Source organism: Perissodus microlepis, chromosome 1 (genome assembly GCF_051167445.1).
Source record: "Perissodus microlepis isolate ML-2025 ecotype Zambia chromosome 1, ASM5116744v1, whole genome shotgun sequence".
NCBI lineage: Eukaryota > Metazoa > Chordata > Actinopteri > Cichliformes > Cichlidae > Perissodus > Perissodus microlepis.
The window spans coordinates 28,909,933-29,028,603 of record NC_140461.1 but is presented as its reverse complement, the minus strand read 5'-3'; the positions used below and the strand labels follow the sequence as shown (position 1 = coordinate 29,028,603).

Here is a 118,671-nt window from a genome sequence, read left to right as displayed (position 1 = left end):
GAGAATCTTGGCACACTTTTGGCCCCTTTAGTCTCAATTGAGCAACATTTAAACCACACAGCCTATTTGAGTATTGTTTCTGAGCATGTCAATCTCACTGATGGCTACTTTCAGAGGAAAATTCACCACATCACATATGTCATATATTCCCAAACTGGTTTCTTGAGCATGACAGTGAGTTGTGGCCATCACAGTAATCAGATCTCAATCTAATAGAGCATGTAAGGGAACGGGAGATTCACATCATGAATGCACAGCTGAAAAATCTGTAGAAACTGTGTGACGCCGTCATATAAATATGGAGCAAAATCTCTGAGGAATGTTTCCGGCATCTCGTTGAATCAATGCCACAACTAATTAACACAGTTCTGTAGGCAAAAGAGGGTCCCAGAGTCACTAGGTGTTCCCAATGAAGTGTCTGGTGAGTGTGTGTTATTAATACTTAGTGAAATCAACTAAATTAAGACACAATAGCAGAAATAATTCTCAAAAATTATCTTGAATAACACTTACACCTAATGAACATTAAATGCTAAGTATTCCCTATGAATGACATTTTCAAAATCTGGTCAAAATTCACCAATGGTCATACGGTGCTGCAGTAGTGTGGAACAACGCAGCTGGTAAACAAACAAACAAACAAGCAAAAGTAATGGTATCTTGTGCTGAAAATAGTTGTGACTAAAAACCTTGATAGATTTTGAATGACTGATTATTAATGATGATGTGGAAGGAGCATTTTAGTGCTGTTTTACCCAAAATAAAAATGGTTTAAGAGTTTTTAATGGTGGTTTCCAGAATGTACAACAACAGACAATGTTCAAGGCCAGTTTTCCAGAGATCAGGTCAGCATTCAGGTGAGTATTTCCATTTATCCAACACAGGGTTAATGCATCTAGTTTTTCCAAGAGCGGTAAATCTCTGAAAGAGACAGAACAAGACTGGCTCAGGCAGGCACATCAACAGGTTTTCTGCAAGGAGGAAAAAGACAAACACATAAGTATAAAGCACGTGGGCATCAGGATAATGGGTGAATTTAAGCAGAGTAGAACCTAATATTGTTTATCTCTGTATGCTTGTTCCAGCAGAGATATCCTGCTGGAGTTTCTCCATTCCCCTGGCTGATGGACACAAGATGTTTTACATCTTGGTCAACTTACCAGAAAAATCACAACATGATATCAATGACAGCTCTCTTCATCAAGTTATCAAGCATAAGAGATTATAAGGACACATATTAAAGTACCCTGGCTTCAACTAAATGCTGTAATAATTGCAGAAACATTAGAAATACTCTTTGCTTTCACTTTATTACTCCTGAGTATCTGATATTGGTTTATTTGTAATATCAGCTTGCTCACCAGCATCAGTGGTGTTTCAGAAATTACATTTGTGAAGTCATTTCTAAAATGTTTTTTCTAAGGCTGAGGCTTTTCAGTTCTTTTTTAGATTGTTAATAAAAATGTATGGCTCATCCAAGTAATACCAAATGTAGTTAAATCTATAATTTTCTGTCTATAATCAAATTTTAGTGCTTGAACAATCTAACAGCTTCAACTGCACTAAAGAGTAAAACAGTAACATGTGGATTATTAAACATTTGTCTCTCTCTTCTAACTCGCTGTTAGTAAACAATTTAATTCAACAAATTAATTTACTCTGCCTAACAGAAAAATGGTTACAGCAGGATAATTATATTAATTTAAATGAATCAACACCCTCGAGTTGTACTAGGCGTCAGAATCCTTGAAGCACAGGTCAAGGAGGAGGAGTAGCAGCAATCTTCTCCTCCACCTTATTAATCAACCATAGATCCAGACAGAGGTTTAACTAATTTGAAGGCCTGACTCTTAGCCTTTTCCACCCTATTTGGAAAACTCAAAAACCTGTTTAATTTGTTGATATCTATTGTCCACCCGGCCCTTACTAAAAGTTTCTATTTCAGGCTTTTTTATCTGATTTAGTGCTCAGTTCAGATAAAATAATTATAGGGGGAGATTTTAACAGCCATGTAGATGCTGAAAATGACAGCCTCAACACAGCATTTAATCTATTATTTGATTCAATTTCTTCTCTTAAAATGTAAAAGAGCCCACCCACCTCTTGAATCACACTCTGAATCTTGTTCTGACATATGGGATAGAAAGTGAACAGCATTCTCTGAATGTTGCGTTTGTCTGATCGTTTCTTAATAAGATGTATATTTACAATAATGGATGACACATTAGTGAGGAACACATTTCACTACAGTAAATATCTTTTTGAAAGTGCTGTAACTCATTTTTAGGATATAATTCATTCACTGTTATCGTCAATGCCATGTGCCAACACGGTGCAGAGCAGCTACTTGAACTTTACTCCCACAGAGGTCGATTATCTTGTTAATAGTTTTACATCTTCACTCTGTACGACTCTGTATACTGTAGCTCTTCTGGAATAGAAAACCTCAAATCAGAAGTACTTGACTTGATAGTTTCAAGTCTCAAATGTGCACCTTAAAGTAGATCATTCGTAAGCTGGAGAGGAAAATGTCATATCACTGATTTACAAAATGATCATTTAACCTGGAAAAAAAGTTTGTTGCTCTATAAAAAAAAGCCCTCCATAATTAATCACTGATTGAAGAAAACTGTAGCCAGGCTGACAAAGAGTCAATGTTCTGTAGAGCCAAGCATGTCTTTAACCTTAACTAGTAATGGCTTCAGCAGTTTCTTCACAAATAAAATTTTAACCTCTACAGAGAAAAATACTCGAAACCACCTCACAGACGTAACATCACGTACAGCTACATTCAATAACATTGATATTTATTTACAGTTTCTCGCTGATTCATTTTTTGGAGTTAACTTCAATAGTTACTTCTGCCAGACCATCAACATGTCTTTTAGATAATAATAATAATACATTAGATTTCTATAGCACCTTTCAAGAAACCCAACATCCCATTCCTACAAGATTGCTCCACAAAGTCCTACCATCAACTAACATTTTCAACCTTAAATATGATCAATCTATTAATAGGGTACCACACGCCTTTAAGGTTGCAGTAATTAAAACATTACTTAAAATGCCTTCATTTGACACATAACTATCTAGCATTTAGCTAATTGAAGTAATTTTTACCCGGGATATGTCCTTCAATGTGCAAATAAACAAATACAGGACTGTTCTTGCATATACACAATATCACTAAAGTTACAAAGATCCTGTCTCAGAGTGATACTAAAAACTAGTTTAAGCATTTATTATGTGTTGGACTATTGTAATTCATTATTATGAGGTTGTCCTAAAAGCTCCCTGAAAAGTTTTCAGTTGATCCAGTGCTGACAGGGACTAAAGACAGAATATATTTCTCTTGGCTTGGCTTCTCTTCATTGGCTCCCTCTTAAATCCAGAATCAGTGGAACCAGCTCCCAAATTAGATTTGGGAGACAGACATCCTTTCTCACCTCTTTTCACTCGCCATGCATTTATACACCACTCTGCATTTAATCATATTATTATTATGCCCTGTCTAAATATATTATTAATCTCCGGCTCTCTTCCACACTGTGTCTTTTGTCCTGTCATCCTCCCCTTACTGTGAAGATGGCCGCCCCTCTCTGAGCCTGGTTTTGCCAGAGATTTCTTTCTGTTAAAGGGGAGATTTTCCTTCCCACTGTCGCCAAATGCTTCCTCATAGGTAGTTGTCTGATTGTTGGGTTCTTTTCTATATTATCGTAGGGTCTTACCATAAAGTATAAAGCACCTTGAGGAACCTGTTGGATTTAGTCTTTAGTGCACAAAACTGATCCATCACAGAAACAAGAGAAAAAAAGACAGTATGTGACTGTTTGTATGTGAATAACTTTATGCATTAACATGTAGTTTTTTTAAGTATGTATTTGTAAGTTTATATAAACATATATAGTATGTGGACAGTAAATGCATGTTTGCATATCTTTTGTCATTTAGCAGTCCATTTCACTTTTACATTAATACCTTTAGTTTCTCGTTGTTTCCAGTTCAGATGGCAAAAACAATGCATACTCATAGAGAGAATGAAGCCATGCGACTGATAAGTGTGAATTTGATAATCCATGAAAATAATATGCATGCGTGGACTGTATCTTTACAAAAACTGTGACTTTGCATGTCTTTCATACACTCCACAGTCATGACACACTCCCAGCAGATGTTTTTAACTTTATTTTCAGAATGAGACCTTGTTACAGGCCTGTGTGGGTCTACACAGACTGGGACCTAAACTAAATTTCGACGGAGCCAGAAAATCAAAGGTGTTAAAAAGCAACGAATTGTTTCAGGGTCCTGTTGTTGCCCACACTCCATCAAGCTATCAGGACTTCAGAGTGATGCCTTGTTGTCTTTAAACTGTATGTACTTATCTTTGTATGCGCAAGCACCTTTATTTGGTTTTGTTTCATGTTTTAGCTTTTTCATTCATTCCCTTTACAAAAGATGTCGATTCAGTGAGGCTAATTGATTAAATAGAGATCATATGGCATACTGGCAGGATGATTATAACTAAAACACAGTCTGAGAAAATGTTTTTAATACATTGAAATGAAGATAAAAAATTATATTAGCAAAACTGATATGGAATAATCTTGAAATAGAAAAATCTTTATTGTGGTCAATACAAGTACAATAAAATTTAGACTGTTTTTGCAGGATTGTGTTAGTCTGCCTGATGACAAAAGGTCAAACAGAGAGTGTCCTGGGTGTGAAATGTCTGAAATAATGCTGACCTTCTTACTCAGACATCCTTTAAGTGTGGGAGTTCCAAGGCCACCACACATTGTACAGTCTTCATACTTTGTTGTTCCTTCAGCTGAGCAGCTGTGCAGTGTCTGCACCCCATCATGATGTTGTTTGTGCAGATGCTCTCAGTGGTGGTTCAGCAGAAGTTCAGCACAAGTTTCTGGGAGAGCTGCACTTACTTCAGCTTCAGCTCCTTAGGAGGAACTGTCTTTGTTGGGCTTTTTTGACCAGGTTTAAGATTTGGAGGTCCATATGAATGGACAAGTTGGGTCCAAGGAACTTTCGTTTCTTCACACTATCTACTACTTCTTTGTGTATGGAAAGGAGGAGGTGGGTTGTGCTTCCTGTTCTTCTGAAGTCTATGATTAACACTTTGGTCTTGTTGGTGTCAAGCACCAGGCTGCTCTTCCCAATCAGCCAAGTGCGTCTGCAAGCAGTTTATCATTGCCAGTCACCAGGGCCCTATTCCAGAAGGCAGGTTTAGCTAACAACTCTGTTTCAGAAAGAGAGTTAACTTAGACTCTGAGCTCGTTACTGAGGTAGCGAACTCTGTGAACCTTAGGTTGCTATCAAAGTGCACAGATGAGTGAATTAAAGTTGCAGAAGTTTACATTTTTAGAAAAACTGAAATCCCAAATTTATGCTATTTTGCTACTTTGAACAGTTTTGCAGTCATTCAGTTGAAATTCATGTTGAAATGTGCTCAGCCATATAACATCAGTCAACATTTTGAAATTTATGGTGCTGAAATTCAGGGTCTGAGGCTCCACATATTTTTTACTGAAAATCACCAAAATCAGTCTCAGTAGCTTGACCCAGAACCGGATCAACCGGAAAATATCATAGGCTCTGTAATGGGTCAGCAAACTGTGTCCAGTAACATGGCAGGATGGATCCAAAAGGGACAAGGATCACAGATTCAGGCCAGGTTTTCTGTATTTAAGCATTTTATTCTCACCCACAAATTTTATTATAGTCTTGAACAGATGGGAGAAGAGGGTGAACAGTAATGGGCAAAGAGGTGCACGTCCTCAGCTGACTTGCTGGTGGAAGTTTAAAACCTGTGACCATAATGAGGAAACCTCAGGCTTTGTAGTTCTGCAGAAAGGTTGCGCTGCCCAGGAATCGAACCCGGGTCGCAAGAATGGGAATCTTGCATGATGCCACTACACTAGCAGCGCCTGTACTAGTGGTCCATAGCTATATAAAATAGCATGCATGAGGTACACCTGGAAGTTAGTGTTTGTCAGTTTGGTCAAATATATGACCACAGAATAAACTTGAGGTAGACAAGTGAAAATACATTTACATTTATGAAGAATGTCTTGTCTACATGAGTCTAAAACATGTAGGCAACATGTGCTTGAACACCTGCTCTGACTTTCTTAAACATTTCTCCTCTTGAATACCCCGACATTTTAATAAAATCACTTTGAAACAAAAAAAAACTCTGAATTTTTACAACACAATAAAAATGGATAATTAAAAATACAAAAGGATCCTGATAATAATGATAATAATAACTGTCTATAGTTACTATTTGGGCCTCTGTAGAATTGAAAGCACCCCTCTTTCTATATTACACTAATTCAGACTCCATAGGCTACACCTCAGGCTTTAACCCTTGCTCTGGTTTCTGGTTTGCATTCCTGTATTTTTGCATTTAGCCATGTTATTTGTGGCTTATTAAATTATGATTTACAGTCAAGTGTGACAAATAATGTGGCCCAGAACGGTTTTAGATTCTGTTGTCCTACATACTGGTACGCCTTGTCAAATTTAAATAAATAAGAAATCCTGTTGGTGTTTTAGTGTTTTAGATGTGAGAGTGCATGATGAACTGAATTTTAATAACAGCTCAGTGGAAAATGTGATTGGTGAATGTTAGTGTTTTTCTTCGTCTGTCAAAGCCAGGTCTGTTCGACTAGAATAATGAAAACATATGTGCGACCCTGTACAGGGCCTTTAGTTATCTTACCTGCATGACTTTTCCAACTTCGGTTACTTGGTCATAATAATGCATGCATGCGAATTAAATGTAAATAATTTCCCCAACCAGGACAAACTTTTATAGATTATTTTTAAAACCAGAAAATTTTATTCAATTTTATTTATGCAGCACCAAATCACAACAACAGTCACCTCAAGGCACTTTATACTGTAAGGTAGACCCTACAATAAATAAATAAATAATATTTGAACAAATATAAATGTAATGGTGCACATAGTATGGGATTGGGATGCAATGTACAAGATAAAACTGAACAGAAGGAAATATGCGTTGTGTAGGAGTAGGTCTACCACAAGAGGGAGGCATTTGTTAAGGTAGCGAGCATCAAGAGTCAGTAAAGGGGACATTGAAATGTAATTGGCTAGTAGGCATTAACTTTCAAGATTGACAGGATTAAAGAGCAAAAACAGAATTAAAACCTCACAAACAGGCTCATGTCTAAAAATAAAGCGTCAATCATCCCTTTGAATTAGTCTGACTACAAAGAGCAACTTGCAACTTCTTCATCTGTCTTTAATTAATCACAAAACTCATCTTGTTTAATGACATGTGGTTTAAAGAGGTGAGGCTAATAGTATGTTGCTGTATTTATGGCAAACTGACGGCAGAGAGGAACAGCTGCTAAAGGAGCAATCCTGCTCTTCCACTTTTCTCCACATGGAAGCACTTTATGCCCACAGTAACCCCTAACTCAAAAGCTGGCTCATGGTAGCTGCTGCGTGAAGTCTTCTCCGTGATGTTTCTTCTTTGTCAGTTTTAATTACCTCCTCTCCCACCAGCAGCTGCCTGCAAATCCAACAGAATAAAACTGAACAGACCCGATTAGACTAAAAGTTTTCCTCTGTTGGAGTTTGGCAGCTTTCCTGTGCAGCAACCTGATGTTAAGATGTGGAACTCAGGCAGATGTGCTCAGATGGGTGAAGCCAGAACAGCTGCTGCCCTGTCTAAATATCACTTACAGTCTTTCTGCTGGTAAAATGACACTGAAGAAATTGGGAAAAATACATGAATCTTGAGAATAGTGCACTTCACAAACAGCAATATGCAGTATTGGTCATGTGATAACACTGCTCTTTCACACTATCAGTGTTGCTGTAGGTTTAGGTTAGCCCTGTCCATGGACACGTCCTTTAAAACTGTCCACTTTGGCATGTTGACTGTCACTTCCTGCTTTTTTTCCTTTCTCCCAAAAGGATTACATCTTTATGGTTACTGTGAGTCATGCAGCTGTTTTTTCACTTCAATATTTAAATAATTTCTGGTTAAACTGGTGAGAAACTCAGTGCACACTGATCATACACCCAGCCTGAGTTTACACAGTAAACACAGCACAGATATTTAATTTGCTATGCAAAGCTAACAGAGCTTCAATAAAAGGGATTAATTTTGAAATGCTAATCGCTGGACTATTTCCAATTTGAAGCAAAAAACTAATTTTTTGTTTAATCACTTACTAAAGCTTTGTCAGTAATGGATTATATAAACATTTTCTCTGTTACTGGTCTCACTGCGCAGGATCATTTTGAAGCACGCTATAAAGAGCAAAGTGTCTTCTGGAGCTTGGTGGCCACTGCTCAGTGCCTGCTGACTGGGTAATATGTGTAAGCCCTACAGCTGAGGGTGATGCAGTGGGTAAAGTGATATTAGTGGGGCAACTAATGCCATCAGTGTTTCTTGATGTAGTGGATTACATTCCTTCTCCATGTGAAATAGATCCCTTTTAAGAGCCACATTTAGCTGTTGTGGTGAAGGAGAGTGCAGAGGTTTTTTTTTTTTTTTTTGTGGTTTGAAGCTTTTTAGGAGCATGTGGTACCTTTAAAAAAATCTTAGGACCTACTTCATATCTATAAAAAAATTTCGCTTCTTGTACCTGCTGCAAAATTAAACTGTTCTCCTGCACGTGCTGGAACAATGGGAGCTGGAACAAAATGAACACTCAAGACCAACCGCGTCAGAAGACATTCATTATTCATGTTAATTGATTCTGGCAGTTTGGAGACAGTACCTTGTAATGCAACACCCATCCAGGACAGGAAGACGATAAACACACGCAAATCTCATCTAGCATGAATACAGAGTAGCCAGCTTCCTTCTCATGTGACTCGTTCTTCTCACATCAACCTGGAACTGCGAGGAACCGTGTGAGCCGGAGTATATGTTAACATTGGAGTGTGATTTGCATCGTCACTGTGCGTATGCATTAATGTTTATCAGCGAATTGGAAGGCAATCCTTATTTTCTGAGAAACTGAACAGAGTTTTTTCTTTTGATTTGAATTTGGAAAAAAAAGGACTAAACTATTAAAATGAACGAGAACGTTTTTCATGTGAGATCATTTCAAATAATCAGACCCTGCTAAATTGACAGGAGTACAGATGAGATGCATGTACTCATTTGCTGGAAATGAGAAATGTGAAAAAAGAAGGTCACATGCATCTTGATGTAGATGGCAATGCACTCAACATCGTGCCGCAATTAAATTTTAATGAGGCCTCTCCATTCTACTCAACTGGAGATGCTACTGTGCAGACTCTCTCCTCTTCAGCCTCTCCCTCCTTCCATGACTTCGCAGCACCCAGTAGCTTATTTCCACTGGTGTGCAGTGTCAAAACAGACCATATGTGAGGCCCATTGAAGAAGAATTCATGCTCAGATAGATCAGACTAATGTAGGATGAGATTTCTTTTGTATTGTCAATGTGAGATCCAGTACAGGTAATGGAAGATTTTCAGCCTATTTCTCAGTCACTGAGAAAATGTGGAATACAAATGAAGGCAAAAAATATTCACATTCACCTGCGTCATGATTTTCAAATCCACTCCTGCTATCTTCTGTTTCCTGTAGCTCGCTTTCATGACATTGTTTCAGTCTACAGTGTTTCGCCTTACACTAATACATAGGAATACATTAAATCTCTGCCTCGCATATAGATCATCAAATATCTCCGCCTGTGGCCAATTGTATTTAAACATGGTAAGTGATGCATAATTACATATTTGCCTTGTGCTAATGTGCAGCAGTGTCCTCGTGCTAATTATGTGTCAGAGGAGCATTTGACACAGATCTTATCATCTGTGCAGGTTGTGGGAAGGACTCTCAGAGGCTCACAATGTGGGTCAGTGGATGACAGTTTCTACTGCAGATGAATTAAACTCACCTTAAGACAGATAAAACCTTTTGTAGCACTTGCACAGATTACAGATTTCCTCTTTTCTCTCTTGTTTCTTCTTTTCATCCATTGTCCTTTCGCTGTTTTCAGTCTTAGACTGTGAAGCAGTTTGTGATGGAAGTTTTATGAGACCAGGTTTCTCTCTGAAGTTTATAATTCAACAGTTTTATTTATTCCCTTCCTGTGCCTGCTCTCATCTCCTGATAAGAAACCCAGTGAGGTTGTGCACTATAAATCCCAGCACAGACAGCAAGTAACCAGGCTGTCCTTGAGACCTTGATGGAGGCAAAACAGAAGGTTTTGACGAGCCTGACCCTTTGAGGCACAAATTGTAAGGCTTCACTACACAGAGGGGTCAGTACCAACACAAACACACACAAACTCCACTGCACTCTGAACATACATTCAAGTCTCTGTTTGGTGACTTTGGTGGTCACCCTGAACTTTCCTTTAGCAAACTAGCTGGCTGGATTCCATCAAGCTTAGGTACAGTCGATGTGTTCATGTTTACCTCAGGATAATAATAATACCTCTAGCTTTACTATCACCGATAATACAACACACTGCTTTTCATTCATGAATAAGCAACAGAAAATAGGATAGCAGTCCTATTAGCCTCAGCTTTACTTTGTATTTTAAACTAATTAGCAACTGCTGCCATGCTGCCAAGTAATAGTTTTTTGGTTTTTATCTGTATGCAAGCAGTAACAGCACAGGCATTTAGTCTTCTCATCCCTGAAACAAATCAACACTTGTAGTTGCAAGTCTCCCAGTGCTCTAACTGTTGGGGTTTTCTATATAATGTTGTGGTTTGAGGGGTGATGTTAAACATTTGCACGCCCCAAAAGTTGGATGTCAAGTACAAGAGAAAAAGGAATTCTGGAGTAAGCTGGATGAAGTGGCAGAGAGTCCTCCCAGGGGCAAAGAGTGATGATTGGAATAAGGGTGATGAGGAGGTGTTGGGTGGGTGTGGTGTTAAGGAGAGAAATGCAGAGGTTCTTTGCAATCTGAAAGAGATACAAAACTGAAAGGTGGTGTCAGGAGAGAAGGTGGCAAGGTGGCATTGGATGGTTGGCTGTAGGATTGTTTTGGAAATCAAGAAGAGGAAGCAAGTTAAGGTGGAGGTAAGGACCAAATGCTGGAAGTTTGTTGTGTGGATTTCTGGTTCTTGGTGGTGTTGAAGAGTAGCCTGATGACTGGGAAACTGCCAAGAATGTGATTGGTATATCCGCTGGACACTTGGAGAATTGGTGGTGGAAGGAGGAAGTACAGGTTGTTAGGATGCCTGGGTCGTTGACCCAGGGTTTTTGAGTTTATTATTATTTATAAATTCTAGTCTTTGGTTTCTTTGTTAGAGTTCTGTCTTTTGGTTTATGTCTCTGTCTTCTCTAGTCGCTCTGTCTCCCCTGTCAGTTATATCCCCTTGTCTAGTTCGCGTCTCTGTGTATCCTTAGTTGCTATATCCCCGTGTCCAGTCAGTGTCTGTGTTTGCCCTGGTCCCACGTCTCTGTTCCCTCTGTAGTGCCTGCATGTGAGTCTTTGTCTTTTGTTCAGTCTGTGTTTTGTGTTTCCTGTTTTACTTTGAAGGTCTCTGTCTCATCTCAGTGTGTTCAGTTTACGCTTCCTTGTCTCGTCAGTTCTGATTTGCCCCAGCTGTGTTTCCCTCCTGTTACCCATTCCCTGATTGCTCCCTCTGTGTATTTAAGCCCTGTGTTTCTTTGTGTCTGTGTCGTGATCTACTGTTTACCTAGCTGTGTGTTCTGTCAGTCCTCTGGTTTAAGTTTATTTTGATTTTTTCCAGTTATGTTATATTTTGAGTTTTACATTAAAGCTGTTTTGAGTTCACGACTGTCTCCGGAGTCTGCACCTTGGGTCCTATTCCTGTCTGCACACAGCCACACATAACACAGGTAAGTATTAAAAGGAAGTGATTAGCAAAGAAAGAGTGGGATAGTCTGGAGATGAAGAAATTAGACATGAGGAGGCTAGGCATATGGCAAAAAGAGAAGTGGCAAAGGTGCGCCAAAAGGTTTATAGTGAATTGCTTCAGAGGGTGGACACTAAAGAAGGAGAAAAGGGACTTGTATCGAGCGGGTAAGCAAAGAAATGGAGCTGGAGAGAAGAAGTATAAAAGTTGGTGGGAAGCAAGACAGAGTACATAATGTGTGAATGAGAGACAGGTGCAAGGACAGGATGAGCTGCAAGGAGCAGAGATAGTGAACGTAGGGGAGTTTAAATACCAGGGGTCAGCCATCAAAAGTAACGAACGGTGCAGAAGGGTAGTGAAGAGGAGAGTGCAGGCAGGGTTGAGCGGGTGGAAACGAGTGTCTGGGGTAATCTGTGACAGGAGCATAGCAGCGAGAGTGAAAGGGAACATTTGCAACATGGTAGTGAGACCTGCTATGATGTAGCAGATGTGGACTGGAGATGGTGGCACTGACAAAAAGACAGGAGGCCGATACTGGAGGTGGCAGAGCTGGAGATGTTATGATTTTCACCGGGAGTGACCAGGATGGACGAGATTAGAAATGAATATATCAGAGGGACAGCTCAGGTGGAGTGGTTTGGGAAGAAAGTTAGAGAGGCAAGGCTGAGATGGTTTGGACATGTGCAGAGGAGGAATAGTGGGTAACGAAGGGTGTTGAAGATGGAGCTGCCAGGCAGGAGGAAAAGAAGATTCATGGATGCAGTGAAGGAGGACATGCAGAGGGTTGTAGTGACAGAAGAAGAAGCCAGAGATAGGGTGATGATCTGCTGTGGTGACACCTGAAGGGACCAGCTGAAAGCAAAAAGAAAACCAAAAAGAAGCACATTTGCACTAATTAGATATATAACTGAAGTAAAAAAGCTACGCTGGACTCGTGTCAGCTGCGATTGACAGTTTGTTGCTTCCTAATTAAAGTACATTTTGTAATACGACAAAAGCATAATCACAACCATATAACTCAGTCGTAGATAACAAGCTCCTACCCTGGTGTACCGTGCTTTGACAATCTAGCTTTGCTACTTTCAGTGTACTGCAGCTGGTAATGTCAAAATTATTTCCATCTCTGACAGCAGTGTCTGTGTTTTGGTCCAATTTAATGTCCGTGTATGAAAACGGAACTCTGTCAACCACAGCTGTGAAACAAAGCATCTTAAAGCAACATAATAAATCATTACGTATCTTGCACACAGATGTTTCACCAGTTTGTCTCACAGACGCTCTTTACTTTTACTTTTTTGCAGAGATGTGATAATCTTGCACTGAAGCACCCTTTGTGATATGATTGACATTTAAAGACAGCCACTTGTTCCTGTCATACAGCCTGTATGACAGGAACAGGAAGGCATCGTGCACAATTTCTTTAGTGTGCCGAGAAAGAAAAAAAATAAAACTGTTTCCGCTAAACTACTCCTTAAAAATCAGTGCAGAGCGATTAGTCAGTTATAATTTTTCCGGTATCAAGAACTTTTGTAATTTGCATGACTTCTTAATGTTTTTTCAAAGTTTAGTCCTCATTTGCATAATTTTCATTATCCCATAAGAAGAGGCCCCAGCTTCATAAAGCTACTCTCAATTCCTGCTTGTACCAGTTAGTTCTAGCTGTGTTGTAGAAAATTTGTCAGCTTGGCTAATTTTACAAGAAAAATCAGCATTGTAGTTTTTATGAGGGAAAAATTCCATATCAAGAAAGTCTTACCAATGCATCTGTAGTTATTTGTGCAGCATGTTTTTATCTTTTATACCCCTCACTTGTGGATATCCCTCATCGTTCTTCAGTGAACGTGACACGAACATGAATTTTACTTTAAAAACTGCAGTGGATTTTCTCTGAATCATGACCAGCTGCCAATGAAAACACTACACAGCAACAGCCAGTTTTATTGTTATGTGTCTGAAAAGCGTTATCTGTCCTAAAGCATTGCCATTTTAATTTTCCAGTACTTATTCCAGAGTGTTTGCATAGCTGTAACAATGGCAGCGCTGATCTGATGACACAGCTGTAGCCTCCTATCTACTTTATGCTGTCTCTTCTCGCCTGTAGGAGGTAAAGAAACAGGCAGCCGTTGGTAGATAAACATGCGAGCATGACTGTTTTCTCACCGGTGGAAAACTGGACTGAAAAATGGAAATTATTATCACAGTAACAGAACAAAAAGTCACCAACCGCCTGTTCAGCCATATAAGAATAACAACCAATGGACACGTTTCATTAACATGCTGAGTAAACTAAGCATGGGCCAGAGTGTGGCCCCTCGAATAAACTGAGAAATAAACCATAAAGACAAGCTTAGATTGAATTACATTTACAGAGGTCCTGTTATAGACTAACATGTCACGTGTTGTGGGAATGATGACCTGCATTAGTTTAAAGCTGGGATCGGCAACCCTGGGCACTCGTGTGCCACAGCTGGCACGCGAAGGGTTAACTGATGGCACGACACGCAGGGAATTAGTCTGAGAAGGTGCATTAAAAATAAATGGCCGGGCCACCGGTGCACATCGCAAATTAGCTCGCATAGACACATTAGTTGTGCCGCTTCTTAAAACGGTATCTTAGCTAACAACCCCAACTACTGGATTCCACTTGTAATTGGCTAAAAATCACTTAGCCTACCGGTGAGAGAGACGTTGCTAGCTGACAGTTTTTTAAGTGATGTTGAAATTTCCACGTTCCGCTACTTCAAATGCTTCAGGAGCTGCCCGCTCAGCGCAGGACCAGCACCACGGAAATACACACAAATACGCCATGCCAACATCTGCGAACAAATATAGTTCTATAAAGTTGTTCTATATAGTGTGTAACTGTTCATATAGAGCGTTATTAAATTTATTGCTAATGCAATGGTTGATATGGCACATTGAGATGGCACTCATCATCAGAAAGGTTGCCGACCCTTGGTATAAAGGCTTCCATTAGGTGATCTTTACCAATAAAACTAATATCAATTAGTCACTTTCTCTTGCAATAGTCAAAGTATTTAAATTTAAAGCTCTTGTCAAAATTTTCCATCCACTTGTTATGGGCATAAATGTCATGATAATTTGGGGCTTCTAAAAATTTCTTTGAACTCTTCATTTTCCATGGTGGAATGATTGTACAGAGTACATTTTTAATTACTTGGATCCACAGTTTTGAATTTATTTTGAATTTTGTGTGAAAACGATACATACAGGCTCAAATATATACATACACTCCCACTAATATTTGGTTAAATTTTCCCTAGCAAGTGTCACCTTACAGAATTGGTAACATTTATTTGAATTAGTTGGTTTCCTTGCACAGACACACCTTTTAAGCACAGCCCACATATTTGCAATAGGTTTAAAGTCAGGGTTTTATGAAATCCATTCCCAGAAATTTCATAGTTATCTGAAACTACTATGCTTAATATGCCTTTACGTTCTAGATAAGAAATTAAGTAAGAGAAGCTTAAAGTTCTTTTCTTTTAAAACCCAGGAGGCAACCAAAAGCTCATTAACGACCAGCTACATTTTTATTACTATATTAAGGCTAACTTTTTATAAAGGTGCAGTCCATTCTACCTCAGTGATCCAAATATTTCCCACAAGTCCTGGTAGAACGTGATATATTTTTAATCCACTACTAAAAGTAAAATGGCAGAATGTAAACAGCGACCACGATTTACGCCAGCCGTCTCTGACTTTGGATTACCTCTTAAAAAGTCACGACAGGTTTGCTTTCAGTGTAACTCTGAAAGATACAATGTGTGCACCCTCTGAAAAGTGCACAGACTCAGATTTGTCAAAGTATGCCTTGGCTCCGTGATAGATTGTAAGTGAAAAAGCTGAGCTTTCATTTGGCTGTCAGGAGGAGCTGCCAGCTTCAGCAGTTCTATAACCTTTTAAAAAATGAACGGCTTTATGGTAATGGCTAAAAAAGTCGTAAATCACAAAAATGAAGTGTTGCAAGTGTTTCAGCCAAAGCAATCAGTTGTATTCAAATCAGGTGGGGTAAGAGCACAGTCACATTATAATTGTTGAGTCTTTCCTCGACGCTTTTCAGAATTTCATCCTGCTCAAGGATGCATTTTACAATGTCTTTGTTGAAGAATGTATAATTTGCATTTAATTTAAATTTAGATGCTTACACTTCTTTTGCCTGATCTCTGAATCTGTTGTACAATTAACTCCACTGGAGTTGGTGAAAAACAGTCCTCAACACAGCAAGTGAGCCTGTTTGCAATAATTTAAAGTTAGAGCTGATCGAGTGGGAGTCAATTTGCATATAAAGATTCAAAACTGGCAATGTTAATTGGAAAATTTAGTTCAAAAATCTTGTGTTTCCTCATTCATCAACTTTATTACATTACCTTTAACATTAATCAGCTTAACAGAGCTTTTTTTTTTTGTGGATGGAGGATGTGTCAAAAATATATAATATATAAAATCAGCTCGCTTCTGTTCTGTCTTTGTGGCTCTCTGTGTTACGCTACTTAATATAAGTGAACTAACATTGGAAGACATAGTACGTGAATCTTTTATGACCCAGAGACAGCAGATAAAGTGGAAGACAAAAGAAGCTCTGCTCACAGTGCACTCCGGACGCCGAGATCAATCAAATATCAGTCAGACAGACTCACCTCTGCATGGAATCTTAATCTGAGAGAGTGTGCCTTTGAGGTGAGCCTCAACTTTTAAAGAGCTGTTGTTCTATGCAAAGGGATATAAACTATGTCAGATGACAGTGTGAGAAGCTGTTTTGCTGCACTAAAGATTTAACACTTATACTGCACAAAGTGTTGCTATATTGATGTACTCGTGTACTCGTATTTCTAACCTGACTCCTAAAAGTACATTTTTACAGTATGATTATCATAGTGAGTGTATGTATCTGTCTATGTCTGTTCCCCAACTCTTCCTAGACACTCAAATCTTTACAAATTATATATATATATTATCCATAGTAGCTGATCTCAAAACATTACGTGTACGTTACATACTTTTTGCCAAGCACTCTTTTTATTTATATATATATATATATATATATATATATATATATCCCTGCGTGGAACGTAATGTTTATGTTGGACAAAAGTGTGAGACAGATAGTGTTTTCATTCAGATCTTCCATTAGTGCACTTACATGTTGTTGGTTACTATTTGCACACCATACTTTGTGATCTATTGCATGAATTTTATTAAGATAGGATTTTCTCAGATTGAGTTGAGCTCTTTCTGAAAGCGATTTGGCATGTGAACACAGTGCGGCCAGCACTGGGATCAACACTAATGATGTTGAAGACACATCGCAAGTCTACTGGCTGAAAATGAGGAGTACGTATAGTGTGATTCACATTTAACTTTTTGAATGTAAAACCATACAGGCACTCACAGAGCATTTCATGTAGCCCTACTTGACAATATGAATGCGCTTATGTGCCAAAAATAGCATGAGCAATCTAAGCCAACAGGCACAGTAGAAAGACTGTAGAGTTCAGACCTGCACAAAATATGCCATGAGATGTTGGATGAAAAGAGCAGGTATACACAGACAGCAGATGATTGAGGGTGTGGGTGTGACAGACGGGTGACTGGACAGAACATGTGGAGGATGGATGGGGTGATAAGGGGAGGTAGGTGTGAAGAGTGGAACATAAAAAGAGGCTCAGAGTAAAACTGACATGTGCTATCTCTGCAGTGAAAGATAGCCTTATTGTTTTGGACAAACTGGAAATTCAATTGTTTTGTGTTTTGTAAAGCGCCCTTATGGTGGAGCCTCAGATAAATCAGCTACAGCTGCAGAAGCAGGTGTAGCTGATAGCGTTGGTATCAATCCAATATCAAGTAAATACACAGTCAGTATTGCAGATACCAATACTGACACCTGTGCTTTTAACCTATAAAGGCAGCTTACACACAGGAGAGCAGTGTGCCATGATTTATGAGATGAATTGTCATCAATTTGCATAACCTCAACACTAAATCAGTGTCATTCTTACTCTCCTCAATAAATAGTTAACACAACAAAACACAACTTTCAGCTTTTCATGTATTTTGAAACTGGATTTTTTCCCCCCAAGACCTGGAATGTAAATGTGCTTGTCTCCAAAGCACTCTGGGTTCAACTTTGGTTGATGTGCTATAAGCTATAAATTAGGGGTGGGCGAACTCCAGGCCTCAAGAGCCGGTGTGCTGCAGGTTTTATCCAACACAACTGATTTAAATGGCTAAATTCCTCCTCAACATGTCTTGAAGTTCTCCAGAGGCTGGGTAATGAACTCATCATTTGATTCACATCTGATTCAGGTGTGTTGACCCAGGGTGAGATCTAATACCTGCAGGACACCAGCCCTTGAGGTCTTGAGTTCCCCACCCCTGCTATAAATAAAATAGATGTGACAGTCAACACAGTTCGAATGGTTCAGACATTTTTCATCGTCCATATTTGTGGTATATTTTTGCCATTTCCAAAAAATGTTATTTATTTAACACAATCAATGCTACTGATACCATGTTTATACATATATATGGATCGACTCATATTGGACTGATATATTGTTAAGTACAAAGCTGTATGTTCTTCACCTTCAGATGTTTTGTTGTTGAAACATTATGGTTGCTGTTCAGGCTCTGTTTCATTTTAACTCGAGCATCTGCACCCTGCCACAGACGTCCTTTTCGGCAACATTAACCGACTCCTTCAATCTTTCTTTTTTACTTGCTCTTGATAAATCTGTCTCTGTGCATCTTATAAATATAATACAGAAAAGCTTCCAGGCATATTAATTTGTAAAGCTTGCTGCAGCCAGGCCTGTATCAGACACGTCCCAGGGTGCCTTGTGTGAAAATTAGCATTTGATTATTTCCCTTTGCTCTCTTCTTCCATTAGCAACACAACTTTACTGTTCTCAAGGACTGAGAATGCAAATTAGCTATGTAACTAACAAACTGTTATCAGTCTGAATGGTCTCTCTAGGTTTTGCCATCTTTTATGCGGCGGCGAAACCACTCTTCATTTGTGCAAATTGTATTACGTTCAGCAATTGTGGGAAATAACTGGTGGCAAAACCTCTGAAAAAGAAAATTATGTTGTCGGACTGAAGAAAGAAATGTGTTTTGAACGCCTTCATCCACAGGAAGACCTCCCCTCCACCCACTATCTCTGTCCACACAGAGCTGTCAGTCAGTTTATATCTCTTTCTTGTGCCTGAGGTTGATATCAGATACAGAGAGCAGCGCATTAAAGTGATGCCGCTACCCTCCTTTTCCAAAAGTTAAAATGAGAAACAGACTTGGAATACAAATAGCCACAGATCAAATGAATGGTAGGGATTTTGAGCTCCTTATCTCACTCAGTCAGTCATTTTGGAGCCCAGACACCAAAAGGAGAGACTATGGGCTCAGAGGTTCTCTCAGCAAGCCCTCTGGCTGCAGCGCAAACAGGGACATCTTACACACATATCGCATTCAATTTTGCCTTCAACATTGTTATTATATTTTTGACAGTTTCTTCAAAGAAGCTATTTTTCTGCTCATGCTTTTGCTACTGATACCATATTTTTGCCATATTTCGGCCTCCCTTTGCTTTTGGGAAATCCAGAGAAAAGTTGAGCCTCTGAGACTTCACTTTGTGCATCATTTGTAAGAAAGGATTTTGATTTTTAAGACAGGGCGTTAAGCCTGCTAATCCCCAATTTATGCTGCCGTTGCTCTGGAACAGTTCCTGACAGGTATTAAAAGTAGGACTGGTGTTTGAAGTTCTTTTCAGCAGCTTCAGTGAGTCCACATTTCAGTGGTGAGGTTATTTTAGACTTTGAGTGTTTGAGCCACAAAAACACACTCAGAAATCTCCTCAGCTGCGATGTGTTTAATCAGCCTTTGAATTAATTTTTTTAAAAAAAACCAAAGAACAAAAAGCTTCTAATTTCCATAGAATTTAGTCACAGGATGGGGCAATGGTGCTCAGCAAGTGGGGTTTGATCGAGAAGGTTGCTGCTGCTTGTCAGAAATATGATTAAGCTCTGAAATAGTCTCTGCTGACTGAACGACCCTTGTTGAGTGTTCACCAAAAGCAATTCACATTTCAGCCCTGCTCCTTGGGTTCAACAGTTGAAGAAATGAAAAGAGAAAACGATCTCTTTTGAATTGCCTATATTTAATACCACATTCAAATTCTTGTGTGTGTGTGTGTGTGTGTGTGTGTGCGTGCATGCGTTTCTCTTCTTTTCAGCAGTGAACGTGCACAATATTGCTCTGCACAGATTGAATGACTGAATATCATCTGTGCATGCTGACAAATGGGCTATAAAACCACGTTTCCGTTACATTTCAGTCCGTTACCAGTCCCATTACTGGTTTTTTTGAGTTTTGACAGTTAATAATGTCCCTTTTAATCCAAATTTGTTTTATGATTTGAATCAATAAAGTTTATCATAGTACTCATCACAGTACAAGGACACAAATACACAGCACAAAATCAAATAGCTTTTTTGTACCACGCTTAAATATATTTCGACACACTCAAATATCTTCTTTCTTCATTTATTTGGCAATATTGTCTCTCATAAAACCTCTCTGAGAGGTAATTACATTAACTATAAAAGAAGATGTAATATGAAGTTTCTATTGCCAAGTTGTTCATAATGACAATAACGTCCCCTCCCCCGCAGCTTTGTATAACGTTTTAGGAGAAACATCACAATGATTTGTGTGTGTGAGTGTGTGTACACACGCGTGAGTGTGTGCATTTTTCCTTTGGTTTTGTAATAAAGGAATATTAGAAAACTTATAGAAAAACAACACTTTAAAAGGAATGGAAAATAATCAAACTCTGGACTTAAAATTGGTGCTCAAAGAAACACATAAATACCTCTGTGAGTATAGAATTATCTCCATCTTCTGGACTGATTTTGATGATAGTTACATTTTTGCTTCTAGCTCTGTGTTGCTGTAGTATGCCCTTTGGAGCAATAAATGCAAACAAGCTATCATATCTTAGTTTGGTGGTTTATCATTGCTATTATCATTATTATTTATCATTAGATCCCAGTTACAAGGAAAGTCTAAAGCAAGTGAAGAAAGGAAAGGAAAGGAAGTCTGGACCGGCTTTCCATCTGAAGGTCAGAGTCTGGTCCTTTTCCCTAATAGGTTAATAGAAGCTGATAGAGATCGGTGTTGAAGAGACTGGCCTAGCTCTAACTGCCTATGTCTAAATGCCAATCCCACTAAAACTCTAATGATGCAACTTACTAGCAAACCTTGAGTGCAATCAGCTGCCACACCCGCTAACGGTAGCTCTCCTCATTGATCCTTGCACTTGGAAAAATTGCTAAGTTAAACGTTAGTGACCAGGAAATAGCCCCCAAAGATTTGTTCAATTCAAGGGCTGGAACAACCCATTAAAACTATTTGAGAGATGTAACATAAAAAAAGTTTTACCTTTGTCCACAATGTTAGACTTTAAAAGCAAATGGATATTATATTTAAGCAGTTTAGCAAGGGTAAAGCAACTAGCTCGAACAAATAATAGGAATCATGACATGTGACATTCACTCATAGAAAACCTATCATTTCCTTTCCTTGTAGCTAAATACAACCGTGCTATTTTATCTTGGTTTAACGGTCTATCTTTGCTAACATTCTCCAAGTAGCACTAAAACGATCATATAGCTAAAACTATATAATAGTCAATAGAATTTTTATTAGATTAGATTAGATACATTTTTTTAAGTAATGGCAGTCCTAGATAAATTTTTTTAAAAGAAGGAAAAAAAAATATGTTGGTGTTGCCATGTATAATTTGGTCCATTTGTTTTTGGACAATGGTAGCTTTGCCTTTACACACCACCACAGTGGAATTTAAATCAAGCGGTCAATATGTGATTGAAGTGCAGATTTTCAGCTTTGATTAAAGGGATTCAACAAAAATGTTGTATCATCTGTTTAGCAGTTACAGCCATTTTTCAACATGGTCCACAGTTTTCAGAGGATCAAAAAAAAAAACGAACAACCTAAAATAATTTCAAATATCATTGTTTTTAATAATGTGATGAATACTATGATGACCCTACCCACTCAGCCTTCTCTGTTCTGCCTCTTTCTGGTCTTGTGTTGAAGGCAGCAGGTTGTGAAAGGCAGATATTGAGAGACGGCACATCTGTTAGCACTTGGCTAATGGTTTAAAACGGCTTGACGCTAATGTTTTCACTTCTTTCCAGCAGGCAGGAGAACAGCTGGTTTGGGTTTGGATTAACTTCACTTTTCTTTTAGAGACCTTTGCAACATACGTGAATTCACACTCTTCACGTGACTGATCTGGTCACTACATTTTTATTTCTTTTAATTTTAATTTACATTTTTATTCCTCTAAGACAAATTTATATGTGTGATCTCCCTCCCTTTGTCTGACCTTTGGGCTGGTTTGTGACAATATGCTTTGCAGTCAATGACTGCCTGATGTCTAGAACCCACAGACACCACCAAATGCTGTCTTTCCTCTTTTGGGATGCTCTGCTAGGATTTTACTGTAGACCCCTTTATTTGTTGCTTGTTTGTGGGTCCCTCCAGTTTTGTCTTCAGTTACTGAAACGCATGCTCTGCTGGGTTGAGATCAGATGACTGACTTGGCCATTGAAGAATTTCCCATTTCTTTGCCCAGATAAACTGCTGGGTTGATTTTGCAGTTTGTTTTGGATCATTATCCATTTGCACCGTGAAGCAGTATTTATCTGAATCTCAGCAGAAAGTATAGCCCTGTAAACTTCAGAATACATTCTGCTGTTCCTATCAGCAGTCACATCATCAGTCCTAGTGATCTAGTTAAATGCCTACGCCATAACACTGCCTGCACCCTGTTTGACAGATGATGCGGTATGGATTTGATCACGAGAGGTTCGCTTCCTTTCTCTTCCCATCATTATGGTATAGATTAGTCTCAACTTTATCTGTCCAAAAATATTTTTTCATAATTGTGGAAAAACAACCGGGCCTTCTTGATCCTCAGTGTAGTCAGTGGTTTGCATGTTGGTGTAAACACTTAATCTTTTCCATTCTTGAAGGTCTCTCTTGATTGTAGTTTCACAATATCTCCTTGAGAGTGTTCTTGACTACACTTGACTTCTTGACTAGAAAGTATGAACACCTTTTAAACCAGTGAAATAACTCTGCAGTCATCCACTGCAGTTGTCTTCTGTGGGCTCCCAGGAATTTTGCTGTTTGTGAGCTAACTGGTGGATTGCTTCTTTTTTATGAATGGACCAGATTGTTGGTTTGGCAAGGATGATATTCATCTTCTGGGAACATGAATATCAGCACAAAGAAAGTCATCAGCCAAGAGAATTCTGCACTATAGACAAACGTAGGGGACACAGCAACTTTGCCTTTGTGAAAAAAGAACACCTCATCAACAAAGGCAAATGCCATTAATTAATTGTGTAGCTTAAAATGTTATAATGCGATGTGATGTGCTGGTTGTGGTTTGCTTACTTTAGATGATCCTGTTCATTGACTTCTAATTCACCAAAACAAAATCATTTCAGTATTCAAACCATAATGAAAGAAAAACATCCAGGCTCTTTCTACATGTTTAAAAAAAACAGAGCTGACTGAATTTTAAACATATTTTTAGATGAAAGAAGGGCTGAAGATGCTGGCTTGCTAATCTTAAAAGTAAATTTAAAAAATTGGAAGAATTTAAAATAAAAGAAATCTGGATTCCTCTGAGTCCACTAAACTATTAAGCACCAGTGGACTGGAGAATCTATACCTGATTTTAATGAGCATCCACAACTAGGACAGCTAAAGCTACTGAGACTGCATTAGTGCCCGTTAAGTTAACTGTGGGGATATGCGACACTCACAGAGAAAATGTGAGAATGCTCAGATGTTGTTTTTTTTTTTTCCCCCATCAGAGTGGTGCAGTCTTGCATCATGCATGTGCTGCACTCTGGGTTCCTTTTGCCTATGATGATATCATCTTCTTTTATTCTTTCTCACGTTGTACTTCATAAGACAAGGGATATAGTGAAGATGACTGGATTTCTCATTCATTTAATGCTTTACTGAAATACCCTCATGCAGTCCCTTGTAAAAGATATTAGAGGTCTAAGAAAACTTAAATAATCTCATCTAATGTAACACATCTGAGAATTTCATCAGTGTTTCCTCATTCTAGTCAAAAATACTGCAGTGCATTCTGCCTCTGTCATTTACATTATGTAGAACAGTTGCTTTATAATTCTTGTGTCCTTTCTCTGCATTGCACACACCTTATAGGCAACCTGAGGCTGTTTTAGCTATCAACTGATGCAGTTCTCCGCATTTTTCTTGAGGCAGAGGTATGTGCAGATTGTAGCAGTTAGGCTTTTGATTAATGCAGTGTTGCCTTAATAATAATAATCACTAAAACATGAACATTAGTGACCAAGTATTTTATTTCAGGTAGTTTTTAAAAAATGATTTGCCTAATGTTAGTTGTAGTAGTAGTAATAATAATAATAATAATAATAATAATAATAATAATAATAATAATAATAATAATAATAATATGTAAAATGGGTTTCAAGATAACTAAAAGGTATATTAACTTTAGAAAAATAAAAATGCTTATTTTATTTTATTTTATTTTATTTTATAGAGAAGCAGACTGTCTCTCAGACTTTCACACAAACCCTAACAAAAACAAACGCTTCGCTCCAGCCGGCTACTGTGATTGGTCCGTAGACACCCCTGAGGTCTCGCCCTATCTCGCGATGCCAAGGATTCTTCCCAGTGAGAAGCAGACGCTGAACTGTATTCAGTCGCTGTTGTGGCTGGGAGGCAGCAGAGTCAGGCAGTATCTTTGGTTGACCGTGATCCAGCCAAAGGTAAAGCAGGAGTCTTTTAAACTGACCGACAAAGCGAAAAGAAGCTACTGACGTGTCTGGCCAAACTCCGACTTTGCACGACACCTTTCATCCTCCAGGTAAGGTTGCTACCTTTATCGTCCTGTTGGCTCCCGCTGTCCAGACACTCATATGCAGGGCTAGCTGATATTTTCACAGTTGAGTTTTACACCAGCAAAGCAACATTTAACCCCCCCACCAATCTTCGCGTCCTCTTCTGTCACATTTTAAGTTATCCTCGTAAAGCACTTTGTCGATAAGTCATGAAGAAAGCCTCCAGCTGGTCGGCGTGTGTTAACGGAACCAGAGTGGGGGGGGGGGGAGCAAGCAGCAACTTCAAAGCTCACTGTCGACTCTGTCTCTGGAATGGATATCCCTGTTAGCTTGTATGCTAACGATACATCTGCTTAGTATAAAGTGGCTTGGCTTGCTCACTTGCTAGCTGGCTAATTCGCTTGCCAACTCAACACAGTGATAATAGTTCTGGGTTGCTGTCCTGTCGATCAGGCGGTGGTGAGGTGGCGAGGCGAGGGAGCCATGGCAAGCTTTTTGTGAATGAAACTGACAAACTTAACTTGTTCACCGGTTAGCTAACCTGCAGGCATTGATACTTAAAGCGACAGTTCTGCTCTTGGTTTATAGTACCTTGAATAATTTTAAACCCACAAGTCTTTGCAACAGAATAGCGACTTTTAATGCTAGTACCTCTTAAGGTTCAAAGGAAGGTATCTTTTTGTGCACAAACTTATCTACAGAGATGATTTTACTCCACACATACCTCTAGCTGTGAGTTTGTTGTACACTAAAGATAAAAAACCAGCTATGTGTAAAAAGCCTTTTGAGGAGTAGAGAATAATCAGAGATTGAACTTAAGCAGCCTGAGCTCTCTGCTGTGGTAACTACACAGCTGTTAACTGTGTGCCTTTGTTATGGATCTTCTTTAAATGGCATGGGGTGATTTTAGGGAACTGATATGTTCATGTTGTTGGTTTTTCTACATACTCTTACAAATGTGTTTACTCCAGGCAAGAAAAATTACGAGCCAGATAAAGCTGTCGGAGGAAAGGAAAAAGGTCTGCAGATTATTTGGCCACAGTTTTAAAATGTAACTCTTAAAACATTTCTATATGGGCATTATTTTCATCTGTGCTGATTTTGAGATCATTGTCACCAAATTTATAGGTTTGGCCAGGCTCCACAGGCTCTACAAAGTACACATTCATTGTAAAACCAAACACACTAACATAAAATAAGCTGTAATATAGCAGTGACCGTGTTATATGTAAGACCCTGGGTGTGCCTGTTTTTCTCCTTGACGTGCTAGTCATGTATCCCGGAATGATGAAGGGGATGGAAGGAGAATCTCTTATATTTTGTTTTTGTATTTTAATGTTTTTTGTGATTGCCCAGAGGAACGGTTATTCCTGTAATAAATGTCTGGTTGTTCAGGAAAATTTTTAAATAAGTAAATTTTAAGATGCATTTATTTGTTAAATGGTAGTTGCATTGTTGCTTAGCATTAAGACTTAGTCTGTTGTGTTTGCATGATATGGTCAAGAAAGGCACATATGCCTGTTGAACTGAGCATGGAATCTGGCATATGCACCAGCTGCCTCTTTTTAAATGGTGTGCAGACTCTGCCTACATGGTGTACTGCATGTGTTTATGCAAGTGCGTGCCAGTATTCAGGATCTCCTACTAAAAATCTCTGCCCACTTTGGGTGTGTCTCTTCCTTTCTGTTTGATATGATGCCGAGAAAGAGCCAGCCAATACCAGTCTACTCCACTTTTGAACAGTTTTCTGCACTCTAAGTGTTAGAATAGGGACTGATGTTTAGTAGACTTATATAATATGTAAGTTCAAAAAAGGATGTTTCTGAGAAAATCGTAAGTGAAACAGCAGTTGTCATGTGTGTTTTGTTCATGCCGTACTGCTCTCTACTCCTGGGTCACTGTGTAGACTTATGAACCAACACTCCAAATATGATCATGGTCAGTCCTGTGTTGCCAAAGCAGTTTGAGCTACCTAGGCGTAGACTAAGTGTAAGATCTTTGAAATCATCATTTGGCGATGAGACAGCAGGACATTGTTTTTAAGTATTACAGAGAGAGCTGCAGCGGTTCAGACTGTGTAGGTTATTTACCCCTCCTTGAACTACTGCCGGGAGGTTCTTCTCAGTTGTCACTGGTTGTACCCCTCAAGGCCTACTGGATTAATTGATCACTTAATGCCTAGCATGTCACAGACCTTGACATGCGCTATTGCGTTGAAATAATCAGAATTATTCTCTTCACCTGTGAGATGTCATAATGTTTTAGCTCATGTGTGTTTGACACTGAATTCTTACTACCAGTTGTCACTTGTTAGCAGGGAGTACGACTTTGCAAGCAGTTTAAAGTGAATCCTGGCACAAATAATAGGAGCTGATGGCACATCCATTAAGAATGAATATTAAGGGAAGTGAGACCTACTGTCTTCAGAAATGAATAAAAATGCATATTGATTTGTACATTTTATTTGTAATTGTTGGAGGAGGAGTAGATAGCTATTTAAAACTCTGTTATTACTGGTCACTTGTGGTTATTCCTCTGAAAGTGAAGGTAACTCTCTTGTATACTTTGCACCCTGTTGTATATTCTTCGTTGTACACAGCAATACTATCATTCCTAAACTAAATCCTGCCAGTATATCTTCCTAGCTGATTTATGGCTCTAGCTTTAGTCTTATTGATCTAGCATGCAGTCATACTGCATATCGATTCATTTGTGTGAAAATGAGAATTTTTCTCTAAAGGAAATTAAAATCCACTTATCTAAATGTAAACCAGACTTATGGCATACAACCTGATTTACATTTAGATCGATGGCCCCTATACTATGCTTATTCCCATGAGTGTTGTTTGTTTGTATCCAAATGATGAAAAAATATTGCAGTAAATGGTGTATTTTGCGACACTACGAAACAAACGATAGATGTTTTAATTTTGTCATCCAATATATTTTGTCATATCGCACAGCCGTATTTGCAGCTCATGTTCAGTGATGAATGCCCTTACCCATTTTATATGGGTTAAAAATCTTTGAATTTCATACTTTGTTGAAATGTCTACATAGAGGCCTTATCTTCTTTTTTTCAGTCAGTAAATGTAAAGTGTGGACGCCACATAAAAATGAGATGCTGGAAATCCATTTAAAAGCATTTGCAGAAGCAGGAAATTCATCATAGTAAAAATTTACCCTTTATGTTGTTGTTGATTTGAGTGCACTTTCAGTTCTGGCACTGAAAATGTTGACATGACACAGATGCAGTGGAAGCCCCTGAAAATGCAAAGTTATAGTTCAAACCTAAACTGAAATACGTTGTGCAGTTATCCAGAAGCTTTATCACCTCATTGTGGCAGCTATTCTGTCAACTTTGCCAATTGACATTCAACCCCTTCTAAAGCTTGGGGGCTACGTGGTTCCACTTGGTGCTCTGATTTTACATACAGTAAAGCAGTATTAGTGTTGGTACATTTTCAACAGAAATTAAAGCTTGCTTATTCCAAATTATAGATGTTTTCTACAAAAGCAGTTTTCCCACATGAATTCCAGATAGTGTCAAGAGATTATTCTCAGACATGTGATGAATGGAAATTGAGCATTTGGATTACGGTGGTTCTTTGGTGGGGCATCGAGGGTGTACAACACATGAATCCCACTGATTCACTGTGAAGTTTTTGGATAGTTGCCTGCACTATTAGGCTCCGTTACACACACTCTGCAATCAGAAGCTGGCAGGGTTAAAAGTGTGTTTTGTGTCCAGTCTGACTGATTCAGACATTTGCGTTCTTATGTACACCTCTGGGTGATATCTGGAAAACTTCAGGGCTGCTGCATATGCGTGAAAACTCATTTAGTGACTAAAGCTGCTTAAACGTTAACGGTGCCTCAGTCTGTGCCAGCCAGCTGGTGGGAGTAAGCAAACAAACAAATGTGAAATGGTGCCAATTAATAGAAAAGAAGTAGTTTGTATATTGTTGTTTAAAAGCCAGCGAGGGTGTATAGAAATGTGCCTACATGGTTAAAGAAATAAAACCATATTCCGTGGAGCGTGAATTCATACTATTTTTGAGCTGTGGCAGATTGCAGTAACGCTGGCAGAAACTGCCAATGTGCTGATTACAGTCAGCCAATCAGAACAGAGAGCTGATTTAAAAAAAATCCTATAGAAGACAGAAGATGGTGTATATACTAATATTTGTGCAAATATGTGATCACTGTGAATGAAATTTACAATGTAATTATTTAACCCTTTAAGACCTACCATAGAACCAAGTCCTCCAGAGCTTACTTTATATTTTTACATGCTGTGGAGCCATTTTTGGGAGCATTTCAAGTTGCTATACATCAATACAACCATTATAGCCCAAATTTTAATAATATGTATGCATTAAGTCCATAGTAACTGCATAAATTGCAAAAAAGTGCAATAAACTACAAAAGAAAACTACGTTTTTGTTTTTTTTTTTACATATATTTCTACTTAGAGAAATTTAAGAGGTTTATCCCTCAAAACTTTAAATACAAAAAAGTTGCAAAAAATAGTTTACAACAGGAAATTTATTTTGAGTGTCTTCATGGTTTTACTTTTGAGATGCACCAATTTTTATATACTGCAGAAAAATCGAAAAACAATCCTGTAATGCAAATTTGCAGAGAAAACAGCATGTGCATCAAAATAAACTATTTAAAGCAGTGCAATTTGAGTTCTAAGCATCCTAGAAGCTATTCAGAAAAGTATAGAGTCAAACGTGACTTATAAAAACACCAGTAAAGGCTTATAAGGCCTACAAGTAAAAAATGATATTTTCTGCGAAAATGACGTCACTTCCGGTTTCGTGGAGGTAATGGCAGACATGCGATAGTTTGCACTGACGTCTATTTCAATGTAGGAAGTGTTCCGAACAGCTGATCGGATCGGCAAAGCCCGTTTCTGGAATATGTTTTTGTTTTTTATGCAATTTTTGCAAAGCTTTATGTGGAAGGAAACCGTGACCCAGGACAAGCTGATGGCATAAGATGTAAGTACAACTCATCTGGTTTCATATGCAAAAAAAATTATTGCGCTAGCTTACGTGGTTCCGGTTCTACCGGGATTTAAAAATAGTTACGCAAAACGGAGCGTGCCCGCCCCGACCGGCTTTAAAGGGTTAAAATCCATGAAGCACTTTCAAAATAATCCTTCAGTCGCTTGTGTTGATCAGACAGCTTTACCTGGCTGTCTTAGATGCATTATTGCTTTTTCTTGATGTGACGCAAAATGCACCTTCTCATAAGTCACTCCTTCATCATGATTGTGTTTTATCCACTAAAACATTCAGATATGCATGCACCCTCTGATCTCTTAGCATGTTTGCGTTTTCTCCAGTTTCTGGTGTCCTCTGACAGAGCCTACTCACCCAGCCCACAGAACACCAGAGCTGTTGTTCATATGCTAATCTACTGCACTTGCAACAAATTCTTTCTGAACTCTTTGTTGAACCCACATTCCACCATTTAGTCCCTTGTCTCCAGTAAATATTAAACACAGTGTCCCGTCTAGGGCTATCTGCTGAATTCAGTACCCTGCAATTTTATGTCATTGTGCTTTGATTTATTGTTGACGTCTGTCCTTCCACAGCCATTTCGGTCTGTTCACTGATGAGTGCCCTTAATCAGCACATTTTACCACACTGCCTGGAACTGTCAAGTGTCCTTGTGGCTGAAGTAGAAAAGTGCAGAAAGCTGTTAAATGATAACAATGTTTTACACTGAACTCTACTCATTTGTCATTCTTTTTTTTTTGTGGTAGGGGTTTCACAGAGAGGGAGTAAAGTGGAAACCAGATATCTATGATGCAGTCATCATTATGCTTAAAATTGAGACCAATCTGAGGCTACTTGTGTTCGATCTACCTGCTGTTTGTATTTTGCTGTTGCATGTAAATAAATAAAATTCCACGTTATTTTACTAGTTCAAGTCCAAGCATGTCTATCTCTACGAAAGACGGCAGCAGCTAAGATCTAAAGGCTGGGTAGTATCTCCCAGAACTTGTTATTAGGACATGTGGTCCAGCCTCATTGAAAATCAAGTGTTTATAGTTGTGAGTCATACAGAAGGGGGAGGGTTGTGGAGATTGGATATTGTTCAAAAACAGCCGTGATGGTGGGCATTTCCAGGCAGTTGCTCTAGAGAAACATGCATGTGATATGTGCTGGTGTGGTGAGTGAGGAAAGAGGGCTGGATTCAAAGGTCCAAGCAGCTTTTTCTTCATCTCCACTCCAAAATTTCTAGTTTCTGTCAAATTTCTTTCGTTCTTTATTTTAACAGAGTGCTGATTTCTTTTTTAACACAAAGCATAATTTATTAGTCTTTGCACACAATATCAAGTTAAAACTAAAACTGGGGGTTATCTTTCAATTTACACACAGTAAAAAACTTGAGCTGTCACTTGAGAAGGCATCATGGCGGAAACAAAAGAAATCAGTTTAGACTTGAGAAAAAACAATTGTTGATGCTCACGAAGCAGGAGATAGATATACAAAGTTATCACATCATTTCAAAATGTCAAGAACTGGAGAGATAGAAGTATCATCAAGAAATTCAAATTAAGCCACACAGTACAGAACAAGCCTGGCTGAGGTATGAAAGGAATGATTTCAAATACTCTGGAGAGAAAACTAATTAGAGATGTGTATAAAGAGACCAGAACAACTGCCAAGACTTGAGTAAAAGACTTCGGCAAACAGGAGTTGTAGTCTTAAAGAAGACGGTTACTAAAAATCCTACAAAGGAATGTACTGTGAGGTTGCATACCAAGAAAAACTCTACTTCTGCAAGAAGAGACACCTTCAACCCTGAATGAAGTATACTGAGGGCAACCTGGAGAAAGATTATGCATACTGGAAGCTCATCCTTTGGTCAGATGAGATGCCACTAGAGCTGTTTTCCCAAAGAAAGGCTGCTTATGTTTGAAGGGGAAAAAAAGGGAGCGGTGCACTATCCAAAGAACAATCGACCCCAAAGTGAAACATGGTGGAGGGAGTATTATGATATGGAGGTGCTTCAGTGCATCTGGAACTGGGAATCTCGTCAAGGTGAAAGGAATAAATCAATAAAGAAGGATATGTGAGATTTTGAAAGAGAACCGTAACAAAACTGGGTCTGTGTTGTTACTTTGTCTTCCAACACGACATAAACCCCAAACGTGTCAGCCCTGGTCAAGAACTACGTCAAGAAGACCAAAGGAAATGTTATTGACTAGACTGTCAAAACACTTATTTGAATCCCATTAAAAATCTTTGAGGTGAACTATAGACTAAGGTCCATGCCAGACCATCGAATCCGGAGGAGCTAGAGATTTGAATGGGCAGCAAATGCTCAGGAGACGTGTGTAGGACTTGTTGAAAACTACAATAGATGACTGCAGGCTGTTATCCAGCAACAAGGATACGCGAATGACTGTTAGCATCAGCTTATGAGTTTGACTCTGGTAGTTTTTGGTTTTTGTGAAATTTTGTTTCTCTGCGCAAAATAGTGTAAGCAAAATAAAACTTAAGATGTTAGGAAAACTCTGTTAAAATTCCTTGCTCTGCCTAACAGCAATAATTCAGTTCTCTGTAGCATGTGTGGTGTTAAGGTGATATTTTTCCATCAAATATGCAGCTCACGCAGACCACACATCCATGTAATATTTAGGTGTTTAACTGTATGACAGTCATCAACCTGACCGTTCAGAGCTGGTTGTGTGGCATTTCTTCAAAAATCTCTGCTGTCTGAGCAACATTTGATTTCAGACTTCCACACAAGTCCTCCCTACAGCATGGCAAGTCATTGTAATTTTTTTTTCTTTTGGCTTGATTATAGCAACAGTCAGTGTGATGAGTCATTCTTACACGTTTCTCATGGTTTCTGTCAGAAACACAAGTGATGGGGAAAGCCAGTGCAGATGGGGAAATATTTGCCACATGTATAAAAGACTTCTTATGCTTATGGCAACTGTCATTGTCAGCATAGCCTCTAGTGAAGTGCAGCCACACTTTGAACATTTAATTCTCTATAATTGCCAGTAAAATCAGTGTTTGTGCAGTGCTTTTTTTTTTTTTTTTTTTTTTTTTTTTTTGCAAATTAAAAACTGAGTTGGTGAGATAACTTGTCTCCAGAACAGTCCTGTCTTTTAAGCTTAGCAACTTAAAAAATTTAAGTATTTATAGCATGCTTCTGTGGCGTTTATTGACCATTCAAAGCACTTCACATCTCAAGCCACATTCACCCATTCACATAGCACTTTATTCTGTGCATACAGGTTCTACCCACACACCACTGGATATATCTGCAGCAGCTGCTGGGGCTCGAACCGCTGACCTTCCTGATTAGTGTATTACCCCCTTTAAATACTGAGCCACAGCCACCCACTAACATATGAGCTTTGTGTAGTTGTGATCTACATGTCTATCTGTTAAGGTAACTGCATGGAGTTTTGACTCAGACTATAGTTGTTTCAAAAAACATAAATTGCTGAAAAAGTCATGGAAATTTGCATTTAAGTAGTATAAGTGATTATATATTTATATATTTTTATAGTAGTCATAACTTTTTGTGGAGATTAATTGTGTGTCTTGATGTTAAGTAGTCTTGTGTGTCAGACTTCAAAGTGTGTAGCCTGAGATGTGGACCATGGAAATGCAGATTTAAAAATGTCTGGCTTCATGGGTATGGATTGATTCCAGGATAGACAATTGGTAAATTGTGGAAGTAAAAAGGTTTGACATATCAAATATGGCCAGCTAGCCATGATCAAGAAGCCTTTCCCATATTGCAGCTCTGCACAGACAGACTCTCGTCTTCATCACTAGCCGTGTTTTCTTGCCATCTGCCATCAGGTGCTATGTCCAGAAACAGAAATAATTAGCTACCTTTAGTGACTTTGGTCACTAAAGGTAGCTAATTACCGGTAGTATAGGTTAGGTTAGGCCTGCACAGTTAATCACATTTTAATCTTGGTCATGGTTTTGGTTTCCCAGTTAAATGAACATGATCATGTGATACTAAAAATGCGGGCTCCACCAGTCGAACACAAGGCAAAAGGAAATCAAGTGGTCCGCACCTGACTGCGTGTCTGCATATCCATACCTAGCTGTTACTTGCATCATGCATCTTTAAGTTCCACGGACTTCTCTGGAAGAGTAACATTACAATAAAAGACACATTTATGGAACAAAATTCATGTTTGGCACAGCACAAGGTGAACAGATCGTCCCTTGACGTTGGATCTGTTGTTTGGAAATGCATTAGACTTAGCACAAGGTATGTTAACCAGGAGTAAATCATATGCAAAGAGTGCTGTAGAGCTGTGTCCTCGCTGCAAAGAAGCATAAATAACTCATCATCCACAAAAAAAACACACTTCAAACTGTAATATAATTAATTCATCAAGTCCAAGAAAAACAATGGAATGATTGCTAACATGAATTGTCCCAACATTTCATATCCACATTGAGCTCACGCAAAGATGCACTGAAATCACCAAAACGGACACATTTCATTTGGCCAAAGATGTGTTTTCACTAAACTTAAAGAGCTTCAGGAAGACTGTCAGCGTACTGGACAAAAGGGGGTCGTCACCTTGCACTGTTTCTGTTCCAGAGTGGAAAAACCTGTGCCGTATGTAAAACAACGCAGAGGAAACGGAGAGGGGTGTCATAGCTGTCGAGTACTTTGCTGCCAGTGTTATTCAGATCCATCGTTCATGCACAATAAATGGAGGAAATGAAGAATTTGCATTTTGCTTTTAGGAGATGTGCTTGGGTCAAGGTCAAGATTATTTTATAAAGATGAAATTACAGGAATGTAACATAGTGTAAAGGTGAAAGTGGTGCCCTGTTGATTTAAATTTGTTTTTCTTTTTAATTATATTTTATTTTGATGCAGAGATTTGTACAAATGTGAAAGCAGAGTTCTGTGTGAGTGCAATAAAAATATATTTTTTAATTTAAAATCAGTTAATCACAATTGTGACAGATTATCATGATCTCAGTATTGATCCAAATTATGATAATAATTTTAGCCATAATCAGTTTAATCAGTTTACTATGATGACTGTGATCTAAACTTGTATGGCATTAATGGAGGAAAAAAAGTCATGCTCAGTGGAGCTGCAATACCAGGATTCACCAAGATAGCAGGATTAAATAAAGAGCTTGATTTTAATCTAAGGAGCTAGAAATATAAATGTGTATCATGAATGTGGACCATGATTTCTACCCTGAAAAGGGAGAAGAGAGTCATTTTATTTGCTGACATTTACAGATACTTCAGAATGTGTTGTCTGGAAATCTTGCATACTATGACAAAGTTAAAGAATAGTCATGAAACTGTGCTGTAAAAAGTGTGTAAGAACTGTGTAGTAAGCTCACCATCATTACCTTCATAGAAAAGGCTTTAAAGCTGAGGTTTATATGCAGTCAGAATAATGGCAAGGAGCACATGTCTAAAAGGGTCTTTCCCGCTGCTCTAGCTACTATCTCCCGCTGGGATTTTTGTCTCCAATGCAGGCAAAGCTGGGTTTTCCCACAGTGTTTAATAATGGGCTAACACACAAAGGTCTTCTCTGTGCTGGATGCATGGTTGATGCTTCCGAAAACTCTAATCCCTAACGTGTAAAATCTACCCTCGTCACTGGGATCCAATCCTCTGATAAGCGGCTGACTGATGATTGCACGCTGGAAGGTGGAGGATCATTTGTCTCTTTTGTGCAGTTCATGTTTGGGTATTCAGCGCAATAAAGTTGAAAGAAAGCCCCCCTGATTATATGATTGTATGTAATAATCTCCAATTTTCAGATCAGCACAGTCAGATTAAGCAATCAGTCACAAATTCTTGCAGTGATCAGGCCAAGAGACTCGGCAGACTCCACAGTGGACCCCTACCTGTCATAGTTTACTGTTGCGGAAGTGCCAGGGACTGATCTCAGCGTTCCACCTGACAGCACTGAGATTCATCCTTTTACTGCTTTGCCATAGTTACACTTGAGCAGTGAAGCCACTTGGTGCTCTCTGTCCCTCTGGATCAGTGCTCTGAGATGAATTTGTTGAACCTTGTTAGAAAAGGCAAGCCATTTGGGCATGCAAGTTTTTTGGTGTAACGCCTTGTTGCAAATTCTGTAAATTATGTTAAACTGTTTTGTTTTTAATTGCTTGCACATTTACAATGACAGTTTCTGAGTCTTCAGCATTCATGTTTATGTTTTTGTAGCCTTTGCTCTTTGTTCGTTTTAACAGTGGGTTGACGGGGTTGGGTTGGCCCAGTCTCTCTGTGGGACACCGCTGTTGCTTTGCCCTGTGACCTCCACAGTACACCCAACCATAGCCTGCTTCAAAGGCAACACACAGACAGCTTATATTTGCATTCTTTGGGGCCGTAACCCTCCCTTGGGCACTTTCTGCTATATCCCTCCGTCCCACCAAGTACCACCCTGCAGAGCTAAAGAAAGTGGGCCTGAAAAAGGGACACAGTCTGGTCATCTTCTGCACTTTACTTTTGAACTGTCTAACATTAATTTAGCATTATAGATGCAGATTGGATTAAAAGCTGGTGGGTTCAACCAGGCTTTCCAAGGAATTGTAACACTCTACAGGGAGCGAGTTGCTCTGGTTGGCTGGCTCATGATCCTGTGTGGTGTGCTTGTGCCTTCGCCTTCTGTCCCATCTTTTATCAATACTCAAACCAAACAACCCACTGCCCACCACTTTTTTTTATAGTCATGAGTTAATCACACATTTAAACTAGCAATGTAGCATTGTTATTGTCTCTTGCCTTACTCCAAGTGCCTTTCCAGTGGCACTGCATAGCAATGCCATTGTGTTGTCTCTCAGCTTGTGTTTTGTGCAGTAAAAGTTAACAATGCCTTTTGTGTTATGCTAACAGTCCAAATGCTTCTTACTTCACTTTTACTCACTACAGCCATTCACTTGTTCAAATAATTGTAATGAAGCCGAGGTTAAAAAAAAAAAAAAAAAAACCAAACAGAGCAAAAATAACTTGGCACGAGCTGCACAAACAGCATGTTTGTCGAGGCTGCCCTGGGCTGGTGGTATTTGTGCCAGGGCAGTGTGTGTGTGCTTTTCAAAATCCCCTTTCTTTATAACTTGGTTGTGTTAATTGTGCACTCAGTCATACAGAGTTTGAATGGCCCATTCTTTTACCTTATTTTGTTATAAAAGAAATGCACAAGCTTGAGGAAAATGGCTTGAATAATAATTGGCAACACATAAAGCAGTGATTCACTTGGCTCTTGCTCAAGAAGCATCTGCAGGAAGTGTTGTTTGTGTTAGTATTTGATTGATATTGAGAGTTGAACATACTTGACTTGTTTAAGGTCTGCTATTTATGCGCAGAAAACTGATAAACTGCAACAACTTGAGACATTTTTCAAGCAAAAATGCCAAATGTTTCCTGCCTGACTTGTGTCATAGTAAACTAAATATATTAGCATTTTGTTTTTTAATAATGAAAGTGGTTAAGTAGTTTAATATTCTCGAGTAATTTCTTCTTCTTTTTTTAAATGATTTTTATGGACAGAGTGAATGACCTCACTGTCAAGTTCTTGCGCTGTCTCTTGTAGTAACAAGCAAAAGTCTGTGTAGCGTTACACTGGCTGTTATCAAAGCAGGTGCAAGAATAATTTAAGGCTACAATTGTATTTGTGAGAAATTCTTTTCCATCCAGCTCGATAATTGAAGGGCTCAGCGCATGAAGCTTGAGTAGTGAAATTTCCCTGGGCTACCATTTTGCATTCACTCTCATAAGAGCTATCCACTCTAACTACCCAATGTGGATAAAGAATGTCTTAGTTAATTGTTTTAATAGCCATCTTTACAACTCGACACTCTCCAATATTGGAAAACTGGGAGACGCAAAAGCTGTCTCATCTTCCCCGAGCAAAATTAGCCTTCCGTGACCTTCCTTCGCTATGCCCCTGTGACGTTCACGCTTGATTAGGCCTGCAAATGAAGTTTTCCTTCTTTTAGGGTAGGAAGCGCGACCTTGGGCCGAGAGACCTGTTAAGTCTTTATTGGATTGGCTGGACATACTAAGCTCAGAAGACGTCTCAGAAGAATTTAGTTGGACCTGCTTCATCAGCGCTTGTTTCATATTTTCATGGCTCTTTTGGAGCCTCATGACTGAACACATGGTAGCAGGTAGCAGCCAAATACTTCAGATCAAGACTCAGTACTTAAGATCATAAGACCCCCAATTAGTCAAATTACAAACTACTGATCTACCAATTTTGCTGTGTTTTTAAATGTGAGCAGTCACTGAAGATATTTTTGATATGAGAACTAAAGTAGTTAAATGAAATGCCATTAATGTTTTTTTTATTTGAAATGCCAGTCACAAATTCTTTACTTCATTTCAAAAAAACAAAACATGTATTCCAGCTTTCTGCAATTATATGCATGTACGTACGCTGACAAGTGAATTTCGGAAAGCGCTGGAATAACATGTGGCAGCATGTCCAGGAACCGTGATAGAGCCAGATGCTTTGTACACTGGTGCACAGACCAAAGCTTTAGGCTTCCTAATTTACTTTCTGTTGCTATTTTCCTACATACAAATGAGCAGGACATTTTTCTTCTAATTTCAGCAGCCTCTGCACTAATGAGCTTCTGCTCAAACTGGCAGGCCAAAAAGGATTTAAGCTTGGGCTAACTAGTCATGTACAGGCAGCTTTTTTTTCTCCCAATTATTACCACAAAATTAGGAAGGCATTTAACACACAACGGGGCAGCACAATAGCTGAGTGCGGAGCACTGTTGCCTCACAGCGAGAAGTTTTAAATCTGTTGGCCTTTCTGCATAGTTTGTTTTTACTCCCCAGGAGTGGGACCCTTCTGGGGCCTCTCGTTTTCTGCAGTTCACCTTACCTTCTTGTGGCAACAGAGTCCCAGATGAACACTGCAAATCAGTGCTGGCTAGTGCACGTTAGAGGGAGGCTTACTGCATCTCTAGAGCTACACATGAAGAAGTGCAGCTGCATAAGTAGGCTTGGCTTTACCATTACAGTACAGACATGTCCTCTCCTGCTTCTCTGGTGCCTCTATCTACTTTATATCTGTCCCCATGCCTGACTAGCATATTTGCTATTCAGCTCAGCTCTGACAGCCCTGTTAGTAGTGACGAATGTGATGGAGCCTGGCTCTTTCAACGTCATATCTTCAAGTGACTGTATAGATCTAATCTATAAGGGACACTGATAGTAGTACCCAGGGAACAGCCTTGTTTGTGTGTGATGGTGTAATTAATTGATACTGCATGTATGGATGATCATAAATAGACAGTTTGTTGACTAAGGCTTGTTTAATGGACTTTTTTGTGTAGTTTTTTTTTTGTTTTTATTCTTTTTTTGCGTCATTATCTGCAACCTTGTCTCTCTTTACTTTGCGTACATATACAAGACAGACAAACAGGGAACCATTCAAAAAGCAGCTGTAGAGCGCTTTTAGAAGTCAAAAACTCCCCTGATTACCTCTTTACAAGTTCACCTGCAGTTTTGCAACACTGTAAGATTTTTGAACACTTACTAGTCATTATTTTTCTTCAGGGGGTAAGAACTAAGATTTGTGGTATTGCATTAATGTTCATTTTGCTTTCATTCAGTGCTAAAGGGTTAGTGGATAATAATGGCAGTAATTACAAATGGAACAGCTTTCTGCTTCTACCATGGTAAAATTCCTTGTTTATGCTGGATGGTTGGTATCGCCTTTTGACATTTTAATTATCATCAAAACCATGTTTGATTAACGTGCTTCTATATAACTCTGCAGACACAAAGTGAACAGCTTTCTCTCCCAGATGTAACTGCACAAGCAGTGTGGGTTTATTTTAAGTCTATAAAATATGGTGGAGATTTTTGGAGCCTTCTGAGAGGAAGAAGTGCAAAGTTTGGTTGTATTCCTAGATTGTGTTGAGGGGGACTTCTGTTGTATATGGAGGAGGGAATGGTTTGATTGTGTGCATACATCTAAGGGGATGAAATGGTATGCAACAGCGCTATAAATAACCACATTCATATGTAATGACAGCTGCTCTGGAATTGTCAAAGAGCCTCGCCAATGTCCCACAATTAGTACATTTGGTTTTTCCTTTTATGTAAACCTGACTGTTCTAAGATGCCCCCACACACATTCAGACAGTTACCCTGACTGAGTTGGAAAAAGCAAAAACAAGCATACACACGCCTTGATCATTTCAATGAATCTCAATCTAACTTGCACATATACCAGTTTGGCTCATGTCTCGCATTCGCAGTTAAATTAAAAGTAATGTCATCATACATGTCATGTGTTTATACGTAACTTGTCTTGGTGTTAAAATACACAGTGAGAGAAGGAGACATTGTGGAGACACTGCAGATACTCTGCTTCCAGTAGACATTTGGACCATGACAGAAGTGTTATAGCCACACACATGGACATTCTGGGTTACAAACTGAGTTACAACATGAAAGACTTCTGAGCAGTGTCAACAGAACTGGCATGGCCTTGCTGTGCCATCTGTAAAGCTCGAACACTACGTTCCTTAATCCCCATAATTAAAAACCAACAGAATCACTATCTCCCTTATTCAGTTTAAATATTTCTGGACCACTATAGGCACATATATCATGTGCGAATGAACTAAAAGAGATTTAAATTGCCTGAAAGCGGCAGAAGAAAATTGAGCAGAAATATCCACGAGCAATTGCATTCAAGGCAGAGAACGCAGAAGATTGGCAGGACACTGCAGCCTTGACAGGGGTAATAATTTGCTTGGTAAGGCCAGTTAAAGGTAAACCTGCAGGATACGGTAAAGTCAAGGTCAGCTCAAAAGAGACATTTTTAAAAAAATCACCTCAGGGCTTTTACTTTGCCTCTGAACAGATTTTTTTCTTCATTGCCACACATGTTCAACCTTGTTGCTGGATGTCTTGCAGTCTCTTGGCATTTCTGTCAAATTCTTTAGCTGTGTGAGCCAATGTACTTTACATATTAAATCTCACCGACTTGACCGTCTTAACTCTCTCTTCGGTTCTCAAACAACTTTGTTCCCTTAAAATTTAAAAGTGAGATTTTGCATATATTCCTGAAAGAAAGCCCTTTTTATTGGCAACAACCTATTTTTACTGTGACTGAAGGAAAGGCATATTGCAGGAGACGTGTTATTATGCTTAATCTAATCTCCTCCCAAAGCGATGGCAATTCTCTCAATGCAAAGGGTGCTGTTATTAAATCAACATATTTGTCTTAGAGCGCACCAAGAAGCATGCTGTGCACATTTGTGTCTTTAAAGATTTTCAGAAAGATGTAACGGTTTCTGTAATTATTCAGGCATCTAGTAATCATTTCATTATTTTAATTATTTTTAAACAAACTGTGCTACCAGGCCTTAGATTTATGAATTATTTAACTGTGCTCTGCATTTGTATAATCCTTAAAGTGAGACTATATTACTTGAGTGTGTCTGATGACCTGAAACATTTGGTGTCCCATTTCCCCATTTTTAGTTTCTATTTCTGTCTCTCGCTTTCTCGTCTTTTCAGTCAGAAGTCTTGACATTTTAAGAGCAAGACGCTCTGATTGAGGAATAATGATATATGCATATTCAGAACAGAGAGAGGGGAAGAATAACCTCTGCCTCCCTCCTCCCCGAGAGGCTCTTTGTTCTCGTGTCTTTATTTTTTCATCCTGTCATATCTTCTGGAGATTGAGCGATATATACCATCAAAGCCTTTTTGAAACTTCCCACTCTCTCCCAAAATCCTTTTGATTTCCGACAGCACGAGCTGCTTAATATTCCAAACTAGTCGGTGGCCTTTTCAGAGAACTAACAAGGTTCTGAAGATGCAAGTCTTGTCTTCATGTGAAAGGCAGCTGGGGCACAGCCCTCCTCTTTTACAGAGCTCACACCGAGGTGTCTGTGCTGCGAACAAGTTCAGAGCTGTTCGTCAGATGCACAGAGCCCAGAAGGGAATGTTCTCATGTGATTGGTCTTTACACCACATCTCAGAAATCTACAAAGAGTCTGTAAAATGACCTGAAGACTGTAAGTAAGAGCTTTGCCATCCTACAACTACAGCCTGCATGCTAACTATGGCTGTTCGCTGTGGCATTGTAGGTGCATCTGTCTGTCATCTCTCCCTCTATTTAGACCTGAATTATTTAATAACTGGAAGGTGTTGTTAGCTGCAATCTTGCTCCTTTTTTTTCCAAATCAAGATAAATCTGAATATGTCGATTCTAAGTGAGCAGCACTATCTGCAGTGACCTCTCGTGGACACCATAACAGTTCAGTTGTGCTAGATACTGAGATAATGAAGACTTGAGCTGTGTTAATTGCTGCTGCTTAACGTTGTTTGTGTATGTTTACTCTCTCATTCCCTAACATATCGCTGGCATCTAATGGTCCGCTCTTACTATAAGCAGCGTTTGCCTGCTAGCATGAAAAACGGGGTTCACTACAGTCCTGACAGGCAGCCAGGGTATTTGCTGTGCTTCTAAAAACTTCCCAACTCTTATTTACTTTCATCTTGGCTTCCCATTGCAAGCTTGCTTTTTGCTGCCTCCCACTCTGAGACTTATCCTCTCATCCTGTTTTCTTCAGTTTAGAGTTGGAACGCAAATCAGGAGTGGCTCTCACAGAGTTTTCCAAGTATCTGTTTTGTATGGCTTGCGCAGTGACTCCACCTGCCTCCCCAGAGCCTGCCTGTTCTTGTTGCCTCAACCTTTAACTGTGTCACTCTGACACTGACATTCCCACGACTGAATGCAAAAAGCATCTCAGAGTGTAGGTGTATTTAAAGGGTAAGTACCTCATGACGCTCCAAGGGAAATCTAGAAGTGTGGAGTTTTTTTAGGGGGGGATTCACAAATGGAAAATTGTTTCTGCATGAGAAAAGGGAGAGAGCAAACAGTGGAGAACAGCTGCACCCAATCTGGGAATAAGCTGGTGCAACAAAGCTGCATTTCTTTACAAGCACAAAAAAGGGAGTGACACAGCCCGTAAATATATGCAAAGCAGCACTAAATAACACCACATTTTACTATCTATATCCCTAAACACTTGTGACAACCACAACGCATCTCTCAGCATGTGACGAAGGCCTTCTGAAACCCTCTTTGTTTGCTAAATCCAGTATGAAAATTACCCTAATGTTTTGAGAGTTGGGAGAGGTTTGCATGGGACTGGTGCTTTGGGAGAATGCAGCTAACACGGTGGCTAGCATGGGCCTCCAGGATTGTATAGAAAAGCCCTTCAAGTTCTATGCAGATTTAGTTATTCATTTATTTATTACATTTTTAAAAGTAACAGCAGCTACAGGTAAAATCATTCTCTTCTGTTATAGCAGACCATATAAGGATGTACACAGTCCTATTTTTCTCAGTTATCTTTTCAGGGAGTGTTTTGTATATAACAGGTTATTGTGTAAATTTGCCTGAAAAGAGAAGCTTTTGACTCCGGTCCAACCAGAGATTAAATCATCTACAGTATTGCAGAGTAGTTCAGACTATTATTTATTCTTGGGATATAGATGCGTCTCCCAAGCAATTCATTTAGATTATACTATGCAGACTATTTTTATCCAGTGACCTTGGCACCAGCTTGATTTTATTTATTTATTTATTTATTTATTTATTTTAACTGTGCGTCAGAATACTTCAGACTTGTGTGTATATGTGGGCAGAATGGAGTAGATTATTTGTATGATAAGCAATCGCGTTTAATCAGTTCGCTCTCCAGCTCTGCAAGCAGAAATCTCAGCTAATTGAGCGCTTCACTTTGCAGACGCTGAATTCTTGGAAATTGCTCTGGGCATCAGATGGTCAATGATAGCTGGCTCCATGGTGGCATCCGTGGTGCGATCATTCAATGTTTGGCCAGCCATTGACTCCCCAAAGAAAATGAATGTATTTATGAATGCCCAACAGATGGGTCTCCATCTCTCTCTCTTTCTTTTTTTTTTTTTCTTTTTCACCCTCACAAGTCATGATAGATGGCTGCATGTGTGGTGGCGCCAGCAAATGAGTAGTGACTTGAGTAATTAATGGCCCAATATCATTCTCAGTCAAACCATCATAAAAGAAATATCCTCAGGCTAATGTTCAAAATGTATTCACAGGAGACAGCCATAAAGTTGATGTCCGTGATTCATATGCAAGGTGTCAGCCCCTTGCTTAGGAGAGGTCGATTGAATGGGTCAGTATGTAAAGGCTGTGAAAACGGTGTCAGCACAGAGCAAAGCTGGGACATGCTAAACCGCCTTAAAGAGGAGTTGGAGTGCTGCTCAGCTTCCTCTGCTCTTGATTACACATCTTTAAGAGACTATATATATTTTTAGAACTCATACTGATTGAGCGTTTAACTTCTTAGAATTTCAAATATTGGTGTTTCTTGAAAAATATCTGTCCCTCCTTCAGTCTGTTGTCTTACACAGTATAAACTCATTCATCAAGGCCTTCAAAGCCTGTTGTATAAGATCTGTGCATACACAGGATTTCCCCTAGGAAATCGGTCACTAGTGTTAGTATTCAATCACCCCTGAGCCCAATCAGACTGATCTAGAGTATTTAATCTCTCAGTGTAGTAGTCACCTCACTCAGTTGTTAAATACATGACCTTCACTGTTGATGCAGTGCCACAGATAATTTTCCTTGAAGATCAGTATCCTTCATATTATGTTTTAATTAATTTCATCTGATATAAGTGGATTTTTTTTTTTCCTCCAGCCAAACCTTTTTTGCCACAATCATAAACCATCTGAGAAGGACAGATAAGGTTTATACACTCTCAAAACACCACTAAAGGCACCTCTGAGCTCAAGTTTACACTGTGCTTTTGGTTCCATTTGATGCTTGAAACGTGTTTGTTTGTGGGTTTGTTTTATTTTTGATTTTTTAAGAAACTGGTTATCCACTTTGGACAGAAGGGTTGAGGAGAAGAGATGGAGAAACATAATGTCACCTTCACAGTCATCTTGAAGCATTTAGTACAAGCGCGTGTGTGCGGTTGTCCGTGTGGGTTACAGTGCATGTGCACTAGGCCAGCTACAAAGATGCTTATTCAAGCAAAGCAACACTTTATCCAGATGTTCAGAGAGAGGTGTATAGAATGAAATGCTGGCATGGCTGTTGCAGGATTAGCTCTGGGAAAAATGAGCTGCTCCAGGCTGATGTTTACTCTCATTTCTTACCATCTGCCTGCAGCACACCTGCCTCTAAAAACATCAGTATCCTCATAAAATAGCCGGAGAATATTGATTAAGACTGCTGACATTTCTGTCTCCTTTTCACTCAGGCTCGGTAGCAGTATGCTTTCTTTCAGATAAAAGGCCACAAACACGCATGTCCTGTCCTCCTTTGATGAATCAAGAGTGTCATTGAAATACTTCATTAACGTTAGGGCTGCCACGATTAGTCGACTAGTCACGATTACGTCGACTATCAAAATCGTCAACGACTGATTTAATAGTCGACGCGTCGTTTGAAGCTTTGTAAGATCCCAAAAGATGCAGGAATAAGCAGTAGGATTTAAGAGTGTAATAACGGACTGAAACAGAAGATGGCAGCACTGCATGTACAAGGATGCCAGCTGCCGTTAAACCCCGAAGAAGAGGTAGCTCTGTCCCAGAATTCATAGCGCGGCCCAGCTCAGTTTCCAACAATGGCGGCAGCGAGTTAGTTTTAATATTACTCTTATTATTCTTTCTGGGTCACAAAATAAACATTTAACATATTTTCAGGCGAGAATGTAGCTGTGTAAACCTCAAATATCTGCTCAGTTTATCAAGACACCACATATTTTCAAAAGCGCTCCAACGTTTTCGGAGACGTCTGTTACCCACTAGCTCGATAGCTAGCCGGGGGCAAGGCTCACTAGAGCCGGTGAGAACACCGGACTCCCGGCAAATCGTTTTCAAACCCACCGCCGTCTTTCGCTACTCAGGTTAAACATGATATATAAGTCACTTAGATAACTTAAAAATGTTATTGTTTGGCTTTTTTTCAGTAATTTATTTGTTCCTGAGTAAATCGGTTTGGCTGAGATTAAAGTTATAGTTTTTACACAGCTGGATAAATGTCAAGCAGACAACTGATTATCAGAAGTGTGAGATGCTCGAGAATATACTCCGGTGTCCCGTTATATTTTAGATAGCAAGGAGTTTATTAAACTTCACCGAAAACAATCTGCAAATTTCAATAAAAATTTAATAAACTATCATCTTGTCTTTATTTTTAGTTAGCACATACCTTAAACACTTAAAGCTTTAAGCTAATGATAGTTATATAAGAGCAGATGCAATAAGCTGTACGTTGTACGTCCAATGGATGCATGATCTGATTAGTCGACTAATCGCAAAAATAATCGGTGACTAGTTGACTATCAAAATAATCGTTTGTGGCAGCCCTAATTAACGTATTTTCTTGTTTCTTAGCCAGGATACATCTTTTATGGCAACTTGTTATAGACCAGCTGTAGCATGAATAGACAGAATTGTGGCACAACAGGTCATCAGCATACTCGACGACGAAAGCTAAAGAGGACAAAAGCAAAAATATACTTGCTACTAGTTTGAGGGAGTGGTAGCCATCAGATAGTTTTGCTTAAAATGTTCCTGACTGAGTGATCTAGAAGGATCTATGTAGATACCTCAACATCACTGGGACAATTTTACTCTTGTGTAACTGGATACCATTATATTTTAAAATATTGTAATTATTGTTGATTTGCCAGTTTCAAATTGTTAGTGGCCTTGTCGTTCTGCTTCTGTCACATTGCAGTTGGCCGTGCACTGACAGAATGAAGCTCTGCTGGTTTAATTTCTTCAATATCTAATTTAATTGCTCTGTCAATAAGCACTTTTCATAAAAAAGATCAATATATTCTCTTTGACGTAGCGATTTAGTACCTTCTTTAATTTAATAGCTTGCCACTGCAGCAGCTAGAAATAAACTAGTAAGATTAATTGCAGAGTGAAGTATCCATGTAACTGCATATTTGGACTGATAGATTGGCGTACATTAGTGACCCTGCAATAGCTGCAATTACAAATATGCATCGGTTTTCTTACCATAATTTATTGTGCATCTGTGTTTGTAGCATTGATTTAAAGTTATAATTTGCCACATTGAGGGGAAAAAAATAAAAGATACACTGGCTAATTTTGCTGCTCTGTGAAAAGGTGGTATTGAAAAGCTGCTTAGGAGCAATCAGTCATAATTTACCCCAGGAAGCGTTTAGCCAGTTAAAGGATTTCATTTGAGCGATGTAGAGCCTGCTTAAACCAGTGCACAGGAGGAATTCATTCTTCTCTACTATCAGCTAATGCTAACTGAACCTTTCCCATTCACATGTGAGTATTTTTACCTGTCTGAAGTGGGCCTGTAACCAACAGCTGCCTAGTGCATTTCACTTGGTGCATTTTTTGCTTTCATGTGACCCCCAATAGCAATAACAGATTTTGGGAAATGAATTTCAAAAAAATGTTTGAGTAACAAGGTCTGCTCAGGAGGCTGTGGGGTTTTTTTGTGGCTACATTAATGACAAATGATTAGAATTGAGTGAAGAGCTCAGTTCAAATAAAGGCAATTCAGTTATATTAAAAAAAAAAGAAGCAGTACATCCCATGAAATCTGTCAGCTTGCATTTAACATGTAAAAAAGATGTTTTTCTGTGGTGTATTTTGCTCTTTTACACACCTACACATACATTGTCCTCATCATGCACGCAAAATAAAAAAATATGAGGTCACCTTTGAGAAACAATAGTGACTTTTCATGTTTTGTGTCTCCTTTGTTGGTGTTACAGATACTGCAGACAGAAAGTACCATAAGAGCGAGCCGGGACAGGACGCTGGGTGAAGTGCGACAGGATGTTCAGCCAGTTGTTTATCTCTTTCTAAATGAATAGAAGAGGTTAGTATCACTGTCCTTACAGATGTCGTTGTCAAGATTTAGAGTGAGACAGTTATATTTGTGGTCCAGGAAGCACGGACAGAGGAGAGATTGTTCTTTAAATGACATTTTATGTAAATATTTGGTTCATGCACGCTCTTTGACTGTGACAAGTTTTAACATTGTCGATATTAAAAAAAATAAATAAATAATGAAATTAACCAACACACTTGATGTGCACTAAAACCTCTTCCACATGCAGATTGGTGCTTAACTGCATTACACGGGCAAATTAAATCTGCTCTTATATCCACTGTGAAAAATGGCCTGGTCTCGCTTGTATGATGAAATTATTAGGCATATCTGTTACAAGTCCCTTTAAGCGCTGCATTTCTCTTTTGAAACATTTTTGATAGCATAGGGAAAGACGGAGCTCTTGGAACTAACTGTTCATTTGCTTGCGTAACAGGTAATTGTGCATCTGTGTGAGGATAAAGTGCTGGCCTTGAGATACTGAAACACACCCCCATGCAGCCCTGCTTTAAGTGCTAGATAATCGCACAGCATTTCAATCCACGGCTGATGTTTAAGGCTTAAACTTATATCACATTGTAGTGCTGCGTAAGATGTTTTTGTATGCTTTTGAACTTTAAACCAGTTATGCAGTGTTTCTCTTTAGAGATTGAATTATTCTCTTTGGCCCTTATTTTTGGTGAAATCTTAAAAGAGTTACTCTTTAGAGTAACACTAAATAAATAATTGATTCAGTACACGGTGTCCATTTAAATCAGTTATTTAAGGAAGTACTGAGAGACCTACATGAAACACTTACATGAAGAACATCTTGTAATATAGTTGCACATATTCTCACAGCCACATGCTAACATGTCATTAGCATGGAAGTATGCTATGAGTGAAGGCACAAAGTTCGCCAAAGTAAACAGCAGTTAAATCACCCTCACCCAGCTAAAGCCAGCTTAAAAAAGGCAAGGCAGGAAATGCTAAAGCTAGCCAGCAGCCTCGGTATGAGCAAGGAATCAAAGTGGTTACAAGGGAAATAATGGAGATGAGTAAAAAAAGGCAAATGGTCGGTGTCTTGTTATCTGGTGTTATAGTTATAAACATGCTGGAAGGTTATGTGAGTAACACACATTTGTGTAATTACATACATTTCTTGCACCTGCTTTTGCTTGGTAAGCTAAAATATGTTATATGATATTTTCGGGCTGGGCGGTATAATTTGAAGCATGTGCTGTAATGATCTATATTGCGATATATTATTTTCTTCTGTATATAGATATATGTCAAAATGACTGAAGAGTGTAAAATGCCATTTTAAGAATGGTTTGTTTGTTTGTTTTTTAAGTACAAAACTTTTCAAATAATTTTTAAGATGTAATAGATCTTTTTCCAAACAATGTAACACAAAATTCTTAAATAACAAATAAAAATGAAGATAAATGTGCAAAAATCTTTGAATAAAAAATACATGTAGAATATCAGTAAAACACTAAATTCTAAGTTGTTTAAAATAAAATGTGCCTTTGGCTGACTGGGCGTTTGAGGAGGGCGCAGTTTTTGGCTTTTCTCATATTCCAGAACGTGCTTCGTCTCTTTGCTATTACTATCGCCCGGCATAATTTGCAGATGATATTTTTCTGCTTAACATCAAACTGCTTAAACCCAAACCCAGGTGCATGTGACCGATGTTGCACCGGTCTTCTTCATGGGCACCTCCTCCTCCTCCCCACGTGTAAGCTCCATGCTTGCAGCCACTGCGATGATTTCGACCAGGCGCAGCTTGATAGCAGCGCAGGGCTCTAGAGTGCGACCAATTTGGTCGCAAATGCGACCAAATTTTTCAGTGGTGCGACTAAAAAAAAATATTTGGTTGCACCTGTGCGACCAACTGTTCGGGTAGCAAAAAAAAAAAAAAAAAAATCTGCAACCTTCCCTGTGGTCAACAACAGACACACATTATGCCCCTATCGTGGACTAAACCAATCAGAGATAGTAAGGGGCGGGACCTCTCTGATTGGCCATGGTCCAGTTGAAAGTGGGAGGTGAGTAGCTTGAATAAAGCGATATCAATTCATTAAATCCTGAATCGACTTTTAAATATAACTGTGTTTTGCCAGAAACGCCAGATTCTCAGATTAAAGCTCACAAAACCATTTCAACAACAACCAAACAGCAAATGAGAGCAGGTACACGGATTCCACACAAAGACGTAAACACAGAACGGACCCGACGCATCAGAATCAACTTTGTCTTTCTCCGCTTTCTCACCCGACGGCCCGTAGACGGACACGCTGTCGGAGCTTAGCGATTCTGATGCGTCCGGTCCGCGCTGTGATTACGTCTTCTTGCGCTGATTCTGAGCTGCAGGTTTTGTCTCTCTCCAACCAAAATTCACCGAGCCAGCAGCAAAAGAAGCAGCAACCTGCGCTTCACATTTGATCAATGTCGTCATGAATTTTGCTGTTTTGCTTCCACGACTATTAAAATCACACTTCATGCACAGCTAGCTCTCTCTCTATCTCTCTCTGTACTTCAAGAACAGTTTCCCGTCTCCAATCTCTGTTTTCTGTATTATTCATTCGCTTATTACCCACCAGTCTACCGTTGTTTACAGCGCTGTCGGCTGCTGTCTTTTTCTTTTTTTTCTTTTTTTCACTTAAATGACCTCGGACAAGAAAGCCTATTTTTTCTGTTGTTCAATACTGAAGAAATTTAAACTTTATATGCAGAACATTGTAGAATATTTTTAAGGTTATCTGCCATAAAAAGCCAGACCAGGAAAATCTCCTTCATGTTTTTCTGTGTTTTATTCTCAGTTACTTTCACACAAAGGCATCTGCTGTGATGTTCACAATTCTGATGAAGACAGTACTGATAAATGATCAGAATTATAATATTTCTGACTGTCTGAGGCTAAGTTGAAAACCGGAATCGAATGGATTATAGAAATCAGTGATGATACCCAGCCCTAGTGAGCAGCCTAGGCACGACAGAAGTGGATGTAGCTGTAATAGGAAAAGAACTATTGCTAACTTTTCTGTTAAGTTAAGGCCTGATCCTTCTGAAATTCATAGCCAGTGCTCTGACACGGTGTCATCAATCTTTGAAAGCTGAAAAAGCACAGTGTATCCAGAAAAACACATTATATTATATAAATTATTATAAAATTTGTGTGCGCCTAACTTTTGTGCCGGTACGCCTAACTTTAAAAAGTTAGGCGTACCGGTACGCCCATGGCAAAAAGTTAGTCTAGAGCCCTGCAGCGGTATAGTAAAAATCTCTACCGTTGGCCAAATTCATATCATTTCTACTCTATACCGTTTATACCACCCAATTCTATGATATTCGTGCCTTTTTCCAGGAACAGAGCGCTTTATATTTAGTTGTTTCAACAAGAGCCAATCCTGTTAATTACAGCAGTTTTAGGGAATATTTAAAGTTTAATTTATTGTTTTGTTATTATTAATAATATTGTTATGAAAATAAAATTTTGCATTGAAGAAAAGTAGTAGTTATAAATCAGTAACAGAACAGAAGAGAAAAAGTAAAACAGAAGTAGATTTTTTGTTTTTGTGTGCTGGTAATGACAGCAAATGACAGTTGGCGATCAGCAGGTCACACTTCAATCAGTGCATCTCTTCTTAATATAAAGCCATACAATGCCATTTCTCCCCATCACTGCTGTCAAGTTATTTGTTCCTCGAAGAAGAAGACCACTAAATAACAGGATAAAATTACAGAAATAAATTATCTTTTTAAAAAAAATGCTGGCGATGTTGAGGCGATGATTTATTTTTTACTTTGAGTTGAAATTCAGCTGACATTTACTTGACCCCAATAATCTGCTACAACTGTACACCATAGGTTAGACTTCATTCCCTTATTTTAGATCCCTTTGCTTCTCTGTGTTTAGTAAACCTGCATTTGTTTCTATGGTATTGTAGCACCAGGCATGACCCTGTATTTTTCTCGTCTCCCCTCCATTTGATTAAGAGTTGGCTAAAACTCTCAGCAGACCTCAGTTATAAGCTTTTTAGTAATGACCTGCTTAATCCGCCAAGCAGAGATTAAACACACAGGCGCATTAACTTCAAAGCAGTGCACTCACTTTTCCGCTGCCTCCAAACAAAACTGAATAATTTTGCGTGATGAGGGTTTCAAGGTTTCTCATGTCTGTTTAGAACCGATAGCTGCGATCTACTATTAGTGAGTATTTGAAGCGACAGTGATAGGCATACCTTTTCTGGACAGATATTGATATAGGTTTAGGTGAAATGAAGTGTTGTACTCAAGTGACTTCATACTTCTACTTCCTTAAATATTGTCATTCTTGGTAACGAAAAAAATACTCTCTTTAAATCAAGCTGTAGACTGTATGTAAAGATGAGTCTGAGCTTGAGGTTTTCACCAGCCGTCTGGGGTCACCATGGAAGCTACCCGGGTATTCTCACGTGGATGCAGTCTGACATAACAAAGACTGCACTAGGGAGTTGGCATGTTAAAGGCTGTTTAATGTCTGATCTGACTAAGTCAGTCATTTGGATTGTCTCATGCCCCTTTACATTTGTGGTAGCATGAGTGCTTTGACCTTGTATAAGTTTAACCTGTCTTAAATATACAATTGATTACATTGCTGAGAGAGTATTTACATATCTTGATGACAGATTGTTTTATGTTTGCTAATCCTCAGAATATTATAATGTATAATTGATTTTGCATGCAGAGTATAGACTGTGCCTCATATAACAGGTGATACACGCAGTTCTGCTGCATGCTCAGCGGTTCATGGATAAAGATGTAAGTTGTTTATTTTTCCTGTCAGTTGTTGCCTTGAATTGTTCTGTTGCCTACGCTATCATAATCAGGCTTAAAATCACATCCAGAGTGTACACACACACATACACAAACTCCATCACATCTCTGCAGGAGCTAACATGCCTCAGAGCTTCAGCATAAGCTGATAATTTACAGGCAGTCTCAAACCCCTGCCTTACTTTACCCCTGGAGGAAGGCAGTGAAATGCCAGGAGTTTAGTTGAGGCTACAAAAACCTGCACCTCACGCATTCTGGGCTTCTGCTCCAACAGCTCCCCAAGGATATCTCATGAGCACTCAAGCTTTTATTGCTGTGATGACTGCTTGTGACTGTTAACCCTGGAGCTGGAGAAGAAAAACAACTCCATTCAGCCATCCGTAAGCCCAACGCCACAACAGTTTTCACTCGGTATAAATGTTGTACATTCTGCACTGGAGACCTGGACCGAGATTTGTAGTTAGTTTAAATTGAAGTCCCCATTCAAGAGATGTGATTTTTATGGGGATTTTTTAAGGTAGATTTTCAAGCCTCTGATCTGCATTAGCAGCAGAGAATTTGTGTGTTGTTAGACATACGAGTGCCCTGTGACCCCAGGGACTCGTGACTGTGAATTTGCTAGACCAGTGTATTTGTGAAGCAGATGTTTTCTCAGCCTACTACAGTGACGACTGTCAGCAGTATCATTTAGGAGTTTTCAGTTGGGTGTAAAGTCAGATGTGATTTACCAGCAGCTTTTCATTTTACATGTAGTTGCATATACAGTGGCTTTTTATAATATTCTGGTAATTAACAATAACAACAGAATAATATTAATTATACCTGTATGTCAACGTGTGGGTTGTCAGTCTTTGACTCTGTTTGAAAAAAATAGGAAAGAGTGAAAAAACACCAGTAGCCCATGATTGTATCAGAGACTTCTGTAAGGTTTCTTGAGGTTTTGTGGCACCAACAGAAAACTCCAATCTTTGCAAGTTAAAAAATAAAAGTGCCAATGCCTGACACTGAAAAAGCTGGCGTGTTTGACACATCTGTCAGAAAAAGACGAAAAGGATTCAGTTAATTATGTTCTTGCACTCAAGTGCAGAGAGTTGCATCTGTGCAGATTCACTGCTCAGTCTCTACCACACGTTTGCTCACATTTGTATTGCTGGGGCTGTCGGTACATTAATTGGGTGCTGTGTTTGTGATTCCAGCATTCTTCTAGTCATGTCGAGTGAAGGGAAAATTACTTTGTAAAACTACAGGTTTTTGTTCTTGGTCTTGTTGGCATGAAGGATACAGATTGACATGAGAGTTGATGTGGGCAAAAATACAAAACATAATTTCAAAAACAATTTACTGTTGTAAGTTCCTAGTGCCATCGTATTATACTATAGAATATAGAAGAAAAGCCTTCACCTGTACCTACAGTCGCTTCTCATTTTCCATAGCCAGAACACTGGGATCCTGTAAGCTGAAAAGCTGCTTTTGTTTTGCAGTGGCTTTCTCCCTAATCTGTCAGGCATGGAAGACTTTTATCCTCCAACAGGATTGTCTTTCACCTGCTGTCCAGCTATATCTACCTGTTGTAAAGATATGTTTTAGTGTCGTGTACAGTGTAGTTTCTTCCAGATCACAGCGGTACTGTCACCAAAGGGAGTGCATCTATGCAAAACCTCCAGATCTTATCTGATAACCAGTGGATTACACAGATGTGTATCGTATAAACAAGTCCTCAGAACGGCTTTTGCTGATCTTCCACCTCCATGCCCTGTGCATGATAAACTAAGTAACAAATGTGGCTTTCTTAACTATTTAATCTTAATATCTTTAAGGTAATGCTTTAATAAATAAACTCCATCAAATAGAATCGCTGGAGTTTATAGTGCTGAATTTACTCAGCTGTCCCCCGTCAATACCATACAACTACTGCCTGTTCTGCTGTGTCATAGCAGCCATTCATTTACATTAATTCATATGGAAGACATAAACACAAGTCTTTTCAATGATAATTAAAAAAAAAAACACTGCTGTCTTTTGTTTTTTCTGATGAAAACAGATTGCTGATAGAAGTGAATTTGGGTCAAAATACACCAGAGACAATGCAGCTAGTGTCTGCATAACGAAGTGTTGTTTTTGTCTTGTAATTAACATAGCAGCAGAGATGATTTGCAAAGAAGTTCATTTGTGGAAACGGAGTCGAGGGAACAATAAATCAAACAAATTTTTTTTGTGTCAACTTGGTTTACATACTGTAATACAGACAATTCACATTTTTCATTTGGACGGTGTTTTCCAATAAATATAACGCTTCTTCTGACTAAGTGGGGATTCGGACAAAAAGCAGTCCTGTGTTCTGACACAAAGTAACAGATTCTTTGTTTAAAGATTAACTAGAAAAGCAAAAGGTAAACATTTGGTCTGTAAATTATGCGCTCATTTTATATTTCTGCCATGATCATGACAAAAGAAAAATCATGGTGACAACAGAGAAAACATATGGGCGTAGCTTACATAAGGTGTTTTGATGTGCTCAGGTAAGAGCATGCTTCAGAGGGTTCCCTGTTTCACCTGTTGTGAAAAGACAGATGCCCATTCTTAAAAACTGTTAACTTTCTGATTTAAACATGCTTGATGTTGCAAGTGCTACACCACTCTTTCACTGATAAAATTTCAACACTGTCTCATTTTTCTGTTTATATTTATTGCCAAGAATTTGATGGAAATTAAGTTTTACATTCTAAGGAGGGCATGCTTTCCAGTTTCTTAGAATAAACAGTTTTTAAGTCTCTCAGTTTTCTCCATCTATGCTGTTATTTACAGTTTTTAGGGGTATTTTGGCTTTCTACAGCTAGTCCCAACCTTACAGAAACGTTGCAAATGCTTATTTGGGTGTAAGACGTGGCAGAGTGCGAAATCTCCTCAGACAGAACATTCATGGTTTGTGATCCGTAAACAAACCGCATCTTGTAATTTGCTCACCCGTGACATTAACCTCTCTTCCAGTGCGCCTACTGTTTTAGCGTGAAGATGTAAATTACATTTGAGAATTGGGACATGCCTTTAGGTAAACCAAGTGAGCAAGAGGTTTTAGGATACTCCTCATGCTGCCACGCTTAAAGCCCATGTATATCCACCTTTAGCCCAAGCCTCAACGCTAGCAACGAATCACTATAAAAAGAGCCATTTATTTATAGTTGGAATCCTTGACAGGGCTGTTTCTACTTATCTTTCAGGGTGCAGTCCCCAGTCTTTCCGCCTCACATTTTCAGCATTGTCAGAGCTCCCATCAGCCTCATCTTTTATCACTGCACCGCACTGTCATTTCTCTAAATATCAGTGATGGTTTTTAACGTGTGGCAGTAAGTAACCAGCTGCAGAGATGCACCAAAGTCTTTTCTTTCTTATAAAATCCAGCTGAAAACTTTTTCCATCCAGTATTGGAGAAAATACTCCCCCCTGTTGTGCACGGAGCCGCAGCTTCATCTGCTACAGCATGCGTTCCTTCTGTGTTTGTATTTCAAAGCATTTTTTTGTTGCGAGTAATCTAACACTTTAACTTTCTTAAGAGGCCACTAGTGTGATTATTTGACTTTGCAACACTACAGAAGATTACTTTTGTCCAATTAATGCCCATTGATTGAGCTGACCTTCAGTTGTGGCTAGTTTAAGCTGAGATAGTGAAATGAACTTGGCGAATAATGATTTTCTCCCTCTCCCTCCTCTGTCATCAGAGGACGGGGCGCTGTCATCAGTGTAATAGTAAATTCTATCAGCAGTAAGCTGTAATTAGTGTGGAGGAAGAGGAGAGGCCTAAGGATGTGTATTGATTTCTTGTTTGCTTGGCGAAAATGTCAGAGACACACAGAGGACATGAAAACAGAAGACTGATGCAGAAAGTAACACGTCTGATTTGCATGCTGCTTTTTAATTCAAAATCTGAAAAGCAGCATATCAACCAAAGTGCACCCAGATAGTTTACTGTAATAAATTTAACATCCATAAGGTGGAAATGCACAGAGCACATAATTTGATACAGAATATAAATGATAGTGACAGTAACCTTTATGTAGATTAAATTAGGGGGGGAAATATCTCTTAAGACTGGAATCAAAAATGTCAATTTAAGACATGAGAGATGGTTTAAACCTTTTGAAAAGGGTAATTGAGGAGAGCCTCTAAGGGACCTGCAATATGGCCTGAGCAGGATGCAATGCTTTAAAATTAAACAAAATGACCTTAAATTAAATTTTGTCTGCAGCGACTGATGGTTAGCCAGCATCAGGAGGATATGGTTTGTTTTTCCTCTAGTATTTATCTAAGGAGAAGTTGAGCATTGTCATGATGGGAAATGCATGTCTGATGTATTGAGGTTAAGTGATCATAAAGGTGTTTCTTTGATTTTTAAAAGAGTTTTTTGCAGTGTTGTCCTCATTTTGTTTCATTATAAATTCAGAGTCACATCTGTTACATCTGTGCTCTTTATCCAGTCCTAAAGGTCACTCACTGCTTAGGCAAAGACACCGTTTAAGGAGAAGAATGACAGTCAAAGAGTGATGATGTGAAATCTGTGGGAGAACTTTGCAGCAAATATTGTTGTACAAGTGTAACTTCAAGGGGGGTAGACTTTTTGGCTTAAGTTTTGACTTCACCAGATTTGACTGTTTATTCTACAGATCCATTTTTTTTCTTTTTTTCCGCGACCTTTGAAGTTCGATAAGTCCCTGGAGGTGTTTACTAAAGGACTTTGGTTTAGTTCAGCTCAGGTCATTATGAGATGGACTTAAAAAAAAGAAAAAAAAGCTCCCACCTGGCACTAACCCACTACCAAGGACCGTCTGCTCATCACTAGTTCAATTATATTTAGAAATTAAAGAAATTCGCAGTTTAACATACAAGATTTATTTTTAGTTTGGTTATAAATTTTTTTTAAGATAATAGTAATTGTAGTAACTGTGTTTCTTGGGCAGGAGCTATAACTTTCTGGAGTCCCTGCTGGTTGCTTGGCAACTGCTGCTGGCCAAGAAGTAGCCCAACATATATGTAAGCTTCTGTGGGAGTTAAAAAGCTATAACATTATTATTAGTTAGATTTAAAGGTTCTGCTTGGTGGATTCTGTGATCTGAGCCAGGCGAGCTACTTCCCAGTTTTCAGACGTGATGTGGACTTAAGCTGGCTCTTGCTGCACGGAAAGATCAACATATTGTACTACCCCTTCATATGCAGGTGTGCTGATTAGAGGAGTTTGAGTTGCAGTGAAGACCACAATTGACTCGATGCAAAAGAGAAGGGAAAAATAAAAATCGGTTAGACTACACAAAATTATTTTTTTCTTCACATTGTTCAGTCTTAATTACAACATGAATGTACCAGCTCTGTCTTCAGGTGCTCGTGACTCATCCACGGCAACACGGCCTCGTCACCAGACAAAAGTAGGCAAAACTCTGTGTTTGACACAAATTACAACATGTCATTTATTTAGAGAAAATTGTTCCAAGCAGCTTTCACTCAGGTTTATCTGGAGTTTGATGATCTGGTGAGAGAATCACTGGAGAACAGTAGCACTTTACACTCTCCAGGCACTTACAAACTGTGATGTTCACCATAAAGCTTTAGTGTTATATGCTAGATTGTATCTTTTACTAGTTTCTCTTGGTTATGTTCTGGCTTTTTTTTAGTACAATAATGACCTCATTCCATTTATCTACTCAGTGCAAGTGCTATTAATGTGAATCAGCTGACTTTACTCATTTGTAAAATTGAAGTCATTGTAAAAGATCAGAGCAGTTATGTTACTCACATGCACTTAAGTAACCACTTTAGTCAGCTCTCTCCATTAAAGCGATTGTAAACGAGGAACAAGGTTTCAGTGATGGCGAAATGGGATTACAGATTTCTCCTGCACACAGCTGATGTCGCGGCCGTGTGTTTGGCACCACGGGATGAAAAGAAAGCTCACACAGCAGTGCGATCCTTGTGGTAAACTTTTCACCGTCTATAAATTTCAAACAGATGCTTGCAAAAAGAAAAACAAACTCACACTATAGTTTCTTTCCTTCTTCCTCCAGTTGCTCAGATGAAAACACCTTTTTTATAAAGATGTCTGATGCAGTCCTGCTTTATTATAAAGGCAGATTTTAGGTGTGTGCAAGGTGGTTGCTTTTTAACCTAGAGCATAAAGAGCAGGCTGCTGGTGTATAATAGCAGAAGTTAAGCATAAATGTATTTGCAGGCTACTCTGACTCTAATGAGAGTCTTCTAATGAGTTGTTTTTGTTTGTGCTGTACAGGCAGGTTGTGACCATGCGCTGCCTGGCTGCTCGGGTGAACTACAAGACCCTCATCGTTATCTGCGCCCTCTTCACACTCATCACTGTGTTGCTGTGGAACCGCTGCTCTAGTGACACCTCCATACGCTTCCTGCCCCGTGCTGCCCCGGTGGCCACGAGTTCTCAGATCGGCGATGCTAGCATCAGCAGCCAGCAGCATCCCCCGCAACCTCCCGAGCCCCCGCCTGTTGTCGGAGTTGTCGGGGGGATCAAGTATGAAGAAATTGACTGCTTAATCAATGATGAATCGACTGTCAAAGGCCGGCGAGAGGGGGGAGAAGTCTACCTGCCCTTCTCTTGGGTGGAAAAGTACTTTGAGGTGTACGGCAAAATAGTGCAGTACGATGGCTACGATCGTTTTGAGTTTCAGCACAGCTATTCAAAGGTTTACGCCCAGCGAGAACCCTACCACCCCAATGGAGTCTTCATGTCGTTTGAGGGATACAACGTGGAGGTCCGTGACCGGGTCAAGTGTATCAGTGGAGTGGAAGGTAAGTCTTGTTTGTTTAGGTTTCGATTGCACGCAGGTTTCAGGTTTTCAATTCCTAATAAAAGTGCTCATGCATCTGAATATTAATGTTCTTTCTGTTGTTGAGATCCTACTGAACCAAGGCTTTCCACAAATAGTGTCTGATGTGTGCAGCCAAAATGAGAAGCTCATCTCATAAGAAAAAATAAAACAGACAAAAACTCTTTTAAACAAAACCCAAAATCTCAGAGAAATGTGTGATTTGCTTAATTAAGCATATTGCCGTAAAATGGCACATTGTAAATCACCTGTTTAAACTGTGAGAAAGTGAGCTGAGACTTGATTAGCAAGATGGGCCAGATTTCAAAAAGATTTCCAGAGCACCTTCTCACTCTCTGCCACCCGGTTCCAAACATCTTTTGCCTTTCTTTAACACTGACGCTGTTAAATAGGATTCGTGTCGAATCCATTAAAAATGTTTCTTTTCCTCACTCATTGTCAGTATTAGTCTGTATTGATACAAGCAGCTGGGGGTCTGTTAAGTGACCATATCTCTCCATGTTCCTCTATGCTTCTGGTCTGTCCTGAAAGCTGTTTTCTTTTGAAGGTTCCTTTTAAGATAATGGCCAGGAAAGATCAATAGCTCATTTAAAAAGGCTATTAGTTGAAACCACTTTGTCATCAATATAGTTCTGTTCCTCGCTTGCTTGAAGAAGTGGCTCTTTGTACTTGCTTGAAATTACAAAATAGATATTTACTATCTTTCTTCTTTTGTCAAATAACTACAGGCACAAAAAAGGGGGAAAGGAGATTGTGTCGGCTATGAACACAGAATATGTTGTTTGTTTTCCCCCCAAAACATAATCTTATAAATCCAGACATATCAGTGTTCTTATTGGAAATGACAGAAGCAGGAGGTAGAGGATTCACAGTTTTGAGTCCTTTACCCATCTGAGAAGAAAGCTCTTGTGGTGGCGGGTAAATGTAAGGAGGAAATGTTCAGTAGCAAAATGTCAGGTAAGCTTGATGAATAATGATGGCTACTGTCTGTGAGAGCAGTGTCACAGCAGCAAATTAGTTTTTTTTTTTTTTTTTTAACTTGTGGCTGTAGCTGCTGAAATGGAAAGTGCAAATTCCCACATTTTATTTTATTTTATTTTTTTACATCACGATTGAAGTCTCCGCCCTCCCCCCCACCCCCTTCATCTTTCATTGAGACTTATTTTAAATTCTTATTTCAAATTCTTCATAAACTCTTTAAGGGATTGTGTTTCAAGCAAAACAGTAGAGAATAATGACATTAAAAGGCTTGGGGGGTAGCAGCCTAAGCAGAGAGGCCCAGACCTCCCTCTCCCCAGCCACCTCCTCCAGCTTATCCGGGGGAACACCAAGGCGTTCCCAGGCCAGCCGAGAGATATAATCTCTCCAGCGTGTCCTGGGTCTGCCCCGGGGCCTCCTCCCGGTGGGACATGCCCGGAACACCTCACCTAGGAGGCGCCCAGGAGGCATCCTTGTCAGATGCCCGAACCATCTCAGCTGGCTCCTTTCAATGTGGAGCAGCAGCGGCTCTACTCTGAGCCCCTCCTGGATGGCCGAACCTCTCACCCTATCTCTAAGGGAGAGGCCAGCCACCCTTCGGAGGAAGCTCATTTCTGCCGCTTGTATCCGCGATCTCGTTCTTTCGGTCACTGCCCACAGCTCGTGGCCATAGGTGAGGGTAGGGACGTAGATCGACCGGTAAATTGAGAGCTTCGCTTTTACACTCAGCTCCCTCTTTACCACGACGGACCGGTGCAGCGTCCGCATTACTGCAGCTGCAGCCCCAATCTGTCTGTCGATCTCCGGCTCCCTTCTCCCATCACTCGCGAACAAGACCCCGAGATACTTGAACTCCTCCACTTGGGGCAGGAACTCATCCCGACCCGGAGTGGGCACTCCACCCTTTTCCGGCTGAGAACCATGGCCTCAGATTTGGAGGTGCTGATCCTCATTCCCGCTGCTTCACACTCAGCTGCGAACCGCTCCAGTGCGAGCTGGAGGCCCTCACCCGATGAAGCCAACAGAACCACATCATCCGCAAAAAGCAGAGATGAGATTCTGAGGCCACCAAAGTGAAAGCCCTCCGCCACTTGGCTGCACCTAGAAATCCTGTCCATAAAAATTCTGAACAGAACCGGTGACAAAGGGCAGCCCTGGCGGAGCCCATCACCCACCGGGAACGAGTCCGACTTATTGCCGGCAATGCAAACCAAGCTCTTGCAACGGTTGTATAGGGATTGAATGGCCCGTAGCAATGGGCCAGACACCCCATACTCCCGCAACACCTCCCACAGGACACCGTCGAATGCCTTCTCCAAGTCCACAAAACACATGTAGACTGGTTGGGCTCCCATGCACCCTCAAGTATCCTTGAGAGGATAAAGAGCTGGTCCAGTGTTCCGCGACCAGGACGAAAACTGCATTGTTCCTCCTGTATCCGAGGTTCGACTAGCGGACGAACTCTCCTTTCCAGCACCCTGGCATAGACTTTCCCAGGGAGGCTGAGGAGTGTGATCCCCCTGTAGTTGGAACACACCCTCCGGTCTCCCTTCTTAAAGATGGGGACCACCACCCCGGTCTGCCAGTCCAGGGGTACTGCCCCTGATCTCCACGCAACATTGTAGAGGCGTGTCAACCAGGACAGCCCTACAACGTCCAGAGCCTTCAGGAACTCGGGGCGGACCTCATCAACACCAGGGGCTCTGCCACCAAGGAGTTATTTAACTGCCTCAGTGACCTCGCCCCCGGTAATTGGCGGGTCATTCCCCTCATCCCCAGACTCTGCTTCCTTCTCGGAAGACGTGTCAGTGGGATTAAGGAGGTCCTCGAAGTATTCCTTCCACCGCCTGACAATTTTCTCAGTCAACGTCAGCAGCGCTCTGCCAGCACTATACACAGTGCAGGTAGAGCACCGCTTTCCCCTCCTGAGATGCCTGACGGTTTGCCAGAATCCCTTCGAGGCAGTCCGAAAGTCTTTTTTTCCATGGCCTCTCCGAACTCCTCCCACACCAGAGTTTTTGCTTCAGCCACTGCCCGAGCCGCATTCCGCTTGGCCTGTCGATACCTGTCGGCTGCCTCCGGAGTCCCACAGGCTAACCAAGCCCGATAGGACTTCTTCAGCCTGGTGGCTCCCTCACCTCTGGTGTCCACCATTTGGTTTGGGGATTACCACCACGGCAGGCACCAACCACTTTGCGGCCGCAGCTCAATGCAGCAGCTTCGGCAATGGAGATGCTGAACACGGTCCATTCGGACTCAATGTCCCCAGTCTCCCTCGGAATGCTGTTGAAGCTCTGCTGGAGGTGTGTGTTGAAGATCTCGCGGACTGGGGCCTCTGCTAGATGTTCCCAGCACACCCTCACTACGTGTTTAGGTGCACCGGGTCTGTCCAGCGTCCTCCCCCGCCACCTGATCCAACTCACCACCAGGTGGTGATCAGTTGACAGCTCAGCCCCTCTCTTTACCCGAGTGTCCAGAACATGTGGTCGCAGGTCTGGTGAAACAATTACAAAATCGATCATCGACCTACGGCCTAGAGCGTCCTGGTGCCACGTGCACTTATGGACAGTCTTATGTTCGAACAAGGTGTTCGTTATGGCCAAACTGTGATTTGCACAGAAGTCCAATAACAAAACACCACTCGGGTTCAGATCAGGGAGGCCGTTCCTCCCAATCACGCCCCTCCAGGTCTCGCTGTCGTTACCCCCCCCCCCCCCCCCCCCCCCGGGACTCTAAGAAGGCTGGGTACTCTGAACTGCCACTCGGCGCATAAGCGCAGATGACAGTTAGGACCCGTTCCCCGACCCTAAGGCGCAGGGAACAAACCCTCTCATCCACCGGGAAAAACCCCAACGTACCGGCAGCAAGCCGAGGGGATATTAGAATACCCACCCCAGCCCGCCGCCTCTCACCAGGGGCAACTCCAGACTGAGACAGAGTCCAGCCCCTCTCCAGGAGACTGGTTCCAGAGCTCAAGCCATGCGTAGAGGTGAGCCCGACTATATCTAGCCAGTACCTCTCAACCTCACGCACTAACTCAGGCTCCTTCCCCACCAGAGAGGTGACATTCCATGTCCCTATTGCCAGTCTTGGCAGCCGGGGATCAGTCCGCCAGGGCCACCCCTATGGCGCCTCCTGCGGGTGGTGGGCCTGCGGGAGGATGGGACCATGTCTCCTCTTCGGGCTGTGCCCGGCCGGGCCCCATGGACTAAGGCCCGGCCACCAGACGCTCGCCCTCGGGCACCCTCCCCGGGCCTGGCTCCAGGGCGGGGCCCCGGTAACCCTATCCCAGGCAGGGTAAACTGTTCCCTCGATGTTCTCTTCATAAGGGTCTTCTGAATCGCTCTTTGTCTGGTCCCTCACCCAGGACCAATTTGCCATGGGAGACCCTACCAGGGGGGCAAAAGCCCCCAGACAACATAGCCCCTGGGATCCCTGGGACACACAAACCCCTCCACCACGATAAGGTAGCGATTCACGGAGAGGTATCAAATTAATTTATTATTTTCTCAGTTTGTCCACAAAGCACAATGAGTAGCATTCAAGGCACTTGTTTTGAGAGCCTGACCGATGCAGGCTGGGGTTATAGAAACCAATTTTTAAGTACTAAAAATAAGTCAGTGCATTCAGTATTATGGGTTATGTGTCCTATATACACAGTCATGTAAAAAAGAGAGAGAGAAAATGATTCAGTAGCTTGCAAAACCACCTTTAGAAGCAATAATTTTGAATAATTTTGAACATGCTAATTGAGGCCTGTAGAGTCAGAGTTGTAGCTTTTAGGTTTTTGCAGTTTTTCTGAGCGTTAATACAGTCTAACCATCCACTAGATTGAAGGGATATCCACCCCTGGGTAGATTGTGGCATTGTGTTAACCACCTAAATACTTTTTTAAGGAAGGCTCACATTTTCTGATCAGTTAATCAGCTTCATTTGATCAGCATTTCCTATAGAAGCATACTTAGTTGGCTACTGTCTGATCTGTCTAATCCTGAAGTTAGTTGTTCAGCTGTATGTATGTATGTTGATATATGCAGGACAAGCACATACTTACTGCACACACAATTTACCAAGGTCATTTAATGAAGCTCCAGGCTTCTTACTGTTTGTGCTTTTACATGTGAACGAATAAACACCAGTGTTCTACTAAAAATTTTTACAGGTGAAAATAGGCGTTCATTAATTAGCCTGTCACATTTAGATTTACTGCAGGGCTTAAACAAGGTCATGAAAGATTTTTCCTCAGTGCACCCCTGTTAACCGTGAAAAGGTTATTTAACAGCACCAGTGTTTTCATAGAGATTTTACTCAGGCAGGCCTGACCAAGTATATTTAGTAGCCTATTTTAGCCTTTTTTTTTTTTATTCTTATTTTAGAATCTGGCCCAGTGAATGAGCCCATCCACAATCTAGTCTTTCCCATATATCGATTTATTTGAGGCAGCTCACCACACTATCAGTACTGACTGGAATTTTTTTCCCCACTATTTAAAGGCGAGACAGGTGGAAAAACTAAAAGAGAAACTTGACCTGACCTTAAACATACATGGGGGCAAGTGGGGGGATAAAGTGGTTCTCTTATGGTGTGGGGCAGGGGTCGGCAACCTGCGGCTCCGGAGCCGCATGCGGCTCTTTAGTCCTTTTAGTGCGGCTCTGTGTGGTTTGGGAAAATAAATTATTTTTTTAAGTAATTAGCTGAAGTGTATTTTATTTATGTTAGTTCTTTTTTAACTTGTAGTTCTAAATTGGAAGATTACTGTGATATTGAAATATAAATATAAAATTATATTCTATTTGTTTTTGATCGCTCAAAATAAGCGTCACACTTGCGGAAGCCGATATACCTGCCGAAACGGCGTGCATTTATCGAGACTTTCAACCACAGGTAGGCTAATTATCGATCTTCGGATCCACATTATGTCAGCAGCTGTTCTCCACCGTGAACTATGTTAAAAACAAACACCACTCACGCCTCACAGATGACAGTCCTGCGTAAAGATGAAAGTGACTTCGTACAGACGCGATATGCAGACGCTGTGCGCAGAGGTTCAGGAGCAGAAGTTCCATTGTAAACATACCACGGCAGACCCGACGATGTTTCCATGAACACACTTTTCAGCATCTCTTTATTGACCACTTTTCACACACGGTTGCTGTACGCATACAGCCAGCTGTAGATTTTCAGCTCACAGCCCGACACAGACCAACACAACAGCAGAGAGAGCACAGACGTTAAGGCGGCGAGGCGTGATCGCGGGTGCCGCTCAGGTGCGTCCTCCTCCCCTGCAGCAGTGCTGCAGACCACGCCCCGCCACACACATTAACCAGGTAAAATACATATTTAGGCAGAATTTTGCAAATATCTATTCTTCATCTTTTAGCAGCATAGTGCTTTTTTTTCCAATTATTTTTTTAAAAGTCAGGTCAAGGCTCCAAAAGCCCAAAGGTGATATAAGGGTGGCGGCTCACAACAGTTTTTGTTTGCTACATGGATCATTTTAGTTCAGCTGGGTGTCTTTCCTTTTGTTATATTTCTTTAAGAGTTCAAAATGTGTTAATTACATAAATAAAATGTAACTTTCTCTGTAGCACTTCATGGATTTAAACAACATACCTTAGTTGTTCACACAAAGCATAAAGGTAAAAAAAAACAAAAAAACAATATATACAGTGTTATCTTCATTTTAGATGTCAGAAAGTATTTGCGGCTCCCAGTGATTTCTTTTGCGTGGAAATCGCGTCCAAATGGCTCTTTGGGTTCTAAAGGTTGCTGACCCCTGGTGTGGGGTCTATTTGATGGTTTGGGTCCTCTTGGTGCCTTAGAGGAGAGAGTCACTGCAAATTATTACAAAGGACATTGGTTGATTTACCTACCACACCGAGCTCACCACCCTACACAAAACAAATTTCATTTACAGACCCTCACACATTAACGTTATTTATCAATAGGAGGTTTGTTATGTTATAGAATAGTAACTTTATAATTAAGACTGGTTATGAGCAATATAAATAGCCAACACAGCAGGAGACTTCTGCTAATTTGTGCATGGAAACAAATTGAAAGCATTTTAGAAAGGTAGATCCCCCCCCCCCCCTCATTAATGTTGTATTATTTCACTCACTCGCAACTCATCTGCTGCTAATCAGATGCTATTAATCATGTTAATTTTTATGACCTGGCCCACCCGCTCTGCTGATTAACTGCAGTGCCGGAGGATGTTACTGCGATCAGCACATCACTTTCAGCTTGTGATGAGATGGCTGACTGCCGTCGCCAGCTGCAGCCCAAGACAAAGAGGACGCAGCTGAGTATATTGATAAGTAATGCATTTGTCAGAGTACACAGTCACAAAACCCATTGGCTATCCTCTCATGATTTAGCCACAAGGGACAACAGCCAGTGTTTCAGGGCTTCAATTGCGACCATCCAATGACAGATAACGACTATCTGGGACAAGACGTCCGGTTTCATATGCTGGTGAATTTTACAGTCCAACTATGAATGCAGGCGTATTTTAAAAGGCATTAACTGATCCTTTTTGTTTTTTTACTCAAGACTGAACATTTAGTTGCTTGCATACAGAGACTGCTTAAATGTTGCGCGTCAATAAATCCTGACGTGCAAGTGGAAATTCTTTTTGGCTTCCTTGCTTACAGATAGTAAACACAAAATGCAGTTTTTAAATGAAGGTGTTTATAATTAAGGGGGAAAAAATACAAACCCACATGGCCCTGTGTGGAAAACGGACTTCTTCTAAACCTAATGACTGGTTGGTCCACCCTTAGCAGCAACAACCGCAATCAAGCATTTGCAATAACTAGCAAAGAGTCTTTTACAGCGCTGTACAGCGGTCCCTCGTTTATCGCCGGAGTTACATTCCAAAAATAACCCGCAATAGGTGGAATAAGCGAAGTTGCCAACTTTATTTTCTTCAATTATTATAGATGTTTTAAGGCTGTAGAACCCCTCACTACACACTTTATACACTTTTCTCACACAGGCAGGAACATTTTCACACTTTTCTCTCCTGTTTAAACTCTCTCAAAGTTCAAACCTTTGTAGAAAAATAAGTCCAGTATTATAGAATGAAACCAAAGACACCCGCAGGTTGCCTTTGACGGTACAAAACGTTTCATCAACATTGTTATTTGTTGGGGAGAAAACTTACAAACATACAGTGCAGCACTTCAGAGTCACACTGCTAGCGACCGAAGATTTATGTAAATTTGACAAGCTGAACTCATTCTGTACTGTACAGAAGACACTGCATGTGATTGATTGACAATGGTCTACAGCCAATCAAGACCCAGAACACAAAGTGCTGTAACAAAAGGAAAAAAAAAGCATGTAAAATTCCACCCAAAAAAATCAGTGAAACAGCGAGACGGCGAAAGGTGAACCGCGTTATAGCGAGGGAGGGACCACTGCACAGGAATTTTGGCCCGCTTACCTTTGCAGAATTGTTGTAATTCACCCACATTGTAAGGTTTTCAAGCATAATCCGCCTTTTTTAAGGTCGTGCCACAGCACCTCAATTGGATTCAGGTCAGGACTTTAACTAGGTCGCTCCAAAGTATTCATTTAGTGTTTCTCACTGGTGTGTTTTGGTCACAAACAGATGGCCGGATATTCTCCTTCAAGATGTTTTGGTAGACAGTCAGAATTCATGGTACCATTTCCCATTACCAGGTCCTGAGGCAGCAAAACAGGCCCACACTACCACCACCACAATATTTTATCACAATATTAGCTTTTGTCACATCAGTCCACAGAGTATTTTCCCAGATCTCTCAGGGATCATCAAGATTTTTTAGGGGGGGCAAATGTGAGATGAGTCTTTGTGTTCTTTTTGGTCAGCAGTGCTTTTCTCCTTGAACTCTCCCATGGATGCCCTTTTTCCTAATCTCTTTCTTATTGTTGATTCATGAACTTTGACCTTATCTGAGACATTTTAAAGCCTGCGGTTCTTTAATGATGTTCTGGGGTCTTTTGTGACCTCCTGGATGAGTTGTCATTGTCCTCTTTGAGTAATTTTGGTTGGCTGTTCACTCCTAGGACGTTTCACCACTGTTTCAGATTTTCTCCATTTGTGTATAACGGCTCTCACCATGGTTCACTGAAGTCCCAAAACCTTAGAAATGACTTTGTAACCCTTTCCAAACTGGTAGATGTCAGTGACTTTGTTTCCCAGGTGTTTCTTTAGATCATGGCATGATGTGCTGCTTGCTGAGATCTTTTAGCCATCTTCACTTTGTCAGACAGGTTCTGTTTAAGTGATTTCTTGATTCAGCAGGTCTTCCAGTAATCAGATTTGAGTGTATTTGGTGAAACTAAACTCAGCTTTCCAAGAAATGTGGGTAATTAGAGTTAATTCATGATTTAACAAGAGGAGGAATTCCTTTTTCAAACAAGACCAGATAGGTTTGGATAACTTTTCTCCCTTAATCAATGAAATCTTCATTTAAAAACGGCAATATGTATTTACTCTTGTCATCGATGTCTAATATTAAAATTTGTTTGATCATCTCAAACATGTAAGTGTGGCAAATATTCAATATATTAGGAAATCAGGACGGGGACAAAAAATTTTCACACCACTGTAGTTATAATACTCTGCAGTAACACAACCTTAAATCACGTTCTGTCTAATTTTTGTCTGGTATGTTTTTTCCACCTTCCACTATCCTCTTCTATGTTGATGCAGACCAACGTCACTCCAATATATGCACAAGAAAAGAGCCCCTAAAAATATATATATATATATTCCTAAACGTTTTATGACCTTTTCAAACAGCCATTTTATTACTTACACACTGTGCCCATATGTACATGACAGGTGATCTGTTTTACCTAGCACCTGCGCACACTCACTAATAGATACTTCTACTACTGAATTTTCTCTGAAAAGAATCTAGGATATTGGTGCAAGTTAAGTGTGGTGTATCACACAGTGACTCCACAAAAGCCACAATATAATTCAGTCAAGTAGACTGAACAATTTGATCTGTGTCCTGACAAATTAAATCGAAATACAGTTTGGAGTCATTCTTTTGATCTGTGTAATTATCCACCAGCCTTCCACCTACAGCATATGCTGCATTTAGAGCAGGTTCTTATACACACTTGCAGAAATTGTAATGTCCATGTGAATAAACAGAAAATCATTTCCCTTAAGTGCTTCTAGATGTATTCAGCTCAAATACACAGCCATGATGCAAAAGTTAAAGCTGCATTAAGCCTTTTTTTTAGTTATCATACAGTAGAATTGCAACAAAACCTCACAGAAACACAACCTTAATATATCATTCATTTATTAAGTTGTTAGTAACTGTTTTCTACTTTATTTAAGCTCCCAGCAGAAAAGGAGCAACATGAAAATCCCACTGGCATCATATTTTTGCCAAACTGACAAAGAAGGCACTTGAATATTCAGATATATTTATTTTCTTTAGCTCCGCTTTAGGCAACCACCAACTCCTGAGGAAAACATCTTTACCTTTAGCTCCTACATGCTGAATGTTCTCCATCAATGTACTTTGGCTGTCTTGACAGTGAGTTATTCTAAGGTGTTTTATAAAAAAAAAAATTTCATTTAGACAAAGCTAAAATCTGCAAAAGTGCTTGAAATCCCTCTAAGTTCAGCACAACAGCAAGTTACAAATTACCGGCGGTGGTTCACTGTTTAATATTAAAGAAATGCTCAGTGGAGCTTACATATTCCTGACCTGGTAGAGGTCAAAAACAAAGCTTTTGTTTGGTTTTTTTTAAATGAGAGAAAAAAAATTGTATCAGTTTTCCTCTCCGTGTAAATTCCAGTAGGCGTCGAGCCTCAGAGCCTACTGCAATTTACAGACCAATCTTTTTCTAGAAAAGTCTGCTCTTTGGAGTCAGCAAAATATATGGAGGCTTAACAGTCATTTCCATATGGATTACTTGGTGTTATGCAGTGGGTAGCACAGCGTTAGGATTTTGACAGTCATTTTCCTTAAGTTGTCAAGGGAGATGCCGGTAACAAGCCAGGCAGGGAGTTAAGGCATGGAAGTGTGTGTGGGAATGTATAAATGCGTGCAAGCTGTCTTTCTGGGCTCTTATTTATGGACAGTATAGTGAAATATCAGTTCTTGGGACATCGCTGCATCATTTGTGTTTGTCTCTTGAAATCTAAACATTAAAATAAGTTCCTGACAGGTTATTAACAGAGTTCAGAGCATCGTTGGGTCAAAGACATCACATGAACTTGTTCAGTGCCTCCTAACTTGTTTTTACTGCCATCCAAAATTAAGAGGAGGAGGATAATTGGAGCAGTCAGATGGCACGTATTTATTGAAGCCGTGTGCCCCCGATTAATGTTAGCTATTAAAAATATTTTAGTCGTGCATGTTGCGACCCACTAATGCGTGAACTTTTTAACACAAGAAAAATGAAGTGCATCGTGATAAAGCTGTTATAAAGCATAACTGTTAATTTAAGCATGCCTCACAGGGTTCAAAGCACGTAATTGAGTGGTATGGGTGGGGGTGTTGGCGGAAGAGCTTTAGCTCTGCTTGACCTGCTGCAGCAAGGACGGACTGCTCACACAACTTATTGATGGCCACTTCTATGTCACGTTGACTTTTGAAAGGGAAACCATGAGTGCAGGCACGTGGAAAATCCGCTGTGGATCGGAGTGAATGTGTGCGGCTAGGCTGCGCTGGAAACACTGCGGGGAGCAGCTGAAAATTGTGCCACATTTTCTGCCTGTCAGTGTGACTGCCAGTCTGCAGTTAAGAAGAAGAATTCTCTCTGAAATAATTCTTCACACTTACACACATGCAGCTCATGAAATGGAAGCTATTAATCTCTTAAGAGCTATTTGTGTCAAGTTTTCTGCGTGCAGAAGTAAAGACTGTAAACAGAACATGTGGTCAGACCCCTGCGAGTGTGCTTCGTAATGGATGGGCAGCCATTGGTTACTAATACAGGGAGTGCAGAATTATTAGGCAAATGAGTATTTTGTCCACATCATCCTCTTCATGCATGTTGTCTTACTCTAAGCTGTATAGGCTCGAAAGCCTACTACCAATTAAGCATATTAGGTGATGTGCATCTCTGTAATGAGAAGGGGTGTGGTCTAATGACATCAACACCGTATATCAGGTGTGCATAATTATTAGGCAACGTCCTTTCCTTTGGCAAAATGGGTCAAAAGAAGGACTTGACAGGCTCAGAAAAGTCAAAAATAGTGAGATATCTTGCAGAGGGATGCAGCAGTCTCAAAATTGCAAAGCTTCTGAAGCGTGATCATCGAACAATCAAGCGTTTCATTCAAAATAGTCAACAGGGTCGCAAGAAGCGTGTGGAAAAACCAAGGCGCAAAATAACTGCCCATGAACTGAGAAAAGTCAAGCGTGCAGCTGCCAAGATGCCACTTGCCACCAGTTTGGCCATATTTCAGAGCTGCAACATCACTGAAGTGCCCAAAAGCACAAGGTGTGCAATACTCAGAGACATGGCCAAGGTAAGAAAGGCTGAAAGACGACCACCACTGAACAAGACACACAAGCTGAAACGTCAAGACTGGGCCAAGAAATATCTCAAGACTGATTTTTCTAAGGTTTTATGGACTGATGAAATGAGAGTGAGTCTTGATGGGCCAGATGGATGGGCCCGTGGCTGGATTGGTAAAGGGCAGAGAGCTCCAGTCCGACTCAGACGCCAGCAAGGTGGAGGTGGAGTACTGGTTTGGGCTGGTATCATCAAAGATGAGCTTGTGGGGCCTTTTCGGGTTGAGGATGGAGTCAAGCTCAACTCCCAGTCCTACTGCCAGTTTCTGGAAGACACCTTCTTCAAGCAGTGGTACAGGAAGAAGTCTGCATCCTTCAAGAAAAACATGATTTTCATGCAGGACAATGCTCCATCACACGCGTCCAAGTACTCCACAGCGTGGCTGGCAAGAAAGGGTATAAAAGAAGAAAAACTAATGACATGACCTCCTTGTTCACCTGATCTGAACCCCATTGAGAACCTGTGGTCCATCATCAAATGTGAGATTTACAAGGAGGGAAAACAGTACACCTCTCTGAACAGTGTCTGGGAGGCTGTGGTTGCTGCTGCACGCAATGTTGATGGTGAACAGATCAAAACACTGACAGAATCCATGGATGGCAGGCTTTTGAGTGTCCTTGCAAAGAAAGGTGGCTATATTGGTCGCTGATTTGTTTTTGTTTTGTTTTTGAATGTCAGAAATGTATATTTGTGAATGTGGAGATGTTATATTGGTTTCACTGGTAAAAATAAATCATTGAAATGGGTATATATTTGTTTTTTGTTAAGTTGCCTAATAATTATGCACAGTAATAGTCACCTGCACACACAGATATCCCCCTAAAATAGCTAAAACTAAAAACAAACTAAAAACTACTTCCAAAAACATTCAGCTTTGATATTAATGAGTTTTGTGGGTTCATTGAGAACATGGTTGTTGTTCAATAATAAAATTATTCCTCAAAAATACAACTTGCCTAATAATTCTGCACTCCCTGTACCTGTGTTTTTGAATAGAACATCAATAAGTCCTTGTTGCTGCATTAACTCCTGGTGCAGTGTTTGGGAGCCCTGTGCGGAGGATCAATCGAGGTGGAGAGGTTTCGATAAATCTCCTTGCTGCCAAGTAAAAGGCAGAATTGTGTGTTGAATAAAAGGAGAATAATTAGAGTTTCTTTGTATATTTAATGGGGGTAAGAACTGAAAGACTGCTGCATGATCCTACTTTGACCAGAGTGTGCCTGTATGTGTGCAAATGGATTCTTTCCTTTCTACGTGCGTGAATAATCATCCATTGTCTTTTTAACTGCTGTTGAAATTGCCTGCTCTTTTTTTTTCCTTCTTATTTGTGAGCTGAGTTTTATGTGCACAGGGTCCTAAAAAGTCATTTCAGTCATAAAAAGATTGAGCTTCCTTCCTGAGTTGGTGTCGGGCAGCTGGACTTCTACACTGTACAAGAGGAGATACTAAAATGGACTTGCTATGTATGCGGTGATGATTAGTTTAGAAGGAGGCGGCGTATTGTCAGCCCTAATCTGAGTTTATTACATTCTTCTTAGAAGGATGGGGTTTGGGTAGCACGTGTGCATTCCCTGTCACAAGGTCTTAAAATGAGCTATCTGTTAATCAGAGTGATTCTCCTGGCTGAGCTATTTTTGGCTGCATGAACATGGAAGCTCGCCTCCAGTGAAATGCAATAGATTAGGTTGAATTTCACCACACCGTCTAATCATTTATTGTAGCTGGTGGCATTTATTTTCTAACCTTTTTCTTCTTCTCTTAAACAATTTTTTTTTGTTTTGTTTTTGTTTTACTAAAGGAGTATTTTTTTTATTGCCCTAGTCGGCCTCTAGTCTCCAGGAGATGAGAAGTTCTAAAATTTATAGTGTTTGTATTAATATTTAATTTTGGACCAGTTTCTTTTTATACTGTGGTTATGAACTCGGTGTCATGCTGCACTTAACAGATTTAGTCATTCTTCAACAAAGTTAAAAAAAAAAAAAAAGTAAGGCAATGTTATGACAAGTGCCATCTTAAAAAGAACATCTGCTTGAAATAAACTGCAAAGAGCTTAAAAGAAAACCCAGCTTATCATGTCAGCCAAGATTAAGAACCATCGCTGTGCTTCATAAAAGTTCCAGCCAGTTTTAAAGCGACTGCACTTCTTGCATGTCAGGCTATTTCCAGTATTTATTTAACATTAATATCCTCCTTTTCTTCCTTCTTTCTTTCCACCCAGGCGTGCCTCTGTCCACTCAGTGGGGCCCTCAGGGCTACTTTTATGCCATCCAGATTTCCCAGTACGGTTTGAGCCATTACAGCAAAAACCTGACCGAGCGCGCTCCCCACGTTGATGTCTATGACACGGCCGAGGAGAGGGACAGCCGAGCCAACGCCGCGACCTGGAGTGTACCGAAAGGTTGCGGGCTCAGCCGCATCTATGACAAGACCAGGGCTACCTCCGTGCGGCAGTTCAGCGCTCCAGGTATTTAAGCCTTCCATTAGCCCAGATGGCCTCTGGGCAAGAAGCTTATCTCGTGTTAACTGTGGCTGTAGCAAGCATACCCTGAGGACAGGATGATAGTCTGCAGTGAGTCAGCGCCACAGGGAGAGTACTCTGACAGGCTGTCTGGTCTGACAGTGGACCCACAGCATAATGATATTCTTAGACAGTGTGATGGTTAAAGAAGCACACATTTCATCCCGTTTTGTCCTATTAATCAGACACTGAAATTGCAGCTGGTGTTAGAGACAAAAACATTTTGATGAGATTAGTTCAGGTTTTTTCCCTCTCTGGTAAAACATAAATATGTAAATGTAGGTGTTGAAATGGAACTTCACCATCTTTATTAGTCGCAGGCAAAATAAAGCCATTATAGGTTATTGTGTTCTTTGTAAGGACTTGTTTTATGTCACTTTTTGTTAACACAAGAGTACTTATGCCATTTAAAAAGGAGCTATTTCCTGCCAGGACCTGTTGTAGCAGTCAGTATAAAAAGTATCTGTTTTAGCCTATTCAAAGTACATTTCTACTAGACTGTATGTGGGTATTTCCATTGCATGTGTTAATAAACATATGTAGAATAGATTAACCCTTTAAAGCAAATTGTTTTTAATGCTGTTTTGCCTACTATATTAGTACCAGCATTAATAGCTGTGAAGCTAATGGTAGTTCACTATGCTGCAGTGGCAAGCTAGTGTCACTGAGTGGTCATCAGATAACTGTCACACTGTCAGAAGTGATGTATTAATGATTTTATCACTGTTGCCCAGAGTTTATTCATCAACAATTAGTTTTTTAATGCTTAATTAAAATGTATTTTAGTAACACAGTACTAGCAGTATCATAACAGAATGTGTTATTAATAATATATGAAGGCTCGTGATAAGTGAAGGCTACCGAAGACGTTTTCTTTGTTTGTTGTCGAGGTTTCAGTGAGATTTGAATGTTGCAGTAAGAACCAGCAGAGACTGATGAATATTAACATATACTGCCTATTTCTCCATAAGTGCTTAGTTAATAGGGCTTCAGAAAATGGAGAATTTCATCACTTGTAATAAAACAGACTGAATAATGGGGCTGTCCTTGCTGCCATTTCGCACTGTTTCAACTATGAGGAATCTAATTTCATTCAGCTCACTCACTCATATGGCTTTCTCTCTTATGCATCTAAAAATTGGTCTATAAAAAGGGGTAAAAAAAAGGAACAAGTCTCCCACTTCATGTTTTTACATTGTTCCAAACAGAGTTGTATTGAGGGCTGCAGCATGTGGTGGGTATGGATAAGATACTGCAAGTTTGAGCAGGCGACTCTTATTCTCACCGAGTGGTTGACTTGGAGGAGACGCGGTGCCATTTAGGGAGAAATAAATTGCTGTTACATCTGCTTCAGTGTATGCCTGAATAATTGCATATATGCATATTTAGACTGAAATTGTTGATCTAAGAGTGCTTAGACTGTAGCTTGTATTATGATTTATTAACTCTCTGTGACGTATTTACTTAACTCTTGTCATGTCGTGTTAATCCTGTGAGTCAACAAATCAAGAATAAAAGGAGACTCGGCTGGTGCTTGATTAATATGCTCTTCTGTGTAGCTTTGCACTCAGTTTTAGATTCTTTGTAGAAGTACAAACATTAACAAACGTCCTTATGTTTGTTTCAGATAAGCTTGCAGGTAGCACAAAGTTATTGGATTTAACACTGTAAAGAAAACTAGTGAGCACAGATGCTCCCACAGAACCATTAATCTTATGATTTAATACTTGTCACAAATATGTTAGTACATTTATTTCAAATTGTTTCAGTTTTGTAAAAAAAAAAAAAATAACAGAGTTTATAGTTTAAAATTGGAAGTGTGAGAATAGTCTGAGAATCCTAGGGGATGATAAATATAGAGGATCCCTTGGGAATGCTGCAATATGGGCGTCTTTCTCGACACTATACTTTACTATCGAAGACAGCACTGCACCTGAGATGTTCACTCTGTAGCATACCTTATTCCAACGATGATCTAACAACAAGCACAAAATACACAGTGTGAAACGGCAGCACTGGCTGTTGTAAAAGTCACATTTGCATCGTATCTCTATAATAAAAGCATCAACCACTGACACAAATAATATTCCCAAGAAAAGCAGGATTTGCGCGGGCTAATGTTCATTTAGGTTAACTGTAAGGTAGCAGAGCATGAAACGGTGCTCTCAGCTAAGGCTGGGGACTCCAAAAGTGTTCTTTTGCTTTGGGATTCACACTGATGCTCAAATAAATACTGTTACCAGCTTGATAAATGTTCTATTTCATGTGTCTAAAACTGGAAAAAACATCAGCTGATAGGAGATTTTTAAGTCGCCAAATATAAGATAAGATAAACTTTAATATCATTAATGGTCTTAAAACTTGGTCAGGCTCTATTGTTAACACATGATCAGACTCCAGACAATGCACAGTGTTTTCTGTTATTATGTTGTGAAACAGGAAATGCAGCACCACTGTGCATCTTTCGAGTGGTAAATTAAAGCTCTACTCATCAGATTGGTTGTTACAGTAAAGATTGGAGATCTTGGCCTAGTTTTAGAGCTTTAAAGTGACCGAGGCCAGGAGATAGCTGGCAGAGTTATTTTGGGGATTGGAAGAAGTCAACATCTTATACCCGGCGCTGACTGTGAGCTGTCTTTATTCTCCTCTGATCTCCTGCTGATGTTTCCAGGACACACTCTCCATCCTCTGCCGAGCTCCTGTCTCTACAGTAATCCCCCCCCCTTCCACTTTTTTCTCCCTGCTGCTTGCTCACTTTTCTTTAAAGCTCAGCTCACCATTAATTATTGCTCTTTCCTACCTTGACGTCATGTTATCATCATCATTTCTCACTAAGTAGCCTTCATTCTCCATTAATCTTCCCTGTCTACTCCAGATTTCTGTCAGTCTTCCACCTCTGTTGACTTATTTCCACCCACTTATCGCCCCTCAGCACTCCTGTGCTTCCTAAACATTGCAGTCATATTTCCCCAATCCATTCTTGTCTCTCATCAAACTTTCCTCATTTTCTTCCTCTGCTGTCAGTTTTCCTTTCTGTCTCTGCCTCCCTACACTTCCTCCTCCTACTCCCTTCTTCCTGTTGCAGTCCTTTTTTTTTCTTTCCTCCTTACTGTATCTAGGGCACGAGTGTTGAGCAATCTCTCCAAACCTCTGACAACTGGATCAATCGTCAGTCCCCTGATAATAACCTACCATCCACCATCTGCACTTTCCTGCCCAAACGCTGTCTGCCACTGAGCACCTGTATTTTCTCAATCCCCTTGTGGTTGGTTGATAGTTCAGAAATGCATTTTGTTCCCCTGATAAGGTGGAATCCCGCTATCAAAGAAAAATGGCTTTTGTGGTGCGTGCAGACAACCCTGCGCGGGTATCTGCGGTACCATCTGCACGGCAACTTTGGCATGAACAGTGCCATCCTTTGTGACCGCAACGAGTCACCCTTCACCACTCGTTCAATCGAGGAAAAGCGAGTTAGCCTGCTTCTGTGTCTGAGTTTCCAGACTTTTACTGTATCATTACTGTCATGTTGAGACCGGTTAAAGAGCAGCCTAGTCCCTCGGCAAAAGAGCAGCGACTACATACACTTACTAGTTTTGCTACAGAAACAGTGTTACTCATGAGAAATGGCTAATAGCAACACTGCTTGTAGGATAAGCGTTATGGTTGACATGTCTCAGATTAGTACAGAGCCATAGTTTCACTTTAGTAAATACTTAATAATAATGTATGTAGATGGAGTGGAAGAACAGCTAACGTCAGCTACATGAGGTTTAGTGATGATACTGAACCACAGTCGGCTTACTTTGTCTTTTTTTTAATGTATGAACACAAAATATCCTTTAAAGAATTTTTCTTCCTTTTTCAACCAAACCCAGTCAGTGATCTAATAAATATGTCAGTCAATAATAACTGCTACCACAATCCGATTTCATGCTTCAAACAGAACAAGTAGTTTTTCCCAGATCAGCGGGGATCATTTAGGTTGGTTACCTTCCAGCAGCTGCTCTTTGCTCCATTACATCCTTGCAAATCTTGGTGTTTTTTTTGTTTTTATTTTAATTGTTATAGTCCTATTTTGTGGGCGCTCTTGATGAGAAGTCGCCCACCTCTCGTCTGATGGCTGAATGTGAGACTGCAGAGATAAGAGACGTGGCGTTTGCATTTGAGCAGCTTAAAACAGCTCTGATAGAGGTGAAGGAGACTGAACTGTAAACGGTGGATTCGACATCAAAAGCGGTAGCGCCGGGTCACAGGCGTGAAACGTCTTTCTTTGAATCCTTTGTGGATTATTAAGCAATCTGAACCCATCACAGGAAAAAGACTGCAACTATACCGAGAGATTATCCTGCATGTAAATACTTTGAGGTGGTGTTGCAGAGAAAGGTGTGATTTTCAAAAAAAGTCTTTAGAATTGTATCTTTTCATATCAAAGTCAACAGTGTCTGTCGTGGCTGAGTATTTATCGAGATTTTCTAGGGTCTTGGAAAAATGCTGTTTGCTCACAATCCCCGTGCAAAATAACACAAAGTTTCAAAGAAGAATGGTGCAGGGGAATTTCAGAGCCCCCCCCCCCCCAAAAAAAAAAAAAAAAAACACACCCCTTATTATTGTTTTTTAATTAAATTTGCTGTTTTAGCTGTGCGTGTGCTGTAGTGATGGAAAAATCACACTTCCATCGACTGTTGTCTCGTCACTTGTCAGGTCTTTTGTTGTCCGCACATGTACTGCAGGCACTGTGCACGCTTTCGAGTGTTCGTCTCACACACTCGGTCATGTACACAAGCGTGATTTACACGGGCGTATTTCTAGCCGCGTGTCATCCCCGTCTCCAGACTTATTGCTAAACAGCTAGGGAGCCCGAGCGGTGGAGGTGGAATCTCGTCTATATTCCCTGCCCATCCTTTATTGATGGCAGAGTAATCACAGGGCCAGAGTACAAATCCACTTACTCTCTGCATTGCCTTAAGTAATGGATTTATGAGTGCATTAAAGAGCCGTAGTCATCCAGAGGCCCCTGCCAGACTGTCTCACTCCTTCATTCTCTTCCTGATCGACTGTCTTTGAGCCCCACTAGGCCTCATCTGCTTCTGCTTTCTCAGCTTATGTGATGTGAGATCTCTCCGTCTTCTGATTTCAATTGTCTCCTCACTATTGGCTCATTTTCACCCTCTCCCATCTAGGCCTGGCTTTAAGAGCTCTTGTGTGAGCCATCACTCCATTACTCTCCTTTTCCTTGACTTTTTGACCCTTTCTCTTCTTTATCCTTGGAGGAGCCTCGATTAGAAAACATTCTCCTCGTTTTTTTGTTGTTTTTCTGCTGTGCACACCAAAGAGTAAGGCAAAAGCAGAGATCATTCTTGAACCGCTCGCTGCTTCGGGGTCTTGAAATGAAGTCGGAGCTGAACTATAGTGACACAAAGGTGATCCAGTGTCAGAGGTGGCAGCGTGGAAAGTGAAAATCATCCGAGTTTCTACTTTGAGCTCTGACTGGAGGAGATGTGGGGATGCAAATAGAGAAGTTGGTGCAATATATCAACTTCTTCTTTCACTCTGTTGTTCCCTCATGCTGCTCCTGTATTCCTTTCCACACTGTCTTCCCTCTCCTCTCTGTCCTCCTTATTAAGCTCAGTGTGCAGAGACACAGCTGTACTGCACATCCCAGGAGAAGCTCGTGTGTGTGTGTGTGTGTGTGCACACACTGTCTCTCTCACACACACACAAAAAGCAAGGAACATCACACGGGTAATAATACAAAATCCAGGGTAGTTAAAATGTTAAGCTTCTGACCAGTGATTGATTTTAAAGTAGGCTCATTGTGATTGATCATTGAGAGTATTAAAAAAGGAAAAAAAAGATGAGCCATTATATAAACAGACCACCAGAGGAGTGTATTAAGAGACAGACAGATTTAAAAAGCTTCCAGTAAACTAAAAATAGCACGTTATCAGCCAGTAATCATCAAGTTCTTAAAGAAGTCAGTCAAATGAGACCAAGTGTCTTTGAATAAATGTTGTTAAATGTTTTTTCTCCCACCCCACTCACTTCCCATTACCACAGACTCCTCCGAAGGTGTGTCCCTCCAGATGGGCAACTCCAAAGACTTCATCCTCAGCTTGGACCTCAAGTTTATCTCCAACGGCAGCGTGTCTGTAATCCTTGAAACCACAGAGAAGGGCCCTCCCTTCACAATCCACTACGTGACCAGCACACAGCTCATCGCCTTCAGAGAGCGTGACATCACCTACGGGATTGGACCGCGAACTGCTTGGAGCACTCTGACCCGGGATCTGCTCACAGACCTCAGGAAGGGCGTCGGGCTGTCCAACACCAAGGCTGTTAAGGCCACAAAGGTCCGTTCAACTCAAAGCGCTGGTTCAAAAAGCACCTCTGCTCAAATATTTGTGGTCTAGTGACGATGCACTTGCAGCTGGGATAATTAGTTGATTAGTTGAACTGGCAGCTCTCATTTTAAAAGCAAAAGTTCCACAAAAAAAACCCTTTAATGTACTTTTTGTACATTTTTCACTACTTTCTCACATTTTATAGAAAACAGTCCATTAAGGAAGTATAGTTACATTTATGGTGATGTATGCATTTCATTATCAAAGCTACTTACAAGTCTTTGCCACTTGTATTGTGTCAGAGGGTTTCTTTGTGTTAGATTTAACTCCATGTATGTGAACTAAATACTGTTATTATTTGGCTTTATGAAGACTAAATCTGCAGTATGTAGAACTCATGAAAGTCTTAACTCCCTTCATCTACTGTCTCTTTTCAGATTATGCCCAGACGTGTGGTGCGATTAGTCCTGCATGGGCGTGGATTTGTTGACAACATCACCATCTCCACCACTGCGCACATGGCCGCCTTCTTTGCCGCCAGCGACTGGCTGCTGCGCAACCAGGACGAGCGAGGCGGGTGGCCTATCATGGTCACCCGTAAACTAGGCGAAGGCTTCAGACCTCTGGAGCCCGGCTGGTACTCGGCCATGGCTCAGGGCCAGGCCATGTCCACCCTTGTGAGAGCCTACCTCCTCACCAAGGACCAGGCGTACCTCAACGCTGCCCTGAAGGCAGTAGGACCTTATAAGGTGCCTTCAGCACAGCATGGGGTCAAAGCTGTGTTCATGAACAAGTATGACTGGTATGAAGAATACCCCACCACACCCAGCTCCTTTGTGCTCAACGGCTTCATCTACTCCCTGCTGGGGCTCTACGACTTGACTGAGACAGCTGGAGAGAAGCTCGGCAGGGAGGCAGGGCAGCTGTTCAGCCGCGGCATGGAGTCACTGAAGGCCATGCTGCCGCTCTTTGACACGGGGTCTGGGAGCATTTATGACCTGCGTCACTTCATGTTGGGCACTGCGCCCAACTTGGCTCGCTGGGACTATCACACCACACACATTAACCAGCTACAGCTGCTGGCATCCATAGACAACTCCCCCATCTTCAAGGATGTGGTCAAGCGCTGGAAAACCTACTTAAAAGGGATTCGTGCCAAGCACAATTAGACTAAACTCCAACCCACACACTATAAAGGCTGAGATGAGAAGAAGATCGATATATTCTGTGCGACTGAAGGAATGAATGAGCGGCCTATGCTCGCGTCGCGTGTCTGTGCACGTCCCAGATCTGGTTGAAGTCCAAAATCTGAAGTATGAGTTTAATCAGCTGAAGCTCTCAATACTCTCGTGTGCTCTGTTGCAGGTTTTTTAATTTCTGCAACATCCACTGTAGCTCTCCTCTCCCTGTTTCTTTTCTTTTCCTTCCTCTCTTGAGTTAGTGTTTGTAGTTATGCACAAACCTCATTTCAAAGTGAGAGTGTCTGCATTCAGGAAGAAAGTGTGTATGTGTTCGTGCGTGTGTGTGTGCGTTTTTAAAAAGAATATATGACATTGGTGAAAGATTAGAAACTCTGTGAATCACATTTCAGACATTCTTCGATGCATCCAGCACATTTTTCTTCTGCAATTGTATTTTTTTTAACGTCATTTCAGATTAAAGTTTATTAAAACAAACTGTATATAACAGAATATATTATAAATTATTTGAAGGAGAACGTTGCCAAAAAACAAAAAAAGCGCATCTTTTCAATATATAAGAAGCATTCAAATATTTCACCACAACATTTTTAATGCAAACCCTTCAATACTAAACAGTTTTAAATTACAACACAGGACTTTTTTTTTTTAAGTGTCTCACATTTAATTTTTGGTTAGAGATGTTTATTAGAGAATTCATCCCTTTGTGGAAATGCTAGAAAATCAAACGTTTTATGATTCTCTCTAAACACAGATTAATGTTAGCCAATAATTTTAGTATTATGTCTTTAGTAGATTTATCTTTTCCCCTCTAAAATAAATGTGAGGCTTCTGTTAAGCTGCTTGAAAGCTGCTCTGAGTAATAATCAAGCTAGTTCTCAGTAGCAATGTGATTGTTCCTGTGGTATTCACTGAGATAAATCAATGCAGCCCTGCAATAATGCTTAAAAATGATGAAGTTATCATAATTAGCTGTAGCTTCTGTAATGTTGCTACCTGTATCCGATGGTCAGGCAGTGAAACCACTGTGTAACCGTTTTTGTTCAAGGTTGCAACTTCACATATGATTAACTTTGAGTTCAGCGTGTTTATTAACACATGTGTGTCCCATGTGAGAAATCCCAGCTGGCTCAATTTAAGACCAGGATAAATGCTCGCTTCTTTTCAGCTGCACAATCTAAAGTTTTGTTTCAAAAAGAAAAACTGTGTTTACTACTTACGCGTGATCGCAGGCCTGAACGAGGCTAAACGTTTAATACTAGATTAACCAAGAGGCATCAGTTAAAAGGTGATGCTAATGTGAAACTTTTTAAATGCCAAACTCCAGCTCCCCATGGAACCGTCATTGTTATAATTTCAGATCTGTGTTTTTGCTTGGTGTGAATATCAGCACCGTCAGTCGTAGCCACATTTTAATTCATTCTTGTGCCCACCCCCCTCGATCCCCTCCTCCTTTTTGACCTTTTCAGCTCGTTGTTTACTCAGGAACTCGTCTGAAAAGCCTTTCTTCTGTAACTCATACTTGGAACATGATAATTGCAGGATACGAGCGTAGGTGGTGTAGATGTCTCTGTTGTGTATTGGAGGAGATGAACGTGGGCAGCAGAAGCACAGCTGCATCTCACTACAATGTTAATTCACACCATTTAAATAGACAATGCCAGGAAGTACTAAAGCTGGAGGTAAATTCCTGACGAGCATGCAAAGGCTCGGTCCCAGCAGGCTCTCGTTACTCCTCTCAGCCGCTCCGAGTGCATGAACTCGCCGTTTTTAATCTGAGCGTTGCCCTGTTGACCGCCGAGCGCAGAGAAAGTGGCCTTCCTGTGCTCTAACAATTCACCCGGCTAATAGGCTGGAGAGCCTGTTCACGGTACAGTCGCTGCTCACGGATGAGTCAGCGTTCACCGGCATCGTACTCACAAACAACACAAAGCGGAGCCCTCAGCAACAATGAGGCTTTCATTGATCCAGCTTTGAAGATTTAAAGAAGCAGCAGATTGGTTTCTTCTGAATCCTGTTTAAAAAAAAAAATGTAACGCCAGTTTTTTGAGACAAAAATCGTTTTCCCACAAAGACAGCTTTTCAGGTTATTTGAGTTTGCACTGGCAGGACAAAAATCAAATCCCTTTTTCCAAACTGATTAACAAATCCCGACTTGAGTAGAAAGGTAGAACACAATAATGCACATTTAAAGATCAAGTTTAATCACAAAAAAAACGTTTGGTTCTCAAAATAATGGTTCTAATGTGTAAGCATGTCTCTAATCTATTTTTTATATAACTCTGCTTTGTCATTTATTGTTTTTGTACTCTTGTTTTATAATTGAAAAATTACAACTGTGTCCAATAAAAGGGGAACCTTATAACTTTTAACATTTATTTTCCATCTATCTTTTTTTTCTTTTTTTTTTTTCAATGATGACTATATTCATTTTTATTCATTTTTCTCCTTTATAGGTTGTGGGAATGTTTATACCATAAAAGATGTTTGAGATCTTTGGATAATCTGTTAGGGTTTTTCTTTTTGTTGTTGTTGTTGTTTTTGCTGATTCTAGTTTTCTTTACTTCCTGTTGGCTTTTTCTTCCTGTAAACACTTGCATAATTTATACACGACGAGCAGAAATATGTCCGTTGAGGGCGGGGGTGGGGAGGGGGGTAACGTTCAGGAATAGAAGTCTTTGTGTGAGAATAACGAGCTCCATGTTGTTTATACCAAAGTCATTGATTCGAGTGTATTTGTATATTTTTGTGCAAAAACCGACTTCCATTCAGCATTTAATGATGTAAAGTCTCCTTGGAGATGTCATGGAGAGACACTGCCTTTTGAGAAATGCTACTTTTTCAGATGTAGGTTGAGTAGATATGTAAATGCTTATTGTAAAAGGGGTTGTGTGCAACTAGAGATTAGTGTTTAGTAAGCTACTGTTTAAAGGGAAATGAGCCAATAGCTGCAGGTTCTCCTTGAGTTTTTTTTATTTTATTTAATTTTATTTCTTTTTTTCCTCTGCAGAGGAATAAGAGAGTTTTTCTAGTTAGACAAAAGCACAACTGTCGATTATCGTCACATGAGTTTAGTTGTATTTCTCTTTTATGGATTACTTTTTTCCTTTTCAGGACAATGTGCAACGCCTTCATTAAGAAAGCTGCTATTGTTATTCACTGTGTAACAGGTATGAGAGCTTCTTTCTCCTCATTTCAGTGGTACCCTCTCCTCTGTCTCTACACTCTTTGTTTCAACACGTCAGCAAATGGCCACTGAGGTCAAATGTGATTTATGCAATAAAATGTTTACTGGGGTCGTGACACCACGAGAGACCCAGAGTTGTTGTACAGACTTTGCAACCGAAGCACAATGTGCAAATGCTACCATTTTTTTTAGTCCAATGAAGAGAGGTGTTTATATACAGAGTAAATCTTTGTGCTTTAAGGTTTTGCTTTTTAAAGATGTAATAAAATAATAATAAAAAAAATCAATAAATAAAAGCATTTTTTTTCTTAAATTCCTGGTATGTTTTGTTTTTCAGAAGTTTAACATGAACACAGCAGCCTAATGGAGAATAGATAAAGAATAGATATGTCTAATGAAGCCATAGATTTATGCAATTATCAATCAGTTGTCGATAAATGGTGATCGGTTTTAGCCATTTATCAGTTTCCAGATTTCTAGAAAATATAAAAACATTTATTGGTTGTAGCTTTTCATTTCTGACAGTGTTATATATTTTTTCCCTCATATTTGATTAACAACTGAATATATTTGATTTGTAACGTAAAGATGGCACCATGGACTTCAAGAAATTAGAACAGTGGATCCATGGAAATCAGTAGAGATGCAAATAAAAAAAAAGTTACAATTTCAATAATTGAATATTTATAATTATATCTTAAGGATACATCTAAATTGTATCCTAAGGAGTATTATTTTGCAATAGAAAATGAAAAATAGAGCCTGCAAACACTTGCTGACATTCATGTTATTTTGGCATGTTGCCTAGACTAGCACACCCACAGCAACAAGATTGTCCGACAGCAGCAGCTTTCTCAGCAAGCTCGTTCGCTGTGCCGTCTCTTACAATCTCAGGAGCAGGTCGGGGAACACAAAGAACCACCAGATGCACGTCTGATCGACGGTATGTGCTAAACAAGCCCAGCGCACACCGAGAGGTTCCATGTCCATACAACAATGACTCCAACTGATTATCCTACAGCTACACTGGGGGGGATATGATGCATTGTAACCTCAATAATTTGGGGTCAGTCTGCTATTGGTTTCTGGATAAAAGGGGTGAAGTTGCCAAATACAGTGATTAACTGTGATAAATCGCAAATCTAACGCAAGTAGAACCTGTCTGACGAAAGCGAAGCAGGTTAAAAGATCCTCAAACGCAACGCATCATCTCACAATCTAAAGAAGCAGCTCAGAAAACAAAGTCAGTGACCTCTATCATCTGGAAAGGGTGACAAAGTTATTTCTAAGGCTTTGGGACTCCAGTGAATTATAGTGAGAGCCATTATACACAAATGGAGAAAAAGACTTGGAAAAGTGGCCCATCATAGATACTCCCAGAGTGCATCAACGACTCATCCACGAGGTCACAAAAGATCCCAGAACAACATTAAAGAAGTGCAGGCCTCACTTCAACCAGTTAAGGTCAGAGTTTATAATCCAACAATAAGAAAGAGACTGAGCGAAAATGACAAAAAAATCTTGATGATCCTTGTGACAAAGTGGCTAAGACAGAATTCATTTGCCATTTGTCACTTGCATATATTGTTATTTTGTGTTCTGTTATTTTACAGTCAGCCATAATGCTTTCATTTAGACATTGCTGGTGTAATTTCTCTTAACACACACTATCCCGGGTTTTGTTTGTGGTAGCAGTAGTTGCATCCTTTACATCCATGCATGTGTTTTAAAGAAAACACTACTAACCATCAGGTCATCTGAATTTTCTTCTGTTTACAGGCAAATGTCTCGTAAATTATGTTTCTTTATGTTGCTTTGGTTATACTTACCATGGTGTCCATGTTGTGTATTCAGGTCCTATATGGAAGACAGGTATATGGGAAGGGCCGCCCACTACTTCCTGTTTATATAGGGTCATGAGGTCAATGATTGCATCACTGGGTGTAACCAAATGGAGGGTTTTTCATTTTGTATAGTATTGTTTGTTTTCTTTAAAGTAGCCTTTTGAGTTATATTGTATGCAGTGTTTTACTTTACAAACCATTTAGCTGAGTAAATGAGTTTGTCAGTGTCATGCATGACCTTATTCCTGTTCTTTGTTTAGAATTGTATTGTTTGGTCTGACCTATTTGTTTCAATGGTAGGGACTAACGAGGTCAGGTGTGGGCAAAGTCCTGTATGAAGCAAGTGGGATTTTTGCATGCCTGATTGATTGTTTTATGGTAAAATGGAGATGCCAGCAATAAAGTATGCTTGAAAGAACTTCAATCGTCTGCTAATGCTATTTACTTATCACCTTCCTTGCTGCTTAAGTTATGCTACATCACAATCCTCTGGGAAAATATTTTGGAAACTATGAGTCCTGGTACATGTGGTGTAAAATTAACACAGCATTTCATAAAAAGAACATCATATCACCAGTCAAACATGGTGGTGGTAGTATGATGGTCTGAGGCCGCTTTGCTGCTTCAGGACTTGGACGACTTACTGGAAATCTAACTCTGGAAGGCTCAAAAAAGAAAAGTCAGGAAGTCCAGAATTAAATCAGATTAAGACACAAACCTTAAACACGCCCCTCGTGTTTGAAAACTCTCCACAGTGACTGAATTAAAGCAATTCTGCAAAGAAAAGTGGGACAAAATTCCTCCACATCATTATGAAAGACTCGTTGCCAGTTACTTGAACACTTGATTGCAATTCTTGCTGCCATAACTGGCGCAACCAGTTATCAGGTTTAGGGGGCGACTGCTTTGTCACATAGGGACAAGTAGGTTTGGGTAACTTTTTTTCCCTTAATACATGAAATCATCATTTAAAAACTGCATTTTGTGTTTTTGTAGGTTATTTTTTTTTATCTAATATTGAAATGAATTTGATGATCTGAAACATGTAAATGTGGCATATATACAAAAAACGGAGAAATCTGAAAGTGGGCAAATACTTTTTCGCAGCACTGCATGCCAGCATGAAACTAATTAAGTTGGAATTACTGAGTCGCAACGAAAAATTCTGTTCAGGTGAAACCAGACCAGCGGGATTGATTTGATCATCCGTGTAACCATTTAGTCCATCACTCAAGCCTGCACCCCACTAATGTCATTTCTGCCTGCTCGGGTCTAATGACAAACCCTTCTGTATAATTTAATTGTGCGCCTCATAATCAAACCACCTGCTCTGCCATCCTCTGTATTAACATCTCTAATTTCTGATTCGCTGTCATCAGAGAGGGTTGAGTGGCTTTTAACTAGTTTCCAGTTATTCCAGATATACTCCAGTGCCAGATTGTACATGTCAACTGACGCTTCGGCTCCTCTCGGTACTTTGAGTGACACTCCACACCCAATCAGATCTTTTCCTTTGAACGACTTTACCTGACGTCTCTGGTAAAGTTGCTGTTTGTATCAGAGCTCTTTCGAACATTTCTAACTCAACTTCACATATTATTACGGGTGACAGGCATTTCTGACTGTATTATAGAAACAGTTTATCCATACTGAACACGGTCTCTGTGAAACTGCTGGGAAGGAAAACAATCCTGATTAATTATTAATCCTAATTAGGCTATTCTGATCCAGTGAAAAAGCGCAGACACCTGAGAAGGACTGTATCTCCTGCCACCCGCTTGCATTTTTCATTACCTTTTGGCATTAATACAATCCACCCATAATTTCTCCCTCACTACCCCACACATCACATTCCTCCTCTTTTCTTGACGCTAATGATGTTACTGTGCCTCCTGACAGAGAGTCTGTCTCCCAGTCCTGTAATTAGCCCAACATAAACCCGATAAGCTCGGCCTCTTCACGGCCTTTGTATCAGCCTCTTCTACCTCCTCTGCTGCCATTCAGATGCCTTTGAGATGCCCATGATAAAATTACAGTGAATACTTGGTACTCTGGCGCCCAGAAGCCACAGGCTTTATAGTGTCCATAAATTTACCCACTTGAAGAAATTAACACACCGTTGAACCCTGTGTTATTGGATTTGTTTGTGTGTTGTCTGGGTTCTCAGGGGAGGTGGGAAAAGAAAAGAAATGGAGGTGGAAATATCGAGCTGAAAGAAAACAGAAACAATGCAACAGTGCAACTTCAAAACTTCCACGGGGTTTGTAGTCTTTTACATGTTGAACGAAATACTTATGTATATGCTGGAAACAGCACTCGGAGATTCTGGTCCATCCGCTGACATCCTAAGGGTGCTCAATTGTCATGTTCAAGAAACCAGACTGAAGTGATTTGAGCTTTGTGTCATGGTGTATTAGCCTGTTGGAAGATGGATTCACTGTGGTCATAAAGGGATGGACGTGGTCAGCAATACTCAGGTAGGCTTTGGCATTTAAATGGTGCTCAGTTGCAACAAGTCTCTGATATCCGCTCTGAATGATAGAGCGGATATCAGGACTCATCAGACCAGGCAGTGTTCTTCCACTCTTCTGTTGTCCAATTTTTGTGAGGTTCTGCAAATTATAGCCTCAGTTTCCTGTTCTTAGCTGGCAGGAGGACACCCGGTGTGGTCTTCTGCTGCTGGGTATCTGCTTCAAGGTGCGATGTGCATTCAGAGACACTCTTCTGCATACATAACTAGTGGTTATTTAGGTTACAGGATATTCCAACCATGCTACGTTCATAGTTATTTAATTGATCTATCAGGCTACAAACCAACAACCAACGAGCTTAGCAAGAAGAATTCATGGGTCTGGACAGCTAGCTTAGCCCTTCCAATATGCTAAATCTCAACCTTCTATGTATTAACATGTTTCAGTTTAAACTATTTTGTAAAAACTGAGCCAATTAAACACAAAATAACACATATAACACATCCCTGTAAGCGTTAGAGCTACTACCAGGTTGATTTTCCTAAAGAATCAATCGATCTGCTCTCTGAAAGAGAAGAAACACATGTTCCAAACTGTTGAAGTTCCTTGAAGTCCTCATTAGCTTTTACCTACTGTTGTCAGGCAATCTTTTTCTCCCTGCGCTCTGCCAAATCATTTCCCAACTTCACTTCTTATCTGGTTTCATTTGTGCTATTGAGCTGACGGTGTGTCAAATTCAGCTCGGCCTCATCCTCGCTACTAAAAGAACACCAGAGACAAAGAAGAAGTCATTACTGTAGAATGAAATGAATCTACTGTTTCAGTTTCTAAGCCAGGTAATTGCTTTATTTTTTGCTCATTTATAAGAAGCTGACAGACTTTGGTTTACGCAGCCGAGAGAATAGAAGCCTTCGCTGCTAGTCAGCAGCTGAGTCAGGTATGAAGATGGAAGCTGGTGGAGAACAATGAGGGGATGGGGTGACGGCAGGGGGTAGGGTAAACAGGAAAATGATGCACTGATGTACAGAGGGGGAAAAGCAAGTGTGTGGTGGGAGTGTTTCTAGACGGAGCAAAGAAGAAGAAGCTGTGAAGGTCTGAAATTCAACAGAGGGAAGAAAAGAGCGCCTGGAGTCTAGCAACTATTAATAATGTATCAGGGGGCTGTCTGCCACACATGCTCCTCATTTGGAGACACAAACTACACCTCATCAACCAAAACACCAGGGAGGCAGCAGAGTCTTTGAGCAGCTGCAGCACAGCAGCCCGATTGGTCTCTTTGTATCCCCGACACTCTCACAAAAACACAGAATCAGCAGAACACAATCGCTACTATTATTAAAAATGGCAACTGTGAAGCAGGAAGATGATTGTTTGATTGTAACATGTGTATCTTGCTATGTTATTTGTACTTGTGTGTATTTTTTAATGCCAGTTCGCTTATGTGTAGCTGTGAATTTTATAACCGTGCTTGTAAAAGCATGATGTATTGTTACAGGTTTAACTTCCTGACACTTAATAAAAATAGTGGCACCTCCATCAAATACAACAATAAAAGCTGCTTTCATGATAATTTATGAGTAGTAGTAACAACAGCAGTTAATCTGTACTACAAGTGCAAGATTAAAGTTTTGAAACTATCTCGTAGCATTGCTACTTTTACTTGAGTGAAGGACCATCTTGTTTAAAGGCACCAAACATTCTGATGTTGTAGTTGGTCAATGTGTGTATCATAGGTACTTTATAGTGTTGTGCACCCTCACTTTTATATCTGGCTTCGGATGAGGAGCATTTGTTCTACAGGCTATCTGAAGGTTTTAGACATTTGCTGCTTTTTCACTCCATTTTCAGTGGTTTTTGATTTTCTTTGTGACAATGATCTATGACTATCAAAGGAACCCAGCTAAAGGGTTGAGCCAGTGTTGTGTACATAACCAGTGTTGGGGAGTGACGGAATACATGTACTGGTGTTACGTATTTAAAATACAAAATATGAGTAACTGTATACAGTTACCGTTTAAAAAGGTGATGTTCAGAATACAGTTACTTTGTTGAAATAAATGGATTACACAGCAGTCTTTTCCTGTTTCATATGTTAGGCTATGCCCTCTCTATTTTTGGTTATTATTAGAAAAAGGAGAGTCAAAAAGTACCAGTTGTCACCGACCAGAAACGGGAGCTGGAATCATGTAAATATAATAATAACCACTGCAGCCAAAAAGAGTGCCTGACGAGCCCAGTTGTAAACAAGCTATTAATACTCGACTGTACACTGTGTTCGTGTTTTCCTCCGAAACAGTAAGTTGGAGCAGCCTTTCAACGCCTCTCTCTGTCTCTCGCAAGCAAAGTTGACCCAGACAACAAAGTAAAGCTAGTTTTCAGCTACGAGCCTGACACGGAACCCGACGCATTAGCCAGAGGTCCCTTTACTTCGGTTTGGAGCCGCGGACCTGTTTTATATACGCGTGGAATAGTTTTCTATACGAGATCACTGCAAAAAGTGCAGCCTTACCTAATGTCCACCCTACTGTTACTCATTTATATTAAGATTTAAAAATCTAGTTGCTATTGGTATGGCGAGTAACCTTCAATAATAGTAATAAATCACACAGCAATAGTACAATCATGTAGTTGTAAAAGCATGAAAATATATTAAGTAATCCAAAGTATTCAGAATACGTTACTCTCATTGAGTAATGTAACGGAATATGTTACAAAATACGTTTCGGGGCATGTATTCTGTAATCTGTAGTGGAATACATTTTAAAAGTAACCTTCCCAACACTGTACATAACAGAAACAATTTTAATTATCAACATGGTTGCAGTGTGTCCTTAAAAAATGAGAAAATGGGACAAGTTGAGAATAAACTAAGAAGAGATAGGCCTAAAAATCTGTCTGTAGCAGTATCGGAGAGTCATCAGAATAAACCTGGCAAAGACCTGAGAAATGCATCTGACTCTTCAGTTAACCCATCTGCTGTTCACTGAAGCCTCATCAGAAATGACCTCAGTGGAAGGGTGGCTTTAAGATGCTGAAAATTAAATTCACTTATTTTTTTTTAATCATTTTTTTTCTTCCATCAAAATGAGAAGACTGATTTTAATATTTGTGCAGTCATCCGCAGTAAGCAGAAACCGACTTCTCTTAAGTACGGCAATGTTTGCCTCAGCAACAATGACTCAATGAATGCTTAATGTGAGGAGAGCTCCACGGTGGTTGTGCTGATGTTACACGAACATTCAGGGCTTGCCACGGGAGGTTCAGCTCGTCTTGCATGGGGAGGGGAGAGGGAAGAGGGAGGGGGGCTCTAGCCTGAAGCGAACTTGTTACTTTTTCTCATTAACAGTCAATAAAAGGAGCTAGCGGCACACGAAGACCTTTCTCTCCCTACAGTGATCTGCTTTAATTCCCTGTGACATAAGGTTAAAACAAAAAAAGTAGTTGTGCACTGAGTGACAAATTAATTAATCCAAGAGGAAAACAAAGGTAAGAATCCAAAATAAAAATGCAGAAACCTTCTGACAGCAGAAAAGACACAAACGAAAACATTCATCACAACCATCTGCAGAACCTTCTGAGGTCGGCCCGAGCAGGTTCTCTTGGAAAACACTGACACCTTGTGGTAAGATGGGAAATTACAAGTGCCAATTTAACAAAGAGTCTTATTTTGATTTTGGGTGTCCGTGAAGTAAAATGCACTTGTCTGCTACCATCCACTCATATCAGTGATTCTTCACATTTGCATTATTTCTCTATAGATGATCCTTAAAGCAGTGCTTGACTGATGATGGTGGAGACAGCTGTTTCACGCATCAGAGTCATCTATAACAGTCTTCAGCCAGCATCAAATTCTGACGCACGTAAAGGTCACAGCATTCGAGTCACGTTTTCAGTAAACCTTTCAGTGACCCTGTATGGGATCATCATCATGCCTTTGTTATGTCTCTGTGCTCATTAGCTCAAGTTTATCCTTGTAATTTGTCATCACCTTAATGTTTCGCTTCAGTCGATATCGCAGCTCTTTTACTGCACGTCGGCTGGTCAGTGTGAGGGGAACTTATGAATGATGGTGTTTGATGTATATTAGAATTAGACAGATCATTGTTGGGAGATGTAGGATTGTTTGGCTATTTTTATTTCATTTTTGTAGCAGTAAAGTCCATTTTTATAAATTTAAAAATAAATTTGCAGCTTATATTTTCTCTCATTTCTCCAGCTGTTTCTTTTTGCCATCACAGCTTCTCCAAGGTGCTTTAGATGGACCACATCTATTTACAGTTATGACTTTGAATAGGCTACTACAAAAACGCCAGTTTGTTTTTTGAGCCATTCAGAGGTGTACATGTTGGTGTGTTTTCAGTCATGCTGCATAAACCAAGTGAGCTTGAGCTTCAGGGCATGAACCGATGGCTGGATGTTATCCTTCAAGATGTTTTGGTAGAAGAATTCATGGTTCCATTTACCAAAGCGAGTCTTCCAAGTCCTGAGGCAGCAAAACAGCCCAGACCATCACACTACCACCACCATGTTTGACTGTTTCTATGATTTTCTTTCTTTTTTTGAAATGCTGTTAGTTTTACGCAGAGGTGGGACTCAAACCTTCCAGAGAGTTCAGCTTCTGCCTCATCAGCCCACAGAATATTTTCCCAAAAGTCTCAGGGATCATCAGGATGATTACTGGTAAATGTGAGACGAGCCTTTGTGTTCATTTTGGTCAGAAGTGATTGTGCCATTGCTGACATTTTTGTCCATTTTGTTTTATTGTTGATTCATGACTGTGGAACTTACCCGAGGCATGTGAGGCCTGCAGTTCTTCAGATATTGTTCTGGGTTCTTTGCCAGCCTCCTGCATGAGTCATCGCTGCACTGATTTTGGTAGGCCAGCCTCTCCTGGGCAGGTTCACCACTGTTTCATGTTTTCTCCATTTGTAATTGATGGCTCTCCCTGTGATCCACTGTAGTCCCAAAGCCCTAGAAATGACTTTTGACCCTTTTCCTGACTGTAGATGTCACTGACTTTGTTTCTTAGTTGTTTCTGTAGATCGTGGCATGATGTGTTGCTTTTTGAGATCTTAGTCCCATTTCAAACAGATTCTATTTAAGTGATTTGTCTGGCAGTAATCATTTCCATTTTATATTCACTCAGGTTATCTTTGTCTAATATAATCATTTTAAAGAAGAAGAAGAAGAAATGAGAGAAGGGGGCTTTTTCATGGCATTGTACATAGTAAGTAGTAATAACAACAGAGATTCCACCAACTCACCTGTCTGTACAGGAGCAATATTCACCAATATAATTTTTCAGTCAGCTCTGCGTTACCAAAATAACTAAGCCAGGTATCAGCTGGAAGCTAAAAATCCAGTTTATTACTACTAATGCTGTCATAATACGTCTTATTTGTTAAACATTCAAGATTAAGAAACAAATTTTAAAATGCAAGGAGTGTATTTAATGTGTATAAGTGCAGCAGGCCTTTGAGGCTTGCTTACTGGCTTGTTGCTGTTGCCTGTTGTTAATTATTCCTGTAATATGAGAAGGTGGTTTGAGATTTGCTGGATGTCATAGGGTGAAGGCCTTGCAGTGGTAAGAAAAACTAATTAAACAGTGGGCAGACGGTATATGAGGCGACAGGTTCGGTGCAGACTCTGTCAGCTGATAAACAGCAGGAAGTGGTAGAGACACTGCAATAAAAGCGTGCAAATGTTTTCAGACACACCATAAGAAATCACCCCGTTAAATTACAGTAAAGTACTCCCAGCTCTATTTGTTGTTTTAACGTTTTTGTACTATAACAGGCTCCCACTGTAAAAATTACAGTACAAACTCCCTTTCAACTACATCCCACGGGCGCTTTATTAGACTTAAATCTGGTGAGATAAGGAGATATGATGTTAATATTAATAAAAGTATTATCTGCTGAGCTGTTAAACTCATTGTCATGTTCAAAAAATCAGTTTAAAGTATTATTAGGTGACCAACGAGTTTGGGCTTGTGGCCTTCATCATGGTCACTCCAAGATATCAAACAGTTTGTGTTTAAATAAAAAAAAAAAACAGGAAGCAGAAAAAATCCAAGTGGATCAATCACACATTCACAAATAAACAAGCTGACCAGTTAGCATTTAACGAGGTGGTACTGGCTGATTGGTTAAACCATTGGTTAAAATTCCCCACGTCCTTCTTCTTGGCATGACACGCAGCCATCACAAGATTGGTACACTGTGACCACAAAGGGATAGACATGGTGAGCAACAATACTTAAATAGGCGATGGAGTTTAAATAATGCTTAGTTGGCACTATGGAGCCCAAAGTCTGGCACGAAAATATCCCACAAACCATTGCAGCAGCACCACCAGCCGGTGACATTGTTTACAAAAAAGTTCTGACACGAACATCTAAACATTTTAGACCAGCAGTGTTTTCCAAATCTGTTATTGTCCAGCTTTGTTGAGCCTGTGTGAACGGTAGTCTCAGTTTCTTGTTCTTACAGGAGTGGCACTCAGCGTGGTCTTCTGCTGCTGTAGCCCATCTGCTTCAAGCCTACACTTTTTGTCTATTCAGAGATGCTCTTCTGCATACCTTTGTTTTACCAAGTGATGATTTTGGTTACTGCTGCCTTCATCAACCAGGCATTTTCACCCAGAGAACTGCTGCTCACTGGATATTTTCTATTTTTCGGACTTTCTGTTAGAGACGGTTATGTGGGAAATCTTCCAGGAAAGCATATCAACAGCTTGATGCATGCTCAATCATCCAGGTAAGTAAATCTCCAAAGGTTGATTCTGTTCATCTGGATGTAGCGTTTTCAGTGAGAAAAACATTTTGTCTGAATGACTGAAACTAACTAACTAACTAGTTTCAGTCATTATGCAAATGCACTGTTCATAAGATTGGGGAAACCTGCAGTCAGATGAGACTGAAGAAGTCACTTGGATGAGTGATGAAACGTTTCTCCCACTGAAAACGATGAACAGAATCAGCCTTTGGAGCAGCATATCAACAGTTTCCAAAATACTCAGACCAGCATGTCTGCCACCAACAACCGTGCCTTGTTTAAAATCATTTATATCACCGTTCTTCCACATTTCGATGCTCACTTTGAACTTCAGCAGATCCTCTTGACTGTGTCTACCTGTGTAAATACACCAAGTTGCCGCCATGTGATTGGCTACTTAAACATTTGAGTTAACAAGCAGTGGAATGGGTATAGCTAACAACGTGGCAACGTAGTGTTCTTCTGTGATCTCATGAAGAAGTTATTTCATGATGTTTCAGTACTTTAAATGTTTAAAAACACCTGTCCCAACACTAAACAGGGCCTTAATCATGTTCATTTAGCATGAATTCAGTTTAAATTACAGTATGATGGTGGGGGTTTCAGCTTTTGTTGTGATTCGCCTCACTGGCTTGTTGCTAGTTAAATGTCAACCTTATTCTCGTTCACACAAACACTGAAAGAAAACCCCACATCACACCTTCACGTCAGTTAAAGTATAATCATAGCAACACTTCTAAATGAAGTCTTTGTGCTCTCCAGGGCAGAGCGTACACAGCTACAATTTCCTGCGCCTCCTTGTTCACTTCTTCACAGTAACCGTGTGCTAAATGAGACAATCAGACTTGCTGCAACATGATTTTGCGCAGATGACTTATAGATGGAGGTAATCAAATTAAATACACTTCATTTAATTCGATTTGTGACTCACTGAAGAAGAAAAAATACTGTAAAACTGTACAGTACCAGTACTTTGTAGTTACTGTAAGTACAAAAACCAAAACAACACTGTAGAAGATTTTGTTTGTCTGTGCAGATTCAACCACAACATTGCCACAAGAAATTTTCCATTAGCCTGTACCGTTCAGGATTAAGCTAGCGCGTGAAATGTGTTCTCCTGTGGGCCAACCACACCCGTCAGTAAAGCTGGATGAGTGTGAGCAGAAACTTCTGGAAATTTGTTTTCTCATTGTGTTTTTTACTCCCTTGTATTGAATAACTCAAGTCAAGTTTATGAGTATAATTATATTAAAACAAAAAAATGAGGTGTAATTATAAAATTCAGACATCATGTTTCGTCCATTTCTCTCTTCACTCCGCAGGGAGACCATGAATTTGCTCTCACTGGGGTGTGCTTTGGGGTGTCCTACGAATAACCTTGTTTTTCTCTCCTCTACCAAAGTCATAACCCTCTGCACTTGACTTTGTTTATACTGTTGGCCCTAAAACTCTTAAATACTTACATATTAACTCACACTTTAACTGTAACTGACCTCGAGCCAAGCCAAACTCCCGGTGAGACGAGCAGCTCCTGTTGGTGGATTTTCTTTGTTTTAAACTCGAGATGTTGCTCTGGCAGCTCTGCTCCTCTGAGGGAACGCGGAATGAAATCCCAAGGTGCTCCATTGCAGTGCACGCGTTAGTTCATGGCACTGAGCTGTTGTGATTGCAGCTCACAACCCAACAAGGAAAGGTGGATCACTGAGGGTGCAATAGTGATGGTTTGGAGACCAGTACAAGATCGAGTGGTTTAAGGGACTTTGTGTATATTTAAAACAAAACAGGTCCAGAATAGTTTGAAGGAATGTGAAAACAGAAGCTTGATATCAAGGATTAGAGGAATAAAACCAGATGGATGATTAACTTGGTGTCTGTTCTTAAGCCAGCATGACATTTTTTATAACAGCTCGATGATTATTGTAGTTTTACTCAGATCAAAAACTCTTTCGTGATTTAAAATTATTTCACCAAATTGAAAATAGAAAAAGAAAAAAGAACCAAATTGATTTTCTCTCTCGTGTGCAACACAAAGGATCTAACAAGCCACATAAAAAGGCTTATCCTACTTTCCCCTTCCTAATTCTGCAGGAGCAGTGAGACATGTTTGCTTTCATTGCTTCAGAGTTTGAACAAGATAACAGGCCCGGGGAGGTCCGACTGGGCTCGGCCGTCTCTACCGGGCGTGACGGCTGATGTTGGTTTGGGGGTGGGGAGGTGGAGGGTAGATGGTGACATGTCAGTTTAATAGGGAGGCGAGCAGGAAAGTGCGTGAAAGGAACTCTGTTGACTTTTCTGCCAGGCCGATTTACACCCTACATTCATGATGTCAGCCTTATCTGGCCTGCCTGAAACTCTGAACTTCTGTCTAAAAATATTGTCCTCTGTTGCAGACCATTAAAACCTGCCTTACTGGGCAGACTGTCTTTGCCACAGGAGTGTTACGCAATTACAAAATAACAATAGCTTTGTTTCATAACGCCAATGTCGCTGTGACAGGAGTAATTTTGGTCCAGTCTTGTCAAACTTTTTTTTTGTGGGTGTGTGTATGTGTCTGTTTATGTGAGCATACACCTGTGTGTGCATACCCTCTGCCTCCAGAGAGACAGCAGGAGTAGGAGTGGCACAGGTACACTGGAAATTCTCGTTGGGTTTGAAGAGGGAGGACACGATAGGGGAGGAACCTTGAAATCAGCATGACAATGCAAAGCTTATAAAAGACGGAGGCACACCCGGCTTATAGCTTCAGTTAAGCTCGCCTCTCAGACAGCAGCACCTTGCCGTAGTCATGCTCAGCCTCATCAAATTGCCACGAGTCTTCACCATGAATCAAGTGCCCAAAGTAAGTTTACCTTCACTCAATCTTTACAATTTTTCGCTTTTTAGACTGGATAAGTGCTAGAAATTTGAAAAAAGAAAAAAAATATCCATCAAATCAAATCATTTCAAAGACAAAAGTCAAAAATGCAAGATGTTGAAAAAGAAACAAACCGCTTTTATATTTGAGAAGGGCGAGATTTGTACACTGACCAGAAACTTAATCTTCTAGAAATTTCCTAGTCATGCATTCTTTGTTAAACTCTCAGAAGAGGTGAAAACAAAATTGGTCTTCTCACATTTGGGCAGAGCACTAACTGCAAGTGTTTCTTCATTGAGGTTTTCCATGAGGACGGCATTATTACTGGGTACCGGCACCCCCGGAGCTCAGCCACCGACTGCATCCTGAGCCTCTTCCAGATGACCAATGAAACGCTCAATATCTGGACCCATTTTCTGCCCACCTGGTACAGCTGACAATTTTTTTCTCTTGTTTTTCTTTCACTGCAAAGTTGTTTTCACCCCCCCCTGCTGTGCGCTTGGAAAGATTGACAACATGCGACACACCTGACAGAATTTAAATTCAGCTGGCAGGTGGCCTGGTTTGTACACGAGGTGACAGCTGAGCGATCAAGTACAGTCTTGATCATAGTTAGTGAAGTCTTTCTACTATATTCTCCGTTTACTAAATAAAAATATTAATACAGAAGCAAAGCAGAGCATAAAAGCAGCGCTCCCGGCTGTGCTGACCCGGCTGTGAATAAAGGGGCAGCAGAGAAGCAGCTTTTTAAAGCAGAGAAGAGTGTACGTGATTTTACACTCCCTGCTGACCAGCCTGGTCGGATTCATGAAAGAAGGAATCTTGCACATCTTGTAAAGTTCGTAGGACTGTGAGTTTTCTAGAATTTTCTTTGAATATTTGCTTACGTTATACCTTTGTGGCATTTTCTGCAGTCGGACCTAACTCTTATCACCTCTATCAGTACGACTGTACTGATAGAGGTGACTGACTACTGCTGCAGTGCCAGTCTGCTTGGAATTCATGTTATGTGCACATCTTGATGGAGTTCAACAGATGGCAGAGGATCAGTGGCACGTTACAGTACTAATACTAAAAAAAAAAAAGTTTAAAAGTAGCGTGGCCAGTTTTCACAGAATGGAGATCAAAAGACTCAAGGGACCTGCAGCTTCAGCAGCATCTGTTTGCACCGACTTACGTAACACGAGGACTGAATATACACAGATGTTTGTTGTGATTTTAGCAACGATGCGGGTCCCCCATCACCGTGCCTCCCTGTCACTGTCATTTTGCGTATGACGATGCTCAATCTTAATATGAGCCTGTTTGTGTTTACACAATTCTTTATCAGCACTGTCCTGTTGACCAAAATTTGTGACTATTTGGGACGAAGGAGGATTACAAAGCTTTCCAGACAACAAACAAAAAAGTTTTCAAATTTGTAAAGTTGATCAGTAACTCATTAAATCTTGTTAGCTCATCATCATTCATCCTGGCATTTACAGAAAAGCTTTCATTTTTCTATTTGAGCATAGTTATCATGGAGACTTAATGTCCTTTTTTATACTCAAGACTCAAGTGTAGATGTGGTTTCAGCATGAGCGACACTGATTAGGCAGTGCGTTACGTGAGGGAATTACTAAAATCTGAAAACTGCGATAAGAAATCCAGTCTGACGACTGCGCGCAGTAATTAAGCCTGTCCAGTTTAAAGCCTGTCAGTTAGCTCAACGTTAAACCCAACGTAAGAGTTTGCATGACTAACAAACAGAAGCAAAGGTGGACAAAGAAAAATACAGAGGACTCTTTTCTAAAGTAGTTTTGGCTCCTCGGCCTCCTCCTAAACTTGCGATTCCTCTCTGTCTGTTTGACAAACATGACGATAGAATCTCTCCATGACTTGTGGCAGCTCTGTAGCTAACGTCTCGATGCTGTTCTTGTTGTGTAAGGATTTAAAGGTACTTCAGAGTCTTCTTTTCCCATTAGTCGCTCTGCACTTCCTTCCTTCCTTTGATTGCATGGGTGGTGTGGGTGGTTGTGAGTGTCTTTGTGTTCAGATAAGCAAAGGACACATGGGTGTTGGTGTCCAGGGGCTCTATGTAGACCTAGGTAGTAATGAGCAGATCTGTGCTGAAGACTTTTGCATAAACTGCCACAATTAGTTAACTGCTCGGTGATGGGAAAAGCACAAGTAATGTTGATTTGTTAGTGAGGCGCTCTGAGAAGTCGAGGCAGTGACTGCAATACACAAGGCAATACAATATCCTCATGATAGGATAAAAGTGTTTGTAAAGTCAAGTCAGCTGCAGAGGTAACTGCCAAATACATCATTTTCTGAGTAATAAAGTACTTTTTCTACACTGATAGGTGCTACATACAACTTTCTGCTATTATATGTAGGTTTTCTGGCCTCCTTAATGTTGCTGTGTCGCTTCAAAGCACGGAGCCAGTTGGATGTTCCGGCTCCAGTTAATACTTCTGGACACTTAAACATTTATTAGCTTTCTTGCCTTGAGGAAAAGTTTGACTCTCAGGTCTGTGTATAAAATATGGAGCTAGACAGCATACCGCAGTGTACTGACTTGGAGGGGAAACAGCTGGGATGTCACCTCGTAGTCCTTGAGACTTTGCTTTGTGGTTCTTTAATCCTTCAGCAAACAGAAATGTGAAAAATGACATGCAGTGGTTGTACAGAAAGCCGTGTGAAACATGGGAGCCAACGTGTGTTTACTGTGCTCACAGCTGACATATAGAGTATATTATTTCCTATTTATACGTGACCACAAATGGTATGACCACAGGGAATTCAGCACAGAGCAGCTTACTAACAAAACAGAGCAATGATAGAAGTTGGGTTTAGTCATCGATGTGCGTCTTTCAGCTTTGACTGCCAGATTCTTTTTTAACCTTATAACTATCAGTTAGTTGCAGTGCTCTTTAGTTAATAATTAACCTTTTCCATGGCTGACGAATGAAAGGAAAACCCCACCTAAAGTGTCACCTAAATGGACTCAGAGCTCTGTTTGCCACGGCTGGAAAATCTGCCATGTTTGTTCAGCAGCATTGATTTGGTGACTATAAAAGCCATAGCATTCGATTTATATCATACCCATCAAACTATTCATTAGACCTTCCCGTATGAAAGCATGTGCATCGTGTTTCTCCGTTTCTTCTTCCTGCAGTCTGTCTGTGCACACAGCCGTTTTTGTTCTGAGTACACCATCAAATAATCACACTCCAAAACTAAATGAATTAAAACTACTAAATACTCCTTATAACTAGACGTATCTGTTATACGCATGTGCTACATCCATTCTGATTTCATCAACCCAGTCTTTCTCCCGGCAGGTACTTCCTATGGAAACTAGTAACGGTGGTGCTGATGCAGAAAGCGTGGCAGGACTCCTTCACCTGGCCCATGGTGATCTTCCTGTTCACCTGCTGCATTTATCCACTGGCGTCGAGCTGCGCTCACACCTTCAGCACCATGTCAGTGCGGGCACGCCACATCTGCTTCTTTTTTGACTATGGCTCTATCAGTTTCTACAGCCTGGGTAAGTGAAAAACAAAAGCTGTTCGAGGAAGATACACGATGGGTGAATTTGTACTTCTACTCGAAAGGGGCAGGGACGTCCACTGCGCAGTAGTGGGTCCATATTAGAACGTGACACAGCCATTGTTGTAATATCATTGTGTGCACTTGTGTGCATAATCTAAACATGTTCAGTGAAACCAATGTGGATTACCTTTTCTAAAGTTCTGATTCAGGCGCAGTCTAAACTTATGGTAGTTTTCTAGGTCAGATTTTAATGGAATTATGGAGTGCTGGAAGACTAGATTGTCATGCTTATGGTGTGCTCGGCTGCAGGCTCAGCAATCGTCTATTCAGCTTACATTTTCCCTGACAAGTGGGCGAACAGCTCCTTCCACCAGTCCTACATCACCATCACTGTGTTCAACACCGTCATCTGCACCATCCTAGCATGCTACTCCAGGTAAGCTGAAAAAATGACTTTTACATCCCTACTGCTGATGCTGTTTCTATCCTAGATTTATGCTTTTATTATGCAAGAAGAGGTGTCTGTACTATGCAATTTAACATGCGAGCCTTCTTAACAGCAGATGGCTTCACTTTGTGCTTTTAACAAAATTTTCCAACTGAAAAAAACATTACGTCCCCAGCTCAAAATCAATTTTTAACTGATTCAAGCCAATCTAAAATCTAAAAGCTCATCTTATGCAAGATGAATAAAATATAAGTGCCTCACTGTGTATGAAAATAAAGGGGGGAAAAACAGGATAGAACCTCTCCATTGCATAAGAGTGCAGGTACAATAAAACTAACAACAGTAAAGGTTTTTTTTGTAGGTGCATGGTGCAGAACTGAGCACAAACATGCTGTAGGTCCTTTTTAGCCTGTGTGACTGTGTGTTTGATCTAAAAGTTTTTGCCCATTTAAAGCTCCAGCTGTGGGTGAAACTTTGAAATGGAAAGCTTTAGAGGAGTCCTCTGAGAAATTCAGTTAAGATCTAACATTTGCATCTTCTCAGAACAACATACTAAATGCTTTTTCCTTTTCCCATGCTATACGTAACGCTGTACAGGCGAACATGCATGTTATCGTGTCGTCATTAGCACAGTAACACTTTCTAGGAAGCATACAGTTACGCAGTCAGTGTTTCAACTCCAGCTGAACTAATAAGAAGGAAAATATGTTTATAGCAGTTGGGTGAACCTGGTCCAAGACAACATTGTAATGTGACAGCTAACAAATATTTGTCGTCTTTGTATCTCGAGGTTGTACTTGAGTACATGAGTCACGTAAATCTTGTCAAACAGCCTGAGCACCGTGTCTCGTACAGCACAATGGTGGGCGTGGCTTACATCAAAATCCAGATCATTCTCAGCGACTGCAAATCAGAACTCTTGGAAAATGTAAAGTTTGCTGGAATTTTGATCATAAGAGGCAAAACATAGTATTCACTTTTCCACGTCGTGCATTTACAGCAATAATCATATTTATTACCTTTATGTACTGGAAAATGTTGGCTTGGTCTAGCTAATGATTGTTCTTTCACTTATCTTTCCCCCACCGCTAAGGCTTGGCTTACCATTTCTACAGTATAATCACGACATCATAAAGAGGTAAACAAAACGTATTTGCTAACAACCTGCTCCTCCGTCTCGTTTATCATCCTCTGAACTGTATTTTTCGTTACACTGTCATTATTTAAATGCAAGGTGCCTACGTAAAACATGTGAGTCATCTATTTAAAGTATTGACAAGTCTTCGGACACACCACAGAAGGTGAATGGAATTTCGAAGGTGCAATTGAGCAACTTGCTTCTTAACACAGCTGTTGTTATGTATCTGTAAATGGCGTGGTAAATGGCCTGTATTTGTATAGCGCTTTTCTAGTCCCTAAGGACCCCAAAGCGCTTTACACAACCTGTCATCCACACATTCACACACTGGTGATGGCAAGCTACATTATAGCCACAGACACCCTGGGGCGCACTGACAGAGGTGTAACTGTAACTATACGGACCAGCCCTGAACGGTGACTGACTCTAAGCACAGTTTCAATTGGAGCAGGTTGGAGGAGCTGACACACAGGGCAGCTAAACGTGTTCTGTAACAGCCTGACTCACTGACTCAAAGTCAATCCTGGCTTCACGCAACAATAGGAGGGAGCGGGCACTGCATTAACGTGCTGCTCAGAAAACATTTCATGGTCCACATGCTTCGTAAATTTAAATATATTTGCGTGTATTTATATTTTGAGTTGTTTAAAGAAAGATTTGTTTTATTATCATTTCTGGCTCATTCAAGCTGTTTTCAGCTGTAATTCCATTTTAATTTATGTTCTGTTTAAAAAATGTAGCAGGTTAATAATCAGTTCTTACATAATGTTTTCATTATCGATGATGATTCTGTTTCTGTAGAGCTTCCTCCACTGAAAATGCCTTTCTTTCTTTTTTTTCCCTCCAGATTCCCTGAGTACCAGAGTCCAAAGTTTAGCAAATTTCTTAGAGTCGTAGCCTTTGCCTGCCCTTACCTGTTTGACAACATTCCTCTGTTCTACCGGGTAAGGCACTTTAAACATCCACTTGCCTCACAAGACACACCTGAAACACTATAAAGCAAAATATGCGGTTAGTTCTAGAGAGGTAACCATACAGTAGGTAACAGACTGAAAGCACGTGTATGTTTGTAATTTTCTGTGTGAGTATCATCTTCAAACTTCTTTGCTACACCAAAAAACACAGCATTTTTTAAGGGTTTTTGACCCTGGTGCTCAATGTTCCACTTCCATTTGCATAACTTAGCCATCAACGCTACCTCAGATTTAACTTTAAAGCTGTTGCGGCTTTAAATAAACAAAAATAACAATTCTTTCCCTTACAGAAGTTATGCAGAAGTTAATTTTATCATCACACTGCCTTTGAAAGTTTAGCCAGCAAACACTGATGCGAAACAACAGAAAAACGTTGGCAAATAGCATCAGTAGATGGCTACACAGAAGCTATATAGTACGGGGCTAATATTCCAATACATATTAAATATATTGCTGCATCCTTGGTATGATAATCTAAAATTATGTATGTTACATGATAAAATCCACAGCTACTACAGAAAAGGGCATAATAAACAGATAAAAATCACTAACCCCTGAAGAAAATATTTTATTATATCATAAAACAATAAACGCCTTTTATTGAAGGCGGTAACCTTCTATAAAATGACGCAACCCCTTCGATGTATATCAAGAGGAGCCGAGTATTTTCCTTTGAAAGACTACAAAGCAGAAGCCACTTGCTCATGTTTGGAACCCACCTGAATACTTTACAACCAATTAGCTCCCTGTTTAGATAAATGCGTTTAACATTTATGATAAAAACAATACCATAAATATCATAAATATGAACAATACTCTTGTTTTTTTCTTAATCTGCGTTTATGACATGAAAGCAGCTCCACTGGCAGATGCAGAGAGTTTGACCCTCATTAAGAAATTTTGGGGTGTTAAAGTAAAAAACAGTCATCGGCTATTTAACCATTGAAGTTAAAAGCGATTGTGCTGTCGTGTTCGCAGGTGTTCCTGTGTAAAGGGGAGGGCTGTACAGATTACGCTACCAACATCCTCCACTACTACCACATCACCCTGGCTTTTCTCACTGCTTTTCTGTTTGCCACCCATTTACCCGAGCGCCTGGCACCCGGAAGCTTCGACTTCATAGGTAAACCAGATCTGACGAGCACTCTTTATAATTATTAGCATGTTTAGCTTTTTCGGCCTGTTTACTGATAGAGTGTTATCGATCCTCTTAGCTGTACATAGTGTTTCACAAAATAAACCACTGTACACAACCTGCTCAGCACTAAAAGGAAGACAGACAAAGGAGACATTTACAAGCTACTGAAAGCAGAGATCTAGCCATGAAAGAACTTTAACTACTGTCTCTTTGTTGGCAAAGATTACGTTAAAAATGCTCTCTGCATCGCTGTATTGTGCTGCATTTTTTTTCTTTTCCTTCAGCATGAAATTTTTTTAGCTTTTTTGAATGTTCAATGTACTATTTATTATAAGTCATTTGTTTTGGCCATTTTTTTGCAATAACTCTGTGACTTTCACGTCTTTATGGTTTTTGTACTTCAAATAAAGTGAATTTTAATGCTAATTTCTGATCCTAAGGTGAGGTTAATAAGCATTCACCAACACTAAGGGGTAATTAATCAGTGACAAAAAGATCATAAAGATCTCCAACGGAAAAACATCCATCAATTATAAACCAAACCAGCATTGAACAAATGTTTGACTAGTTTGACTTAATCATTTTCCAGCACTGCACTTTATTAAGTGGATATTAAAAAGTATTCTCTCTGCTGTGCTACAACAGTAATGCATAATCACCTCTGTTTTTTCACATATCCTGTGTTAATGTTGTGCTTCCAATGTGAATCATTTGCTCAGTGCTGAACGTTTGCAGTCTACCTCTTTCCTCTAACAAACACATATCAACTGCTCCCTCTGCAGGTCACAGCCATCAGCTTTTCCATGTGTGCGCCATCCTCGGCACCCACTTTCAGATGCAGGCCATGGAGCAGGACATGACGATACGCCGTTCCTGGCTCGTGGAAAACTCAATCCCCATCACATTTGCCAACTCAGTGGGTCCAGCGCTGCTTTGTGTGGTGTTGAATTTGGTTATCATCTTCCTCTACAGCCTACCTCTCCTTTTGGGCCCAGTCTGCAAAGACAAGAAGTACAGTAGAGGACCAAAGAAAGACAAACTCTGCCCCCACAGCTGAACCTCCAGCTTCATTGGTCATGGTTTAAAGGGCTTTAACTCGTCCAAATCATACACTTTATATGGTCCCAAGACTAAAGAAATTGCATTATGGGTAATATAAATGGTATAACATAGTAAAGGGTGCACCAGATGAGGAACTGACATGATGTTTAAATGAATCACGGTTGCATTTGGCCGTTAATTATCAATGAGATGCCTGCTGTTGTGCGGATAGGCTGAAAATATAGGTGCAAGGTACAAAAACATAGCATGAAAATTAACAACGTGTTTGTTAAGTTTCATAATATGTAACGACTTTTAAATGTTTCTGAGGAAACCTGTTTCTACATGAAGCTACAAATGTAGCAGGTTAGCTACATTACGAGGCAGCGCATTGTGTGTTTATCTTTTCGCTTCTCCGATTTCCACACTTGTGGTGTATGAAAAGACTGCAGGGAACAAAAACTATGTAAAATACTGTTTTTTTGCCCTTTCAATTCCAGGTTTTGATGCTGAACTGACAATGTGCCTTTTCATGTTTCTCATGACTGCCGTTAAGTTAAATGTGACATCAGTCAAATAATGCACATCAAACAAATGAAGCAGTTTTGTTCAGGGAGATCAGATGTTTGTTTTTTTTTAGTTTAAACTTCAGCTTAATAGACTGACAGTGTGGTCACTGAGCACAGAGCTGATGTCCTCTGAGTCATTTATTTCCCTCAGAATGTCTGATGTTTCTGGTGTTACATTTTCATTACAAAACAGAGTATTTAAGAACAAAGTTATTTATTATGAGTTTTTCATATAAACTGTAAACTACGATTGTCTGTGTCCCTTTTATTTTAATTAGGAGCATCCTGTTGCATAATGCTGGCACATTAGTGTTTATCCTACAAGTATTTACATCCTATAACAGGGTGACCAGATCCCAACAAACTAAATGTGGGACAAACAGTTTGTTTGTCTGAGAGAAATATACGAGTATGAGTATGAGTATGAGTGTGAGACATGTGAGGCCTGGAGTGTCCAACCTAAAAGAATAAACAGATGTAAGCTATGCAGGTCAAATGTGAGGGCCAAATATAGTATTCGAATACATAGTATTCATACGGGCAGAGTCATGTGAGCAAAAGCAGGACAGCAACCTGCTTGCATCTACAAAAAAATGGTCTGCTAACACTGATTGCAACTTGTGGTGACTAAATGGTTACCCAGAGGTTGTGGATGTTTTACAGTCACAACCACTTTTGATCCCAAGGTAATTGCACAGGTCGTCTGATAAGAGGCAACTTTTCAGAGCCTGAGTTGGACTGGCTGGAATCACTCTCAGAGAGATTTTCAAAGGGTTGCCAACCACTGCTGTCTAATTTCTAAATGCAGACATGCCAATATGTCGCCAAGACTGCTGGCAATCATGGAAAATGACTCCCACCTTCTCTATAACACACTGGACAATCTGAAGAGCAGTTTCAGCAACAGATTCCTTCAACCTTGCTGTCTGAGGGAACAACGCAGGAGTTCGTTCCTTCCTGCTGCTATCACTCTCTTTAGTTCATCCACTTGGGTCAGACCCACACATACTGAACCAGACTAAGCATTGCTCACTGCACTCTGTCACTTTGTACTCCACAATGTATACTTGCACACCTGTACACTAATATCTTTAATATCACAGAAATATGAGTTAATAGTGTCCTTTTATATTCATGTATATAGTTATTTTTATATTTATATCTCTATAAAGAGAAAATTTATTTTATGTGATTTGTTGTATGCATGCTGCTGTGACAATTCACAGTAGCATTCTTTTCTGGGATTAATAAAGTTTCTCTGATTCTGATCAGTCTGCACAACTCGAGGGGACTCGACTCAACTGCCTGTCAGTTGGTTGTTTTCTGGTTATATACCGATAGAACAGGACTGTTATTGAGCATATGGAAAAGATATATATAAATCTTATAAAGTTTGTATCTGTCTTGTGTGAAACTTGTATCAAAAGCATACAAGAGTGAAAACAGATATAAGATCCCAACTTGTATGTTTTGGATACTTAGTAAAATAATATATGAAAGTGGCCACTTTCATGAGTAAATCATATAAGCCTTATATGATTCACTATATGAAGTAGGCCACATCTGATGCAAGTCTTTTATAAGTTTTTTCTATTTCTTTTCCATATGTGAGAGCTAAATGTGGATTTCTGTCTTTGTGCCCAATAACAGATAGGTGATTTCCAAGGACCCATTCAAACAGACTTATAGTAGACTGACTCCCTCTTATGGCAACATTTGGCAGGTTTCAGTGATAATCTCATTTTGTAACTTTATACAATGTATAAAATGATTTATCCATTAACTTTCTTATTGAATAAATGTATACTGGCAATGTTTAACTGGGAATGTTTGCAATAACACTGTATCATGGAGTGTATCGTGGTAATTCCCACCTGTACTATTTGGTCACTCCATATCATCCTCTCCTGTGTGAAACTGAAAAGAATGATAGCTTAGGAAAAACACTGGAAACTGACTTTCACTAACTTCACACACTTATAAGCACTTTTCCAGTCTTGTTGCATTTCACATGTGGTAACTTCCATGATATTCATATTTATTTTGGTCAGAAAATGACATGTTATCCTGCACATGACCCATGAAGACAGCCTTTCTGCTTTCTTCACAGCCGTTAAAGGCCAAATTTTAGAACAGTGTCTGCCATGTACTGCTAATTTTTGTATACTAGAGCCAATCAAAATAAGAGATTTTGACTCAGAGAGTGGAATCAGGGGACCAAAATGCTGTCCCACAAAATTGTAACATCTGGTCACCCTTATAATGCCAGTACCAGAAAGGAGTTTGCATTGTGTCAACATTTTTCCATAATAAAGAGACCCAGTGAGGCCTACTACAATATATTCCAATATAAATGCAACCTTTATCTACCGTTTGTGTAATTCTTTAACCATATAAACAGATTGCACTAAAAAAAAGGGGGGGGGGGGGGGGGGGGCATTGGGTATAAAATGTAACAGAATACAGGAGATCAGGCAGGTGTCTGACGCTTAGACAACTCACTGAAGTGTTGGAAAAAATAAACTGTCGAACTAATGAATAGCAAATTAATTAGAAAAACGAGTTATTATTGTTACCCAAGTCCCCCTTCTTTAACGTCTCAGGTGTAATTTAATTAAGGTTAATTACTAGTTTCAAAGTTAGGAAATAAAACAAGTTAAATGTTACGACATTGCTCTAAAAAATAGGAATGAAGAGGAAAATCATGCTAAACTTATGAAAATACAGCTTACCAGATTTTCAGACCTGTCTGTTTGATCCAGAGCTAGTAACGGAGTTGGGAGGGGGAGAGGATGGAGGCGGGACTTCCGCTGCAGAGTATTGAGATTGGCTGGAAGATCAGATTTTCGGAAGAACGTTTACAAGAGGGAAATTTTCAAATCGAGAAGAGGCGCTCGTGAGAACAGCGGAGAGGGTGTTCACGAAACAAACAATGCAAAGACCGGGGTCAGTATTATCATCGTTTACACGTCTAACAGTGAACAGGTAGCACATTATAAATGAGAGACGTATTAAAATGACTGTAGTTAGTTTACGGTTGTTCTCTGAAAAGGGAGCTTTGAGATTATCGCCGCGTAATTAAAACTGTCTGGTAACTGCTCAACTGGCTTCCAAGCTCAGATTCAACTCCTTGGTTGTTTCTGACAGTGTGTTGACATGAAGAAAGAAAATGCTCTCAATTATGGAAACAGTCAGAGGGTTTATTTATGTTTCATGTGTGATTTACATGTGTGTGGCTCTTAATAAAGTTTGGCGCTCTCTAGGGGGTGTGAGCATTCATCCAAAATGGCCGAAGGCTGATGTGTGTTTATTCCTCCCTAAGTATCGTTGGTGAACTTTGTCATGAACGTCAGATTTTCCTGCGCATTTTCATACTTCTGCTAACAGGTTATGGGCCCAGAGAGCTAGGAAATTTTCCAAAAGAGTTCATGTGTTTTTGCCACCGAGAGAAACGTCGCAACATACAGCGTGCTCGGTGAGGATCAGAATACCATGCTAGCGCTATGAGCCGACGAGCCGCTGAGTCAAATAGCCGTTGGGCTCAGCTAGTCTTTGATGGAGACGAAAAGAATTACAAACTATGGGAGACGAAATTTTTGGGCCACCTTCGTTTACAAGGATTAAGAGACATTATTTTGAAGCAGCCTACCGACGCGGAGGGAGAAGAAGACAGAGCAAAGAATGCAGAGGCCTACGCGGAGCTGATTCAGTTTCTGGATGATAAAAGTTTGTCTCTTGCAGCGGATGATGGACGGAAGGCGCTGGGGATTCTAAGAAACTATTACGGAGGTAAAGGGAAGCCTCGTATAATTAGCCTGTATACAGAACTCACTTCGCTCCAAAAGTCCAGCAGTGAGAGTGTGACTGACAGAGAAAACTATCACAGCCCTGAGAAATGCTGGAGAAACATTGAGTGATGCACTATTGGTAGCAATGGTTTTGAAGGGACTGCCAGAATCATTCAAACCGTTTGCTATCAATGTCACGCAAAGTGAAGTTGAAGTGACTTTTGCTGAATTCAAAACGTAACTGCAAAGCTATGAAGACACAGAGAAAATGTGTGCTGCAGCGTCAGATGACAACGTCACGAAAGCACGTGCACGACCGAGCGACAAACCCACTTTTGAAAATTCGAATGACCGGGGAGCTGGCAACGCAGACATAGTGTGTTTCTCTGGCTCTTGACGAAGGCGGTCGCACTTTCTCCCTCTCCTCCTTCCCTTATCTTTCCTGCTTGGCTTTCTCATGTCTCTGTCTAGTCTTGTCTGCTTCTCTCCCTCTACCCTGGAAGAGTCTCACAGTCTGTTCTCTAAAACATAAAAGAGGAATTATGGATTTGATCAACTGGTCCCTGAATGCAAATTACACCCTCTTCTCAACGAGAAGCCTGGGTTCCGGAGAGCCCATTGAAGACATCTATCTTTTTGGAACCATGATAACAGGGTTCTTGCTGATCGGTGCTGGCTTGGCCCTGGCTTATCGAAGAATAAAGAAAGCAGAAACAGCTGTTCAAATCCCCACAAGGCTGCCCACTATGTTGATTGGAACGATGGAGCGAGCCGTGGCTTCTCAGAATGGGCTCATTAGACGCAGCACAGATGACATCTTGGAGAAGCTTGCGGCTGCTGTGAGTGCTGAGACTGACAACATCTCACAACATTTTGGAGAGGCTCACAGCTGTCGTGAACACTCATGCTCTATGAGCAAACTGGATAACATCTCGGTGTAGCTGGATAACATCGTGGAGAGGCTCACGGCTCTCCAACGGGAATGGTGAGGAACCAGTGATGGACATTAGACCGACTGTAAAATTGACATGCAGTGGTTCGCACTAAAGCAAGAACACCACCATTATTTCATGTGGCTACCATATCGGCGACAGCTGCGGTCTCAAGGCTGGAGCTGAACATAACAAACAATTTCTCCCCTGATAACAAGCTGTGTTTAGACTTTTCGTTCCAAAAGCCCTCGTACACTTACTTCTCACCCCTTACCCACCCCTGTTGCTTGTCACGTGCTTCATGATGTTGTGATGTGGACATTTATGTGCTCTTTGTGCAGAGGTGTTTTTTTTGTGTTTTCTGTTCTCATGCTGTCCCCCCATAGGAGCCCAGCATGAGTAGAGGTCTCTTTTTTCCCCTCCTCGACTTGCCCATTGTATTGTACATTTCAGTGTTTTTCCATAATACTACCGGTCTCCGACCTGTCTCCCCATGTGATGTCTGTGTTGTGTATGTAAGGTCGGGGGTCCCATTTCGCTGCAGGGCAACTTGCATGTGACAAATAATGGCTTTCTTGACTTGACTTGACTTCAGATGCGGACTAAAGGGACACAAAGCCAGGACATGTCAGCGCAAGAAGTGGTGTAGCGAGTGTAAAAGCACCACCCATTGGAACTCAACCTGCAGACAGAAACGGCGGCAGGACAACACAAAAGTTTCCGAGGAGTTGGGCAGTAAAGACTACGCATTCTGGATAAGCAGCGAGGATGCAGAATTCCAGTCAGAGCGTGGCGTCAACAAAAAGGGTCTGATGGTGGACACGGGCATATTGTTACAGATATACGAAGTTCAGAAAATTCGACGACAGTTTCCAGCCCAAGACACACTACATAGAGTTGGCTGACGGCACTAAGTGACCGGAGTTGCAGAGCAAAGAGGGGAGGCAGAGTTTTGCTTGATGGACAGCAGGGGGCAGTTCCACAAAACAACCTTGAAACAGGCACTGTACATCCCCTCATACCCACAAGACATCTTCTGTGTGAAAGCAGCTACCTCCAATGGAGCGACTGTGATCTTCAAGCAAGGAAAAGACACCCTGCGACACAAAGTTCCCAATATATGAATACAACAGACTGTACTACCTGCAAACAGTAAACACTGAAGGTAAAGACCAGTGCAAGGGTTGCTATGACATGCAAACATGGCATGAAATACTTGGGCACTGTAATTATGATGACGTTCAGAAATTACATGATGATTGGTATGACAATCAAAGGGAAAACAGGTAAATCTGTCTTGCACTGTGAAGTGTGCACACAGGGAAAGTTCGTCCAGACTAGAAACAGGGACCCTGATGCACGAGCCAAAACTGCCTTAGAGCTGGTACACACAGATCTAGCTTGATCCAGTAGACCCAGTGTCCAGAGATGGATATAGATTTGTACTATCATTCACTGATGCCTATTCCAGTGCAGTGTTTGTGTATTTTCTCAAAAATAAGAGTGACACAGCAAAAGCAACACAGAGGTTTCTGGCTGATACAGCCCCATATGGGCAGGCTTCTGAATTTGTGCGTGCTTCTGAGTTTTTACGTGTCTTGGAGTTTGTACGTTTTTTTGGGGTTTTTTTTTGAGTTTTTACGTGTTTTGGAGTTTGTACATTTTTTTTTTAGTTTTTATGTGTTTTGGAGTTTGTACGTGCTTCTGAATTTGTACGTGCTTCTGAGTTTTTACGTGTTTTGGAGTTTGTACGTGCTTCTCAGTTTTTACGTGTTTTGGAGTTTGTACGTGCTTCGGAGTTTGAACGCGTTTTGGCGTTTGTACGTGCTTTGTCTCTAGGGGCCACCGTAAATATTAGGGGTGCAACGATACACAAAATTCACGGTTCAGTACGGTTCGATACTTTGGTGTCACGGTTCGATATTTTTTCGATACAAAAAATGTTCATGCCTTTTTAATTTGTCATTTATTAAAGTTATAAATATATATTTTAACTCAAAAGTACAGTTTTTACATTTAATGTTGCTAAAACAACAAAATAATTAAAAATAAATAAATCTATCTGATCGAGAAATCACTCATCTTTGGAAAAGAGAGTTTATTACAGAGAAATGGCTCTTTCCAAAATAAAAAGCTATACTATACGCTTCTTCTGGGGTATATTCTCAGCAGCATATTAAACATATCAGGTCCCCATAAGGAGAATCTAAATGACTCGGGTAAAGTTTGTAGCATGCGTGCTTGTTGTTTTTGTCTGCTTCCACTTGTCTTTGCACTAGTATGATGTCGGAGTAAATGTGCAGTCATATTCGTTGTGTTCCCACTAGTGCTGTCAGCGTTAATCTCGCTAAAATGACGTTAACGCCACAACGCGGCAAATCTCTGTTAACGAGCCACCGCGGATCGCCCCGTGCGTGGGGCTGGACAGCGTCAACATGTTAACGAGCTAACTGCGCTAATGCACTAGTTCCCACCAATGTAATTGAGGATTGCGTGGCACATCCGACATAGTGTTTTACTTTTTTCCATGACGCGCTTACCATCAGGGTCATACTTCACATGAAAGCCAAAATATTTCCAAACGCCAGATCTGAATGAGGGTGGGGGAGGTTCAATTTCAGGGAGCGTTGAGGCAGTTGCCATGTTGCAACGAGCTTAACTTCTGTCTTGCTAGCTTGCGCTGTGCTCAGTGGATCTGCGCTCGACAGTGCAGCCTAGGCGGAGTAGTCGAACGCAGATCCACTGAGCTCTCAACACAGACAGCATCGTCAGAAGAAAAGTTGATAAAATAAATTAAAAATGTTGTATTGTTTGATACATATACGTACCAAACTGAAAGCACTGTATCGAACGGTTCAATACCGATACATGTATTGTTGCACCCCTAGTAAATATACTTTTATTTATTCACTCCACATAAAATGTAATAAATAAATGATAAAATACAAAAACCAACTATTTATATTTCAACTTTTACCTATTTACATTTTCAGGTTTTCCTTTTAAACAAATTTAAAGTGAAACAACACAAAACACTGCAAACCACAACACAATTAAATATAAATTAAAATATGCAAAACAAAAAGAACATGCATATTGTCTGTCATATGGGCCAGCATGAATAAACTTTCTGAATCCTTTATCATCCGCAACTGAAAATAGTTGTGGATGATTACTATACCTTTCTAAGGTGACTTATTTCAACCTTTGTGAGCTCTTTGTTATGACCATGCCAATAAACTGTTGAGATTTGTTGCCTTGCTTATCTTATTTGTTAGTAAACTGAATATTTGGATTCGTACTGTTAACTGAGCAAAATGGCAAACTGGATTGTTACTTGGACTTGAATTAGAAAAATTTGAAACATTTTCCCAGTGTTCTGGGGTTTCAGAAACTAAACAGTTAATCATGTGACTGGTTGAATTAAAAACTTCCAGTCTAAAGAATTGTTAGTTGCAGTCCTGTTGAATAATTTTGTCCATTTTAAGCTCGCAGACAGACTTCAAATTCATATACGTCAGTGAATTACCCTCCATCATGGTGGAGGGCTTTGTGTGTTCCAGTGATAAAAGGGGTTATGTTTTGTTTCTAGTAGGGTCTCCAGACAAATTGGTCCTGCGTGGGTGCCAAACAATGAGCTTTTATAAAAACAACATTTATTGTAGGTGTACTGCCGTATACGGCCCCTTGGATCAGAGGATGAGGAACTGAAATGTCAACAGGCAGTTCTATGATGCAGCAAGGGGTGCAGGATACATTTCTTGGCGTCTGAAAACTGTCCTTAGAAAGATTCGTCTTGGATCTCCAACACCACCTAATAGGTTGACAGACAGTTCTTCAGGTGGCTCAAATCTCCAAAGGACTGTAAATGTTATACACCAGCTTGATGGGGATGCTTACAAGGAGGCCATGTCTTTGCTCAAACATACTACAGACAACTCTGTGATTTTCCAGAAGATAAAAGAGACCTTTCAGCACCATCAGAGGCTAGTTAATGACCCAAGCAGATGCTTCTTAGATACAAAAGGACTGGTAAGTTAGAATTCATTTTTTAAATGGTTTGGAATTTGGAGCCAACAGTTGTTTTAAATACAATTTTCTTTCTTAAAGGTGGAGCAAGACTTCACTCTTTTGTTCGATGACGACACATCCTCCAGGTTGCTTCAGAAATGGATTACATTCTTCAGGCCAAATGCCATAAAAGAGGCTAAGAAACTTCAACACCAGAGTTGCTTCGCTTGGTGCAGTCAGCAGAAGGTCACATAGAAAGTCATATAGATTATTCTACAAGTGAGTTGTATTTTTTTTGTATATTAAAGGTTAAAGCTGCATTCAGGGGCAAATATTAATTTGTTTCTGTGTTTTTTAACATTTCAATTCATACAATTAAGACAAATTAAATCTTTGTCCACTTTTTATAGTTTTGCTCTTAGAATATAATATAAAGTCAAACAAAGCATTGTCTGTTTTGTTTGTATGTTGATCCTGAACTAATAATCCTATTTTTTTTCTTGTGTATCTCTAAAAATTGATCTACTTTTTTATAACTTTCAACAATAGATGGAAGACTCATAAGTCTCTTAACTTTCCCCTGTTTTCATTGTAAAACAGATCAGTACATTTGATGAAATGGTATTCATTTTGTGTCTTTTCATCTTCAGCCTTTGAACAAGAAATGGCATCGCTGCTGTTGTTGTTACATCTCCTTCCACCACCACCAGTAGGACAGAGGTCCAAAAATCAGCACAAGTGATGCAAGTCATAAGGTAATTATATCATGAAATTTCAATAATATGAATGTCTTTGAGCAATCTCTTCTACGTTTATTTTTTTTTCTGTATTTGGACATCATTTCTGTGAATAATTGTCAGTTTCCATAATTGTCAACCCCAGTCATGCTGCAGTCTGGAAGAGCATCTCTGCAATCAACAAGGTCGGCAACCATACCTCCTCGCTGTCAGGCATCAGAAGAGCAAGATTGACACCTTCTACATCACCATGGATAAGCATTTCATTCCATGCCAGGCGATCCACTCACATGGGGCATTTGATGAACTTTTCAAAGCACATTTTATGTTTAATTTGTCCCAAGATAATATAAAGCTGGACTTGTTATTTGCAGTGCAGTGGAAGAAGACATGCCTGTTTTTTGCCAAACTAGTGATTTACTTTTGGTTGAGATGACATTTTTTTATGGGAAACAAGTTGTTTACAGTGTTTTGATAACCATATATATGCATTCAGAGTTGTACATACTGAGGAGAGATGCATAGTGAAAATGCCAGATCTAAAGTTTTATAAACCTTTTGACATGCAAAGGTCATGCAATGTTTCAGATTAGACAGTGTACATTGTACCCTCTTAACAATGTTTTGATGACAAAATAAATGTCCTTTTTTGGGAAAAATTATTGTATGCAATGTAAGTCTTTCTCAGAATTTAATTTTAACACTTTTCAGTGTAGAAAGCCTGACACTATAGGGAGTGAAGCCAACACTAACCAGAAGGTTAAAAATTGTATAACAGCAGAGTCACTTATTCACTCTCTAAAGTGTTATTTTAACTCTGTTTTGAGAGTTAAAACCTGAACTCTGGCACAGTGTTAAATATTTTAACTATTTCAAAAGTGTTGATTTAACTCTAAAGAGTGTGGAGCTATATAAACCCTTAAAAAGTTTTGAAAATGACTGTGTGGGAGTTAATTTAACACTGGTCTTTTTGCTGTGTACATTTGGGTATAAAATGTAACAGAATACAGGAGATCAGGCAGGTGTCTGACGCTTAGACGACTCACTGAAGTGTTGGAAAAAAAAACTGTCGAACTAATGAATAGCAAATTAATTAGAAAAATGAGTTATTTCCCCAAATAGTCACTCTAATATATTGTCACCCAAGTCCCCCTTCTTTAACGTCTCAGGTGTAATTTAATTAAGGTTAATTACAAGTTTCAAAGTTCAGAAATAAAACAGAAGTTAAATGTTACGACATTGCTCTAAAAAATAGG

The 118,671-nt window shown here is 40.1% G+C and overlaps 2 protein-coding genes and 1 non-coding gene across 6 annotated transcripts; 2 read left to right on the top strand and 1 right to left on the bottom strand.

Annotated features, from left to right (window-relative positions):
• Window positions 1-5,871: 5,871 nt before the first annotated feature.
• On the bottom strand, window positions 5,872-5,942 carry trnag-ccc (transfer RNA glycine (anticodon CCC)). The gene has a single exon. It is a non-coding gene; the product is annotated as a tRNA-Gly (tRNA).
• An 18,695-nt stretch (window positions 5,943-24,637) lies between these two features.
• glceb (glucuronic acid epimerase b) lies at window positions 24,638-85,470 on the top strand. Of its 3 annotated transcripts, none has more exons than XM_084938699.1 (6): window positions 24,640-24,850; window positions 47,633-47,739; window positions 58,823-59,352; window positions 74,131-74,376; window positions 80,488-80,780; window positions 81,209-85,470. In XM_084938699.1, the coding sequence occupies exons 3-6, from the start codon at window positions 58,836-58,838 to the stop codon at window positions 81,938-81,940; spliced, it is 1,788 nt and encodes a 595-aa protein (XP_084794825.1). In that variant the 5' UTR covers window positions 24,640-24,850; window positions 47,633-47,739; window positions 58,823-58,835; the 3' UTR covers window positions 81,941-85,470. The 3 variants fall into 3 exon arrangements, with proteins under 3 accessions (XP_084794925.1, XP_084794825.1, XP_084794847.1); XM_084938721.1 differs by lacking the exon at window positions 24,640-24,850 and adding an exon at window positions 37,355-41,872; XM_084938799.1 differs by lacking the exon at window positions 47,633-47,739 and having other exon boundaries at window positions 24,638-24,850.
• Window positions 85,471-99,009: 13,539 nt separating this feature from the next.
• On the top strand, window positions 99,010-110,205 carry paqr5b (progestin and adipoQ receptor family member Vb). 2 transcript variants are annotated; one of them, XM_084938576.1, is made up of 8 exons: window positions 99,010-99,087; window positions 99,402-99,529; window positions 102,429-102,634; window positions 102,949-103,075; window positions 104,181-104,225; window positions 105,073-105,169; window positions 106,178-106,322; window positions 107,120-110,205. In XM_084938576.1, the coding sequence occupies exons 1-8, from the start codon at window positions 99,034-99,036 to the stop codon at window positions 107,392-107,394; spliced, it is 1,077 nt and encodes a 358-aa protein (XP_084794702.1). In that variant the 5' UTR covers window positions 99,010-99,033; the 3' UTR covers window positions 107,395-110,205. The 2 variants fall into 2 exon arrangements, with proteins under 2 accessions (XP_084794702.1, XP_084794764.1); XM_084938638.1 differs by lacking the exon at window positions 104,181-104,225.
• The last annotated feature ends 8,466 nt before the right edge of the window (window positions 110,206-118,671 follow it).

Coding starts and splice junctions, on each gene's coding strand:
- paqr5b (XM_084938576.1), top strand. CDS start 99,034: ATGCTCAGCCTCATCAAATTGCCACGAGTCTTCACCATGAATCAAGTG. Junction 102,635..102,948: donor TATCAGTTTCTACAGCCTGG/GTAAGTGAAAAA, acceptor GCTCGGCTGCAG/GCTCAGCAATCGTCTATTCA. Junction 106,323..107,119: donor CGGAAGCTTCGACTTCATAG/GTAAACCAGATC, acceptor CTCCCTCTGCAG/GTCACAGCCATCAGCTTTTC.
- glceb (XM_084938799.1), top strand. CDS start 58,836: ATGCGCTGCCTGGCTGCTCGGGTGAACTACAAGACCCTCATCGTTATC. Junction 59,353..74,130: donor GTGTATCAGTGGAGTGGAAG/GTAAGTCTTGTT, acceptor CTTTCCACCCAG/GCGTGCCTCTGTCCACTCAG. Junction 80,781..81,208: donor AGGCTGTTAAGGCCACAAAG/GTCCGTTCAACT, acceptor GTCTCTTTTCAG/ATTATGCCCAGACGTGTGGT.